General features: G+C 38.1%; 2 protein-coding genes and 1 long non-coding RNA gene across 9 annotated transcripts in view; 1 reads left to right on the top strand and 2 right to left on the bottom strand.

The window, feature by feature from the left end:
- The first annotated feature begins 13,346 nt into the window (after window positions 1-13,346).
- On the top strand, window positions 13,347-115,807 carry LOC139117307 (bone morphogenetic protein receptor type-2-like). 2 transcript variants are annotated; one of them, XM_070680296.1, is made up of 8 exons: window positions 13,347-13,983; window positions 82,449-82,646; window positions 93,015-93,209; window positions 105,247-105,804; window positions 106,547-106,707; window positions 107,284-107,431; window positions 108,090-108,226; window positions 109,069-115,807. In XM_070680296.1, exons 1-8 carry the CDS (start codon window positions 13,926-13,928, stop codon window positions 111,346-111,348), a joined length of 3,735 nt encoding a protein of 1,244 aa, XP_070536397.1. In that variant the 5' UTR covers window positions 13,347-13,925; the 3' UTR covers window positions 111,349-115,807. The 2 variants fall into 2 exon arrangements, with proteins under 2 accessions (XP_070536397.1, XP_070536398.1); XM_070680297.1 differs by lacking the exon at window positions 13,347-13,983 and adding an exon at window positions 71,488-71,930.
- On the bottom strand, window positions 55,554-57,411 carry LOC139117306 (uncharacterized). Its single transcript, XR_011548494.1, has 2 exons — window positions 56,918-57,411; window positions 55,554-55,815 (listed from the first exon to the last, which is right to left on the bottom strand). It is a non-coding gene; the product is annotated as an uncharacterized lncRNA (long non-coding RNA).
- Window positions 115,808-121,011: 5,204 nt separating the features above from the next.
- LOC139117305 (uncharacterized) overlaps window positions 121,012-129,456 on the bottom strand; it is a 25,312-nt gene continuing 16,867 nt past the window's right edge. For all 6 annotated transcript variants that reach the window (XM_070680292.1, XM_070680293.1, XM_070680291.1 and 3 more), the window contains 2 exons: window positions 128,568-128,666; window positions 121,012-124,224 (listed from right to left, as the gene is read on the bottom strand). In XM_070680292.1, the coding sequence (XP_070536393.1) occupies window positions 122,527-124,224; window positions 128,568-128,663 (1,794 nt within the window). In that variant the 5' untranslated portion in view covers window positions 128,664-128,666 and the 3' untranslated portion in view covers window positions 121,012-122,526. The remainder of the gene's footprint in view (window positions 124,225-128,567; window positions 128,667-129,456) is intronic.

The raw sequence follows: 129,456 nt of genomic DNA, 5'->3' as shown, positions 1-129,456 counted from the left end.
TGTTTGTCTTTCTACATTCAGGACAAACGTCTAAATGCCAGTGGTTCAAATGATCAACCCAGGCTATACATGCGTAATGTCCAACCTTGAACTTGGGAGTCTTAGTCTAGATTAGAATTCATTTGTAGGTAGAAAGAGCCACAGCTACAGATGATATTCAGACTCTCTGGAAATGTTACAGTACTTTTTTGGCTCGTTTCAAAGCTCGTGGAATACAATAAGTTTTCCATGGTTTAATTTCGTGAAATTCCCCGCAGAGATAACACGGGGATGGTGGCCATTTTTATTTTAATAGGTTAGGAAATATTTGCAATATGACCCCTGAGTTTTATTATTGATTTTGAGAGGGAAGTTTAAAGTCTTTCGATTTTGAGGCACCTGCCTTAAAAATAACATTTCACTGTATAGGCAAAGCTAATACTTTTTAAATTGTATTGTGAACATATTCTTTTTAGAGAAGAAGACAATGTATATGTTTTAGACCATTAGGCGCTTCAAATAAATTCTTTGTTTGCCATCCACGCGCTGGTAGGTGTCCAGACAAAATAAAGAAAACAAACACAATGTTGACACTATAATAAATAAGAATATTACTTTTTTGAAAGAAACCAACAAAAAGTTGAGCTTTTATTAATACACTTGTATTTTTGTCTCTGTTTTTCCCTGGCTGACTGGTAGGTTTTTCAAAAATTAAAGGATGGCAAACAAAGAATCTTAAATGGCCTTATAACAATGATATTATCACAACTTTCCGTATGTGGTCACCAAGAGGTTATGTCCCTATTGGGTCAACCTGGAAAATTTGAACGCAAATCGTAGCCCGGGACGGGAATTAATTTTGAAAGCTGCGATTCACACACTGTTCAATATTTCGAATGGTATGAAGTCCAAAATTATCTTTATGTTGCCTCTATTTTCCCTGACCTTTTTTTATTTGACATATTTTTAGCGTGTGAGTGGAGACTTTGACATGGCTTGGAACATCTCCAGTGGAAAACACTGATAGGTGTATTAGACCTCATAAATCCTGGGCGGTTGTTTTAGTATTACCGTACGCGTGTAAGTGAGATTTGTGGTGACGGAAAAAGGTTAAGATTGTGTAGGTTATTTTCTTTATACCGTCACTTTGAGTTTGATTATTATTTATTTATTCATCATTCCTTTATCCATTGTCAGTCAGTTATTTAATTTAATCAGTTAAGATTAGGAAGGCGTATTTTAGAAATTAAGGACTGATTCCGTTATAAGGTCAGAGTGGCATAATTACATGTAAAATGCAAAGATAAAGAATTGTCCAAAACTTTTGACGAGACTTTCAGAAAGTACAGTTTACTGGTATTATTTCTTTGTGAGCACGGCTCGTTAGCCAGACAGGAGTCGTCCACTAACTAACTAACCTGATTTTGGGAAGCATCCAGCTGCCCGAACAGCAGGCCTTGGCAAGCGAAGATGCAAGATACCGGCACAACGCAAGTTGCAGTGTTGTGCACTGGAAGATGCGTCTATATTTTTGTCAGCAATGGCAAATGTCGTGCTCACCTTACTATATTGAGAAACAAGCCTGCGGTCGCCATCAACGCAATTAAAATTTTTAGGTATACATGCTCATAATAATCATGCAAACACTGCATTGGTGCGTTATTCCAAAAACTGATTACAAATAGAGCTTTAATGAACCAAATGGCATAAATATCTTCTCACTTCAAACAAATGTATGCGTCTATAATCGGATGACGGCCTCTTGCCACCCCCGGGTGGCCACCAAATTCCCTTTCTGCCAGGGTATTTAGGTGTTACGCAGCGTGCATTCAGGCAGAGAAATAACTCACAGATGTTTAGCATTGAAATATAACTTTGCCTTGTTCCCCATACCAGTAACAAAGATACGCCTGCCCTGTAATTTTACTACTGTTTCACAAAAGGTTTATGTTTTTTTCAACAAAGATTATGAAAAACATAAGTGGTGAAATAGAACCTTTACGGTGAAAAAGAACCCTACTTTTTTCTAATTATCTCGAACCAGAGCTATTATGCTCCTCAAATAAAAATGAATGGCTTGAAACTGCTGCAGCAACGAGGCTAGTGGGTTACGATGTGTTTGGTACCCCCCCCCCCCCCCCCCCCCCCCCCCTCCACTGTTTTCCACGTGCAAGATGGTTCACCCGGTTGTTCTTGGTCGTTCACCCACAACACGGACAATTCACTTTCCGGAACGATGATTTTGCGACATAGAACTGCTCATGGTCATTTCAAACAAAATCACAATTTTTTGTTGTTGCTGGTAGTGCTGAACCAGTGGAATGGTTTATATTTATTTACACACTCTCTGTGGCGGCTTACTGTCATTGACGTCATCGTGGGGATGTTTACGAAATCGAAGTTTTTATTCGTCGCTCGCTGTCGATTTTTTTCTTGTTACTGTTCTCAGAATGGTGGTAGCAATTTGACGCTTGCTGATTTCTGAATTAATACTAGTAAGCTACCGCCGCAGACGTTGACTCGGAAAAGCAAAATGGCACGTCGCGACGCGTCATCGTTACTTGACGTAGTTGTTTACCGTGATTTACGTACAGCAACCGCTTACGCATTTCTCGAGAAGCAACGCACATCCGATCGGATCTTGATAAGTGCGTCTGATTTGTTGTGCATCTTGACGAAATACAAATTCAAGCTTTCATGCAAAATCACGGTTACTGGTAGCGTTTGGCGTCTGTGATCGGCAGAAAGGGTCAATGACCAGTACAACCTACAGGTGGTATGCGCAGTAACGCTGTATCAATAGCCCGCACCGCGGTTCTCATCACTGATACCAATATCGATCTCATTACAGGAACAAAAGCTCCGAAAAGAACGAGAGCTTTGGCGTCTACTCACGCTTAAAATTGGATTGAAAAAAGATAATTATCTTCAGGCCGGCTCTTCTGTTCCAAAGCATACCAGGGAGAGACATGCAGACCACGCTATTTGTCTAAATTTTCACCACAAACCGTACATATACGGGTACCAATTGTGACGGGAAGCTAATTTTTTGATGAAAATATTATTCATTAAACCCCAGTTAAAATCGCTTTTCTCGGCAACGTTTGCTCTGAGAAGCTAAGTGCGCTCACTTCAGTCATCCATTTATTTACTCAGTTTTAACCAGTAATTATTTATTCTTCAATTCTTGCTTTAGTTAGTCTATCTTTTTTATCGAATCTATATCCATCTATCGTCCTACCTTGTTGCAGTGGTTTACACTCAAGATGACAATATTGAATGTGCGATACGAAGTTTGGGTATGACAACACAGATCGCAGACACCAATTTATTAATAATTGATTGCAGTAGATTAGCATGTGGTAAGTCTGTTAGCCTTTACAGCATGTCAGTTGATTTCACAGTATTGATCCACACGACAGATGCGTGGTGAATAGTTAAGCATAGCTGATAATAATGATACCGCGCATTTCACTGCACATGTAAAGCAACGACTCTCTCTCTCTCTCCCTCTCTCTCTCTCTCTCTCTCTCTCTCTCTCTCTCTCTCTCTCTCTCGTTTCATTTACGTTTCCAGGCCTAACTATTGTACATACCACAAGTGCTCTTGGTGTGTAGGCTTTAACATAAAGTTGTGACGGGCCCGAACGCCTGTGGTACGGGGGGAGGGGTGCGTGAGTATTGTGGCCTATGCGAGATACACCATCTTACTTAGGGACCGTCTCAGATTGTCGCAGAAGTTCAAAAAGCGAAATTTATTCGTTTAGGGGGGAGGGGTTTGACCTCCATTCAATCAGTGAACTTCACTTTCGCACTTTTATTTTGTGATCACAAGTTTTCGTGTGTTTATTTTAAATTAAAGAAAAACTGCACACTCGTGCCAACAAATTTGTAACTGTTTCCATCTCGTTTGTGTCCCAAACACAATTTACCGATAGGAACATTGTATCCTAAACATTTCATTCATCAAATTATACAAAGACAAAAAGTATCATTTTTTTAAAATGTGCTACTTATAAGCGTCTGCTCTAACTACTAGATGTCTTTATTCTCACTTGTTATGCACCTGGTCATAGTCGTTTTAATATGATTGAACATGCCTTGGCCTTCTTGTCAATTTTTTTCGCTTATTTACCACCCCTACCAAGTACAAATTGCGTGTTCACAAAGACAAACAACAGCACAAGAGATGCAAAAAGGGAAAGTAAAATAAAATGAAACTTTTATGCGGTAAAATGCCCTGTTAGTACTCAAATCTGATCGTTTACTTTAATTGTAATGTGGCAAGGGGAATACGTCTTTAGTAGCTATAGCAAAATGCAACATTGTACTCTCAGGCAGACATGAACATTTCGCACTTTTGAAGTTTCGTTTAGGGGGAGGGGGAGGGGGTTTTGATCTAAACGAAGAAATTTCGTTTCTTGAACTTCTGCGACAATCTGAGACGGTCCCTTAGATGTTGTGATATTGCTACTAAGTGTTACAAGCATTCTTGTGCACCGCAATCTGCTCTTTTTGCGGAGCTGAAAACCCCAAAGAGAGATGGTAGCCCTGTACCCAATATTGTAGTCAATATATACACTTTTATATGCACCACCGAAATATCTGAAAATAGCGTGAAAATCCATCTTCGGCCTCAGTCACATTAGAAGCATGAAGGAAAACACGCCGCGTATACCGCAATGGAAAATACAATACCTGTAACAACAGATATGTAGATTCAAGTTTATAATGATACATGTATATAGTTTGACATGCAAATAGAACTCCATATTATCATAATTAATGTTTAATTCTGTCACAAAAGGCGGCAAATTTTGTTTGGATCTTTTGATAGAAAATGTGAAACAAGAGATAGCCAAATGTGAACTAAACATGCCCCGTGTTTTTCACTATCTGTGGTGTGTGTAGTTGTTTCTTTTTCCCTTACTGTGTACATATACTCGTTGTGATCAACAACACTAGCAAATATAAATTTCATGCAGCCACACTTTGTTGGAGTTTATATTCATTGACTCACTATCTTAATAGTACTGATAACTGATATACCACCATGAAATATTCAATAAAATGTACAGAAAACGAAATGTACACTTTACCGAGAAAAACTTGACGAGGAGTCCATATTTTACTGTGAGCGCATTTAAAAAAGTGGAGAGACGCGGGAAAAAGCATGTTAGTTTTCGAACCTTGCAAGAGCGTGAGGAAACACCATGGGTCAGGCGCTTTAAATAAAATTCTTTGTTTGCCGTCCGCGTGCTGATAGGTTTTCAGAGAAAATTAAGAAAATAAACACAATGTTAACACTATTACAAATAAAAATATTATTTTTCTAAAATAAACCATGTTAAATTGAGCTTATGTTAATACACTCTTGTTTTTTGTCTGTGTTTGTTTTTTCCCTGGCTGGCTAGTAGATTTTTCATAAATCCAAGGACGACAAACAAATATTTTTCTTTAAGTAGCCATTTCAGTAATTTTAATTTTCCGCTTGTCAAATGCGTGTGAACGATCTTCTGTAGCTTCACTATCAATCAACCAGTCGGCAGCTAATCCTGCAGATACCTGAGACCTGGATAGCAGTCTATTTGCATCATGAATCTGGTTCAAAACTTGATCAATGCTTCGCCGATGTGAAAGATCTCCTGATATCAATTTTGCATCGTGTACCGTGGTCTTCATCATGTACAATCAAAAATTTCTGATTAAAAACCACTCTCTGTTGTGTTGTTACCCAAGCAGAGCATCCTCTTGCAGACTGTTAACGTTCATTACTTCGCGGAGAGCAGCAAAAATCTGAATATGCAAGACAATTAGAATGCTACTCTAAATACAGCGTGACGCAATAAGAAATATTAAACATTTGTCACACTGTACAGGAAGTCACTTGTCCCGATGTACTTTACTGTAAGTAGGAAAGGTCGGCTTGCGCCGTAAAGAAAGATATCTCTAAATATACTTATAGGAAAAGAACGTTCGTGTTTCTAGTCTGCCCGTCTCAAACATGACTGAGTCCCAGGTGCTGGGCAGTGCGGGACAAGATCTACGTAGGATGCCGCGTGGATGCATCGGAAAGTGAAGGGGGTGGGGCGCAATTTAAAAATGAGGTATAATCTGCTGAACTGTAAATCGGTGTAAGATGTTTGAAAAAACGACGCATGTTTCTCGCCAATTTTACATTTCTTAATGATAGGCTTCTCCTTGTTACCGTTTCCCTAACGGAAGCTGTTACAGTTTTGCCGAAGGCTTACAACACATTAAGAGAAAATACATTTTTAAATGGGATATGCACGAGCTACAGCCCTGGTTCAAAGCATATCGCACTGAATTCAAGGTTCTAATTGCCGAATTTGAGGCGAAGACGTCGTCATTATCACATTCCATTCGATGGAACTATCATCTGATACCATCATAAACTGCGCCAAAAATATTCAGTCATTTACCCGCCGGCAACTTTCGCACACTCACACTCAACGACGATTAAAATGTTGAACTGCCACAGGGAATGTCATGCAGAAGTCCCATTTATTATTATTTAGCGTTCTGTAATGCTGTGAGAGACCAGTATCACATGTGAAGTGCCCTTCAAAATTTATGTGAGAAGTCAGCACGGCAGTTAGGGACTGAACAGAAATTACCGGGGGGTGTCAGGGTTTTTCAAATGATGCCGCGCGAAAAACTCTGACCTTTCAAAAGTGTTTGTGAGAAAACAAGACTGACTCTCCAAAATTTTCATGGGCAAAAAAGGACCCTCCTCCTGCGTGTCACAATCCACTCCAATGATATTCTTATTGACATATAATTTCTTTGAACTTTCAGCGAATACTTTTTGACTTTATAAGTAATCACTTTTATGCAAGATTTTTCAAGTATTCGGTGAAAAAAGATCGCATTTCACTATAAATGAAGTTAAACATTACAGCTATAACATATATATATATATATATATATATATATATATATATATATATATATATATATATATATATATATATATATATATATATATATATATATATATATATATATATATATATATATATATATATATATATGATAGCTGTAATGTTTACCTTCATTTATAGTTTGGCCTGTAATAGTACGGAAAGCACTATCACTGTCAAGAAACTTATTACATCCTAAAAGTCACAATTGAACAACATTCACCAATAAATGCACAGATATAGCGACTGTTGTCGGTGAGAATTGAATAGTTTACCCCTAGACCAGCATGAGAAGTGAATTGATATTTTTGGGTGAAATGCCAATATCATATTTGTAGTTCACGTCTGCACTTTCAAACACGCTCTTCTGATCAAGTACATTAATGTAACAATTATCAAACACCTATAAAAGCACAGATTTAGTTAGTTTAGTATGGTAAAAAATATTTATTGTTTTCTCATAGACTCCAGTGTATGGTGAATAAAATAATTTCGATGAAATCCCAGAATCAAATTTCTTGTACATATATGCTCCTGTAACTGTAACTACCCTATTCTAATCAAGCACATTTATATCAATTACTACACGTCCAAAAAATGCGCAAATATTGCTAGTTTTATATTTGGGAACAATTGCTCATAGTTTTCTCATAGACTACCATGTATAAGCTTATGAATCAATATTTTCAAAGAAATTCAAAAATCCAATTTCTTTTACACACATACACTTTTTTAACCTCCCACTTCAAGCAAGGTACATTTACATATACTATCAAACGTATGCAAAAGAACAGAAATGGCTTGTTTTGCCCAATAGACTCCCTGTATTATTATTTGATATTTTTGGATGAGCACTATATTGGCCACATTTAGGTTTCTATTAAATAGTGGCACACAAAATGGTGACCCTCCCCTAAAGCCATGAAATTTCATGACCCTTCAAATGCCTACGCGAATAATTGCGACCCCCCCCAAAAAAAAAAAAACCCACAGGCCTTCACCCTCCCCCTGTCATTTCTGTCCAGTCCCTTATCAATATAATGGAAATACTGAAGTCGGCGTGAAGTTATTTTGGGACCACAAATCCGTCAAAAAACAGCCTCATGGTTCAGGTAGTACGCGCACATTTTTTTCCCAAACTTTTGCATTTTCTTTCAAAATCAAGTAAAATCTGAAGTCACCATGCAAATTTTCGTACAATGCAAAATTATTAACACTGAAAATCCCTGAGTTAACTCAAAATAAGACGGAAGGTTTATTTATTCCAAGAGCTTCAAAACGAATTCACACAAGCGGTAGATCAAAAAAGTATTGAAGAAAGTTGAATGTCCGAATAGCTGATGTCCCCGAGGCATATTCTACCTTGGAATAGGACCAGCGAGGTCGATATGTCATTCTATAGCTTCAATAGAGTTGTGTTACACCACAGAGAGAACGATTCAAATATGTTGGGGGCTAAATATGTAGCTGGCAGCCAACATAAAGATGTAAAACCTTGCTCTTGTCTATAAAGTTATTTTCGGATCATATTCTGTAAAAAATAAGGCGCCCTCATGTACAATAAAACCAGCAAGATCAAAATATCCCTCTCGCCATTCTTTTTGCACCTATGCCATCATAGCAATTGGTAGTAAACCTCTGCCTTGTTTAATCGTCAATTCTTTCCTTCGCTTGCTCAAAATTTACTCACAAGATTTTTGTCTTGCGCTGAAAGCCGAGTTGTACACAAGAGTACTACGTGTAAATGACGGGTAAAGAATGTGACACTTCTTCATGCACTTGACTTCTTCCATGTCTGAGAACCATACACGTTTCTTGTTCTGCTCGTGGTATGGTACTGCGTGGGGATGAACAGCTGTATGTTTTGAACTCTCCTATAAGAAGTTCTTTCAACGGACAACCGTCACGGCAGAAAGTGGCTTACGGAGGAGAGAGTGAAAAAGAATGAAATGGAAGCGATAACATGCACACCGAAGCAACAGCCGATTCTTTTATTTATGCCACAAATCTACGTCTTGCGGTATGTGCAAAACTTGGATGGAAGCAAAACAGGCGTAATTTGACTTTGATAATTTGGTCCAGGAAAATAATCCGGTCATATTTGATGAATACACTAGAGGTATATATAGACAGACAATGGGACAATGCTGATGATACTTGGTTTGTGGATAGATTTTTGTTATATGGTTTGAATGTTATACAGTGGACGGATGGATAAATGAATGGATGGTTGGTAAGCTGGCAGGTGGGTGGGTAGGTAGGTAGGTAGGTAGGTAGGAAGGTAGGTAGGTAGGTAGGTAGGAGATAAAGTTATAGATGGCTATGAAGTGGAGAAATGCACAATCGATGGAGTGATATTTAAGTAGGTAGACAGACAGACGGACTGACGGAGAGAGAGAGAGAGAGAGAGAGAGAGAGAGAGAGAGAGAGAGAGTCGAGGGTGGATGGTTAACTTGGCGGATGGATGCATTCTGGGATGCACCGTCGGCCTGCACATCTATTTAAAGGAAGGGTGTCGTCGGAACTCTGCGCAAAGGTTGCCAGGGACCCCTACCACCGACACTATGTAAATACTGTATCTAGTGTAACTTGGCGATTGATGGAAGTTAACATGAATATCGTAAAATTAAATGTGGCAGCTACGTTGACGTGATGCATCTAGATATCATGCATGAAATACATTGTTTTGTAAACAAGAAAGTCGCACACGCGCAGTTCCGACAACACCCTCCCTTTAAATGCTTAGACACTTAGAAAATGTTTTGTTGCATGTCTCCATGGGCAAAATTTTGTTATTTTTCTACTTTGCCGTCCTACTTTAACCATGTGGTGCTGTGGGATCGAAGCAATCGTTCGGCATTCACCAGGGACTCTGTTCAGTGTTGATTCAATCCGTACCATCCTCGCAAGCGTACACAGACAGACAGACAGATCGATGGGTAGCTACATCGAGAGATAGAAATAAACTGTTTAATGCGCGAGGTAGTGTAGATTGATTGACTCTATACAAGGACGATCACAGGCAGCAAAATGCAGAGAGCGAAAGGAGAGGGTAACGCGGGACGGAAATGACAGAATAATTTCAACTAATTGAAAAAAAATTGTCGGGTTTCCACCGGATGATTGATGGTTTTATCCTGCTCCTACACTCTACACGCTTCAAGTTTTCCAAGAGAATATGATTCGTATGCTATACCTTGCACGTAAACGCACAGACTTTTAAAATGATTGATGGAGTCATTGCGTTCACCTCAACAGAACGCCAGCAGGCCTTAAATATAGTACGTCTTGCCTCTTCGGGCGCTTGCTTGCAAGGCAGTCTCTTCACTGTGCACCGCTGTGCAATGAGCAAATACAGAGGACTTACGCTTCACATAAACCTGTTACAGAAAGAAACTCTGCACCAAGGGGATGGCAGTGACCCCCGCCGGATTTGGTACAGCTATACCTTAATTCGTCACATGTCGAACTAAAAAGCACAAACTCTACAATTTTCTCCAGTCTTCAATGGGATTTTTTTGGTCAAACGCTCTGGTCAAATCTCTACGTTTTCTACAAAATGATAGCTAGAAAGGGCTTATTTCGGTCACAGAAAAAACAGGGGTGAAAAGTCGACACTTTATCAAAATTTCCTCTGTCAAAAGTACATGAGGCGAAAAGCAGGAGGGGTCGTTAAGACCGCAGTACATTGTGTTCACTGTTCACATGCCAGTGCATCCCCCCACCCCCCGACTCAACCTTACGAAACACAAATTCAACATCGGTTTATTTACATTGATAATGCATACTTATTTAATGATGTTAAAAAGTAACTTGCTGGCCTTGGCAAAACGATTTATATGGACGTGGATTGAACGGAGATGTTTGAAATCTCTCTTCACAGTTTCACAGTTCGTGTTATGATCCTTGTCTGCAGGTGAAAATAACGTTCCATTTAGCTGTAACATCTTGATGTGCTTTCCAGTTTTTTCTTTCAGTCTGTAAAAATACAATTTCATGTTCTTCACATCAAATCGTATCAAAGTGCTGAGCTCGAGTGTATAAATTATCAATAAAACTTGTATAAGCGTAAGATCCAACATTATTCTTGAATACTGACTTCCAGCTAGCCCGTACTAGAATGTATTTGGTAATTCTCCTCAACAATAAACTGCTTAGTGTACACAATACGTTGTAAAAATTACCAGAGTTACTTTTTATTTCGTCATATTTTTAGGAAGAAAAACAAGAGAAAGTGCTTGCTTTATAACAAAATAGATGAAAACTTTCACTCATACTGCCTCAGTAATATTACACTTCGAAAAATCCCTTCCTTGACATGCAGTCGACACTACAAGTGAAATATGGGAACAATACACACCGTTGGACAAAAAGATTGGACTGTATTCCTTCATAACGGCTGTACAAACTTAGTCGGGAGAATTCACGACTTCGAAGACAGTAACGGGTCAACTACATTTGCAGAGAGGAGGGGTCGACGGTTTAGACTTTTTCGAGATAAAAATCATAAAATTTGACAAAATGGTTTAAGATTTTGTTAATTACTAACAACATTTGGATGACATAAAAATGGTATTCATTTTTCATTGAATTACCTTCAAGAACTTGGAATTGGAAAATGTAAAACATAAAAGGCTACCAAAAAATGTTCAAATCCCCCTTACTAGAGCAAAATTTTCAAGTCCCCCTCTACTACCCCTAAAATTTTCGATTCCCCCCTGAATTCCTCCAGTCACCCCTAACCGTTTTTTTGTTAACGCAGCCTAATACATTACCAGGTCCATGGGACATTTGTGATTTAGAAATTTAAGTAGGACCATCCTGAACTACTGATGGTTAGTGGTAGTGGTCGAAATTCGTGGAAAATATCAACCAGTCACCAGGACTGGTAACTTCAAAACGTTGCCTGTCCTGCCAAAAACTTACCAGTCCTGATACTGCGATTACTTTTACGTGCCTAAGTATTTTGTTATGCGCTGTTGAGTAGGATGAATTTACGGGAAAGAAAACTGTCTTGCCATAAAATTCGAATGGGAGCCCGGAGAAAAAATAGCAGACATAGTTTTAAAGAAGACTCCCCACGCTAAAGTCAACCTGTCCGCCGGACTGGTAACTTTTTTATTTTACAAGTCCTGCAGAAAAACAACCAGTCTCGGACTGCCGGACAGGTGTTATTTCGAACACTAATAGTGGTGGTAGCAGGTGTCCGGAATGGGTAAACGTACCCTGCTAGCATGCTACGCCCGTCAGGATTGGTCCCAAAATTGTCTAAATATTGTATGAAATGATACAGTATATGTAAAACTGTAATAAGTCAAAGCCGGGAATGTTGTCGCTAATCATAAAATATAGCATAAACAGTAGAAAACTGTCCGAAAGGTATTCGTTACATTTCAGTCTCATACAGGAATTTCCATTTAACATTTATCCCCGTAAAATATGGAAGACGAAAGTATGTAGGTTAATTTCTAAAAGTGATATCACGCTCTTTACTATCGCGTTTAAAAAAAAAAACCAAAAAAACAAAACAGTGTATTGGTTAACTTCAACATCACTCGTCATCAACGATCTTCAGACTCGAGAGGGCTAACTTAGGCCTAGTAGTTTGTAGAATATGACACAAAAATCTTTGTTATTAGGCTAAAGCGAGAAGTTACATAACAACTTGTGTGAAATAATATTCACATTATAGCTGAAAATTGTGGTATTCCCAGGAAAAGTGCACTTTGTCCACGTAAAAAAAATAATTCTTGTAAATAATTACGGTCGTCTCATTGTAAGTGACATACGGGATCCGTAACTCACATCGAGGCTTGTACTTATTCGATTCGAGTCTGCCGAGTTGGCCTGAACAGCTAAAATGCGAGGTGCACGGCTACTCAGTACACTCTTCTATGACAGCCTTTATACTTTCACTCGACATTGAACTTTCGGTGTGCAAAGACAAAAAATGCCGGTCAAAGAATATTGCATATTCAAATATCATTTTTTTTCATTTCTGTTTTAAAAAAAAGGCTATTTGTCTGAAAATGCAACAGCTTTCACACACACGCCGCCCTCTTAATTTCTTTTCTTCCCCCAGAGACAGCAATGCTCGGCAGCTTTTACATATACTGTATCATGTGTATATATACGCATCCTTTTCGTAGTTGTTTCAGTTGCATACCCCTTAAGTTAATGGTTTCTTCCAAATTTAACCTTTGACATTCGGGTCGATCCCAGACAGTTGGTATTCCTTCGACTAAAATTTTGTTGTCGCGAACAATTTTTGAAGAATTTTGCGTTATCAATCTGTCTTTTGTCGTAAAAACTAATAAACACCGGGGTTATTTATGGTCCTTTCGTCAGTTACCGTTTAAAAATCGGATAATGAGGCACTGTCGGCGGGCTAGTTTATGACGCGGAGGGATTTTATTTGTATGTGAAGCGGCTACAGGAGCCATGTGCCCTAGAGCAGAAATATGTCTCGACAACTAGCCATCGCCGTAAACAAGGTACTGAAATAGCAGTTTCTTCGATCTGCGTCAATTTAGTCGACCCACGAACGACATGCAGACGGAATAGACCCTGTATAAAGCTACCACGAAGCTGTTTTGGCGGACGAATCTTTTATCTCCAGGAAAGTGGAATTTTGACAGGCAATTTTTCAAGTACGCTGCTGCACAGTGCTCTACTGTAGACTTCGTGTGTGTTGGTTTGGATACAGTCATTCGATAGGGGACGTTCGTGACTTGTGTACAGAATTCTGGCGTTGTACGAACAGCTTTGATTTTAATAGCCTCCCAGTTTATTCTTACGATGTCGATCTCCGATTTCGGGTCATGTAAGACGGTCACTTTGAATCCCAAGCCCGTGTACAAGTAGAGGCCGTTCGCGGGAGTCTCGCTATCTCATCTGGGACTGGCAGGTACATTGTCAGACGACAAGAGGCCCCAAAGTTTTTGGAAGTGCGTTCGCTAGCGATCACCAACACCCAGAACCTCCACCACCAAGAGTCGCCAAAATGGGACTGCAGCACACGCTGTCGGTATTCATAGGCATTGTAATGGTTTTGCAATATGGTGAGTAGAGTATCTGTGTCTTTTCTGTTCGGTATTTCGTGAAGGCGGCGATTTTTGCGTCGCTTTCACGGCGACTTTCTGTGTCAATATTGTGCTGCGTTCTGACGTCCGTTGTTGAGACTGTAGTGCAAAGGTCGACGAAAAGGTCGTGTACCATTCCATCTGAGTTTTCAAGAGAAGGGAAAGAACTGGCGTATTTTTCACTTAAGCGAGAATTCATCTCGCTGCAGAGATTAATATGCTCTATGTTAGGAGTGTCCACACGCTCGTCCAGACCTGCCGCGATAGCAACGACAGGGATAAAACGCAACGTCGCTGGCCTCAAATAGATAATTAACCGTATGCAAATACGCGTGTCTGGAAAGGCCAATAACAAACACATGACAATGGGCGTCTAGACAGCTAGAGAGTACATAACGCGTGCGCGCGCCACTGAGAATATTGCCGGCCGCACACCAATATATACAATATTTTATAAGTGATTGTACCGTTTTCATGTAATGTTATGATCAATTCCATGTTTAACGAATGGTTACCAGAGAGATATATGGGGTTGATGCTTTGCTGTTAGCTGATTCCTGTAATAAATACAATAGGGTGATTTTGTTTGAATGTATTCAAAATATAAACATAGTCTTGATGGCTGCCAGTAGATATACATGTATACTGGCACAGCAAACTGTGTGGCCTAGCTTCACTGCCTTCAGTAAGCTGCGTGTAGAAATGCATACCCATGTTATGATAAGTTTGAACAATGGCCTGTCAAATAGACAGGCGATAAAGCTGTGTTCGATGACGGTATTTATGAAGACCTGAAAAAGTTGCAAATCCATTTTTTAGAAGATGCAGAATTGTGAAAGTTTTTACTATGGTGAAAATTGCGTTGTGTATAGCACCATTTGCTGATTTAAGTGCTGCACTCCATGTTATACTAGTATATCATTTCGAGCGAATGCCAACAGGTCACGGAATTTTACCATCTATCTGTATGATTTGTTATTTTCTGCACAGTTTATCATTCACATTATGTTGTATTTCTTTCATTATTTACAGTATGTAGAAATTTGGTGGATTCAACATTTCATTTTGTATGTAACAGGGAGTGTTCTCATTTCATGCAGTGTGCACACAGGCACTTGTGGTTTGATACATGGCAAAGGCCCCTGTGAGCTCTCTTCATAATGCTTACAGGGGCCTTTGCTACATGTATCGAACCAAATCAAAGTGAGTGGCAGTGTAGAGTATCCATTAGAGTATTCCAGCTGGATTGCTAACTAAAAGAGAAAAAGTGGTGTTACATTTAGCTGCTTTAAAAATAACAGTGTTGTTGTATTTTGGAAAAATTTCAAAAAAATTCATGATAAGAGGACAATCCCATTTGTATAAATGACAATATGGTTGACAGTCTCGCAGCCTCACTTGCTACCCATGCGTCAGTTCGCTGCAACTGCAGTGGCCCGATACACAGCGAAGGCCACTGTATTATAGGGGGCCTTCACCGTGTATTGTACCACAAGCGACTGTTCCTGAAGCCGACTTTTCAGTGCTGCAGTGTACTTTGTGCCACGGCAGTGACCCTTGAGACAGGACTGCTACCACTGTGCAGTGTTTGCATGGCTTGATGCTATTGAACGGTATGATATATTTTATCCAAAAAGAAAACATATCGATGCTTTTTAATTTAATTTTGTTTTCAATTAATGTAGTAGTTTTATAACTTTATTGCTTGCAAATTTTGCTCAGAGTGAAAACTATCGAAGTTGGGCTGTGATGTACATGTACAATGGCACGATCACAAGAATCATGGGCATTGCAATGGTTGCGACCATACGTTCGAGAATTTTATTCTCATCGTACTTTACTGATGCATGCGTATCAGTGAGCTGCTCGTGCCCACCTTCGGCAGACCGCTGCACGATCCATGAACAAGTTTGCCTAAGAGAACCAGCAGCTCCCTTCAAGTTCAACAAAGTCAAATTTCTGAATTGAACCGTAGACATGATTGAGCACACAGCTATGCAGTGTATTGTGTGTTTGTTTACACAAGTTTTTTAATCCTATCAGGAACATACAAAGCAATTTCATGGAAGCAAATAATAATTGTAGAAGACATATAGACTGTGGCACAGATATTTAGTTGACTATAGTTGTTGGTGAAATGCAGCAAAAGAAGAACATTTCCTAAGGTATGGACACTGGTTGCATACACAAGTGGTACTGACAACAGGAATTAGGCATTTTATCAAGAGTTTTTAATTTAATGGCCAATTGCAGGTGTTTAGTTTTTAAATACACATCAACAACATTAAAATTTGTAATAATCACACTTGTTATAAGAACCAATGTAGTACAGTGCTGGTAGTTTTTCAATCCAACGCTGTAAATGATACTGATGACTGACAGCAGTGTCTGTCCAATGATTGTACAGTTGACTGTTGTGAAAATTGATGAAGACTCAAACTTTAAACATTTCTTTTTACTTGACTGTCTAAACAGCTGTATTACTTTGGGATGTTGCTGTATGAACTCCGTCCAATATCTCTATGGGATATTGTGTAAGGTGTATAAAGTATATCGGGGGCCGGGCGGTTGATTAATGTTCATGGCTCCCCACAAGGGGTTTTTGAGAGGTGGGCTACAGGAAACAGGAATTTTCATAACAAAAGTATATGCAAATCATATAATTGTTGCACCTCTGGGTTTTTTTCCGAGGTGTAGAAAACACTTTCTTCACAAATCTGTCTTCCTGTCAGATAATGAACTGAAAATGAGTAGTCATTCTGTTGCGGTTTTTGCCACATGTCAACTTTACATACACTCTTGGTACCTTTTCCTGTCAGTGGGGTAGTTATAGTTACACTGCTGGTCCTTCTGGAGATCCTGCCTTCCTCAATTGGAGATGGTAAGGTGGATTCAATCATGTAGCTTTTACTGAACAGTTAGATGTGGTGTGCTCATATTGATTATCATCAGGTTAGTCTTGACAAGAGATCAATTCACAAGGCACAGATATTTTGTCTTGGAAATACTCAAATCAACTGAGAAAACCAAGGATTATGAAAAGAAAGCAGGTTGTATAGATGCATATTGTGCCATGGTATGACATATTGATATGTTTTGTCATGTGGGAGAATATTTTAAATTTTTAAACATGCCGGTTCGTGGAGTCAGGACATACGTAGTAGGAGTCTGTTGCCCAGTGTGGTCTAAGTCTATCATAAATTACATACTATATAGCCAATAATATGACAGTTTTCATTTTTTCTCCATGGAGTTACAATATATGTACTGCAGTGTGAGGTCTTTTGCCTTTGGGGCGGTAGTCTATCATAAATTACACAAGCTGTGATATTATTTTCACTCTCAGAGACTCTGTTTTTGCATTGGCTGTGGCATCCATACTGTTTGCTTTCAAACATTTTATATGATGTGCGCTTAAGCAATAAACCACACACAGCGACAGTATACCATGAGATTTTGACCAGTTCAGGACATATGTGCACAGGTGGTAGCGAGTCCACACTGTATGAATATGGAGTGAACTGGTCAAAACTGCGTGGTATACCCATTGCTAAGGTGGTTTATCATTATAAACATCAAAAAGATGAAAGCTTGTGCCTGTTCCAACCATGCTATATTGCTAATATAGCACAGTTATCACAGTGTTTGCTCCATCAATATGTATACATGTGATATAATACTGTACATATACTACCCTGTACATGTAAGTAGTTGAAATGACAGAAGTTTTGTTACTTTATGGAATAAAATAGATAACATGTACATATTTATTAAAAGAATAGTTCTTAAAATCATGATGGCAAATAGTTTTCTTGAATTCTCATGTTTACCACTGAAATGTTGTACATTTATTTTTAGGGTTACAGAGAGAGAAATGAAACATTAGATAACAGCTTTCGACGTTCAGTGGTGTCTCATAAAGCAAGTTTTCATACATTATTTATCATTTTAGATTAAATCTTAGCTTTAATAAAGGGTCAAATATTGATTCTTTTAAATTTTTGTGTAACTTTGGTGCAAATGAAGATGATCTGATGAAAAATGACGAGGCCTCAAAAAAAGGATACTAGAGTACATCTATTCTGCACTGATCCATGATATCATATCACCCTCAGGCTAATTCAGAAAACGTACAAAAATATACAATGCATATATGCAGGCTTTTTTGTATGTGGTCTAGACATGTGGCCATGTTCTGAATATAGTGGTGTTCTAAGCCAATGACACTGTTTGTAGAACGCAAGTGGCTCATTGTGGGCAAAATCACCTACTGAGTTCGATGAAAGTGATACAATCATCAAGTATGCAGAATGGTCGGATGGTGACACTCAGTCTGTCCGACAGCTTTTTATGTGAGCTTGAAATGATCATGATGTAATGTTTGATAATTTTGTATGCTAGTGATTTTTTCTAGACGCAGAAAATGATATGATATGCACATGGAAGGGATTTACATCACATTTACAGGTACAAAATTTACATGTATTAAAAAATCAATTGATAGCAGCACATAGGAAAGTAAATGCATCAATGTGTCCAGGAATATTACGTTGTGTATGCTTATGTTCACATGGTGTTTTCTTTATAGTGCTGCCAATTTAAATTCTAGGTTTGACACTTTCTCAAAATATAACGGATGTATAACAGTTGCCATATGAATTACGTATATATGTCTATTTTTTTCTTCTTGGTACAATACATTGAGTTTAATCATTGATCAATGTCATAAAAATGTCTGATAACTGAAGCACTTGGATAAACTACAAGGTGGTAAATTGTGGTTGATTGCAATATCAACAACTTCAAAGCACATCACCAAGCTACCTGATATCATATGTGTTAGTTCTGGTATATTCTACTAACAGTCTGTAGTGAATCAGGTTGAGGAAATATAAGTAAATACAACTAAGCCACTCTTTGAGCCAGAGCTACATTTACTGTCCATGATACTTTGCGATAAAATCAATCTTTGAAGCTTATGAAACCGTGAGCAAAGTAATACATATTTGTCTTTATGAATATTTAGATCATTAGAATTAAAGTGTCATCACCTTTGATTATCGCAATTTTTGACGAAAAGTCTTGAAAGTTACGGCAAGTTATCTGTTCCGTGGAGAAATAATGCTGATACTATTAGAAATAATAACATGGGCTATTCAATAGTGAGCTAGTCAGCCAACATTTAGATTAGCATGCTCTGTGATTGGTTGTGTTTCAGCAGCACTGGAATTGTACAATCTTTTGCTAAAATGACAAAAATAGTTGCATCTTTGATTGTACAACATCCAACTGTTGCTTTTGAGAAGACAGTTCTTTGTGACCATACAGAACGTCAGTTCTTTTAGTTCACTATAATGTACATGTACAGGGGCTGTAGTTTATGTGTTTTGGGCTTGTGCTGTTGAAAACAAAAACAAGTCATTTTGTGAAAACAGGTTTTCCATACATGTACTTGACTTTCACACCCAGCTGTGTCTCAAACAAACAATTTCAATCAGTGATTTTTTCATACCACTGTAATATAGAAATATAACACATCTCACGTATCCTTTGCCTTGCCTTGCATTGTGTTATTAATTATCTATCGGTAACCTTCTTTTTCAACCAAACACATTAAAATGGCATTTTTCCCATTTATGACTTACAATTTTACTTTAACAGTTGATGATCAGAATTTATATTGTATTGGTTAGTGATTTTATGAAATGAAATTCTCTTTGCCCGCTCTGGAACCAAAACAGCGACTACTGTCCAGTCCCTCTATAAATCATGTAGTTTACAATTTTGCAGTCATTAAGCTGGCATCAGTACTTTCTTGAGTGGGATGTTTATGTGCTTACCCACCCCATGTGTTGTGCATGTACAGTTGATGGGAATTTGGTTTTGTTCTGTTTTATTGATAACAGTCAAAATGACAACACTTTTGTCATCATCAATGTTCTTAGCTGCTTCCAAATTTCTCCATCCAGTCTCTTCTTTGATAGGATGATGATACACACTTATCACGTACTTGTATATATGTTCTGATTTATGAGCAAAAGGGGAATCAACGTCTTTTAGGATAAACATCTTGCTTCCGGCCAGACATGAAATTAAGTTAACAAATGCCTGAATTATGTGGGAAAGTTTTGATCCCTGTTTTCTTTGAGGTGCTGCTCCAAACTATTGAAGGAAGTGACTTGTCTGTCAGTTGTGTTTGAACTGCCAACTTTTCAGCACTGTATATGCACATGTAATAGTATCCTCTGATATCAATGAAAATACTTATGACCACCATATTGGTATTTTCTATAGGTCATCCTTGTGGTTTATGGTTATCATTAAACTATTGAATGTTGTGTGCTTTATAGTTTTCATGTACTGTTGAGTCCATTAAAATGCAGCCGCTGTATGCAGTTCCAGGGTAGTTTTGTTTATGAAGAGGACAAAGATGGTTAACGGAGTTTGTGTTTCTTCTGTTTGTTTTTATCTAAGAGCATTAAATATAGATGCTGTCCATTATTACATCTGTGTAAAGTGTTATTCTTCAGCGTGAATTCATTCCATTCATTTGTTGAATGTTTGTTCAAAATGAGATGAAGTTTTCATTTCAAGCATCACCATGGTAACTCATCCCCCTCCTCTGTTTGGTGCTGGCATGTTGTTTTTATGGTTTAGTTTGAAAATGGGTCAGTGCAAGTTTGACAGCATATGGTAGCATGTTTCTGTTTCTCTGCACAAGATACATGTATATTTATTTTTTTCTGCCACAGATGTATTGTAAATCACAGTGTTGACAAGGGATGGCTTGGAATCATTAACTTAATTGTAAAGAAACCATTACATTTCCCCCCAAAAAAGTAAGGGAAAGTGATCTCAACGGCATCCTCATTAACAATATGCTCAGAATAACACAAATTAGAATTTAATTTGATACCAAGGAACGACACCACTTTATTCTCTCTCAATATCAGTTTGAATCATGTTACTTTCTGCCATGATAAACACATTTTTGGTCTTCCATGACCTTAGAAGGAAGTCAACTGCCCCATGTATACTCCAACAGATACCATTTCGACACTCAAGATAACTTTTCTCACTCACAAACTTTTCGTTCCATGTCAAGTTCCTTCTTGAAAGCTTGTACACATGCATAAAAAATTTTTCTCAATTTCATTAAATTATATAAAAAATGGTCCCTAATGTTCTGATGCATAATGTAGTACTCATATTTGTTCAAAAATGCCAAGATAGACAAACATATGCTTTAAGTTATTGTTTTGCCACTTTTGAAAATACAATCTGAGAGCTTGACAATGTTTGATTGCTGTCAAATAGTGTGTGGAGGTACATTGTACCCTAGTCTGGCAGAGACCCTGCGATTCGCGTTCTTCCCTGTTCATGTTGTTTGAATACGTGCGCGCCCTTCAGAGACGTAACGCGAATCCCAGGGTCTGGACGTTCTTGCAAGCGACCGGTCGGATTTCTGCCTGATCCGGGTACTTTATAGAACTCCACAGATCCGTTAATCAAATAAAAAATGACAAGTACCATAGCCAAATAAAATTAAAAATGAAAAATAAAACCATACTGCATATATAGGTTTACTAGCTACTAGTATATATTCTCTCGCCCGGTTAGATAGGTGTTTCTTTTGAAGTCACAACCCTTATGAATATTCATATACTTGCAAAAACCGACAGTCGCTGTGTCTTGCAGCGCGTAGCCTTCGAATGCAGTCCCATCGTGGGCGTGCACAAAACAAGGCACAGCGACTGTGGAGAGTCTAATTGTACCCTAATATATTCTCATTCATATTTATTTCTTCAAAACTATCATACTTTGCATTATTCTAATTTTTAATATTGTCAACTCCATCAAACTATGCACCTACCTGTACATGTATGCTGTATATTTTAGTCAGCACAGAGTAAGAAAATTATTTCTTTAAATTTGTTTTCAGTTTGCTTTGTCTGCATTCGACATTGAACTAGGCGTTTAAAAGGTCTTTGATTTAAATTTGGCAATACAGATATTTTCAGATAGTCCCAAAAAGAGGTTTACTCTTGAATTTACACAAGTACGGCACAAATCTAATATGACAGAAATAAACACGTTTTTTGAATGAATGCAATCCTTCTAACCCATTATTTACTTTTACTCAAGATGGTAGTTTTGTTTTACAGTACTTGTGAACACTGTCAGCCCGGACTGTCAGCACCAACTTGGTTCTCAGTCACTGGCTTGAGTTGGAAACCCATTGTGTCCTCAAAAGTTACAGCTATTATTCTTATAATGGAGTTGTCACAGCCATCTGTCCCCTATAAGAATATCTCTATTGCATTTAAGTCTGTAGATTTTGCCATGGAGGCATCGCCAGCATCCCTAAAAGTGTATAGCCAACCAAAGTCTTTTGTTTTCAGCAGAAAAATTCAATACTTCATTACAAAAGCCGAGGATTTGTTTTGAGGTATATAAGGGACCGTGGATGATAAACATGCGCACGGTAAACAAAACGTCTGTCTTTGGGGGGGAGGGGGTTTCGCTGTATTTCGATTACCGTGCGCAAAAATCGCGCTCCAAGTTTTCCTATCGCAACATCTCGTTTTGTGTATCGCAAAATATCGTGCTATATTGTTTGGCGTGTACCAGGCCAGTGCGGCACCAGTGCTACACCAGCATTGAAATACATGTGAATCAGTGCACATAACATAGCAACCATTTTGGATACACAGTTTCATTTCATTCTATTGTTTATGTCATTGTTGAGTTGGCACTGAACAGAAATTGATTTTAGAGGGGGTATGGGGGGGGGGGGCAGTAGGTACATGTACATACAAACTGTAGCCACGTATTCACCGATTGTGGGATGCAGATACAGAATGAAGCTTGGTTGGATTTTCGCACTTCCAAACTTTCATTTAGGGGAGGTGGGTTGAGGACAAACATACTTAGTTTCGTTTACCGTGCTCATGTTTTAATTATCCACGGCCCCTAAGAAGAGTGGTGCTAGATATGAGCCCAAGGTTATAGCTTCTTTTGAAATTTGGAAAGTTTATCTCATTTTCCTGGTGGAAGGCAACTTGATCATAGATGCAAAATGACTCTGATTTTTTAATAACATCCAGATAGCAATTGTAGACATTTGTGAACCAGCAGGCCACTGCAGTTTGATATTGCCAAATCCCGTTTCTCTCTCTCCATGGTTCTGACAAAACAGCAAACAGAGGAAATATGAATATAGATTCAGCTCTGTGCACCATAAAATTTTTTGTAGAGCCTTATTAAAGTCTCGTCAACAATATTTGATGCGATAAGGGAGAAAGAGCTGGATGAAAATTTTACAAATCTCAAAAAATGAAAGTTTTGAGCTTTTACATGGTACTTTGCCAAAAGACACTTAAAGTGTGTTCTTCAATATCAAGAATAACATACAGGGTCCAATTTTGGGATTCAGATTAACTACGGTAATGTTTGAAATTCCAAATGGCTGCCATCCACTGTGTCACTGGGAAATTATAACTTGTTACAAAGGCATGACAGCATAAAGTTAATAATTTATAGTATCAAAATGAATCCACACAAGCTGTGAACCAGGATAACTTTGAAATATTTCGTTCGAGTTTGAAATCTGTCTTTGAGAGGCCCGCTTTTTGCTGTAATTTATGTCATGCCTGTTGATGCAACAGCTTGTGTACCATGTACATGTAACAAGTATTTTGGCATTACAATGGAAATAGTCTGAATATTTCATGCCAAGCAATGCAGTATCATTATCTTCCCATCCTCCCCCAATTTGCTTTTGAGGAGAATATGAAATATAGAATCTGTCATGTACATATCATACACAAGTAACCTTGGTAATTCAGGCATGTTTTGTTCCACAATGATTCTTACTTGATAGATTTATGGTAATCTTCTCATACATTTGAAACTGAAGTAGATGACAAATCTATGTGCACACAGTATGGGCTTTTCTTGCAAATTTCTAGCTTTAAGTACCTGCCATGTGTGACGAGGAAGTGATTATACATATCACATAGAGAACGTCATGCGTGTGAAATGCAGCAGTGGTTTTTGAGTTGAATTCCATGTCTAAGTTTGTTGAATCCCCATGTCATATTATGGCAGAAACAGGCACAGTATTTCGCAAGAGACTGTTCAGCATTCAGATATCACAGAGAAATTGATGAATTTACTGAAATCTTATTTTAATAGCTTAGATTTTGTACATTGCTACTTCAATATGTTTGTAATCTACATATATTGGACAAGATTCTGAGGCAATGTGATGTTCTGCACCAGGCCTTGCTGCTGTTCATCCTCAGCGCCCTTACACACACAATAACTTTCTTTCACGGAGTTACCCAAGTCCCAAAATGTGCGGGTCACCCCTACATGTATACATCGACCAGCATGGTATGTTCCAGTGTTCTGTACAGGTTTGGACTGTGCATAAATAATGCAGAAGCCCTGAAGAAACAGTACAGTATTGCCAGCTTTGTAATTATATTATTATTCCAATTTGGCTCTCTTTCTTTCTACTGACCCCCTTCCCCCTCCCCTCAGGAGGCTCCATGTGACCATCATAACATACTGTAGGAATGGCAAAACATTTCAATGTTAAATTTTTAACAGTGGTAGTCTTTTAGTGTGTTAATTAATGTAGAATTTTAATTTTGGGTAGATATCATCGGTGCATATGCATGTTTGTAAAAATATGGGCAAATACGAGAAAGAAGTGTAACATTGCAGTGGCCAAACAGGACACCCAGGCTGTATAACTAATGGTATGATTCTCAAGGATTAGTGCAGTGTATGTCAGTGTCAATCTGCAAGAACCTTCTGTGGGATAGGTGAATGCATGACAATGTCTGAAAATGTGCCCTTGAGATTAGGAAAACAATGGCTGAAAATGAATGCAGAATAGCGTAGGTCAGCCAGAAACATCCAGTGATATAATAGTAGCACAAAGAATGCACCACAGTTTGGTCAGATGAAATTGCTCACTCTTCAACACAGTCAGTGCATGTGGAATGTAACCAACCTGGCTTGATGAAGCTTCATTATGTCAATTATAGAGCCAGTTAGTTATCTCGCAGTGGCTTTGCTTGTATTGTTGGCAACATTTTTTAATGAAATATGGACAAGAAAAACATACAGAATGGCCATCTGTGGCATCATTTTTTTGTCATTTTTAAAAGGTCAATCTATTGTCATTGTCAAGAAATGGGAGTGGTTTATTGTCATAAATCGTCTGAAGCCCTGCACATTCACATGTATCGAAAACTTATTGTGATATTTAAATTATAGACATGGAAGTATTTGATCACTGTATCTGTTACATAGACATAAGTAAAAGAGAAGAAATCTGGTAGCTGATATTTTAGTGATCATTTAGTACCCTGGTTGAAATACGTCATTTTTCCATTCTTACAAACAATTACCCAAATAATGCCAAAGATGGTGACTTAGAATATTTTGTTATGATATTGTCAATTTACAGGTATGTCTACTGTTGAGTCAGACTTTCATTTAATCAGTGAAACAACAAAACAGCCTGATTTTCACACATATTGAAATCTGATACATACAGTAGCTGTTAATCATTGTGTTATTTGTCACATCCAGAACTGATATTTTTTACAGTGCCTTGACGAAACTGGCAGAAGCTAGGACAATGTATAACTATATTGTAGTGTCTGTATTTAACGTTGTAAATGAATAACTATTGAAACTATTTGGTAGAATTTTCCAGAGTGATTTATAGAGGGAAATCTGAACTTCTGTCAAACTGAATACAAGGTCAACATTCTATCAGTTTGTGCCATGGTTCAATCCAGTCTTGCTGTTAGGAAGCCAGTAACCAACATGTATTTGGCTTAATGTTTTAGAGTAGAAAGTTTCAAGCATTATCAGCGAAAGACCATTATGTTGTGGCTCTGTTCTTTCTGATCTGTTTTGCAATTCAACAACATGGTGTTCTGGTTTGTGTTGTTCAGACTGTTTGAATATCATCACTAGCAGCTTACCATGTCATTATATTTTAATTCTTTTTTCTGTGTATGGGAGTTAGGTTTACATATAAACCCATGGCTAAGGCAACAACCAAGTTCATATTAACCAGGTGGTTCACTTCATTTGCTCTTACCAACCTGATTTGATTCATTCAAAACACTCAAGCAGACAGCGGTCTAAGTATTCCAAACTGCAGATGTGAACGTGACTTGAATCGGCTAATGATGTTGTCTGATTACATAATTTCTGACAATGCCGCCAAGGCCAAATGCCAGATCAGGCCTGGTACATGTACATGTATGCTTGTGTATTCTAATTGAACACTGCAATGGACCATTCTGCACTGTCCTCTGTACCAAGAAGATTCAATTGTTCAACAGCCATGTCTACAGGATGCTACACTAAGTCAGGTCCAACTTTGAAAAGTTATGCATGAAAACATGCATTTTCCTGTTCACTAGTATTTTGTGTACATTTACACAATTTCTTTCTGGCATCTCTCCCTTTGTGGAAAGATGACAATTCTTTGTCAGCCTTTTAATTTTACAATCATCATGTGGTTCTTTCCAACCCCAAACCATGATGAATAATTCCAGTCATGGAATTAGCAATTGTAGGAGTATACCTGTAGTTCAAGTTTGCTTCAAGTACACGGAACACTAATTATTGATTACAACTGTTTAAATTTTGGAACGGTTTTCCACTCTTTCCTCTGATAAACAACGACAGACAAGAAGTCATCCTTTCTTTCTGAGTGAGCATTTGTCCTTTCAAAATGCTATGGCACAGAACTACAGAAACTGTCCCATTAAACACCACATGTTTTCCGAGTTTTCATCACGGTGCTAATAAAGATCAACATACCCCATGTTGAAAATATCCACTTGTCAACATTACTAATACTAGGCCTGCTTGTAAACACACTGTACAGGTAACAGTCGTCACGTCAGTGATATACTGTACACACAATGTTGTGCCAATGTCACAAGATCCCCAGATGACTTCAACACTGTCGGCAGACCAGTTTATGATACATCAACAGAAAGTGCTGGCATTTTCTGTCCTCTTGAAGTGGAGGGAAGTCATTGCTGTTTCACACAGTGGAGGAAAGAGCAAATCAAATTTAGGCAAGGGGTTAACAATTGAAAATTCTATCAGAATTCCCCAGTTGCAATGTGTTCACTTGGTTCCCTGTAGAATATCAACACAATCATATTGATATATGTAATAGGAAAACAGGAAGTGGTAAATGGGACTCACTTAATTTAATTAAGGTCCATTGAATCATCATAAATGTCCAAAAGACAGTTATCTTGTATGAACTTAGATTATTTGTCACAAGGTGAAAAACTAAAAAAGGATTAATACGAACCCTTCTGATAAAGTGTATGAACTGATACAACAAGTTACAACTGAATCTGCGGCGGTCTGATGTGACGTTTATCATTCTTCCCCGAAACATAAATATGAAGTGTTTTGCAGAGGGCACATGACAAATTCTCATTTGTTTGCTATCATAAAATACTTCCTGGAACTATGGGCTTCTCTGTGTGTAAAAGAAGTACAATATTATCTGTTTGTTTATTGTCTGCTCAGAGTGAGAGTCATGGATTGTTAAATTTTAGATATCTTTGGGAAAATGATATCGTTTGGTTTTCATGAAAAGATCTTGAACATCCATCCCCGTTTATGCAGTGGTGATATGCTCTCTGAACATATCAGTAGCCTTGAACAATTCTGTATACATTTGTTGATTTTTTGTTGATTACAGAATCCTGTATTTCTAATCGGCATCATGAATCATACATGTAGTTCACATAATGTTAGAGCTACACGTATGAGCAGATAGACAAGTTTTACTGTAATCTATTTCAATGCAGCTGAGTGGATATTGGCATCATGTCTATGTGAGATAGTTGGTACTAGAGGTTGACAGATGGAATTCAAGGGCAATACTATTATTCATCAGTAATTGTTGAAATTACTAGGCACCAATAATGACCTTCCACTCACCTTCTGTGGCAGTATTGTTCACTTAAACATTTAGGGGGGGGGGGGGGTTCAGAGTGTTCTCTGAAATGCCTGCGTTGACTTAAACTGTGAAATTAAAAACAAAGGTTAGGGATACCAAATGAGCCAGTCGTTCAGTAACTTTGTTCAGTCTGACTGACATTAATAACACACATTTACAAGGGTGTCCATTGATAGTTCAGGCTGGCTTTTTTTTAAGAAGGTGGATGGCTCAAATTTGATTGCACTCCCATAAATGATATTTCAATAATCCACAGAATTAATCCCACTTTGTATATTGCATGGAATCAAAATATAAATTGTTTTCATTGGCTGGTATTGTCAAGTAAATTTTTTATGCTAATGTTCGTGAGAACTAGTAAAATGTTACACTGAAATTTGGGGGGGGGGGGAATTTACAGCACTCAAAGGGTTATTAAAGTACAGCTACCAATTTTCTCATGAGTATTCAAAGATATACTGTGATGAAATCTGTAATGAAAATGAAAATGTGTATGTAAGTTTATCTCCTTCTTTCTGCTAATTCAGTTCAGTCTGTGAATTCAGACATTCACATAAATTGATGTTTGCGGATTGAAGCTGGTTCGATGAAAATAAAAAAAAAATCACAAAATTGTTTCCAAATAGGACCTCAAATTCAGAGGGCAGATACAGGTCAAAAATCAGTGCCCATTCACCTCCCCTCAGCCTGTGTAACTACACCTGATTACATCCCCCAGAACCCCCTCCTTCACCTACCTTTGTTGCATAAATGTAACTGGCCAAGCTTGTGCTTTACACTTCAAACTACTACTCCTGAAGTTTCTGATCCTGACCTGTTAATCTTGCCTCATCCCTCCGTCATTTCCTCACAGTCTGACACTGTCTAATCTCAAAGCTGAAGCTTTTTTCCCAGTACGGCATGTGAGGTCAGGGGTCAACTGATGCAGCTGAGGTGATGTGACATGTCCATATCAGATGTGCAGACAACTTAATCAGTCAAACAAAGTTTAATCTCTAATTCCTTCATGCCGTTTGAGATTCCCGGCAATCCAACAATTTCCAAGACTTCAAACTGACAAACATATGTTAGTGGCCATTGTGCATATTACAAATCCAATGTACAGTTAATTCTACAGCCAGAACACTCCCAATGGTTTACAGTGTATGTGTTTTTCTTTGACCAGGGAATGGACAATTATTGATATTTATATACATTTTAAAACTTGGGTGATTCAACTCTTTTCAAGTATTAGAAAGTTGTGCATTTTAATAAAATCACGGGTAATAATCATTAATTTGTTATCAGTTGGTGAAGCAGCAACTCTGTCTGGTTCTTTCAATCCACTGATCTCTTTAGAATGAAACCCGGGCATTTAGACTGGTACATTGTATTTGGCCATTTATGTGTGAGAGTCTTCGGTTTGCTATCTCAAATATTTTTGTGGCAGTTTTATCTGTCCTGTGTAGATTTAAGACATCAGTGCAAAGGGCATGCAGATTGCTTTGGTATGTAATCCTGTAGTTTCACGGTGCATTTCTTCCATCTACTTCTGAAGAGCCTCCCTTTCTGTCTCTCCGCTTCGCGAAAGACTTGCAGTAAGCAGCATTGTTGATGCCATAATGGCGAATGAGTTCATTGGCTCTCTATGTACAAAATCTGTTTAGTCGTTTGAATGGACCCAGAGGTCAGTTACCTGTACTGGTCGGCAAACTTGAAAACAAGAACACATTTGTAGGAAGCTTAGCCTTCACATGCCTGTAGGCTGTATAAATTTCCCAAGAACAGTTTTTGACAAATTGTATTCCTTCAGTGCAGTGGAACATCGGAGTCGGTCATCCTGAGGCACCAAGTACAGATGTTATTTGTGTTCTGAATCTGCTATGGGAGTTTCAAAAAATAACCTGTCAGCTTGACCACTATTAGCCTTTGCTAAAGGGAGAGGAATTCATCGTTGTTTACAGTCAAGCATTTCAGTTTTGGTTTTGTTTTGTTTTGGAGAAATGTTGATAAAACTGCATGGGAAACCATGCACTCAGAAACTGCCTAAGGCCTTACACTGTACAATTCACATCACAACACTCAAAACCTTAAAACAAAAAAATACAGCAAGAGGTTGTCTGATAAGATCATCAAGAGCTTTTCTCATACTGGCCTTGAATTCCAATATTATGAAATGCTGTGTCTGGTAATTTTATGTGGGATAGTAGTACTTTTTGGTCTTTCTTGATTATTTTCACCGTAACAGGGGTACCTTATTTTACCTTCATTACATTTGCAGTACTTACTCCTCAGGTGAGAAAGCCTACATGCATAAATAGCCCTGTGTAGGAGGGAAAAAAGCTGCTGATGTGCAGTGTGCTCGGAAGGTTATGTATGATTGGTGGATCGTCACTACCGGGGTATTTGCAGCAACTTAGGGAGTCTATTTGTATTATTCAGTTATAATGGTAAGATTCAGCCAACCAATTGGATAACAGCTTCCGAGATGCTGCACATTAGCCCGAAAAAAGAAGTGTGAAGTCCTTGCCATTATTATAGAGTTCTTCCTTCATACATGTACTCGCAACTATACATGCCAAAATACTGAAGAATTCCCAGTAGTATCAAAGCAAGTAGAAAAGTTAAATTTGACTGTTCCTTGCAATATCCATACTGAAAAGAACCTTCTGAGGAGTACCATTTGATTTCTTGGGGAATTGGAAGATTTTTGAGGTAAAGGGGTCAATGCAAAAAGCTCTAACGATGCAGGGTTTTTTCAGTAGACAATGTAAGTGCTCCCAATCCTTTCAATTTCGCGTGTACATAATACATCTTAAAATCCAGTAAAAGCATGAACAATAGGCAATTACTGCAGTGGTTTCCAATAAAATTGTTGTCATAAAAGCCAACCCTATGTATTGGTACCCTTAGTGCTTGCATGTTGTGTGCTATAAATTTTTAGACCTAGGTTTATATGACTCTGTAATTCCAGATCCCCATCTGTAAAAATCTTACTTACAACAATATTTATCACATGCACAAGCCAAGTTTGACTTCGCTGAACAGAAAATACCATTTATATTTAGCGCCACAGAGATTCTGTCAATTTTTGTTCTCAAAACAAAGCATAACTTTGTCTGAGTTAATACCTAGGTCTATGCTATCTTTGAAATCATGTACAACTTCGCGAAAGGTACTTGTACTATGAGGTCACCTGGCATTTGCTCCGTACACATAAGCACCGCGTTCCTCAGTCTGCGACCGACAGACTAGAAATGATTGACAACACTCTCATGGCATATTGATATTATTCCAAAAGTAATTCAAAAAGTTTAAATGTGGAGTTGTTACGGAAAGCTCCTTTTATTTTGCAAAAAGTAACCAATTCTTGGCTTGTGCATGTGATAAATCATTATTCTTTCATGTTTTTCTTTGTTCAGCCCTGAAAATATTAATGACATAACAACCATGTCACAGCATGAGTCGAAGACAAGTGGCAACACAGTCATTATGTCACTCGTATTTCCTTTGCTGAACGAAGAAAAATATTAGGAATAATATCTAATAATATCTTGTGCATGTGATAAATACATTGTTCTTTCATGTTTTTCTTTGTTCAGCCCTGAAAATATTTATGACATAACAACCATGTCCCAGCATGAGTCGAAGACAAGTGGCAACACAGTCATTATGTCACTCGTATTTCCTTTGCTGAACAAAGAAAAATATTAGGAATAATATCTAATAATATCTTGTGCATGTGATAAATACATTGTTCTTTCATGTTTTTCTTTGTTCAGCCCTGAAAATATTTATGACATAACAACCATGTCACAGCATGAGTCGAAGACAAGTGGCAACACAGTCATTATGTCACTCGTATTTCCTTTGCTGAACGAAGAAAAATATTAGGAATAATATCTGCATATCCCCTTTCAGTGGAATGAATGTTCAAAAATTTACATGTAAACTTTCATCTCCCATGTTGTACATGTACCACTGAGTTGTGAGGGCTTTCAAGGAATCGAGCTGTCTTTTACCTGTTTCGCTCGTGTGGTGTCAGTGCATAGGTCTTAAAATTGAACATCTGGTGAAAATTGATACTGAGGTGATTGGTAGTCTTATCTTACCAGTATCCGTCCCTTGAGAGTTACTCATTTCATCCACAAAGACTTGGAAGAAACCTGTTCACTTTCACTGATTGAGTTGAAGCTGTATACAGAGAACAAGGATTTTGGAATTAAATCATTGCAATTTGCATGGAGATGACTGTTGTGTTGATTCAATACATGTAGATCAGTTTCTTTCCAATAAATTGATTCATGAATGTTTTGTCTGTAAATAACAATAGAGCATGTGAGATAGCATTATATAAGTTAAAATGAATGAAAGAGTTCCAGTAAAAGCTTGTCTCCATGTAGCTAAAGCAAGGGGACTTATAGTGAATTTCAAAATAGGTTGGATGACAACGTGCTTGGGTGATTAGAAAAAATGTTTCTGGCAATAGAAAATAACGCCAACTGCATCCATTGCAAACGTTCTCCTTTGATAGATTTTGCAACAATTTAACCCAATACGACGTCCACTGTTCTCACTTACAGAACACGTTCAGTGTAGGAAATACCAATCGTTGTACCGACCCGTACACACTGTACACACTGTACCGAGAAAAAACCTACATGTATCGTTAGAGTTCTGTGCAGTTTCATAAGCAGGAAATGTGATAAAGGCATTGTAAAAATGTTCAAACAGTCAGTGTATGGGTGAGTTTTTCACCGGGAGCGTGGCAACACTGAACGTCGTATTGGATTAAATTGTTGCAAACTTTATCGAGAAGAATGTTTGTAATGAGTGCAGGTGGCATCATTTTCTATCACCAGGAACCTTTTTCTTAGCACCCAAGCACGTTGTAATTCGAGGCTATTTTGAAATTCGCTGTAAGTGTAAGAACTTCGGTGGCCATTTGAAGTCATAACTGTACAGTGACCTGTGATTGAACCAAGACAATACATACATGTAGTGGCATATGTGTGTGTTGTTGCTTGCCGTGACTGAATATCAGGGACATTGCAATCCAGTGTCTGTTGTCCAGCAACTCAGCATATGATTAAGGAGCTGGTGAAGAGTAAAAATGAAATCGCTGAAAATGTGATTTTCACTCGTTAAATAATACATGGAAAGGCACAAGCAAAAAATTACGGCGGAAAAATGGTTTAAGTGCGCATTTTCAGGGGAAAAAATGCGTTTTCCGAAGCGTAGTCACATTTTCCCGCGAAAAAATCAAACCGGAAGTGTGACGTCACTTAAAGCACAGCCTATCTGTACATGTATGGAACACGATGGCGACTTCTGTCGAGTAGCGCGACCAAGACAGTGTTAGAAGACGAACAACAGCTAGATTTTGGGCTGTACATGGCAGCTGTAGGTCTCTATCAAATTGTGTCAGTCATACTGACAAAACGCTCGCTGGCTCCACCGTTATGTTAGTCCTACTGATTTAACGCCCACTGGCACTGTCCGTATATTATCCATAGGGTAGAACTCTTCTGGTACCGCCGCGCCGTGGTATCGTACTGTCTTCCATGTCAGTCCTGACAAAACGATATGGGCTGCGCCGCTGATAAAGGCCGAAAAGGCAAGGCTGTCATCGCCGAACAAACCGGGGTTGTGAACATTACCGGCCGAAACAATTTGGGCTAAAACCTACAAGTGCCGAAACAGCTAGAAACCTGTGGAAATGTACCTGTGTATCATTGTATGATCTGTTGCAAGACAGTGCGCGAGCTGCGGTGTTTTCGAATCATGTACGCCTGAAAACTTCTAATCTTTGACATAGTTTTGACGGAGATTCAGAGCCCATATAAGACGTGGAAAATTGTGGTCTCCATTATCATGACTCAGTATCTCACTTTATATTATTCCCATCGATCTGTAAACGTTGATTGACCGACTGTCAAAGGTCACGCCTTGCCGAGCTACACAAGCCAACGGCACATACGTTTTTTCGATGAATCGTTGTACCGCACACGTTTTAAATTCAATCGTAAATTTCTGATATTTTTCACAGAGCTATTTCTTCGGCAATGTAAGCTTTATAGGTCTGTTGTTGTTCTAACTTCTACACTGAATACATCGTCAAGTGTGAACGGTATGACCCCTACGTACATCAGACGATCGATTGCGCAACACATGGTTTGGCCACATAGAAATGCTTGGAAAGCAAGCACTGCAGTCGTCTGAGTCATTCGACATCTTCGGTTATGTAGAACTCGTGGGGTAGAACTACAACACCAAAATAGTCTGGCCAATCACTAGTTTTATTGATAATCTTATAAATTACGGCTTGCCTTCTGGAAAATTCATGATCGTATTTCGTGAAAACAATCGTCAGTGAAGTGTGTGTAGCGAAGTAAATGTACGCGCCTGGCTAGCTTTGCATGGCAGGGTCTGTTTTAAAAACGCCGGGCAGATCGTCTATGTAGCCGACACAAACACGAACTGTCTGATACCGGCTACCAAATACTATGAAAAATAGCAAAGAATGAGCTACAAAATCACTATCAGTTTTAAGTTGCAGGTAGAATAAGTCTGTGCCTTTGTATAAAATACCTGTTATTACGGCCTCCCCGTATAACGCCGGTAACACAAAGCCCTGCCATGCAGAGCCAGCGCTTGGCTACAGGAGTAAAATTAACCCGCTTTGCTTTCACAAATTTGTCCATTTTCTGGCCAGATCTTCATCCTTTGGTCATTAAACAATTTTGATACTGAATGAGAACAATGCACAGCGACACAACGCTTAGGCGCTGTCACAGCTTTTTACGATGGATTTCGAGAATGCACACAAAAGCACTGACGTGGATATCGCCGGCGGTCAATGTGCTGTAAATGACGTCATACCCGACATTTGCCGAAGTGTACCGAAGATTTGTATCTTTGTTGCCAAGGGCGTCGCTAGGGCCTTTATTCGGAACTGGGAGCGCAGTTTTGAAAAATTCCAATGCAGATCTTTTCTGACCATTTTATTCATCAAAATAAACAAGCAATAAAAAAATTCATTTTTACTTTTCACCAGCCCTTTAAGGAGGTGTGAGTCAAAAAGTACACACGCAGCCAATCAAACACGTACAGCGTGGTTTACCTTTGTCTTCTCAAATTCAATCAAGGTTTTTCAACTTGTAACAGAATACCGGAAACGTGATGAGCCATGATCATAAAATTTGCTGATTTACGATGGCATTCTTTTGTGAAGGGCTATTTTAAATATCAGAGAACATATTAAAAGGTATGGCATATATTTCCTGTGTCAGTGTATTAAATTAAGTTTTACAGCTGAAAATCTAAATGTTTTGACCGTATCATCTACTTCCCTGATTAAAGATCAGGGGGAGTGGAGAATTTGTGGCAAGTTCTGTTGACTTCTCAGGTTTGTCAGTGAATTTCCAACCACTAATGTTATACGGTGGTGTACTCCACGTACAGTGTGGATTATGCAAATGATTGTTTCCACAGTTACATATTGCAAGTTCTGGGCTTTATGGGTAATGTACATGTAGCGTGATACAGGCCATACACAAAAGTGTCATACTTACAAATTATGAGCTGTTGAGTGCATGTATGTTGCATCAGATTTTCACAGATACTTGAAAATTCATGTCATAAATCAGTTGTTTCCTACATGTGTGGCTCAACTGGGCTACTTCAAGTTGACCACTGTTCAACACAGATCGTACTGACTCAGAGGGATGAAACAGGCGATGACTTTTAGGCAACATTCTAATTCATTATTTCTATTACTGTGCAGACGAAGGAATTTCAAGAAAGACCGTAGAATAGGCAGTGATTTAAACAGCAATACTGGCTAGAATGCTTGATTTGAAAAGCTAAATGCTTTTCCTCTGTTAGATATGTTAAAAGATGCCATTTCTTTGTTCTTATCAATGCACTGTTACACGTGCACTCAATTCTCCTGTGTTTGAGGTGCAACTTCACTATTGAAAAATGAAAAATGGGAGTCCTTTGTTAGTGGTTATATTAATGTTACATTCCTGTCAACTGTAAGAATGATATTATGTACACCCCTCATAATATTTAGAAAACTTGAGGACATCTTTTTGTGGAGAGAACTCTTGAGAAGTGCCGCCAAGGCAGTGTCAGTCTTTAGTGTTAAAATTCCACAATTACCATACTGAATTTTAGTTAAAATTTGTCTCAATTTTCCATGAATTTTCAGTCCAATCTACATGCGTCAAATGCAAGTAACACCTCAATATTCTTTTGTTGTCATGGTGATGTTTACATTGAAAAAAGTATTCACATAGCAAAAATTTAATTGATTTTAAAGGCAGGGGGAGCCTATAAATACCCCCTATCTCCCTGGGGATTCATAATCCAACATGAGTGGCACATGGTAACAACGTCAACGAATGCTCCCGAAAATCTGGATCTTTCAACAACCATGGTGTAAATTAAAGCACTGTTCCAACATATTACGTTTTGTGAATACTTGTGGCATCACCCTGTTGGCGAAATTCTCTCATTTTTTCCATTTTAAGTTGATTTTTTATGCCAAAACTGCTTCGATGCTGTGTTCGAAGCGTCCAACAAACAATAGATGAAAGCATTCAAACAGCTGCCAATCACGAGGGGACGCGCAAAGGTGCAAACGATCAAACATTTGTTGTGTACATCGGATCGATTACGATGTCAACAATGAACGAAAAAACTTGACCAACGGTTACTGAACACGTGCCTCAATGAATTCAGACACAAACGGACTACTTCATGGTTTCAAGCAGATTGCCTCTCCCTTTTTGTTCGTTGATATGTGTACCTGTAGGCCTATGAATGGGTGATGTGTGTGTGGCCTGCAGTACGATATTTTACGATAGATAGCTTTTGGAAGTATGTTGTGGCCTAGCCCTGCGTACGATGACGTGTATTCCCGGCGTTAGGCCTATACGGCCTCCCATCACAGCTCTGCTGATTACCATGGACAAAACCGGCAACATGCGGATCCAATTTGGACGGAGCATGAAAAACTACTTTCTAACTGTTTTCCGGCCGAAATCAACTAAATTCTGATCTACATGTATGCAGCCTACCCAAACCACTCAACCGTTCTAAGACTGCGAAAAAAATGCTCTCGTGACGTCCAAAACCGTTGTTTGCTTTGCTCGCGATGCACGGTCAATGGCTCATGCAGTGGACAGGCAATGGATACGTTCATGCCACGATTATACAGGTGCCCATGAGCTACATTATTTCCTGTCGGGTCGGGGCGATGAAACTAAATCGTGATTGATTCATCTCTGTCGGATTGACCAAAAAGAGACACTTGACTGTTTGACATAGATTACAGCATCAAATGTTGACCGTTCAGACTGAAACATGATAAAAGGTCTCTAGATCGCCGTGATCGGTGATGTCGTTGTTCTCTATACGTTTTTCTGAGCTAGTTTTTTACTAAATTGTTCGAGTATTAGCTGACGTTTTTTTGAAAACTTAATCAACTTTTCTTTCCCAACCAGGGCACAACATTACCTTTTTTACTTTCATGGTAACCTAGGATGAATTAAATCGCAGATTAATAGACTCTTATGTTCTTCCTCGATTGTCTGTGACTGATTTTGCTATCCCAATATCGATATTGCGTTCGCACTCGGGTGTCTTGAAACTTACGTCATTCACTGAAATAGTTTTCGGACAAACTCAAGAAATTCGACAACTACTAACGAATAGTCGGCAAAATTTACAGAGACAAGCAATAATAATTATGGTCATTTTACCGTCTTTTTTACCATTTTTGCCGTCTTTAGATAAGCGGACTTGCTTGACGGAAACAGTATATAACGATCTGAGTTCCCATATTTTACCCTACCGGTGAGTGTAGTATTCGAATGAGTGAGATCATAATCTTACGCTGTTCCGAGTGGTCTGGAGATTTTTATAATATACAATAAATTGACCTTATCAAAATTACTCTGTTTTACATTGCGTGGATATTGATATTTTTTCGATACTTTTGACTTTTGACTTTTTGATTCTCCATTGGCGGCAGCACATGTACGGTTACAACCGTCATGTGATGACCGGAGTGCGATTGTAAAGTTGTCGGGAAGTTGTTCAGAAGAAAAATCATTTTGTATTTAGAGGCTTCAGTTCGGGATTTTCAAGGTAAACAAATCATTGTACATTTCCTATGTCTTTGAATAGGGGATTACGGTAATCTTTCATGTGATGAAAAATTTGTGAATGTCTTTGCAATGTGTTCCCACGATGAGTGTGAACTGATTCTTTGTTAGTAAAAATCGTCAGAAATGGTCCAGTGACCGTGATAAAATAAACACAGATGCAAAACCATTGCGAGGAAGATAGTAAGAAATTCACATTGCAATATTTGCTGTCGTATTTCTCAGCAGGAATAATAAGTTTTTACTCGTTGTGTATAAGAACAGCAAGCATGTGTTCGGCGGTCAATTGCTTCTACCATAATGATCTTGATCGCAGCTATTTGGCGAGAAGACAGCGGGTACTTACAATCTCGCAAAATTATTGATATCATGTCTTTGTGTTGAAAATTTTCGATCGGAGGCAGCTCAAATCAACAGCCGTGATATATTCGGAATCGTGTTCTCACTGGACACCGAACTACCTGCTATCAACAGTACGTTATGTACCATTGGCGGTAACACATTGGTCGTAATCTTGTCTAATTCTGCCCCGCCGTTTGTACCGTCCAGAAATTTCAAAGCTGCATTTTTTCACCCTGACATATAATACAGCGACCTTGCACACTAATGATCATTCCACTGTTTCTGTTGGGGTTTGTTGGTTTTTTAACTTGCTCCGTGGCCGAGGTAAGATTTTTTCAATACGATACACAGTTTGAAATATTTTCAAGGTAAATTTAGTATATTCCCAGTTTGTGGGGTAAAGTTTTCTGGAGTGAAAGTTTGAGTTGACGCTGATAAAGTAGACGTCGAGCCCGGCACAGTTGACTTGGACCCGGTCGGTTTGGGGTCGTTTAGTCCAGAAGCCTGCAGCAGAGTTATGTATGATCACCGTTTGGCATTTGGGTGATTTTTGGTCAAAGTAATGCAGTAACAATGTACGCCAGATTCTTTGTGTTGTTTTGTCACAACCGTCATACGCGTATACGGACGGTTTTCGATTATAAACGGTAGTTATATCCAGTGCTCGTAAATGCGTGCAAAATTTATTCAGTGACTGTTTACGCAGCAGTCGTAAATACGACTAGGATTTACCACCACGTAACCACTGTAAACACCGCATCAACAGTCCATACGAAAATTTTGTGCTGAATCGAGGGAGATAACAATTGCGGTAGAAAAGGTCAGTCCATCATCCGTCAAAGTTGTTGATCGGAAAAATCTTCACTGAGCGCCAACTACATGAGTGGCTGTTATAGTTGTACACGTAGTTCTATGGGCTTTCCACTGTCCATTGTTACGAGCTATGTTCAAAGTGCGTCAAGCTACGAATATTTTCATGTACTGAGTTACAGACATCGATGAAGTACCGGGTACATTGATTTTGTTCAAAACCACTGCCTGTTTGTTCCTCGTGTTGTTTTTGTGTTCCTAACGTCTACTGGCTCTATGTGCGTACAAACATAGTAGTCGGGATTAAGATTTCCTGGATAAATAGATTTATTCCGCCTCTGACGCAAAGATACACACTGTTTTACATGTGCCACTCCTAGGCCCTGGGATCGATTTCCATGATTTTAAGTACTGTAAGGATGCCCAATTTGTACATTCTTGTGTTGTGTGAACAAGTTCTATTGTATAGTTATCAGCATGATGGATAGATTTGACCAGAAACACAAAGGTGGCCTACCCCTCAAAATCCCTTCATGCAGAACCCTGATCAATTGGATTATCAACAGCTTGAACCCAGTCCATTCCATAATGAATGTGTACATGGATATGTAAAGGCTGTAAACCACTGACCAAAAACACACTACCTTGTAAGTTGTAACACTTTCAACGTTACTGACTCAGAGGCACTGCTATTTTGATGTGAATGATGTGAATATTAATTAGTTACGCTGAAAGTCGAGTTTTATTTACATGTTATATTTATGAAGTAGAATTTCCAGTCCTGTGACATCTCAAAAATAAGAATACAAGAAATAGCTACCCTAATGAAAGAGATGAATGGAGCATAACCCTTCACTGCAAGGAAATGCTAAGTGCATCTCAGAGAGACATCTGCATGGCAGACAGTGTTCTACAAGTTTGATCGTGTATTCTTTAAAATGAAGCAAGCAACCAGGGCCGAACAGATGGCATGATTATTGGCACTTTTTACAATACTCTTTCACATTTTGAACAAAAATAGCTAGTTAGAGTCACACTTTGATGTGAACTTGACTTGAATGACACCAAGCAGTCTGAAGGTTACGTTAAAATGTTGAACTTTCATGTTCCTGTTGCCATGTGATGTTATTTCTGTGGCTGTACGACACAGTGAAGGACAGGTAATGAAGCGGTCCTTACAAATCTGAATTGTTTCAATCAAAGGCGGTCATTTTATTTAGTTTTTCCTGTCTTTTCACATGAGAAATGGTGAAGTACTTTACCTACAGAGTTTGTCGGTAACAGTAGTTCACACTGCTAGTTTCATCAGCTGGTGTAACCATTGACAACAAATTGTACAAGCCTCCCTTGACTGACATCGTCCCCTGATGTCTCTATTCAAGACAATGCACTGACAGTGACTGTGCGTCTAAATTAAGGAATGTCTAAATATAAATGCAACATTAAGTTCTTCAACTATTGCGAAAACACAGTGTGTTAATTAACCATGTATGCTGATGGAAATTCCTACCAGTATATGTGTGTTTTAAGGTACTGTTCTATCCCAATATAACATTTAGGTTGCAATTCTCACAGGCTCAGTTGGATGAAGAAAGCACTATAACATAGGGTATGAAGCAAAGATATTATTGATCGTAATTGAAAGGTATTCTGTTTCTTTGATCTTCATGCAGAAAAGTTGATGTGAAACAGTACATCTATACCCCAAGGAATAACAACAGGTAAATTAGCAATTGCAACCAACCATCCCAAATCAAATGAGTTTAGAAACTATGATTGGCAAAGTTGCATTTTGACTGAACTGACCTGGTGATGTCTCTGGTTGGCTGGGTCTTGTCAAGATGCATTGTATAAATAGTTTCCTCATCAATCTAGTTTGCACTGTTATCTGAGTATTACTATTTGTTTGCAGTGTCAACAAAGGTAAAAGTAATCAAGCAAGATTTTAAACAGTTATAAATAATTGATTGCTTAATGGCATGAAATGTTTATTACCAGTTGCATTACCGGCATTTCAAACAGATGGTCTGTTGTCAACGGAAAGCTAATCTAGTACAGTGTATCAGTCTGTACAGTTTATGTCATTTTGAGCCCTTACAAAGTCCCAAATTTTAAGCAGTATAGGTATAAAACCATCAGAAAGCATAATATTATTGTAACTATTGTATCAGTATTCTGTAGGTAATTTTTGTCCAGAACTTCAGTATAGGAGAGATGGTATGATCATGTCTCTCTGGAGTACAAATCAATAATTAATCTTCATCACATTATCACAGCATGATGAGGTTGCTGCAGATAGCATAGAATGGGCACCAGCATTGAATAATGATGGTGTTAAATGCAAGATAAACAGTACATAACTGCTCAGGCTGACTATTTTCGAGATTCTGCAAAGAATATTGTGCGTTGAAATCTGTGCAAAGGACAGCCTAGTACTGAGCGGTAGTCTGTTACACCAGCTTTGTCAGGTTAACGTTAAACTATACCTAGAGAGGTTAAAGGTTGCTAAAATCTTAATAAACTTCAGAGTTCACAGTATAACCCCATAAGGCCTCCTTACGTTTGGACTACTTTCTGAGGCAAGGCAATTCTATTATTTGAGATGGGGGATAGCTAGTAAATGTGTAACATTACGTGCAAAATCGTCTGAAAACTGTCCGATATCAAGACCTGCCGGAACAGATAACATGAACTTTGAGCGTGACAGTTCAAATGTTCTGGGTATTTTGAGTGTAGGCTTACAGAAAGTTAAGAGGTGCCCTGAACATTGGTTTGACGTGGCCATTCCCATTTTGTTGACCCGCAGCACTGGATGTCACTGCAGTGTTGGCTGTTATTTATGGAAAGAGTGGCATGTACCCTCTTGGCATGATCTGCTACACCACATAGCCAATTAATCATCAAGGGGGGGTCCACCACTGGGTCAGTTCGACACATCAAAATCAACAAAGTGCCTTTGTAACTTGCAGGCCTGCTATCTTATATTTATACATGATCCGTTTTGAGGTTTACCTAACCTAAAATAAACTCTAAACCAGCCAACATGTAGGAGGGAAATATGAAAAAAAAAGGCAATCATATAAATTATAATCCTGACAATAAAACTCTTGTAGATATTTTAGGGCTTCAATACCAGGATCATATCATGAAAATAGACTGGTCTATGGGCCAAAACTTTAATACCAGTAATAATTGCAAATTCCATTTGCAGTTGCCAATTACTGTGATGTGAATGCGGGTTCACCACCAGGTTAGTTTGATGCATCAGAGTTCAGAAAATTCTCTTTTTGGTCGGCAAACTTTGAAAAAAATTCAATTTCAGAATATTAGGCTAAGAGCAGTCATGATCCTGATTATGCATTAAAAAATGAATGGTTAATGTTATAATATAAAATTCACTGCAATTGTAAATAGAGAAAGTAGATTCATTTAAAGCAGTTTTCTCTGTCCAACACATGAACAAAGTCAAGGCCAAGGAATGCGAGTTACACATTTTCAGAAGTAAGAATTGAAATGATGTAGAGAGAAAAGAGTCCAGAGCAATCTGGACAAAGAAATATTCTGTGAATGTGATGTTGTTGTTGGAAAGGTTTTTGCTTGTGTAAATCCCCATCAGTGTTATTTAGTAGGTACAAAATATTTTCTGATTTAGGAACTCCTATATTGTTCAGGACTCTAGGATGTGATTAGTGTTTAACAAAGAAAAAGACCTTGTAGTTCCCAGCTGTGCAGAAGCCTGGGTTTGTATGAAACCAAATTTTTTAGTTCATTTTGGTATGTTAGGATGGCAGTACCAGAAAAAATCATCTCAGCTATATTCCACCGTTACTTTCAATAATGGAAAACTAAAGACTCAAAGTGTATTCAAGCTGTACATGCTTAAATTATTTATTACCCCATGAAATTCAGTCCTTTTGTTATGGTAAGTAATTTTCAAAAGTTCTAGTAATGGATTATCAGTGGAGGATGTATGGTAATAATGCAGGTTACATATTTCTGAAACTTTTTCACCATCAAATGCAAATTTTTTTATGATAAAATGCTGCACTACTCACCCAATATTACAAATGTATTTCATCTTTTTCTTTGTGTTATAGAATATTGTGTTTTTTCCTTGGCCCTCAGACCAGTCTAATTGATACGTGTAATGGATTTATTTATGGTATCATTGTGATTACAAATATTTATGTTTGATAAGCCATAACAACAAATTTTTCGATTTTGATGTGCTGTAACATGTACCATACAGCTATTTTCAAATGAAATACATACTTACTGTTGAAGATAGTGCGTGATTCTGGGCAATTCATATTCATTGCGTATATTGACATATGATCAGTTGATTGACATTCTCTGACAATGCTATTTTGCATGAGTTAATTCATTGACATGTCTTTTAAAAATTGAGCTAGTAGAAGATTAATGTTGTTGCTGCCATCAAAGAAGCTGTTACTGTTATTATGGCTAGGGGTTCATGTATCTTCTGTGACATGTAAGGTATTTGAAATGAATAAGAATATTACTTTGCATTTTGACTAAGATAAGAAAGATGTGTTTTTGATGTTGAAAAGGTTGCCTTCCATTCTAAGAATACAAGTAGCACATGATTGAAACAAAGCAATCTGTAGACTGGAACGACAAATCAAGAAATACGTAAAGTATACTTTGTAGGGAACGTATAGCTTTAGCATCCCCATGGGACAGAGTTTTAGTATGTTAATCTGAACCCCTGGGCAGAAAGGGCTTTCCGATGTAATCAATTTAATGGTAGACAAATGATATCTACACAATTGCTGTAATTCTGTGGCAATCTAACCGGACAATAAATCACAAAGATCTTGAAATCTTGACTAGTGCAGTGTACTCTTTGTCTACTTTAAGTGCTGGCAGGGTCACTGCATAAATTACCCAATCTTGATGAAATTTACTGGTTTAAGGTATGGTATTAAACCTGCTGCTGTTGGTGAATTTGTTGGTTTGATGAACATTTAGATCATCATCATCGCTGTGTGCTCTCCAAACAAATTTGTCATGATTCATTTGCATGTTTGGGTTCTTTGGCGTCTGGGTGTAAAGGGGTCATATCAGCAGACATGACGAGATGCAGGCTGGAGTGGTTGCAGATCAGCTCATGCGTTGATGTAATGTTGGTACATTGTTGGTTAATGAGATGGATTTTGCAGTGGATTATGGGAAAATCATTATCTTTGAAGTGGTAGTATCTGTGTTAAGTGGCCTGCAAAAAGTAGGACAGGAGGTCAAGGCCAAACCGACCTTTTAGCCATGTTATGTGCATTTCTTGGTTTGAATGGTAAATGTAAAGCAGTTAAGCTTAATGGTTAGCTGTATTGCATCTCCGCATTTCATGTGTTGAACAATGAATGATGATCGGCTGAGATCAATAAGATGATGTATTGCTTGAAGTGAATGGGTAGAACACATAAATGCGAGCTTTAGTTTATGGTGTAACTACAGCACAACCACTAAACAGAAGTTGAGAGAAAAGCCAAACGTGAAGTTAAATTTTTAAATCTATTCCAAATAATTATGGATTTTACATTGAAGAATGACGGTTTTACCAAACAGCGTGAAATTTGAAAGCAGACAATTGGTTGAACGCACATTAAAATGGTAAAATTAGGTGAATATGAGTTTGTCAAAAGGAAAGAAAACATTCAACAGATGGCTTGCAGGAATAGTAATACTAATAGATAACTTTTCTCTCTGCTTTGTGAAAATGACCAGCCTCTTTTGTGCAAGAGTGTGCTGTGAATTTTCTAATGATCAAATGTGAGTCTATTAGCATTCACTTTGTCTGAGTGAACATGTAATACGTCTGTCACATTTCGTAACCGTCATTTTCATCCATTGTGTGTTGTCTTCCGTGGTCTTTTATAATGCTTGTTGTGTCATTCTAGCTCGGGGTTTTATGTCTTTCTGTATTTCTTAATTCTATAACGTAGGTGAAAGGTTCGTCGTTGCATTTTCAACAGTTGCACTTTTTAAAGCTTTAAATACAATGCATTTATAACAGAGAGAAAGAAGGAAAGCAACCAAAGGCAAAGCAATAAGGTAAAAAGAAAGGCAGAGTAGATATAGAGGCATTCACAATTGCAACCACACTGGTAAAGAACCATCTCTTCAATTTAGAATTTTTCATTCAAATGTATGTTTTTATGTTTTTCTAATAACACTGCCATTTTAAACATGTAATGGAAAATACAGTATATGTATGGATTGCCTAATGCTTGAAAATGGTATTTGATCAATATATGATTTCCATGGTGGGGAGGGCTACATATGTAGGTCTTTTATACACTAGACCTGTTGAGGACAAAAGGACAAAACATCCATCATTCCAGCTAAATTGTTGTGAAGAAAAGAAAATTGTATAAAAAGAGATGATTTTGTTTGTACGATTTATAACTATTAAATGTGCTATTACCAGTTATGGAATAAAAGAACAGTCTATTGCTGGTTTATCTGTGAATCACATGGCTTTTGGATAACCGAGCATGTATTGTAGGTTTCTATTCTTATGCATGGTAATATTGACCGTTAAACAGCTTCCCTGGAAGAGTTATAGCCATGTATGGAACATGCATGTGTATTTATGTTAATGAACAACTTTGCCTGATCACTGGGAATAACAGTCAGGTATGTTTCAGTGCTATATTGGAGACCGGTTGCTGTAAATTTAACTATAGCCAAGTAGGTGCCCATGAATGCTAGCTGCAGCTTTTTAAGCAGTTTCCAGTATTTTTGTTCTGCTTTTAAGGTTGTATGCGCCTCAAAAGTGAAGGACTCAATTATATTTTTGCTCAAACTTTTCTCAATGAAACTTTCAACCCTTTTTCTTACCGAATCAAGAATAAAAATCAGGGGTCACAGGGCAAAATTTGGTACATAGAGACAAATTGTGTAAAATTCCCGATATTTGAAATTTAAAATGGCCGCGACACCAGTGTTTACTGTATGGGGAAAAATAAAATTTTTGATTCTCGAAAGACTAAGATGGTGAAAAATTTTCAAACACATAGACCTTTAAACTGAGCTCCAACAAGTGGTAGACCAGAAAAGTATTGATAAAATTTGAATGCCTGAATGTCTGTTCCAAAGGCGCGTTCTACCTTAACACAATGTCTTGTTGTATTGTAAAGATCGTGTCAGTATTATGCGTAGTCTTGAATCGTAAACACAGCTGTTATGTGTATATTTAACATCTAGTGTTCTTCTCAACAATTCAATTTTAGTCCAGAATTCATTTGTCAACAATATAACAAAGTGTTGAGAGAATAATGAGAAAATGTACTTGTTTTGAAAGAATCGAAATTAGCAAATTTCAACTCTCTTTAATCTTTTGCAACCAGTACGACAAAGCTTTTTGCAAGCAAGTGAAATTAATGAATTTCAAAGTAATTAATGAACAACTTAAATGTATTTTTTCCATTTTATTTAAATGTTATTGATTTTTTATGCTCATACGGCTAGTTTTCAATTGGGTTCGAACTCACAACATACGGCGTCAGTCGCCTAGCGGAGAGGCAACAGACAGAACTGCTCGGCTAAATCCCCACTCTCAAAAAGAGTGGTTCAATAACTGGCTAAGTTGTTACATTTTTCTGACTGCAACCGCTTCACACATTGTAGAGTACTGCTAAATAGAGCAGTATCATCTTTTTAACTTCAGCGTCTGGTACAGAAACGAGTCATCAAACCTTTCTTTGATTTCACAGTTTCACTCAGAACAACCGGATCTTTCTGATGACATTTGAGAACCCACATTGAGATCTAGTCTTTTGACAACTTTTGTTGAAGACAGATTTTCTACAATTAGAATACAGTTTCAATTTGAAATTTGATATTCACTGTAGATCGGAAGATGTTATTTCATAAATAGTATTAAGACTTTTGACACATTGTAAAGGTGCTGTCTGAACATCACAAATGGGAGATTATTATTTGTGACGCAGTATTGCAGTGCTTTGCCTTTTTACCACCAGCGTTACTCACCTGCTGTCATTTTAAAAGCTTAAATCGGCTGCTTGATGAAAACATTTTCATACAATTGCTCATAGAATTGCTCTGAGGCTACTGCAAACACACCATTGCCTTAGTGTCAAGATAATACCCTTTCTTCCAAGAAGCATGTTCCTGCTATGAGTCTTCATAGGATGGATCTTACTTTTCATCGATAGTGGCTGCTCCATAAAAATATGCATTTTTTCCAATGAAAGCATATAAAACTCCCATTCTATGCAGCATTCTGTCCATCTAATGACCAAGACATTTTTAAAGCAGGAGTTTGATAACTGTGTTAAGATGATTCTGGTTGGCTCTAAAGCTCAGAGTTGCTGTTTTCTAATGTTGTCTGTTCATAAACTGATTCTTACTCTCTCATCCTAAATTTTGGTCCAACCCTTAGCCTTCATTGTGAAAGGATCTGTGAACAGGGCAGTGGCGCATGTGAATGGGGTTAATCCCTGGCTGAAGTATTCGGGCAGCTGTCTACAGTGCTTCAAGTGTTTGTGGTGAACATGGATCTACTGTAATGGTAGAACAAGAGATGTCCTGCTGTCCCTGTGTTTTCCATTGTCCGTTGTATGTTCACCTTAAAGATTTACATGTGACCATTTCCAAACCTATAATTATAATGTAGAAATCACACAGCTACATTTTTTGATGTGAAAGTGGATGATGGAGTACAGAAATTGCCCATTTGCTGTGAACAGCTGGCTTTCCATGTTCTTTTGAATTCAGTGCAGGGTCAGTTTACAGTTATACATCTTGATTGTGTACTAGTATGAACAATCAGTATCAAAAGGTGGTGATGCAATTGATGTATTCAACAAAAACCCATGCACACACATCTAAAGAATAGCCTTGCCCCCTGCACGTTGTGAAGGATGGTGTATTGTGGAAAATGAATTCATAAGACACATGCATTGAGTCCTATTTTTTCTTACTTAAATAGCGCACAAGTTTCTACGTCCTTTTTATCTTCATACCAAAGATTTCTTTTGAGATTTTAAATCTTTGGAGTCTCCATTTTGTATAGTGAGAGAAGGAGCAATAGTTATCAGATGGGACCATATGTCAGATATTTACATGTAATAGATATTTACAAGTGCAGATGTATATGTACTTGAAAGACAACATTAATGATGTATGAAAGAAACACAAACGATCTCCACTAATACTATGTGTACTAACTTCATTAGTTCAAGCTATCTTTTGAGTTGTTCCAGGGGCAGCAGTTGTATGCATAATATGTAAACTTAACAGTAATAAATTAAATTCAGTCTAGGACATCTACTGCTATATCCATAATTAAACCGTTTCTTTGCCACAGTGAGATGGATGATAACGCCGTCAGTGTGAGTTTGTTTTTAGGTTTATAGTTGTCCTGCCACTGTTCTTTTCATTGTGAAAAATACTAGAATTTTATTTGTATCACAGCTGTGACACAGCAGATGGGATGTTCCTAGCAGGAACTTTTATAGTATTTTATTTCACATGTCTGTAATTCTCAATGTTCAAAGAATACATTAGCAAATTTTACCTCTAGCAGCAACATCTGTGTTTTTCTTTCGCCTTTTTTATAAACCACCTTGTTTTATTGTACATAGGAGTAATTTGCGTACAGAAATGGATACGAGAAATGAAAGAGTTTTTATAAACTTACATGTAAAATAAGAATGGAATAGAATATTCTTAGCCCGTGGTATGTCAGGCACACATGAATATGTAGTCATGTAGTGTTAGTCAAATATTTCTAATAAACCATTGATGTTGTCATAAACACATCCACAAACATTATACTTTCATAGAGACAATTACATTACATATAGACCACAAAGCTATAAGGCATTATTAGTCATAAAAAATATAAAAGAATTGTTATTGATAAATTTATGATAATCAATATTGTTGATAAAACAATATTTCCATCATTATTGTATTATTGCAAAAGTACCCTACTGCACTGGAATAATGAATGATGATCAGAATTTATGCCAAATTCACGCAGTTGTAGCACAGACCCTCAGAAATAGGTTGTACAGTTATAGTAACATTGTACAGTAATGCACAGGCACAGTACTGCCTCTGCAGGCTTTCTAAAAACCCCTTTGTGTTCTAAAATGAGCAACTCCGTTCATGTATGATGATGTTGTGATATTCATTAATAGTATACGCCAAGAAATTGTCAATGTGGCCTTTTAGGTCTTGAAGTGTTCAGGTAACAATCTGAAATTATTTAGGGGAATATATAGCACTAGGTAAATAGTAGTTTACATGTACATGTAAACACACCTGGGAAAATATGAATGTGCAGATTTTCTTTGGAGTATTATTTATGTCAGAAGAATATATTTTGCAGTCTTCCAAAAAGTACATGTATGTCAGCCTTATTGCTCCTTCCAGCTTAGTAATATCATGATCTACAGGTGGATTATTCTGAGAAGTAGTAATTTCCAGTGAAAGGAAGCATCTAGGAGTTTACCTTTCTTGTGCTATTGTGTACTCTGATTTACATGCTATTGTCACAGGAAAATTGAATCAGCCAAGAAATAGTGTAGAATTGAATAGAGTAGAATTGAATAGAGTAGAGTAGAGTAGAATAGAATAGAATGGAGTAGAATAGAAGAGAGTAGAATAGAATAGAATAGAGTAGAATAGAATAGAATAGAATAGAATAGAATAGAATCCGCCAAGGAGGAGTGGTGACTTGTGGCATGTTTCATATTCTCATTGTGTTATTGGAATCATCATATGAGACATCGGTGTACCTCATTATGATCATGATCCATGATGATTTCTGACATGATCCATGTTGATAATGATTATAATCCATAATCTATTATGATTTTACTGTATTCATGCTTAAATATTAACCATCATGGTATATTGCAAATAGGTATGCTTTGTTGTGTTGTGTTGTACTTTACAAGCAATTATCACCAAAGTATAATTCATGTACATTAAGATTTGCTTAGTTGTCTCAAGATGTAAGCGCATCAAAGCGATCACAATGAACTGCAGAAGCTGGGTAGATCGCATGAAATTGACAAAGTATGTACAAACATACATATGGACAGGCAGCTACTGTGTAGTTGTCTTTCATCACGCAGATAAAGTTATTGTAAATATTATGTCAGAATGAGATTGCAGCACTGTCCGCTTTAGGTTGTTTTATCACTAAAACTAGTTGTAGTGCTCAGACAAGATTTTGGCTAACTTTGTGAAGTTTGACCCTTATTCTGTGTTTATGATATTTAGTGCAGTGTTGTCCTTAGAAGCCGGGTGCCGGGTAAATAACCCGGCTGTTTTGCATTTTTTCCCGGCTACTTTTAACGTCATTAGATTATTTTTATAGACCTGTAATTTCGGGATTGCACTGCCAGCTGTTAGCCGGCACACGTACGATTAGCAGTTTCGCGACCCCTTTCCCCGCATGGAACTGCACAAACATAAAACAGTTTCTAAATGCCCGTTTGTGGCTTTTTGAGCCCGATCTTTTATTTGTTAAATAGTGTGATTGGCTGATGGACGTGCCTATGGTGTTGTCTTTGTTACGAGCAGTGTAATTGGTTTGATTAGTATGAAGGTCATCTTAGGCCATGATTTTTAGCGATGGCGTCAAAAAGAAATGTGGCGTCGACCACTGGCACCTTGCCGATGGAATATTTTTTCCCGAAGAAAGCCCGTTCGAAAGGTATACTTAATTCCAAAAATATATTTAGTTTATGTATGAAAAACTTCAATTTCGCTGAATTTGTGAGAAAAAAGCGCCGAAAAGATGTGATTTTGATCGACGATTCGAAGTTCATGAGACTGCAGCTAGTTTTCCGCCGCCGCGCTGGCTGCCAACGTCACGATCACTACGAGTATGATGATCTTCTCAACAAGTCAAGTTATTCTCAGAGCAATACCGACGCATTTTCTAGATTTAAAAAAAATGAGCTAGAACTGATTTTTTTAGAAGCAACTGTTTATTTGAATGGGTATTTTTTTCATTGATTAATTTTTACGTACTAGAATCCACGGTCACAGGCATGTGTGTTGCCGACCGTTGCCGACCGGCGCATCATCGTCACGGCTCACGGCTTCACCGTGGCGCTGATCCCCCGTTGGACAATACGTCGTGGATTCCGGCATGGGTTCAATTTCACTGCGCCTCTCCATGTTCTCCGTGTTGGGTTGCCCGATAGTGTATTTCGATGGACCCTCTGAATCATTTTTTTTCACGGACTCGTGGAGCAAATTTGAAAGAAAATAGAGTTGTTTCCTTCCGACGCCATGCTGCATATCTGCTTTGATTAAATTTGGGGACAGCGAGACGCGATGATCGTGCGCGGTTTGCATTTAATTTGTTGCAACATTTCTGTCAATCACTCACTTTGTGTCATAAGTTTCAGAAACTATCGCTAGCCTGAATCCAATGCGTAATATTATTACGCATTGATCGACTCTACGCATTTTTCCATTTTTTATGAGTTTTCTATATACGCATTTTTTTTTCGTAAATGCGAACACTGTAACAGTGAATTATCTTACCGATGTTTTTCTTAACAAAAGCGAATTTGTTTTGATTAGAATAGAATGAGTTTGATGGTTTTGGGGAAACTACTATGTGGTAATGAAGAATGGGAAATGAGCAATGAAATGAGCAGAGAGCGGGTGATTTAAGATTAAATGTTGCATCTTCACTGCAAATAAAACCATAAGTGTGGCATAAATAATACAAACAAAACAAAAATCATGTTTGTTTGATTTTTGATATGTGAACCACGTCTAAGACACACAACAAAAGTACTGTTTCAGTCTCAGCTAAATGTCACCTCAGATGCCACCAGAGAACACCATTTCCACTCCAAAATTTCATTTTTCGCCTTGCGAGAGGGGGACACCCCCCTCTCGCGCTCTCCCCCCCCCACCTCGTTCGCTACGCTCACTCGCCGCTCGGTCGCTTCGCTCCCTCGCAGTCCACCCGGCTACTTTCTTAATTTACCCGGCTACTTTTAAATATAAGGACAACACTGTTAGTGGCTGTGCATGATTATGTAAAATGCATGTGACAAATGAAAGTGATTGTGCGAAGGTTGTTTGGTTCAATTTCAAGTACCATGTGCAAACTCGCACCAATTTCTGCCCCGTCATGCCATGAAAAGTATGTATCTGTGTGATTACACAATTGTGGTCACTTTAGCACAGATCGGTTAGCTCCCCCCCCCCTCCTTCACAGCTTTCAGAAAGCAGATGTCTGGTATGTTTCTGTGTACTTAAATAAAGGGAATTGGCAGACTAAACAAGCTGAGATTAGGAGAGCTTATCCTCAAGGATAAACAATGTACTGTTATGTCAGTCAGCTTGCAGTATTCCATTTCTCATATTTGCGTTTTGAAGTTTGAAAAATGTCACCGAGATTAGAGAGAGGTAGCAATGAAAAATATTCGCTAGGAGGAACCTACAGACTGTTGACTGAAATTCTAAAAATGGCTGCTGTATGTACGCATTTATGCTAAGCTGCTGACACAGCTGGTAAAGTAGTATCTTCATTGATGTACATTTGAATAATTCTTATCGTAGTTGAATTTTTATGTAGGCAGAAACTGAAAGGGGTACCTTCTGTGTGTTCTGTGTTTCCTTATTTTAATTTTTACCCTGTGATGTCAAATTCACACTTTTATGTGGATAAAAATTTGTAAAATTTCATCTCATTCCTAAAGGTTTTTAGAGCATTACCACCCCTTCACAGGCTTCAGTTTAAGGGGTTTTGAAAATGGAATGGACTTGTATCTTGTCAGGTTAGCTATATTGCCAATAAGATGGAGCTTTCTGTGATCAAAAAATCTTGTTGGATTATGTCATTTGTTCATGTAATCTTCAGGACTCTAGACAAGCATCATTTTGAGAGGTAGGTTTTGTGAAAATGTACTCCACTGAGTGTCCAATTGCATTGACAGGTGTGAAATTTGTTTTCCTTTCATACTTTTCTCCTTTCAAAGGCAGTCCAGCAGACATGTACTCATCACTTTAATTTTCAGAGTTGAAGAAAAATAAGGAAGGCAAGAGAAGTAATCGAGCCAGTGTGAATGAGATTGTGGAATACAAAAACATGCCCCAAAACAGACACACATGTAAATCAGTAAAAAAATTGAAGTACGCTTGTATGTGAAGTAGAACTGTTGTTCTTTTTGGCATGATCAAGGGGATTTGATGACGGCAAACAAAACATATTGTGCAATGTAACCCAGCATCATCAGGTGGAAAATTTTTTGTTTGCTTTGGAGAGTGAGTGTTTTAAGCTGAATGCTATTTTGAATGAACAATAACTTAGTGGTACACGTGATGTCTGGGCCTCTATAGCTAAACCAAATATCATTGTCTTGGTTGTTATAAAGTTTGTATGGCAATCTGTAGATTTATTCTTTTGATTGCTTTGTTAGTTTCTCACAGGTGTCAAAGAGCTTGCTAATCACAATTTCAGTGGTGAATAGGTGGGGTGAAAGTAATCAATAGAGGTGTCTTCATCATGTCTGACAATATACAATGTGCAGGTTGTGCTGTCTTTCTGAGAAAGTTTATATCATTGCATCAAAGTACAAAATGCTATCAACTCACAGATTTGCTCAGAAATTGCCAACGTTGGTTCCTTGTCAGTATGACTCTGTAATTCAGAAATCTTGCAGGGTTATAAAAGAATACATGGTTACCATGGACTTTCACATGTAAACAGTGTTTTTGTTTCCCCAACACAGTCACCCTTCATGAATATGGTCTGCATTTTTATCATGATTACTGGTGCATCATTCTGTGTCTGGTGCAATTCTGCCTGTTCACTGATGAACATGCTGTTGACATGACACGGACAATCCTCTTGTTTTGTCATGGAAAGAAAAAAAGAGGGAAAATGGAATGGAATTCTATCCAAGTGGCTTGTTCAGACATATTTTTTTCGTCATGAAATGTTTGTTTTCTTTGTGTTTTTTCCTGAGCACATGAGTCACCTCTTTTTAATGACGGGATAAACGAGGGCAGAGGAAGATTATGTTTTGAAGATACAGGATTATTATGTGATCTAATAGAGTGGGTTGGACAGAGAACATCTTCAGTGTGCATAGACTTACATGGAAACAGACATCAAATCAGAATGATGGGACAGCTAATTGATTGGCATCCTTTTAATAATAGATTACCCTCCCAGTGTATTGATGTCACTTGATTGACAGGTATTAGGGAGTAAGTGTTCAGTACATTTGAATGATTAGCAAAACTCTGAAAAGCATTTGGACTTGTCAGCACAAGCAAGATCAATGACCTTGTAGCCCATGTGTTTTGTCGTGTGTAACCCCTTCAGCTTTTCAAGTGTAACCAGCCTATTTAAAATGTCAAGAAGCAACAACAAGGGACTATTCTCACTTGAAACCTCTCATCTGTCATGTGTTTGCTATACTCATTTATTCTACCCCTGAACCCCTCACATACTGTATACTTTCACGGTAAATCTGATTGCACCACCCTTACGAAAAAATATGGCTTCTGGCACATAGTTGTGCATGCTAACCCACAATAGTTGTGGATACCAAGCTGCAACTGTTTGTGGCTTATAAGCAGGTTATTCATATTTTATCATGCAAAGATCTGTTCTGGCACAGTTTTGCGGCATACAGGCCGCTGTGATTGCAGACGATATGCCGCAAAAAAATGGGACGGGGCTTTTAGCGGCATACAAGCCGCTGTGATTGCAGACAATATGCCACAAAAAATGGTGGGGTAAAAGGTTTCATGGTAAAATGCTGCTATGCATGCTTCCTGTGCTAACCCCCCCCCCCCCCCCCCAACCATACCTGCATTTGTACCTACCAGTTTTATACTAGCCAGGAGATTACCATACACTTCACATCTTCATTTGTTTAAAGGGACAGTAGCTGTAACTTATGATGTTGTTCTTTTAACTTTTGTGTGTTGAGGTAACTTTTCACTTTACTCACTTGGCAAAATAGGCAAAAATCAAGACACATAACAGTATAAAAATACTGAATAAAAATTAAGTTACAGCTGCTGCCTTTTAACCCTTTCACCACCATGGTTTGTCCCAAATCAATTGTTTTCTATGGTAAAGTTGGACCTGTATACAGGGAACTGGGGGTGAAAGGGTTAAACCACCTACTCACAGATGCAAACAAAAAAAAAAACACTTACCACATATCTTCACGATAATACCCCATTGTTTATTTTGATATGTAAAACAATGATGTTGGTACACTAGGCTGGAAATCAAAATTCAATAATCTAATGAGGTTCATGTGAAAAACATAACAGAACACGTCTGAAAGTCTGCATTTGATTTTTCACATTATCCAAAGTTGTTTTCGATGCCATCCTAATGTTTACGATCTTGTTCTGAAACTTCAGATTGAATGTTCCTGTTGATCCATTGGTCTGTTCAGCTTCATGGCCTTTGCCCATACACTGAGAATAAAAATGATAAATAACAGACAAGGATATTATTACATGTGCAAAGTGAAATTGCTTGTATTTTGTCGACTACCCTTATTATATATTAATACAAAAATTCACGGAAAAGAGCATTCATGTGCTTGAAAGAAATTATAATAATTAATATTAAATAATTTACCTAATGATACAAACTCATGACATATCTATACATTATGTTTATTGTGATTACCAAATCATTGCTTTTCAGCCTCATTTTCACTATTTACTTGTGACACACCACTCCAAACTACAACTATTGACCAGCGGTGATTGGGTTTCAGCACATCTCAAACAGAAGAAATGTAAATGGAAAACTGTCTCATAAATTGTTTTAAAACAAAAAGTATCCCTTTATAATAGCGCAGTGCACGGTTACAGGTTTGTTACTAAATATCGCTGTACGCGCGCGATATCGGACACGCAGCTTGAAATGCGGACAAATTTTATCAATGTTGCATACATTGCTGTTTTTGCAGCTTGTACTCTGAGTCGTGGATATGCCTATTGGTATTCATTGTTACACTAGCAGTTAGCCCACTGAGTTGTATTTTCGTCGTTCTTTCATTCGTAATTTTCAAAAGCGTAATCTAAAAATGCGGACGATGCTGTGTGTTGGCCGCTACAGCTAACACACAGCATCGTACGCAGGGCTAGCGAGAGTTGCCGACATCGACGGTTATTTACGAGAAGTGAATAAAAGACTGGCATTTTTGGAAGCGATCGAGTAGCTGAGGTAGGCAGGGATACGACTTGGGCCCAAGAACGCTGAATTTCGGCAGTAATTTGGCTTTTTACGTCAAGTCCCAAAATGGATTTGAAGTCACCGACCCTACCTACGCTACGGGTCTTTGCAGGGCTGTGGTGAGCGGGGCGATTAACTGTAGCGGAACACACAGCATCGTATGGGCTACCAACCTCCATGATTAACTACCGGTATATTATTTTTGCCAATACCGTACGTTCATTTGGCATACTTGAACAGGGTTCGCCAAGAACAACATCAATATAGCACGACCAAAGACAGTGAAAACTGCGAAAATTATAGAGACAACTCGTGGTATTGAAAATTACTTACCGAATTTTTAAACGATCTGTAGCTCTTCGATCAAACTATGGGTGTGTCCGTGACCGTTGTTCTTCGGGACGATATCGCGGTCTCAGAATCGGTCATCCAAGGGCCATCAACGCATCGCAAACGCTGTTTGTTGGTTTTAAATTCATAGCTAACCTTTACGTACCCTGAATGATAATGTCCTACGGTAATTTTACGCTAAACTGTACAAAAATCAGAGCGAAAAAACGGCGACGATATACTCCTCGCTCAAACGTCCTAACGGCCTACCAGTGCATATCAGATTTAATTTGCCGCTCAGGATTTGACCCATGACCTTTTGGCAATCTGACCAATCATAAAGAAATCTTCACATGATCTACAACAATCTGACCAATCATAAAGAAGTCTTCACATGATATATGACATCATCAGGCGTGATTCTAGAGTTCCGGGTTCAAAGTCTGTTCTGACCCACGCATTGTCTCCCTGCTTCAGCAAGCAGCTTGATCGAGCTCGAGCTCAGCTGACACAAATACATGGGAATAACCTTTCTAGATCAACACAAAACTCTACAAAAACGGCTCCGACATAGCAGTCTCGTGACTTACAAACTTTGCCCGACGATGACTTTCATCGCGCACGTCCGTATTTTGAAGCCCAGCGTGATCAATGTTGAAACTATGCGTACATTATTATACGCTGGGAAAGCTTTACCGTACGTACCTCCATATGCCGTACGTACGCTTTCAAGACCTACTCCGTACTTGCAGTTCATTTAAAACCCGCGTGTGGAAAGGGCGTAAGAAAACACAAAAGAGCAAGATATACGTTATTTTTGAGTTGCATTTCTTTGAAAGACAAGTCTTTTCAAGGGAGATATGTACGTGAAATAAGTTCATCATACGTCGATATTAGCCCTGCGTACGATGCTGTGTGTTCCGCTACAGCTAATTGTGGTGAGCGGAACACACAGCATCGTACGCAGGGCTAACGTCGATATATGGTTCGCCAGAGTTAATATTTTGCAAAGCCTTTTTTTCTGTAGAAACAGTTACGCTGTCAGTGAGAACCAATCATTTGCAAAACGTACATAAAAAGTCAGTGATTGATTTATTGCACCGATCAAAGTCGAATGGTAGTTTTTCACACAATTTGTTGAAAATCAAAGGTTTCCTGCTGTGCCAGCTGTAGTGTCACTGTCAATGGATATCTCATCTAAGAATGCGTGATCAAGTGGAGTGTCAACTCAATGTTGTGGCTTATAGTGAGCAATATCTTGCTCAAACTGTGTTTATTTAAATATTTTAGCATATCTGCCACAAAAGATTTGACTGCTTGTCTTTATGTGCCTGTTAAGTGCCTCTAGTGGCACATATCGGCACATAATGAAAAAAAAGTTCTGGCAGCCTTTTTTGTGTGTAGCTTATAAGCCGCAAGACAGTGGGACATATGCCACAAAAAAAAAATTTCGTAAGGGCATTGATATAAACCTCTATAGGAAGATGCAGTGCTGCGTAGGTGTAGCCGAGTGATGCAGCTGCTATGTTTTCTGTTCAATGCTGACCACTTTTTCTTCGCAGCTGGTATTAACAAGAAGTTAAAGCAGTCATTGATATCTACTGTTCTGCAAAAGTCATGTAAAGTTTTGCAGGGTGCATGAAGTGTGACGTCTATTAGTGAATGTTGATACCAGGATAAACAGAAAGTTGTTCTGAACCTCACAGTAGCTTTGGTATGGTGCTTCAAAACTTATAGTAAGTTTTGGACTTGGAGTACCATTCCAAAACTATAGAGCTCTTCTAGACAAAATAGGAGACCATCTCAAAAATTATCAATACTTTTAGAAGACTAGAAAGTGATAACTTAAAGTAGTGCAGTCCGTCAGGGTGCCTTTGAACTTGGCATCCTGACTATCACAAACTGCGTTGTCTGTGGTTCTGTGAAAGAGTAGATGAACTTCAGCATTTGAACTACTGTGAAAATGATTGTAATTCATCAGTGTCTATCATCTTCATTATGATTTCACACTGTCAGATCTGAGGAGACAATGCCCTCTTGCAGTTACCTTGAAAAAGCTACTCGACAGAAAGACTGTGCCAGACATCATTATCACCTTTATAGCCTTGTGTGAATGGGGGTACTCATCATCAGCTCAGTGGGATACTGTAAAACTGTTGTAAAGATGGGGTGTTTTAAAAAATAGGTAGAATGTCAATAAAATTTTATGAACAAACAAACAAACAAACAAATAAATAAATAGTTTAATGAATGAGTGAATTTATAATGTATTGAATAAAAATGGCAGAGCTCAGTAGCTGAGGCATAATTAGTTGCTTTGAAAACTAAATAAGTGATGGAAATGAAACCTGTGTGGCCTGTGTCCATGTCCATGTACCGGTATGTATGTGTGCATTTTGGGTAAAGGATAATGAGAAGACTACTTTTTGTAATCGAAGTTGGACACACGTATTTTGATATGATTTTGATGTGAAACAAGAAATTTAAATTTCATAAACAGAACAAAAAACCCAGAAAATACATCAAGTAATATATCCAGTAGAAATTTTGCTGGGCTGTATCGTTGTCTACATGTGTTGTTAAGGCTCTTCAGGGATGTGACTTTTCAAGATATCTATCCATAGCTATAGTCACAGTCGCACCAAAATTGTGAGGAGCAACTTGAACCATGGATCAACATTTCTAGGTTGACAGCACCCAAGTCAATATACACATAGTGATGGAGTGCCAAGTGTAAACTGTTTATGCCAGTCAGTCCCGGAAATGACTGGAGATAGGCAAATAGGGTGTGTGTGTGGCAGTAATGGTGGAGCAGTCGTACATGTCAGGTAAAACCCAACCTGTAGTAGTGAATGGCTAGAGATCTGACATGTCATAAATGTCTGAAATCCCCTTTTCAGTGAGTTAATCTGGTTGAACCCGTGTTTTACGCTGAAGGCACTCAGAAAATTCAGAAGAATGATTGAAACTTCATTCCACTTTTGAGAAACACATGTATGCATATATAGTGTGTATACAAAAAACAAAATTGGTTATAGTTAACACAACACATCAAAAGGATACAAAATATACAACACAATAGTATTAACACAAACTAGTTTTGTTCAAAGCCATCCCTTTCATCTCAGATAGTTAAGATTTAGACAAAAGTTACACGTAAATTGATGCCTTATAGAAAGAAACAAAATAGGCTCAATACATGTATGCTCATAGATATACATGGGCAAAACAAAATATGATCATAGGTATACATGTGTAATATAAAGAGTACTACAAAAATAGTGTTTGTATAACAAGATCTGGAGATTAATATGCTCTCTTTTTGGGTTCATCATGAGTACACCTGATTTGTCGCCAATGAAGCAGAAAAATAATGCGTAATTCAAACAATGAAGCTTTGTTTGACGGAGACTCCAATAGATGAGTTTTTGTCCTCTATATTGAAATAATCTCATCAGTGGAACAGGAAAAATAAATAAAAAATAAATCCATTGTCATTATGTATAAGGTTACCAATGAGAAGTTCCTGAATGTAAGGTCATCTATGAACATCGAGAATTAATTAGTTTCTTTATTGAAGTGTCTTTTGATTCCATGGCATCTCGAAACTTATGATAAATTGAAGTCCAAAAATGATTGTGTTAACGTGTGTAAAATGTTGATACTTTAGAAAGCAAACATGTTCAGATTTTTGGTGGGGATGGAACAGATTATAAATCCAATCACACAAAACTTTCAGAATAAAGTTTGAATTGCACTTTCATAAAGAATCAAATGTGCTTTCAATTAAATTCAGTGTGGTCATTGTGAACTGAATTTCACAATGGGGAAAAAAATCTCCATAAGGTTTCAGAGTTGAAGCTAAGTCAATAAGAAATAAAGGGTATAACAATCTCAATACTGGTAAAGATTATGAACATGGTGAGCTTCGTCAGTGTTTCATAATAGATTGGCATGATAAAGATGATTAGAATTCCTTACAGCCATTTCGCAGGTTTTTAGTGTCTTCATCAGTCTCAAGTTGTTGTGACCTTCGTGCAGATGATAAAAAAGAGGAGAGAACATGATCACATGATTGACAGATGTAGCCTGTGGCAGTTTATCAGTAAGGTCGAAGTTGATGCTGTCTTGTCTTGTTTTCAACACTTGATGAACTGGTGGCTGAGCCATGAGATAAAATCGCTGAGCTTTTTCTTAGTGTTCAAACAGTGGGTTGCTGAGTCATCCGTACTTATAACAGTAAATGCAGTTTTGGGTTCATAGGTAAATGATTTGGCAACCCAGGTACCATCTCTGTTCTCTAATATGATTGCATCGATGTTTACCGGTAATATTAAATCCCTGTAAAATGAGTGAGGTTCTAATTACGTACATGTAAGATGTAGAGGGGTACCACAGTGAAGAAAACACTGACATGTGGGGCAGATAGGATTTTGAAACAAGTATTGTTTTTAGGACTTTCTTTTAATGACTTTTTATAAAAATGGTTTTTTTTTTCATAAACTGGTACACATAGATTACATACTCAACCACCATAACCTTGGTATAAACATAGATACAGGAAGGTATCTGTAACATATTAACTGACATGCACTGTCAGTCAAGAAGAAAAATTGCCATGCATTGGTCTGAAACTTTATTTCCCAGGGAGTGAAACATAGATCACCTGTTGTCAATTGTGTCTGTCAACAACTCAAGTAACTGAACTGGTTTCTCAGTTCAACAGCAAAATGTTGGTAAATGGCACAAGGCAAGCTCAGCCTGGTCACCATGTGAATGTCGGTGTACTTGTCTAAAATCTTGTAAAGTTCACACAAACTTTTAATCCTATAAATATCACTCTACGTGTTGTCTGCGTCTGTGGCCAAATTTACGAGGAACAATATATTTTTGTTGTGTTGTGTTAGTCTTTTGGCGTCAGTTTAAGAGCACATTGATCTCTGATCCGCCTACGTCTGCAATGTACGGTAGGCTGGTCAATGATGAAATCGTGTATTGTATTCGTTGTTGAATGATATCAATAGTCTGTAGTCTACATTTTTGTGTCGTTGAAATGATTGAATTGGCTGGTCCAATTTTGAGACTGCAGTTAATAACATTATAAAGTGATTGCATAAACTGAAGGCATCTAAACAGGGCTGCCATCTGTGAAAATACAGTAGTTATCCCTAAAACATCAAAATTGAGCCAATTGGAGAGTACTGTCTCATCATATTTTTTGTAACTTAGAAGATACATGTAACTTACTTCACAAGTTGAAGAAGGATGTGACTTTGAGCGCCAGTATCAATTTTTGTCACCTATATCAAAATATACCCCAGTCAATTTTTTTCTAATTTTTGCTAAAATTTTGATAAAAATCTGAAGCAAATAAAATGTGATGTTCATTTAGTCCAAAATTGTCAAAAAAATTAAAGAAAAATTCACAAAACTGGTAAAATCTTGCACGCTATAATTTTGGTGGGAAAAATTTCAGCGCTCAAAGGGTTAACTTGGCAAACTTACCAGAAGAGTGCAGAGAGGATTGTTTTATGGACACAGAATATGTGGCTGCATACATTGTATAATTATGCGGTTGGCCAACGTTAAGGTGTTGATCGAGGTAGAAAACTCCAAAAAACAGCAAGTTTATATACTTCAAACTACCTTGTTGCCAAAGATCATACTTTATTTAGAGTGCGGTTGATTTTATGTTTGATGAATGCATACTTGATTTTCAAATATTACAAATGTGGAGCAAGGAATAAATATGTGGAATTGATAATGAACCAGGTTGAATGTAAAAATCAAAATTGCCCATGTTGTTGTGTATTTCAGCTGTAGGAATGCCACATCTCACTGAAGAATGAAAAGTAGCAAGTCTCTGTAAATCATAATACACAGACAGCCAGACAAATGTTTTCAGTCTTTGCAATAAATCATCTCTCTTGCTGCCAGTTCACCATTCGTCCAGTACCATGTGTGTTGCCTAAGTTGACTGCAGGGCCATGGATCTCTGTCGTGACTGCCTGCAGGTAGTATCATGCAGCTTGTCAGAAATTATAGAGCAGACTGGAAGCGGCTTTGTCAGACAAAAGCGATCATTCTGCATTCACAAGATTTCATTTGTAATGGAACAGTAACTTTCATCTCTTAGCGACGAGCTGCCGAACACATAGGTCATCACTGATAAATGCTTTGGGACCCGCTTGCCCACATATATATACCAGTCCGGGTTATGTCCATATAGAGGATAGTAGGGAAGAGCCAATGGCGTACCGTATATGTAATGAAATTAAGGCAAGAACCAATCACGTACTGTATATGTAACAAGGGTCAAAGGTTACGTTGGTTCATTTTGTTCAGATCGCGATATGACCTGACAGATCCACCGATCGAGTGAGACTGTTGGCTACCCGGAAGTATCTTAGCTGCAGTCGATTGGCGACGTTCTACCGTGTTAAAAATTGTAAGATTTCTTCAAGAATAGTTTTCTGAGTTTCTTAACCCTTGATCATATTCGACAAAGAGTTATTGGACGTTTTTCGTTCTCTTTTCCAGCTTTTGGTTAACTTCTCGGCGATTGATCCGGCGCGCGTTTTTCTGAGCGATGGGTCAATCGTACCGGGAAATGCATGGTGATCGAGAAAATCGTGCTCCATCGTGCTCCGATGACCGACTAAAACAGTTGACCCATCTTTGCAAAGCTTGAAACATTCTCCATACTGCAGATGGCAAGGTTAAATTGAAATTTGACCAAAAGTAGGCGATATTTGGCGACAAATAACTTACTGTAGATTTACAAGGGTCAAATGCTGAATCCTAGGAGCCGTACCCGGCCAGGAAATTCATCCAAATAAGTAATTTTCAATGTACTAACCACTTGTGTCGGTCACCATCTCGGCCGCATTGAACATTGTGCGTAACGTCTACATCTAAAAACTACCCAGTGCTAAAAATAAAGGGCGAAATCAAGCAGTAAAGTTCCAAACTCGTTGCAATGTACGAGCCAAGGTTTGCATGGTTAATTATTCATGACGTTGGCGGCGGCAGGTTCGCTGATTGGTCAATCGTAATATCCTCTCTATGGACATAACCTGGACTGTATACTGAGGGTCCGTACACGTGCAATGTACCAGTGAAAAAGATTGCACAGTCATTCCAAATCAAGTGATGTTAGTGTGACCCCTCCTACCTCTATCTTCACCACAGCTACAGGATTTCTTTACCACATCCGGTAATTATGACATTTGTCATTTGGGTCTGCTTTGTGCATATTATGCAAGGACTCAAGGATCAAAGAGTTTGCTGGGGTGATGCATCCCATACGTACTTGCTTCCAAGCAGATACAACCAGAATGGATAAAATCCTGCTTTTAATGTGTGCCAGCTTGTCAATGAGTGACACTCAATGCAGCAAACATTTTTAAGTGCCTACAGCATACTAGCAAATGCATATCCATGTTGGTCTGTCAGAGATATATTCCGGTTACACAATCCCATGAAAGGCTGACCTTGTTTAATGTTTCACAAAAAACAGATAATGTCCATTCAAAAGTCTCCACTGAATGAGGTAAGGAGAATAGAATATTGTCCGGCAGTTCATATTTTGTGTACCCTGGTCTACTCATGACAAGCTTTCAACAGTAACCTACGGAATAAATCTCAATCAAGCAATGACATGTAGACTTCCTGGTACATATCAGCACTTGGCCCCTTGAAAGTTGACTGCTTTTTGCTTGCTTTGTGAGATGGCTTAATAGATCCAGTTACCTGCAAATGTTGGCATCATTTTCATGATTTACTCTCAAACTAAAACAAGTTTATAAATGTAAATTTTGTGCACCTGCAAAAAGATACATGGTATTATTAAATGCAGTCTGTTCTACGTGTGCAAGTTTGTACCAGATATATGTGAATGGCTGTTCTGTTTGTAATGGCTGCCTACTAGGGGTGCCCCACTCGTGATCAATATGGCTGCCTCCACATGATGTTGAACCATAGACAGTGGAGGGGGTCTATGGTTGAACTAAATTGGTAGATGTGCGTACAGGTGCTATGAATTTTAATCTTCAGAGAACCAACCTGTTGTCATCCATTGTGGAACACACATGCCATATCACTTCAAGTCCTCCACTTCAATGTTGCATTCTGTCTTTTCAATGTCACTGACAAACTACTTTTTGAACCAGCATGAAATTTAAAATGAAGTGAAAATTTCGCATGACTGTCCAGTCACAAATTATGCTAATTTTTCTAATGCTGTAAAAAGGCGATTTACTCATTGGTAGAATTCAAATACTTGTGGCCCGCAGGTGTGAAAACTTCTCCCTCTACATTTTACAAAAATTCTACACACCACTCGCTGTTACACACTAGGTTTACTACATTTATTTCTGCAAATTTAAGAACTCATGTGGTTTGGTTTCATGATCATTTAATAAATTGAACGGGTCCAAACGAAGTATTTTTTTTTTCATGTGCAGTTGTGTACAAATGAGATAGTGATGTGAGTGTAATTTTGTGTTCAAGTACTCAGTACTCCACAATCAATAAAAAAAACTGTAAGCTGAAAATGTGATGGATGGATAGACATTGTTTTTGTTTTCTTTTCACAACTGAATGGTGATGAAACACTTTTAAATGATTTCTTTTGCAAATCTGGATATTTGGAAAATTACTGCAAAAGGGCAGAAGAAATGCTATGCAAAATCTGGCAAATCATGAGATTCTGAGAGTGTAGGATAATTCCTCCTCAATATTTTGAGCTTTACACCACGGAATTGCATGACCTGGACATTTACATGAGGCTCTTTATCAAAGAAGCTGTATCCAGTGTGTGTGCGTGTAAATTTGCTGGCATCATTTAGAAAGATCATCTCTTTTTCCTGTCTAAAGTTTCCATTGCCTTAGGGATTCTTACCGAGATGCCAGGCGAAGGTTATCTCTCTCATCTCATCCGCCAGCACTCCTCCATCTTTGCTATCTGGGGTTGACTGCTACTTCATATCCATTAGGTGCATTGTAGGGAACATGCAATCACCTACCGTCAAAGTAGATCAAATGATCCCTTTGAGTATGTTCTTAAGTCTTTCCCAATGAGAGAAGAAAAGAACCCAGCAAAGCAAAAGTGAGATCTAATAATAATGTAATGAATGAGTACTAGTATATGGTATAGATGTATATATTTACAATTCCAAGACAACAGAATCATGTCGCCATGGCTACATGTATGTATAAGCTGTATCATGTCTACAATACTCTGAATTAGAGAAAAAGGTATAGAGATCAAATAGGCAATCACAGCTCGTGGAAAAAGCCGTCATGTTAGGCGTACTGGTATACAATGTATACATTCATGTATAACACAGGTCAAGACTTGCAGCAGATGAATACTGCAAAGGAAAGACTCATATTTGGCTCATGTACATGTACATTGTGTATTTGCCTAACGGTAGATTAAAGTTCCATTAGCTGTATCTTCTGGCGATTTTTCCGTTAGTTTTGATTGAAATGATCACTGGCTCATGTTGAAGAGTCTTTCAAATAACATAGAATCGAATATTATTCGGAAACATTACGTGCCCGACAACTAAATAAAATGTGATTTTACAACGAAAATTTCAATTTTTGTCCGGACAGAAATACAAACTCTGTTGACACGCGGATTCCACGTAGGCATTCTTCTACACCTGCGCGAGCGTGCCCGGTACTTATGTCGTAGTCCATTGTCCAAACACGTTACGTAGCCAGATGTCTGGCAATCCACGACGCAATGTTGTTTTGATCCCGCAATAAAGGTGAACTTGTACATCTCGCGTGATCGCGGCGTCACCATATCCGCATTCTCCCCAGCACGCTGAGCATGCCAGACGTCAACAAACGAGCTCGGAAGGGCAACACGTTTGGACAAAAAATAGCAGTTTTATGTGGCTATAATATCACTAATCATGTTTGTTTCTTCGTAAAACAACATTTTGCAACAAATATGAGCCTCCAACATGGAGGTAGAAAATGGTCGAAAGTTACAAATAATGGCCCTTTAAACGGTGTGTTCTTATTCACCACCTCAAATGAAGTTACAGACAGAAGCTGACTGAATAAGTCCCAGAACACTGCAGCTGACTGACACATGTGAACAGTGTACTGCCTCCACCTGACGACAACAGTAAGAGGGTACATGATGCCCTCACAGTCAAAAGTCAGTGGCAATGACGTGATGGACGAGTGAAGCCTATCTGGCATTAATCTACCTGTTGTTACATTTTTTATGTCATAAGGGATCATATAGAAATGATGCTGATTTAGCAGGCTGGTAAAATTACATTTCTGTCTATAATGTGCAAACATGAATACTTGCCTGAATTTTTTTTGACAAAACTTTCAGACAAAAAGCTGTACAGGGATGATAAAATTGTTACGGTACTCACTACAGTCAGTGATATCATTAAACTACTGTACATAGAAAGTCAGTGGCTTGGACTGCTAGATATAGAATCATAAACACAAGCGAAAAAACTTGAAATACTGAATTTTGTAAGCAGGAGCTAGTTTTGTGCGCACAACGCGATATTCATTTAAAAATATACGACGGAATTGCTACCCTAATGCATAGACAGACCTTTTTGAGGTGAAGGGTCATACAAGTTTGCCTCTGTCTGTGTCTCATCGCCATGGTTTTGGAAATTCATGTTTGTCACATGAACTGACAATTTGTTTAAAGGAGGGATTGCCTAGACATTTGCTCTTCAGTGCCTACCCAATAAATATCACCAATACATCTGACACATCGGATGTGTTTATGGGATTGCTGATAATAAATCTGTCTCTTCAATTCCAAAAATAGTAAAATCAACAAGTGGTTTGAGTATGTATTGTTCAGTGACCCGGCATGCACCAGACCTACATGTACATACCGGTAATTGTACAGCTGTCATCTACTGCCACAGGACGCGGCTTTGTTTGCATCCTGTGAACTTTGACCTGCTGTCTCTGTCTGTGAATTTGAAAACTAAGCGGTGTACAGGTTACATGGTAGAGTGCAACAACTCATAGCAGAAAAAGTATATCCAATGCATGTTTAATACACTCAATAAAGTGTGTTTGTTCAGCATGGGTTTGGTATAAATCTCTCCATCTACCTCAAGTACTATCTTGAGGATTATTGAGAAATGCAGTGTAAGAAGTGAACATGAAAAAGGCATGATTTAATGTTAGCTTTCACAAACCTTGCCCAGTATATTTAGGGATGTTTTATTGGTATTTAGAATGAAACATTTTGCCATGAGGAAAATGCTTTAAAGTAGTAACTCAGCACAGACACCAATGGCTATGGTTGACAGATTCATGCCAAAAATGCCAGGATGTAAGGGTCATTCAGGGGTCACCTGTTCTGTGAGAAAGTCATAATGTCTAATTATACATTGATTAGTAGAAAACAAACATACTAGTGCCTCTAAATGTGTAAAACATTGCCAAAAAAAAAACTTGGTTCAATTAAAGAAACAAAGTAAATATCATGTAGTCTACAGTGCAAGTTACCTAATAATCAATTGAAAGAAAATTGTTTACATAAGTTTACGAACTTCACGGTTTTGAGAAATGCTGATAAGTGTTGGTACATGTACATAATTGGTACATGTTTTCAAAATATTTCATTGATATGATGAGAGTAATTGTTGAAACAGAAAATAACTGTGAATGATGTTCCTCAAGCATCTCTAGGTTTGTACCATGATTGCCAATGAATTCTTGTATTATTTTAGACTTGATTGGAATTTAATTTGAATGTATTAAGCCAAAACGATGGTATTTGGTGTGCATGTAATGACATATATCAGTAAATGCAGCATTTCAAAAAGGTACTGAGGATAATTGCTAATAGTTGTGAAAATCTTTATTGCGGTCATTTCTCTAGGAGTCCAAGCTATAGAGTGGGGCCAAAGAGGGTATGCAAAGAAAAGGAAGTTTGCCATGCAAGGTGCAAAACCTGCACACTTCCATCGCTAAGATGTTCCTCACAAAACTGTCAAAAGAAATCCTATTGATTCAAGTGAAATCTCTTTTAGGAGGACAGTTTCTCGTAAAATTATATATGAAATTATTTTCTCCATCGTTTAAACATGTCAGGTATTCCACATTGGGGCAAGAATAATGAAAAATAAATATTGTACCGATTTTGTGTTGTGTATTCCAAGGAAAGCAAAGATAGAAAGCCTTTCAAAAAGCTGTCCATGTGCCAAGAAATTATAATAACAACATTGTACCGATTGTTTACCTATGCATTCAACTTGTTCCAAAGAAGAAATGAACACACAAGACATGTATATTCAATAATAAGTAAACGTCAACGTGGCATTCAGAAAAGCAGCTACAGACATGTAACATTATAGCGTTGTGCAATCACTTCCCTATACCATAGAGTGGGGCCCTCAAGGATGCTGAAAGAAATAAAGCAGGTGATATATACTTGGAACTAAAGCTGCAATATGATTTCATTAGTATGCAATAGCCAGCTTCTATGCACAGAAACTATTTCCAGCCTTCCTGTGTGACAGCATTCTAGGTACCATTAACTGTTGTTCTGGAGACAAACAACACACCCACAGTTGTCATCTATCAACACTCGCATGTGTCAAACACTTCACAGCAGGTGATGTTCAAGGGGGAAGTTTCTGCTCTCCTTGTCAAAGCCATCGAAAGGGACTTGTCACTTTGTAATATTGATCAACATACTGTACCGTACACTCTGTATAGTCTTTTGCAGAGTTTCAGCAAGGTGTAAGAATAATGGATGAAGGTTGATAGGCCACAGTTAAAAATCGTTTTATTTTATTTTATTGCCAAAGTCAATTTTTGTCACCTTTATAATATAATCAAGTCAATTTTTTCAGATTTTTGCCAAAATTTTGGTGAAAAACTGTAGCCAACAAAACACTATGTTCATTTGTTCCAAAATTATCAAACAATTACAGAAAAATTCATTATAATTAGTAGAAATGTTGCACTACAGTTTTGGTGGGAAAAATTACAGCACTCAAAGGGTTAATACATGTATTACCTCCATCATTTGCCATGTTGGCCATTACTAATTCTGTTAATACTGTCTCTTTTTTACATCGCCAGATTTTGGTATTTATTTTGCATCACTATTATATGTAAGTGTCAGAATGAAACTGTCAGACTATCTTTGAAAGTATAAAGTTAAAAATTGTTGCTGATGTGATAATAAAGTACAACGCAATGTGATGTACAAAAAATGTCTTCAAATCACATATCTTGTTCAGAGTGACAAACATTCATGGCTTGTTATTGTTTGAATACATGTAGTTCTTACATTATCACTGGTCAGTTTCATTCTCTGAGGATCTAGCCAAGCATTTGTTCTGCTGACAAACACTTCAAGCAATGTGTATTGAAAGCAGGATTATCAGAAAATTGAATTCCTCAAGAAGATTCCAACAACAAAATTGCATAGTTGAGATTCTGTGCAGGATGGGCAGCTTCAGATTTCAAAGAGATCTACTGTGTTGCTGATTTCATTTTTGTAAGTGAAGCAGTTACCCGGTTACAGAAGTGGTTGCCCAATTTTGATTATTTCTAGTTTTCATATCAGTGGTTTGTAGATTTGAAAATTAACAGATGAATTGTGTACATGTATAGCTATAAATAACTGAAGTTCAGTTATGGTTCAGTCCTGTCACAAATCCCTGGATTTCTGTGAGGAATATTTAAAAAGCACAATTTTAGTTTAAATTTGCTAGCTTGTGATTTCTTCTTTGGTTTAATAGGGTTCTACAAAAACCATTGCCAATCTGCCGATCACTACTGGCGTAGGTCTTTGACGGAATGGCACTTTTATTTTATATAAGTTTTGTAACAATGATAAATACATCTAGGTACACTAGGGATAGCTACTTCACTCGTCTTGCCAAGTTTCCATAGTAACTGGTTTAGCGATCTATGAAGAAATACACTGTCTTTTCCCAGAAGTCCTCTGTCCTTGGAGTTAGCGTGATCTGAATTTGCTTTCAGCTTTAGAGTTTAATTTGTTCTATTTTTTCCATAGGAAACATGCAAGCTTCTTTTACTGTCTCTCTTTCTTGAACATATAGAATCAGTAATATGCAGGAAATAAGATGCTGCCACGGTGGAGACATAGCTATGCTTTGATTACTGGATAAAAAGCCATGCTTTTATGTCGCGGGTGAATTAATTTCCTCCAACTACTCATGCTGTTGTAGGTTCAAAAGGCACGTAGAGCTACACGAGTTGTGTCGAAATGAGACACATGGAAACAGATGTGAATAAGATATCCTGTATCTCTGATTTTTGCATCTCGGACATTTTGTAGAAATATTTTATCAGTTTTCTTTAGGGGCAGCATACCATGAATGAAGCTGATTGGTCTGTACAGTGAATACGGTGAAATGGCCAAGTTGAGTCATTGAGTGACTTTCCTTATTAATAGCAAAATGAGTCATATTTGCTGATTTTGATGTAGGCCTCAATTGAATAGTCATGCCTTTTAATCCAATGACGTTTTAGCTCGTTATGCGAGAGCTTGATCATTGATGCCCAGTCTGTGGCTTTGTAGTCTTGTAATTTCATTCAGCGGTTGTTCTTATTACTTGTGTGCTCTACCTGCAGTTATCAGTGACTGTTCCAGAGCCGTGATTGGGCTCGATTTCTCCATTTTGAATTTCAAATATTTTTCTTTGTGCATCTGATGACGCTGCTGATAATTCAGTAGTCGTGGTGTCGCAGTATCTGGTCACCATTTCTGTCCTTACGCTTTTTCACGTCTCTCCTGCTTCTCACATGGTGGACCCTTCAACAAACAGTTCTACAATCATGTGCCCATAGTGTCTCTCTTCCATACCCTATTTTAATGTTTGGATTCCGGGAATTCTTGCTGAGATGGAATCACTGAACAGAAGTCGTCATACTCTTCCGAGTCGTTTCTATTTGATGGTTGTGTTCTGGACTGTTGTCATTATGATTCTAATGATTATGGTTTTCTCCCTTCAAAATTATGGTAAGTTCCATCTACAGCTCATTTTGCCACAAAGATTTTTTCTTTTGAAAAGAAAAATATCCATGAAATTGTGATAATCTGATCCAAGTCAGTTTTGTTTGAAGGAAAACCATCATGTATTCTTGTTCTGCACATCTACCCATTTATTCACTTGTAACATATGTTTATCCTGACGTGTACGGTAACATCGCAAAGGTTTCTGTATTAATGAGAAGATAATTCTCAGAGAGAAAGAAAGAGACATAAAACAGCGTGACAGTGATGAATATCCAAGAGTACATTACTGAGGGTCATAAATTATGGACAACAATATGATGGCTGTCATATAACTGAGGATGCTCGTTTGTTGGAAGTAGATAACTCACTCCATGAAAAAACAGCAACAGTCAAGTTTTTGATGTGTGATATAGATACTAGTAACACACAAGAAAATTTGATATATGTTGCTGGCATAGATATGGTTATGCAATATTTCAAAGGTTGTGAAGGCATTAATATTTCTGCTATTCTTTGTTATTAGATAGTTTAATCGCATATCAGGATCAATTTGAATTCTGAAATTTGAAAATACTAGTAGCCTAAATCTTGCCAGACGTTTGGTATTGCTTATATCTCTAGCTCTTTGTGTGTTATTATGTCTTGTGCTGACTGGTACTGAAATTACTGCTATTTATTATGGAATGTTCACAAATCCAAATGATGAAATCGAAGGCATGCATTGATGTCCATGTAGCTACGTAGACATATTTTCAGATATTTCTTTCGTTCAATTTAAGATGAATAACATGGGTATGAGGTAACAGGCTAGCATGGGTGGAAAGTGTCTCATGAATACTGATGGACTCGATGAGTATGCCTTCATCCGCGTCAAGAGAATTTGTATTTAATTCTGGTGACAGTCTGGCTGTGTATTGGAGCCGAGCTGTGCATAAAATGTGAATGAATTTTGAATTTCTGTGTGGAAATGATCATGTCAGTTATGCGCTGCCTATACCAGAGTGGAAAATCAAGTAAATGTGATAAATGTTGAGAGCAAGGTGTATGAGAATTTGAAGCATTTCCGCTTATATTTGACATGGACAGGATGTGACTATTCTTGCATCCTCCCCCCCCTCCAACCAAGAAAGAACAGAACATGTACATTATACCTGGTGTATTATTATACCGGTATATGTAACACCCCCAGGTTATTTTCTAAATTTTGGTCACAGGCCGCCTTTCCCACAAAATTTTAGTCAGTATGACTATATTTGGTAGAGTTTACTGCATCTGTGGCCAGTCGTGTTACATTGATTGGTAGGGTTTCTATGAATCTTTTGTGGATCAGGCGTCTTGAACTGTAGTTTAAGAATGTCCCCAGAAGTGAACTACATATACCTTTGTGGCAATGGTCTCTCAATGGCCAAGTTATCAGAATGTCTGGTTAGAAGATCTACTTTCAGTTAAATGACAATCAAGTGTCTTTGTAAGAGTTTTGTTTGTCCAAGGTTGCAAAATAGCAACAGAAAGATTTGATGAAGTGTTTGTGGGGCGCTGCTTATGAAATTTATCTTTTTCATATTAAAACATGGACAGATGGAATCGACCATGAAAACTTTTATTAGTGACGTTTGTGTATACCCCTGGTATGTACATGATCAATCAAAAAGACGTACAAAATTAACAATTTCTCTGTGAAAATTAAAGAAATTTACTTGTGACCTAAACATATGTTAAATAAGGGATAAAAATTTCTATGAATGTAAAACAAAAAAAAATGATAAAAACACATTTTTCTGTGCTCAATTTTACAAATCAAATGTGCTTTAAGCTTCAAGGTAGAAATATCATTAGGTAAATGTGATAGTTTGACTACACTCAGAGACCTGCCCTTTCAAATAATACTCAAGTATTATTTGCATATTTAGATGTAATGGGTAGCCGTTTGTACTGGATATCATTGAGATCAAGATGTATAGGGGACTATCAGGACACCAATTCCTCTTTCAAGAAAACCCTATTTTGTTGTGTTGTGGGTATCAGGGGCCATCTTCGGGCCCTTTCTTCTCGCTATCATTATTGAGATCCAATGATAAGGGCTGTCAGGGGGCCTCTTTTTCTGTAAACTTTGTCAGTTGTGAGGATTATCGGTGATCAAGATGAAAGTGTTAGGGACTGTCATGGGCCCCATGGTTCTTTTGGAAACACTGTTGTTTGTGTATAGTTGATACTGAGATCATGGAGATAAAAAAGAGATTACCTCCATGTGTAGTTGAAGATATTTGGTATGTCAGGGGCCCCCTTCTTTCCAGAAATGGTTGGTTGTATATCATGTAATTTTGTCATTTAGATTAAGGCTTTATAGGCTTAGTGGGGCTCTCTATGTATCTGTAATACTTCTTTTGAAATATTTAGTGGACATGAAGCTCCTGTCCAGATAGATTTGCAGGTTCAGATGGCACTGGAAAGTAGCTTGCGTAGATTGTGTAATCAACATTCTTAATCCATCATCAAATATCAGGTCACATTTCCGCTGCCCGCTTGCCAAATTGCAAATGCGGAGAAAAAAAGTAGCGTTTGGCGAGAAGATTTTGGCAAAAGTTAGCCAAACTTGCGAATCGAAAATTGCACTGACGTCATCACTTTGTCCGCGCGCACATGTCCTGCATTCAATTTGAGATGTAATGCTTTATCTCTGTGCATCCCTGACCTTATGCGTCAGGAGATCCTATTTGTAACACATACAGTATGAATAAAATTGTAACGAAACAACTCACAAATCAATAGTACCGCATGTATATCATGACTAGTTGACTAAAATGTTGCGAAGTTTGGGTTGACTACGCGCAATGTGTGCCTACAGATAACTCCGTGCAGTGACAGCCATGTCATCGTCAACACTGAATTGAATTGAAGGATCGTAGTGACGGTGAAACTAAGCAAAACGGCAAACTTTCCTTTTTGACTTTGGCTGCTCCACCAATATGGGGGGAACCACCCCTACAAACAACATTCTAAGTGCAAGTAAAGCTATGAAATGGAAAGAAAAATTATGATCAATGTAGGAAAGTCGACCGTGAATTTGGAAAGGAAGGTAGCGGCATGCATGGTCAAAAGCATACGCATGGCATTTTTTAGAACGTAGAGCGAGTAAGGCACTCCTGAATAGCGAAAATGTTCGTGGTGTATTGCTGCCAACAAGAAAATACCTTTACTGGCGTTAGAAACTTGTGTGAATTGGCTTCCTTAAATATAAATTCGCGACAATTTTCAGTGTATCACGGACCATGGTGTATTGTGACGTGACATCGTATACAGACTTTCAGAGAAGCGCTCGCTCGTCCGTCTAGTTGGCCTAGTTCCGCGTTCACATCGTGCAAATAAATACGCAAAGTCTTGTCGCGATATTTGAGCATTTAACTTGATCTTCAGTGAAACAAAAAGATGTTTCTCCATATCAAAAGGGTATATATTTGATATTTTACGGTTCTGTTCTAGACGTGAACATTTGGATTTATGATCCGTGATTTCCGCGATCCATGGCATGATTGAAGCTGGCTGTGAATACACACTGACGTCTTTGATGATGACCCCTGACCCAAGCGCCATTGATACGCTGTGCGCTGTCCGAGCTTCGCTTGCTAAACTTCAAGCGTAAAGCAAATGTATTGGAAGTCTAAAAAATGCACATATTTCTCAAGTCTGAGAGTATTTTACTTTCAAACTGCTACGAGAATGGATATCTGATTCGTTTGAAAAACTAGTATGCTGAACCAGGTTTCGTGCCGTTGTCTGTAGCGATAATGTACAGTATCGCACGATAGCGATTCCATGGTTTACTGAATATAGTTGCATACGCCTAACTTTGGACAAGTGTCGCTTGGAATTCGGACAAATTTATGTTGTATGTGTGACTGATGTTGACACCTTGTAATCTGAACCATAAACTGGTGTTACTTTTAGTATCCATAGTAGCACTAACAGGGTTTATTTCCGTCATTCTTACGGAAAATGCAGACAAATATTTATTTTTGCATATTAATGAAAAGAAATGACGTCATTTGTGATCAGTGGTATCGGCTTGGCTAATTGAATATCTGGTTTGGCGAATAATTTTTTAGGACTTCTAGCCAAATTTGCTACAAGATTTTGGAACCCAGGGGAAACACTGGGGCTCTCTATGTATCTGTAATACTTCTTTTGAAATATTTAGAGGACATGAAGCTCCTGTCCAGATAGATTTGCAGGTTCAGATGGCACTGGAAAGTAGCTTGCGTAGATTGTGTAATCAACATTCTTAATCCATCATCAAATATCAGGTCACATGAGGAGCAGTGAGTACTGCATGTACAGTGTCCTGTCAAAGAATTGCCATCTGAAAAAGAATGGCATGAAATGATGTTTCTAAGGTTACCTTGCTTCAATTTGTGTTGCCATGACTCCAAATTGTATCCCGTAAGTTATGTAGATTGTGTGTTCACATTGCACATATGTTTGAATAGAAATTATCTCTGAAAATATTTTTTTATCAGGTTATCTCCAGCTATGTAGTCTACATCTTAAGTACATGTACTTCTGATAAAATCTCACAGGATCAGAAGCGATGGAAAAGTATGTACATAGTGTGAGCTGTAACGCTTACCAAGTGCTCTCTGAAAACAATGTAAAATGTGCTGTGGACTAAAATTGTAATGCGGGGAAAAGTATTGCTGAGAAAGAGTGAGTTGAGGAGGTTGAAAGTTGGTTGATATATTGAGTTTTTGCCAGTTTTTATTGGTGAAGGCAGCCTGAATGCGGGGTAACTCTTAGTCTAGTGGAACAAAATTGCATTGCTCCATGTTCACTTCAGTCACATTTGCATGATCATCAAATACATGTGTTGCTCATGGTCAGAATAATGCTTTATAACTTACTGCATAAAGGAACAATACAATATCCATAACTTTTGACAACATTCCAATTGTAATTGTTCTAGAAAACATTGATTACATTTTTTTTTTCTGCCCCCTGGTATGTTGAAATAACAAGTACCTCACAAACACAGTGCAATGTTTATACACAATAGGCAATGTTATTTTTAAAACAATTATAGCCTAGAATAAAAAATTCAATTGTCAACAGTAACAATGGATGTCAAGAGCCATTTATAACTGGAATATAAGCAGTGTGCGCTCTAAGGGGAGGTGAAAAAATTATATAATACCTCAGAATAAGAAATTATATTTGGGAACAGAACAAAGGTTGTTTACAGTACATCTCTAGTTTGAGCTTTTATGGCTAATGTTGTCCAGCAGCAGTTTTCAGTAACTGAAGTGCTTTTTTAAATTTCGTAACATTTTTGCCATTTGAATCACATAGATTATATACAACATTGCCCTATGTGGACAATGATTTCTTTGTTACTAAATCTAGATCATGAGATGTAAACTGTTAAATGTGAAAATTGAACTCAAAAAAGCAAAGGATGATAAGACATCTAGTAAAGGATAGACCAAATGATCTAGCAGATTGTAATTGTCCAGAAAATCTCAGAGTCTTTAGTTTTCATGTTTTGCGGTACAGTACTATCAAATAAAAACTAGAGAAAGTTTGTTGACAAGCGGAACACATACAGATTGCTTTTTCACCTTCCAGCTTTTGACTTTCATTTTCTCAGAGTGGACAGAGCATGTGTTCCCTTGCCAGAATTATGTACTTTTCCCAGTTTCCATTCATATATTCCGTAGAAATTATTGAAAATGCTCAGTTTCAAAAAAAAATTCTCTTGTGCAATCAAATCCTATTAGTAATAGCCCCTAAATTTTTTGGCTTGAAATGTCGTCAGCACCAATATGAACAACAGAGCAGTATATTGCCCAATGATTTTTAAAACTTCGATGCAGTACAGCATCTTCATTAGTGTATGCTGCTTCAAAATTTGTATGCTGCTTCAATATTTGTATGCTGCTTCAAGATTTGTATTCTGCTTCAAAATTTGTATGCTGCTTCAAAATTTGTATGCTGCTTCAAAATTTGTATCCTGCTTCAAGATTTGTATTCTGCTTCAAGATTTTTATCTTTTTTAAACATCTTGCAGTGCACAGAGTGTTTCCAGAGTGAAAGTGGCACACAGGGTTTGCAATTTCTTGTTTTGCTAGCATTTTCTGAAAGATGATCTACTAGCTTAATTTTCTACGTCAGTGATGAATGTGATCTTACACTTTTTTACACTACCGGTACAGTAGTCTTGTTGAGCCCTGAACTTTTCCCAATCAAGATTGAAGGTTGTTCAGTCCCTGCTAGGCAATGTCCAAAAGATGGACTTATACTAGCCTAGATTGCTTTACCGTCCGCTTGCCTCTGTACCTCCGTCCGTACGGAGGCAAGCGGACGGTAAAGCAATCTAGGCTAGACTTATACTGACTCGAACTTGATATACAACATATTAGTGTCTGTCCGACAGTCTGGAGCCACTTCTCAGACATGGCTCAACTATTTTTTTCCAATGCGTACATTGAACAACAACTTACATAAGCATGTCAATTTATTTGATGGTGTCTCATCGCTGCCAGGAGATCATCTGAATCGCAAATTTTCATGTCCAGAGCAATTACTCAAACGTGCCCAGATACATGCACAGCTATACATTCATGGTAGTAGAGCTGTTGAATTTTTTTGTTTCGTTTCAGTTTTTTTATGTTCATTGCAATTACTTAGATTAGATGTGGCGTAGTGAAACATGCGGACTTCATTAGTGGTTTTGTCACACAGCGTAACACAAGTTGCAGTCAAAGGAATTTGCTTTGCAAATTTGACCCTGCTGATGTACTTTTGACTATGTCAATGGCATTCTGTTGGAAAAAGGTGTCGGCTGAAGGATTGGAAATTGTCTCTACTTCTCCAATACCCTTTATATAGATATACCAGTATGTCGCAATTGCATTTCACAGATGCAGGATATAGTCTGACACAAGCAAAGTTTATTTAAAATTCAGAACTGCTGAAGGTATTACAACAGAGATCACCGTCAATGATTCATAAAAATGCAAAGATGTTATTATTCATCTGTTTCAATTAACAACAGCTGAAAGTTCTGTATTTTTAATAGGACGAAAGGTTCTGTAGTGTTAGCCAAAATAATGTACCATACCTTTCACTTCACATGAAATAAGCAAATTAAATTAGTAAAACACAAAAGTATACTTTTGAACCTGTGAAGTTTATATGGGTAATATGTTCATTCTGATCAGATGTCTATTGTGTAAAGATTATCTCATTTTCTCATCGTAGGCATGGTCTGTATTGTCAGGGTAGGAATAGTCTGAATTTCATAACAGCGGATTTTGTTATTGACTTTTTCAAAAATCCCTGTAACAAACACGAACTACTGGTATTAAATTACTGTGAGCATATTGTATTTGTATGAATGTGTGGAACTAGATATGTTATTAAATTTGATGGTTAGGACCAAAACTGAAAACTAACCTGCCTATCTGTTAGCAGTATTGGCTTCTATGTTGCTTGTTTTTCTTGTTACACTTGACAGACACTCTTTACATTTCTGGGATGGGAATAATTATGTACATCTGATATACTAACTTGTGGATACTCTTTGGTGTTTAAAAATAGTTGGCTGCAGAGCTATGCTCTACATGTATCTATCGGCTAGCACGTAGGGTACGTGCCACGGTGTGGGAGTGCAGTCCTACACACAAGTCCTACCCATGCCTTTTTCTTATGTGTAGGATTGTACTCGCACACTACTGCACTCACCCTATGTGTTTATCCATAAGTACTTGCAGAGTCAAACTGGGCAGCCCAGAGTATATGAACACCAGTGCAGTGTGTACCAGTCAGTTTTACAGAGATGACCTGCAAAACTATCTCCATACCAGAAATGTAACAAGTGCCTGTGTATAGCTACAGTTTGCTACCTTTACTTGAAGGTGTGATAGAAAGCTTATAGACCCATACAGAATGCCTGTTCTTCACTCATACTTGTGGCTTGCCAGGTTTCAAACATGCCTGGCCCTTGGTCATGTTGTCATGCACTAATTGCTAATCAAGTATCTTTGTGGGTACCTCTTGTCTTTTTAATCACAACATCAACGTGACTATAGGTGCAGCTCCTTGTCAAAGCGAATATGCCACAAACCACTTCCAGCTAATGCTTACTATTCAAGTCTTCTCCGGCAACACGAACATAACCATACTGTCTTTTGAACGACAGATACAAATAAGTGTTTGGGTGAAGCCTTGGAGAAACTTTCTTTTCAAAAGCTGAGGCACTTCAAATCCATGGTGAATTCACAATAATAATGAATATATTGGCCGTCTTTTAACCCTTTAACCCCCATTTTTGTCGATGGAGGCTCCTTTTTTCACTGAAAGCCATGGGGCTATACCATAATAAGGTGCTGTAAAGGTTAACTGACTGAAAGCCCTCTTAGAAAGCCCTCTCTGAACGATGGTAGGCTATCGTTACATCTATGTCTGGGGGCTAAAGTTTGTGTGTGATATAGAAAGATGTTTAAAAATTTACTTTTCTCAAAGAAAACATTAGAGTGAAACTGATCTGTCAGTGGCAGTTTGTTGGATGTTAGGGATGGGTCCATTGAATGGGATGTATATAACCCCTTCCAAATATATAGTATCCTTATGTCAAATCAGTAGTAAGCAGTAGTGAGCCAAAACTATATGCATTGTCACTCACTTTGCTTGGTCTGCTATAGTAGCTTTGGATCTGTGAAATCATGTTTTACTGGATTTGTTTTTAGGGCCTTCAAACATTCAAGTTTTTGTTAAAATTCACGTTGTGGAACATGTTTTGCTTCACTAGTTTTAACCAACTTGACATGATGGTGAAATATGGACTTGGCAGGAAAAGTGTTAACGTAGTACTTGCATCAGAATTGGAAGACTTAAACTTTGCACAAACTTTCCATTAGAAAATATACTATTCCCTTCCGAAATCAAGAATAAAAATCAGGGGTCACTGTGCAAACTTTGGTACGAGAGAAACAAACCACCAAGTGTTTTCCAATACATGTATTTGAAATCAAAATGGCTACCATCCCTGTGTTAACTCTTTTGGGAAATATTGCATTTTTAACTTTCACAAAAATAAGCCAGTGAAAACTTTATTCACTCCATGCATGAACTTAATCCTCTTTCTCCCAAGTTGTATGTATTTCTATGGTTTGTTATTGGAGCCTGGTAAAAAGAGGATTCAAAAGGACCCCCAAAAGTGATAGACAAATACAGTCTCAAGAGTCAGAATTTCTGTCCCCGAGGCACATTTTACCTTTAAGTTTTATTTCTCGTTATATGTGATGAGAAATATTGACTGAGATTTGACAAGATTCAATTCAAGTACAAACATGTTGGTTATGCACTTTGGCCATCCCTCTGTTATGTTGGCCGTTCGTGTGTAAATAACACAAAAAGCAATTTATGTAAAATTTATGAAGAAAAAAATGTGCAAGTTATGCCAATTTTCCATCCACTGCATGAAATTGGGCTGATCGCAAATGACGTCACTGTTCTCTCTCATTAATATGCATAAATAAACATTTGTCCGCATTTTCCGCATAAACGACGAAAATAAAACCTGAGAGTGTTAGAATGGCTATTTAGCGTCACACTTATTCGTATGAATTGATGACTGAGACTGCAAGCTGCAACAACAGCCGCGCATACAACGACAAAATTTGTCCGAATTTCAGCATATTTGTCCAAAAGTCGCCGCGTGCAGCTATATTTAGTAACAAACCTGAGATCGCCATCAACGCTATTGGGAAACTGTAAAGAACACTGATTAGACAATCTACTGTGGGTTTTTGCATAAGCTGACAGTGTGATATAACCTGAAAAGCAACAAATCTTCACAGACATTAACCCCCCCCCCCCCCCATCTATGAAATAAAGTATAGCATGTGTGCTTATTTTCATTCCTCGGTAAGACATCAGCAGCTTTTAACCCCACCAACCTCTACTGTTGACACAGAGGTCCTGTGACCCATGTAAAAGTACAACCACAACATTGCCAAGAATGGGGTTTAACCAAATGCCACTGGTGAAAATGGTGGAGGACATTCAAATGATTAAAGCAACAGACTTACATGTAATGGATTCTAGATTGTAAATTTGTATTGTCCACATACCAGAGGCAACCCGCATTCTCCCATTCTTTTCAGTCGGTTTTACATCAACAGTGAATACAGTTACATCCATGCACAAGTTGAAGTTCAAAGCTTTTGTTTGAACTTTCAGTTTGGAAACCTGCAATAGTGGGCAAGAGAAGCTATTTTGTTGCAGGACAAACAAATTGTTGTATCTTGTTTCCTCATTTGACCATTGTTGCAAAAATATTGATTCATTCTTTATCATCAGATTTCACAAGCTTCAATATCTTACACATAGGCGGAACTAGAGATTCGCCGTAACTATTTTAACATAGAGTTCTATTCTGCAATTCTGCATATTGTTCTTTCTGATCTCAATACTCTTCTTTGCTTTCTTTGCATCTAATATTTCTTTGTATCCTTTCATGTTTTTCAGACATCCTGACAGCGGAGAAGGTGGTGTGCACTTACTACAACAATGAGAAAAACAACATCACTGGCATGAATTCTATCGAAGAATGGGGTGAGATCGACGAAGCCAACGGAACCATCGTCTGTGCTGAAGATGGAGACAAGTATTGCTTCACGGCTTGGGAAGAAGTCAACGAAGGGCAAATAATCATATCCAAACAGGGTGAGTATCATTACGTCATTGGCTGTTAGGTATCACATGATTTACTCTAAGCCATGTCATTGATCAATAGATCTCCACAATCTTTTTTTCACGAGTTTATCACAACATGCAAGGCTCTGTCAGTGTTCAGCATCTACTTGGTACCTCAAACTGAAAATATGGCTTGCTGGAGATAAGAAATGAAGACAGTTCATCAGGTCATCACCTGGTCTTGAACCCAGCTTTCAGCTGAAACAGCGCCAGTAATATTGATGAGGAGTGGAGACTAGCTTTGTCAAGCTCTACTCTAGTCAGGCTCAGTGGGTGATGGCTCATTCTATTACATTTCATCCAAAATGTATTGATTTATGTACGATGATTGTATCTTACCAAATGAGGCCCAGATGCATCAACTATCATGTGCCCTATGTGTTTTGTAATGGAAGTCTGAAACTTCAGTCATATCATTCCCTTTTAGAATCAAGAATAGAAGTTAGGGGCCACCATGCAAAATGTGGTACTAGAGAAACAGATCACCTAACATTTGCTGACCCTTGAAATTCAACATGGCTGCCATCCCTGTGTTAACTCTATGTGAAATAAACAACAATTTTTTGGTTTTCACAAAGATAAAAATAAGCCCTTGAAAACCTTGGTTCAAAATTAGTCACCATATGTGGAAGACCAAAACAATACAGTACTGTACAAGTTTGAGAGTCCAAATATCTGTCCTGCAGGGACAGCCCAACTTTAATCATGTGCCACTAAAGCAAAAAAGTTCTCTGTGATACAAGAACATATCTACTGGTATAGGGCTGACCTAAGGAAATTTCTGAAAATGCCTCGAGTGACTCAAAGGTATAAGAAATGTACATCTTCACTTGGAGAAAATACTGGTTGTCAGTTGTTATGGGACTGACAAACCAACAGCACATACCCATATCATGTTGTTTTTCAAAAAAAAAGGACTTGATTAATTATCAGTGAACATGTAGAATTACATCACTTCTACTAGTTATCAGCTAAATGACATCATGGCTTCTGTGTACTATGACCTGATTATTATTTGCTTTAAGTATTTTGTGGTATGGTGACAGTGGTTGGTATGCCTACAAACTAACAACACTGCACTGTACAGTACATCATGCTGTTTTTTAGCTCATATTTGGTATGTATATAAATACCAAAAAGAGCTTATATGATGAGTTGGTGGCGCCTGTATGTCTGTATGTATGTATGTGGGTATGTATGTGCAGATGTATGTTTTAATAGAGGACCTGATAATTATCACAGCACAGCACAGTCGTTTGTGTATTTGTCATTCTCCTACCTTGTTAGCTCCGCTGTCAGCGACGCGGAGCTTATCAAATAGGTTGATTTTCCGTCGTCGTCCGTCGTCGTCCGTCGTCGTCGTCCGTCGTCGTCCGTCAACAATTGCCTTCTCCTCTGAAACCGCAAGTCCAATTGCTTTGAAATTTTATATGCAGTTCACTTAAGGTGACCTCACTTCAGTTTGTTCAAATCGTGGTGAAATTTGCATATTTGTATTTTTGGGGCATTTTTTGGTGTTTTTGGTAAAAAAATCTTCTTCTCTGAAACTGCTTGTCCGATTGCTTTGAAATTTGATATGCAGTTTGCTTAGGGTGACTTCAGTCAGATTTGTTCAAATCGTGGCGAAATTTGCATATTTGTATTTTACAGGCAATTTTTGTCATTTCTGGTAAAAAAATCCTTAAAAATCTTCTTCTTCAAAACTGCCAGTCAGATAGCTTTGATATTTGGTACATAGGTCCCTAGGGATGATCTATTTCAGATTTGTTCAAATTGTGCAGAAATATGCAAATTTGCATTTTTAAGGCAATTTTTGCCATTTTTGGTCAAAAAATTTATTTCTCAAAAAGTACTGGTCTGACAGTTTTGAAATTTGGTATACAGTTTTCTATCGATGAATTTAGTAATATGTATTGAATTTTTGATGAAATCTGTAATTTTGTATTTTTGGGGCAATTTTTGCCATTTTTGGTCAAAAAATGTGTATTTCCAAAACTACTCATCCGATAGCTTTGAAATTTGGTATACAGGTTCCTACAGATTAACTAAATGATAGTTATTGAAATTATGATGAAATCTACAATTTTGTAATTTTGGGGTAATTTTTGCCATTTTTGGTCAAAAAATGTGTATTTCCAAAACTACTCATCCGATAGCTTTGAAATTTGGTGTACAGGTTCCTACAGCTGAACTAAATGATAATTATTGAAATTATGATGAAATCTGCAATTTTGTAATTTTGGGGCAATTTTTGCAATTTTTGGTCAAAACATGTGTTTCTCAAAAAGTACAGGTCTGATAGCTTTGAAATTTGGTATACAGGTTTCTACAGATGAGCTAAGTAATATATATTGAATTTCTGATGAAATCTGTAATTTTGTATTTTTGGGGCAATTTTTGCCATTTTTGGTCAAAAAATGTGTTTATTCAAAACTACTCATCTGATAGCTTTGAAATTTGGTATACAGGTTTCCATAGATGAACTAAATGATATTTATTGAAATAATGATGAAATCTGCAATTTTGAATTTTTGGGGCAATTTTTCCTATTTTTGGTCAAAAAATGCGTTTCTCAAAAGTACTTGTCTAACACTTTCAACTGCTTTGAAATTTGGTATACAGGTTTCTATAGCTGAACTAAATTTGATCTTTTGAAATTATGATGAAATCTGCAATTTTTACTTTTGGGGGCAATTGTTGCCATTTTTGGTCAAAAAATTTATTCTCAAAAACTACTCATCAGATAGCTTTGGTTGACATGTTCTTAGGGATGATCCTATGTGATACATTCAAAGTATGATGAAATCTTCAATTGCGTATTTTTGCAGCTTATTTTAGCCACTTTTTTCTGGCCACTGCATCGAGCTATCAAAGATTTCCACCCTTCTTCATCAACATGTGTCAAAAATAGTTATTCTCTACATAAACACAGCGGAGCTATATCGGCCGCTAGGTCGCTTGTTACTGTTCAGTATATCATTTATGATAGCCAAAGTAATGTATCCAACCAGTAGCTCATAAGACTTTGGACAAAGATAGATATACCAATTCTTTTCACCAGACAAAATCTTCAAGAAAAACATATCATATCACCTACTTGTGAGAAAAGAAACATTGCTGTGATTACAGTTTTACATAGCAGAAGCTTGTCCTGACTTCTCCGTGTGGCAATAAATACTGAAATTTTCAACAACCTGAGGGAAAGCCCTTGCGCCATGACTGAAATGTACAAGTGAATTAAACCTGTTTCTCCTGTGATCTTTGCTGATATAATCACTGTCTGAAAGTCCACCAGGATTATATGTACGGTAAGACCCTTGTTTGTTGAGTAGAAATTGTTGAAAAAGTGTAGTGACATTTTCATCAGTGGGGCCAAAGGCTCCCCATTGGCCTCATTGTACCTTTGATAGTCACTGGACAATAGCACAGAGCATTCAACAATACGTCTGATAGCTTTTCACTCATGGAGTATACATGCGTAATTAAATCTATACGGCTTAACAAAGATCTGTTTTCTGCTCTTAGGGTAATAGCTCCTGATTGCAGAGTCTTAGTTAATATTCATAGTTATATTCATAATTTTTTGCAAAAGGTGAACTTTCATGAACTCTGAAAATTAAGCCCGAAATATGAGTGAAGTGATACCACTCTACCTCCAAAGCAGCTTGGAACAGTAGCTTTCTACTCCTGAACACTCTGTACCTAGGGTAGTTCGCCAGCCATGTATGAACTTATTTCCCTTCAAAGGTGATTGAGTCACCTATGATTTTATAAAATCCTCATCCCATACAGGACAAGATTCCCTCAACTTGCTGTGTTCATAAATTGTCAGATATCCATCACTCTCACAAACACATCTCTGCGCTGCTAACAGGCTTTATTACTGGAAATTAACATTTAGCATCATAGATCTCATTCTCAAAGTTCAGAAGCACAAGATGGAGTGCAGGAGGTATACATGTAGGAGACACGTAGGCAGTGGGAGAGAGATCTTGCTGTTGTACATTATTGTATGGATTACTGTTTGAATTCTGTGGCAGGTACTTTTTATCACGTGGAAGGTTATATAGGAACAGACCAACACTGTAAAATATATTGATTTGACATGTTTCTCTATTGATGTATTACTGTTTATGTATGGATTACTATTTGATTTAATCTGTAGAAGATCATGTGGAAGGTTGTGTAGGAACAAACGAACGAACACCATATAAAATCCTATTCTAATGTGACGATATCATAATAACAAACTACCGGTATACTGCTTTTGTTTGAATTTTGACTGGCGTCAAAATATTTATCCATGAAAATGAGGTATTTATAATATAATCTCTGTACAGTTGCCTAGTCAGGAGAGATTTTATCAATAATTTGTATACTCAGTAATGCAAGATGTTTCTTTTCAAGTAAATATCCTTCAGTAGAAGCCACTTTACAGGTACTAGCACAATCAATAGATGTAAGCTCTTTATGTTCGAGACATTTCATCTATGGACTGGATATTTGTCTTCACAGGTGGTTCAAATTAAAAGTTCAATTTTGTGTGTAGTAACCCTGTCACGGGACTTACTTCCTGTGCAATACACAATCAATAAATCTAGATGATAGTCATCAGAATGAAATAGAAGTTGAAAATTGTTTTGGAAAAGGAATTTCAAAATGATAGATTTTGCAATTATCGCATAGTATTATAGTAAATATCGCAAACTATTTTGTGTGTCAACATGAAGCCTACAGCACAAACAAAATGTAATATCTTTTTAAATTTAGAAATATAGAAATGTAATGTAGTGTATATGAGTGTATGAGAATACAAGCAAGAGTAATGGTGTTCAACCCCATGAAGGCCTCCCCAAGTGGAATGAGTCATTCTACAGTTGTAACCATCTTTCCCGTGTAAATTTGTCCTGTTCACCAGTGTCAGGTTGAGTCAGACGTTCTTTGAGATGACAGAGAACACAATGTCAACTTGCACAAACAGATAGATCATCTGGAGAAAAATGAGAGCACTTGGAATCAAACACTGTCACCAGTACTGACATGGTATTGATTTCCACTGAGAATTGTAATGAGACTCAAGTTGCAGTTATTGGATTTTTTTCCTATTGAACAAAAATCAGCCATTTTGAATTATAAATGATGTGTACATGTAGATGATAATCAGGAAAAAGTAATATTCAATTACAATAATCGTGCAGTTTGTTGTATTTAAACTAGACAGCATTTGCGTGTTGATGTATATTCTTTGTATGTCAGTATGTCTGTGACTGCCAACCAGATTTACTGATGTTTCGCCAACGGTTAGGGAGGGATACAGGGAGATATTGTTGTAGTGTCCCCTGTACATGTAGTGTATTACTGCATCTTAAGTAATGTGTATGTACTGTGGGCAACATACTAGGTAAAATGTGCCAGGGATGATAATACCAAAAGAAGTAAACTGTCTATGTTGCATAAACTTGAATATTGAATGGTGACTGGGTTTTTGGGTAGGCGGTTAAAATCAAAAACAGACCCGGTTCGCTTTATTCATTTTAGTGATGAGAAAGCATGTATCGGCAGACAGTACCACAGTCACCTGTGGTCTATTCCACTCTGCATCTGTGTGCCCCATAGACTTGTATACATATGCCTGAGAAGAAGAAAGTCAGGAAACCAAATGACTATTTCGTATAGGGATTATGCCTCCATTTCATCTTTGACGTTCGATTTTACTGTGAAAATTAGCAAGTTCATCTATCATGTAACCGTCGATCGTTCTGTATCATTCTCAAAATTCATACCTGATTTGTTGCAAAAACACTCATTTCATGTGATTTTCAGCTGAATTCGATGGACACATCGCTAACACATGGTCACGACATGGTTTACACATGCCATACACATAGAAAATCACTGACAGGTGTGACTTCATGATAGAACATTGCAAAGGGAAGAAATTTTTTGAGAAAAAGTGTGTTGTTCTTGAAACAGAAAAAAATACATGCACAGACACAAACCAGGAGAGTAACTAACTTTGGCCCCTACATAGGGCAAAACTTTGCACATATACATAATTTTACACGTCCTGATATGTACAATTCTGATCAGTTAGGGGAAAGCTTTGATATTGAAGAGTATATCAAAGTAACAGCAAAACTTCGTGTCTCGAAGTTTCATGCTCATCTCATAGTATATATATCAACGGATAGGAAATTGTAAGAATATTAGTACAGCTCCATGTCAAGCAATTAACAGGTGTTCTACGTTTAATATGTAAATTAAAGGGCATTCAATGTACCTGACAAGAGGTGTATATAAGTTGTGGTATTTTAATGCTTTGTGTCAAAATACTGAACTGTGTTGCCATATCGTGATCAAAAGACAATTGCAAAGGCAGCATAAAGGCAAATTAAGAAAGGGCACACAGTTTTTTTGTCTGAGATTATCAGATTTCTGGTATGAAAGTACCAGTAATTAGACTGTCTGCAGTCTGAGCTGAATAATTAAATTTCATAGAAAATGTAAAAGTCCGATGGCCAAGGCATTTAGAATCGACATTTTATGTGTATTATGATTTGCTCCTCATACGGTATACCTTAAACTCATTTCATCAGGAAATTTCCTGGAAAATTGAGTCTTGAAAGGCACGATTGAAGCCTGTCTGCAGTCTCAAGTAATATTAGTCTTAGGACTCTGGTGCAAAGTAAAACCACAAATATTTGTAGTAATCTTGATTGGCTGACAAATGCATGAAAAATTAAGCTTTCCTTGGATCAAAACCAATGAGAGTAACAAGTGCAAGATTAAAATTGATTGCCCCAGGACAGAGACAAAGTCTGGTTTGCTGTAATCCCCTAGTTTACATTATCTCCTTACTGTAACAAACTCACACAAAACTTGTGAAGAGTTGTGCAAGGTCATCTTGTTATTGTCATTCAATGAGAGTGCTCCATTCTGTCAGGAATTAATGAAACTGAAGATATTGTACTGTTGGCCATTTTATCCGTCATTGAATTTGTTTACAAAGTTGGCGAAAGGGTATCAGAGTGAAGAGAGAAAGTAGTCCCGGCAAGCTGACTGTGGAAATGATCTGTGAAACAGCCTTTACAGTAAACATGTTAAAAAAGTACATGTACACCATAGATAGGCAACATCAAAAAAGCTAGAGAGATGAATGTTTTGTTGAAGTGCAAAAAGTTTCATTGTCAATGATATCAAAGTATACCGTCATCAGAAATATTCTGAAAGGGAATTCTGAATGGTAGAATTGATCAATACGTTCAATTTTAGGCTACAGTACAATGATTTCCATTACAACAATCATAACCACATACTTCAATACATATGATGGCAGATTGTGCTGTAGTGAATAGCAAAGGAAGGGAATTGTAAAGCTGTCAAGAAAGTAATCTTTTATTGCAGTGTTTGTGCAGGAAAATTTCTTGGACCTAAATTATGTCCTTTTCTGAAGCATCATATACCGGTATATGGGAAAACCTCAGAAAAATATGACATGTTCCACTCCAGATTTATTTGTTTTCTCTATTACATAGTTAAATAATTTTACAGTTGCAAAAGGTAAATTTTAATTTTCACTGCTGTACCTGTTTGGACAATTCCTATGATTGGCGATGTTATATTTGGTGATGTTGACGTAAAATAATAGACAGGTATTGTCAAGTTTGTTGTATGATGTTGATTTACTGTTACTTTCTCTGAAAAGTATATCCTGCAAAACCGAACGTTTTACAGTACTGGTCTGCAGCTGATATTTTAGGCAGAGATTACTCCCTTTCGTGTCGGCTTCCCTTGTGTAAAGAATCCTTTGGAAGGCTTTTTCATGACAAAAATCTCTCATGGTGCCAAGATCATATGATCATATATGTTTATTCAATGATATATGATATTGTCTGATGTGATAAGACGTAATATCGTATCCTACATCAGTTACTTTTAATGCAGAGGGATCAGAGGGGAGCCAGGGAAAGACAAACAAACAAATAAAAATAAATAAATAAATAAACAACATAAAACAAACATATAAATAAGCATACATGTACTAATACATATTATTATTTATTTGTTTGTTTGTTTTTTTGTTTGTCTTTCCCTGGCTGCCCTGTGGAGGGACTTGTAAAGACACTGGAGGTGGATAAATGTTACTTGGTTCACCTTTGTCCAAGTATTTTCATTTTATTTTAGTAGTTCCCCCTGGTTTGTCATCCAAGTCACATGTACCAGTATATGGATAACAGAAAATGTTGCCATGGTTCTCATGGATTTTGGTAGATTTGCAAACCCTAGGCAAATTTTGCTGCATTTTTTTAAACAACGATTTGGGATAATAGAATCAGATCAGTTGTTTTCTTAGCAAGGACAGTCGATCATGCTCATAAAATTTGCCATCATATTTCATTCATAACGAATGAAAAAAGTCGGGCATATTATCTACTCATAAAGTTTACGGAGATGTTTCAATTTCCATAATCAATTGAGCACCAAATTTAGATACAAGTTTTCATTTGTAAAGGTCCGATCTGTGTAGAGCGTTATGAGTGTGGTTGTAGAATCAAGGTATTGTGTAATTATGTGCTTTTATACTTTCCAATCCCTTTAATTGAAGCCATGCTGGCATTTTCACTTCTCATTTGAAGTTACCAGCTGTGCCATATACTATTGTCATTTGTGCCTGGATTCTACTGCAGGCTGCATTTCATGAGGAATTCTGATTAACATAAAAAGAAAATAGCATGAAATACAACCAGGGGAAACTAATCAGTGTTATTATGCTGGTGCCATGTCCCAGGAAATAATATTTTTAATGACTACTAACTCCACGGACTTATCAGTATTGCTGCCAACCATTAACATTTTATGCCCTTCTCCTTCTCATTATGTATTGAGTTCATTTCAAATTATGGTACTACTTTTCCCGTTGTGGACTTGAATTCAGCTTATGATCAACAGTACACAAGAGTTATTCACTAATAATGAGTGTTTTATTGGCCTCTCAGAAATGACATTCTATGTATACATAGTGCTACTTTCTACATGCAAATACATAGATACAGTATTAGTCTTTTCTGTAACAATACATGTATGATTAAATATTTTTAATTTTTGAAGGAGTTTACTGGCACAATTGGTTGGCCTCTTTTTCTTTGGATAGTGCAAGATGTTATTAGGAATGATTGTATTCTGTACAGATTTCCAGATTTATCAGATCAGCATGCCACACACATAGCAATCCTTTTTCAAGTATTAAATTCCATGCAGTCTCTCTTGTCTCTTCAACATCATCACTGAAGAACAGATTTCCCATGATCCCTTGTATGGTATCTTTGTACAGATTCCTAAACCCCTTTCACTGGGTTTGAACAAATTTCTCTTCTATTTCACGTAGTTTTCACATAAATTTCCCAATTTCCAACCTTTTTCTTGTAGTTTCCATTTAAATTCCCTGATTCCCAAACCCTTTCACAGAGTTTCCACATAAATACCCAATGTCCAACCCCCTTCACAGAGTTTCCACATAAATTACCAAACTTTCAACCCCTTTCACATAATTTCCGGATTCCCAACCCTTTGCAAATAGCTTCCACATAAATTTCCCTATTCCCAACCCTTTTGATAGTTTTCCACATAAATTACCAAACTTTCAACCCCTTTTATGGATTTTCCACATAAAGTCCCCAATTCCCAACCCCTTTCACATAGATTCCACACAGATTTCCAGATCCCATTTTCTCTTTCATATACTGTGACACAGGCTTCAGATAGATTCCCAGGTTTTCCGTACTCTTTGGAGGTACATGTAGGCTTCATGATACACTGTAGATCTAGACCAAAAGATTCAGTCATGGATGGGTCCCTGCCATTAGAGTTGGTGGAGACCCATATATGACGAAATCTTTTAGAGCTAATCTAGAGCTAATAAAGGTTCTATTCTAAACCCTTTTCATTTTAGCTTAAATACTGATGTCTTGACTTGAACATTGACACCCACTTACGTTCCTCAACCTGCTTCAAATCTTCATTTATAGAAATTCCAGATTATCATTTACACCAAGCGCCATACAGATTCCTCAGTCTCTTTCAGGACACTGTTCAGTGCAGATTTCTAATCTTTTCTACAAAAATGGTTTTCACATGCTGTAGTCTATTAACCACAGAGAAGAACTCATGGCACTATTGGTGCAAATGTATATGAGTTTTGGTTGCAATGTGTAAATCAAACATTTGTTGTGGGAACTACGGTACTCTGTTAATGTGACATGGTAAGGTTAATATCCTTACATTTTACGTATTATCTTCACAACTTTAAAGATTTTTTCTCTGATTTCACATATTCTCCAGGTTGTTGGCTACATGCAGGAGCCAATGGAGACTACAAATCGCAGCCCTGTGCCCAATCTGAGTGTGTGACTACACGTAGCCCATCACTAGCACAGAACAAGACGGTCAAGTTTTGCTGCTGCCTTGGAAACTTATGCAACAAGAACTTTTCGGATGAGTATGTGCCAACACCAGAACCAGACCCACCAACTCAAGGTAAATGTTAACAGTCCGGGTCAGCTCCAAAATTGGAGACTCATTATGATAATGTATTCCGGCATTCAGCCAATCATCGACCAGATTACATCATTAATAAAGTACAGGTCACGCTGGGTCACAAATTACCCACCAAGTGTGATCGGCAGTTTTGGGCCGCTTATTAAGCCCCTGTCTTGTGAATTTCGACGAATTTCGACAGTCAACATAATCCACGTGTTCTGCAGAAGGTCATGTCCAACAAGGAGTCCGATTAGTAACAAATATTCGAAATATTGACGATTCATTTCTACCCCCAGTTTATCGATTTCGCTCAAGTACCGAGAATCATTTTGTGGATGTTCGTCATCTCTATTAGAAATACTGTTATAAAGGTTATTTGTGTAGGTACGCGTATAACATTTTGCAAGAAAGAAGAGCAATGTCAGAGCTTTAAAACGATACCTGTTTTGTAGTTGTCAACGCGACTAAAAATGGTACGCGATTTTGAAAATGTGTTGACAGAGTGGCCACACAACTGTTCCCCATACGGTAGAATTTGTATCGCTGCCATCTCCGATACAAATGGGGTATTCTGAACGATCTGTGTAGGTACACAATTTATATTTCGCAGGACTTCAAGCCAGAGTCTAGGAATCACAGCGTATATGGTTGGGTTTGGTTGTCTTAGCCAGAATAAAACTGGTACGCGATTTTGAAATTGTGTTTTGACAGAGTGGCCACACAACTGTTCGACATTATGACAGAATACGGCGCGGGAGTTCGACACACTATGGCGTACGTAACGAAGGACGCATGTGGAGGTTGCCAGGAAATACAATTTTTACTGATGGCGCGCTGGCCGCTGATTGGCTAATGAGAGGGGGAATATTATGGTATAGCGTCTCCAATTTTGGAGCTGACCCGGACTGGTTAATATCACCTGATTGGTTTAACTAGTGTCATATGACATGATCCTCTTATGTCATTGGTTAAAATTGATTTTGAAATTACTGTTACAGCAAAGTGTGAAAATCCACAATATACTGTACATGTATTGGTATAGTTAGGGAATGTTTTGCCACACAAGAGTCTTCACATCTCTGAATGTGAGAAGACTTTCTGTCTTTTAAGTGTATGAGACATGATTTGAAAAGAGTATTCTGGTCCATTGCAGTTTTTCATCCATGAATTATGAATTATGTATATGTCCTTATGATCTGGGATTTCCCTTTTGAAAGGAAGTGCCATTTAATTCTGCCTGCTTGAAGCCTTCTCATTTGCATCAAGACTTTAGGACTTGACATTTCAGCTTTCACTTTAAGCTATGAGGACGTGACACTTTGCTTGCTTTGTACAAAGTTGACAAGAAACATGTGAAGCAAAATCATAGTGTCTGACAGCTGAGATGGTAATGTGTAGGGTTGCATGTGAAATTAAATAAGTCCTGGGCAGTCTCCAACTGTAGTATCACTAGAAGAACTCAAGCTTTTGGAAAAATTGTTAACCATTTAAAGGTGAATAAATTCTCTGTCTAAATTTATGCTGGGTTATTTAGGCCAGATAAATTTCACATACCGGTAGTTTCAATTTACAGTGAACATGTGCAGTTGTTGCAATTTGCGGCAACCAACAGAAGTTATCACAGCTATGCTATCATTGCTGTTTTCAATGCTTGTTGCATTTTAATCAGAGATCACAAACACAAAATGCAGATAGATTTTTTTCTGCTTGCTCACCAATAAAATTCACTTCAATTCTACAATGTGTATGATTAAGTTGGTTGCTCACCTGTGCTTTACTTCAAAACATTCTATAACATAACAAAGTAAAACTTTCAAAGGGCATTTCACAAGTAACAACGCTAATTTTACTGTTGCTGTAGACTTAAATTGTCATGATCCACCAAGCCTACTACATGACTAGTAAAGTGTCCAGTTCCTCAAGTATGACTACCATGAAAACTGGCATTTTTGGAAATCAAACCACAAATTATCATAGACAAAACGTCTTACAGTCAGATCCTAAATTGTTCGATATATTTTTCCTTCTTTTGTAAAGTTCAGATTGAAATTTAGGTAGAGTAATTATGTTTTGTGACACCATTTCTAAACTTGGTGTAGTCCATTTGTCATTTTGAAAGTGACGTAAAATAATATTTGAAACAATTGAAAATTTGCTATCAATGGGAAGAGATTTTCAACTGTATGTCATTGATACATGACGTCGTTGTTTCATTTATACACTGATTCCAAGACAAATAATGCTCTCCACCATGTGTGCTGCACTAAAATTAATAATAATCTATAACAGCACAATAACAGCGCACATGTGTGCCCCTGAAGTCTTACATGTTTTTGATGTGATAATATTGAACCTTGGAAAAACGTAATGTGACTTTCCAAATTTCCTACAGCCAAATGACTGAAAGTTTAATGTAACATTTACTAGTAAATAATTGCGTAAAGATGATCCATTAAGTTTCACAAAACTGTATATTATCTATGTATTCAGGTTTTCATGACATGACGTGAGTCACCTTGCTTTTTCTTCGTCTTCAAGTGAAAGGGCAGTACAAGTAGAAGTGAATCATGTTCATATAAAACTTGGGGATGAACATATCTGTATACCAGTATTTTCTCTCCCTCTCCCCCTCATTTTGCAACCCTGTTTGCTTTTTTAAGTACTTCATCGAAATTTTTTTGTTGCACAGCAATAAGTTTGTTGAAGGGAGATGGTTGTCCAGCCAGGTTAATTCAGTAAGTATGAAACGACGCAGATTCCACAGTCTACACACAGGTGACTCATGCTGGTACACATTCTCTGAGCAGCCAGGTGTAATGTAAGCGTGTACTTTAAGACGTTCTTGCTTTGGTATTATTCAAGCAAAAAACTTCAGAGGTGCCCTGTTTTAACCCTGTACTATGAGTCATCGCATTTTGTGTCTGCTAATAATATGTGAGATAAACCAATAACTGAGGCCCTTGCCTTTTTTCCCCCTCCTGATGTGGAAGATTTTGTTTCTATTCCAACTCAAAGGGCTTTGCAATGCAGGTTGAGTGAGTGTGTTCTGTCATGTTTTACTTACCAAATGCAAGTTTTGTGTGAATTACTTGTTATTGGAATAGAGTTTATTCTGTGGAAAGGGATGGTACTTTTGACGACACAAAGAAGATAGTAGATACAATGCATGTGAATATACACATGTGAGAGTGTAACTCCTTTTCAAAATTATATATTGTTCTAATTTACAGAGTTTGCCGTTCAGTTTTGGACTTTAACATATTCAGTCTTGCCTTCACTGCAAAGAATAGCTTTGTAATATAATATAATATGATATGATATCAATGATAAATGAAATATGATATATCATACCAGTATACTGATTGCACAAATACAGCGATCTGAAAAGAACCGTGGTATATTTGCAATATGCCACAGCTTGCACATGTGCAAGCTCACAGCTTGAGCAAAAATCCTTTGTTTGACGTTCCATGCTATCGCTCGTGCATGTGTGTCGTGAACTGGTCAAAATCTCGTGGTATACCATTGCTGGGTGTGCTTTATTGCTGAAATGTAGTATGATGTAATATAATATATGATATGATTTAATGTTACATAATGTAATATGATCGTCTCACATTATACCATATCACATATATCATATATCATATCATATCATATCATATCATATCATATATCATATCATATCATGTAATGTAATGTAATGTATGCAACGTAATGAAGTGAAATGAAATGAAAAGGTTATTCACTGCAGTGCAGGATGTTACGACTGTTTTTCACCACAAGTGCTAATATTTTACTAATCAACCAACTGTAGGTTACAAAATTTGAACAGAGAGTATTGCATTCTTAGCCAGTACGCTGATGTATGTAGACAAACCATCCCAGAATACTAAGCTTGCCTTTGGTTACAGAAGCTAAACCAAAGAAAACTAAAGGTCAGGGGTAACGAAAGCTACAGAAATAAATGCTATGATATTTCTACTTCAGTAAAATTCCTGCCACACACAAGTTACTATGGTTTCATAATCAATTACACAATTTTGAAAGGTGTGCATGTGATTTAGTAGATTCCTAGTGAACTTTAGACATTGTGCTTTTGACGCAGTCAAGACTGTAATTCCATAAAGGCTGTACTGTGTCTACTACTGTGCTACAAAAGTATGAGTCACCATTTAATCCATGCAGAACATTCTGGGGCCATGAAAAGAAACTCAGTTACTATGGTTATTTTTTGTCTGGCCATTCAGGCGTCAAGATTCTGTCATTTTCTGAGAAAATTGTACTGGCTTTGAGGGAAAAGCAACAGCAAAATTTCATTTGGAGGTTTTTTAGAGGCATAGAAAGTGAACAAAGATGACAAATCTCTCTTTACAAAAGATTTCTATGCCTCATAAAGTATTTTTCTTGATAAATTTGAATTATAATGTCAAAATAATTAATGGGCTACATCGTACATGTAGTTACAATGTTCATTCTTTTGATGGAGTGGAATTCTATTAGAAGAATGGCTTCAGAGCTTTAGTTAACAATTATTTCTTGTTGTAGTTGTTCATCAGATATGGCCAGTGCCCTAGAAACACTATTTTTTGAACTAGTTCAGAGATTTTTTATACATTTTGATACACATGTTGATTGGTCATAAGGGTAACAGCTAGGGTATGTATAACCCTAAGGTCAATATAGTCGATAGTCGCCAAAAATAGTCTGTTTCACAAGGCTGTATGCTGAAGGAAAGAGATGTTTTTGGTGATTTTCAAGCCTTATGGAAACAAACATATGCTGTTACCTGAATATTGCCAGCAAGTATGTGTTTGCAACACACTTGATCCAAATTTTCTCACCAGAAAATCAAGAAATTTGTCAGCCATCACTCGTTTGAGACGTACTACATTACCATCTTACCCTCCTGTAAGGGGAGAACCATTTGCTTTCTGGGGGGGGGGTATGGAGGAAGAGGGTATGGGAGCAAATTTTTTTTTTCCTGTCAGAGTGACAGCAATTTTTTTTTTTCTACTGTCAGACCTGCATCAATTTTTTTTTTCTCAAATGGAGTAGCAGTGCAAATTTTTTTTTTTATTGGTCATCAAGTTTGTAATGCGTTGTATATAAGGGAGCCGTCATTATTGACGGCCTGAAACTCCGAAATTTCGAGTGACCCTCCCCCCTTCACCAACCATGATGAATTTGAGTAACCTTCCTCTCTAACTCTGAAATTTTGACCATTCTCCACTTAGAAAAGTTAAATACCAATACATGTAATTGTAAAATTTACAAAATACAGCAACAGTAAAGACCCTTCAAATCCTGATGTACCCTGCTAGACTATCATCAGCTCTCATGATGGTTCAAAAAAGGTGAACACATCAAAATGAAATTCAAAGTCACAATAAAATAAAGATATAAAAGATCACGCAGTATCTAATCATATAGTATATTGTTTAATTTTGATGGATATTATGACAGGGTTTTCACTAGGATATCTGACCGGGCAGAATTTGAAAGTACAGGGGGAGAACATGAGAGAGGCTTAGGGGGAAAGTGTCACAGGGGCTTTCCCCTATCTTGCATGGAAATTTTTAAGATATTGATGTGTGCAATGGTGCAGTCTGGTGCAATCTGAGAGTTTTTTTAATTTGTTCACTAAGTGAAACTGTTAGAATACCCCAAGGGGGAGAGCACGAGAGGGGGTTCCCCCTCTCGTATTGGAAATTTTGAGAAATTGATGTGTTTAATGGTGCAATCTGAGTGCAATCTGAGAGGAGTTTCAGTTTATTTTGCACTCGGTAAAACTGTTTGAAAATGACATTGAACACTGATATTTTTTACATTTTTTGCATGATCAGTTTTTGAGTCACAATATTCAACAACCAAACAATGGCAATACAATTTGTGAAAGACAGTTCTGTTTGCCAGAGACTGAAGACAAATAAATATACAGGAACGGAAAATCTGTGACCTTCTCGTGTCATTTCTCCAGCTGCCAGCTTCTAATGAAAAGCCTGAATATGGTATGTTTGCGATCCGGTGTTTGTGGTCAGAAAAACAAGGCTCACACATTGTATTTCATTATATTTTGTTTTTCCTCAATTTTTCATTGTCAAGGTACATCTTTCTAACAAATTTATATTGAGAAAATAATATATTGGTTTTAACACTAGTTTATCGACTCCTGTCTTGTGTTTTAAATTTTCACAATTTACAGAAGTCACATAGTCCCCTTTAGATAGTGCCTATGCCATTGAGATATTGCAACAGAAATCCTGAAATGATTTCTTGGGTCAGAAAATAGAAGGAAAACATTGAGTATACTGAGGTGTAAAGTAGACCTATGGAGTGCATGCTTATATCATAAGTGCTGGGAAAAGAAACATAAGAATTGCTTGTGGTAAAACATTTGCGCCGCCTATGGCGGCGCGCTGGCAAAGAATACATGAGAATAAGGTTTCCAAATTTTGCTTATTTCTGGTGCATTGTGACAATTTTTTTTTCTCTTCTGTCTGTTATGACAATTTTTTTTTTCTCAGGCCATGACAGGATCAATTTTTTTTTTCTTCTCTCTCACCTGGTGACAAATTTTTTTTTCTCAAAATCCTCCATATCCCCCCCCCCAGAAATCAAATGGTTCTCCCCTAAGTTGTAAGTTTTCAGTAATGTACACATATAGATGGCGCTAATATATTTATTGAGTTTTTTGTTGATTTTTCGTATTGGATATCATCAAACTCTTGCTTTCCTGATTCAGGGAAGATTAGATCACATGTAAAATGTAGAGAGCTACCATTGAATTACTTGTTATTGACAGTGCTAATGCAGAGAGAGGGTGTAAACATGATACTGTAATTACAAAGGTATGTGATGAAGCTAGATACTGGCTAATTGATCTCCTCAGGAATAAACAGCGGCACTTCGGACTAGATATTTTCTTTTCCTGTAAAGGACACCCCACAAGCAGCCAACTTTTCATTTTCAGGACCGTGTCTTTCCATGGTTTGTAAAGCAGTGCGTTATCTGCTTCCTGGGGGCACCATCTCTTTGAGTTTCTCTCATGCGTGCAGCAGATGGGTTTTTGACCCAAAAACCCCCCCAGAACCTTGAAAATTGTAACAGGGCTCTGTACTTCAATGATGCTGTATTACATTATGTAATGAATTGCCCAGCACTAATGTACGTGTTCACTCTCCTAACTGTAGGGTGTCTATGATCTTTGATCACTTTAATTTTATTGGCAAGGTCAAAGCATTTGGACCAACCACAATACCTGTAGTGGTACGTGTATATAGTTTTCATAGCCATTAAGAAATATTAAAAAAAATCAATAAATGCAAATGATAACAGCCCCTCGCTGGCTACTCCAGCTCACTGTGCCAGGCTACACCAGCCACAGTGCATAGCCAGCAAGAGGCTATGCAAGAGAACAGCTTTTTGCATGTACCAGCACTAAAATCACACATACCATGTGACCATAAATTGACGAATACTAGGTGCATTTGAAGCATTCAACTGCTGTGTGCTAATTTCTGATTCTTATGCTGATAGATACAGGCGTCTTGCAAGTATCTGCTGAGACGGTTTCCAAGTAACCATCGCTAAGCTTCTAAATTTTACATGCTGTTTTATCAACCCTTCCCCATGTGTGTGCATCTTACATGTAAATTAATTATGGTAGCTTGCTTGTCCTTTCCATTAGCAGGGAGATAAGTATTTGCTGCCTCTGGCAGACTGCATGTTAGTCAGACTCTTTTGTGAAATGTATTTTTAAAAAAGGCAGTCAGCAAGGAAAGAATATCTTCTCTCTGGTTACATTTGATGGGTTATCTAGATATATCAAAGCGGTGATGTTTTGAAGGAATCACAGAATTTGTTTGTAGCACTTCCCAAGCTGTTTACCCTTATTACTTGTATCCGTGCATGTTTCTGTATATGCACATGTTTGAGGCAATGGCGACTTACTAGTCCATTGGGCTGGACGACTTAGGGAGTTGCATGGCACAATAATAGATAAATCACAACAACTACTACTACTACTACTACTACTACTACTACTACTCCCATCCCACCACCGCCACCACCAAATACTGCCAGTTTTACATCTTTGTTGTCCATGGAAACCTCTTGAAAATTGTAATTATGTATAGTTTGCATTAGTACATGTATGCTGTACAGATCCAGCTATTGTACCACCAAGACTGAAGTGGAGAAAAACTAACATACTTATTTGCTACTAAAGGATGTAGTTGAAAAAGCTATTCCATAGCAGAGTTATTCATTTACAAACCGGTATTTGTTTTCCAATTTGGTGTTATTTGCGTACTTAGAATAAACAATTGTCAACACCTGTAAATCCAAAGGATTTCAGAGCCTTTCTTTATTGACTTGAACAACATGCAGGTCATGACCCCTGACTCTTACATTCTGTAGAACTGGTGCAAAGTTCAACATAAGGTTGTGCCCTGTTTTCTGAGTGTTTTCACACCTTGTGGATTTTGTCTCAAAAAGAGCTTTGTTTCGGACTGTAGTGTTAAGTATAGAGTTACCAATAAACTGAATGAATGAAAGAAGTATTGTCTAGAAATTTGAACAAAGAAATAATGTTTGGAGTTGTTCACCGTAGTATTTGATTGCTTAGGGTGAACCCCATTGCAAGTTTGTTGTCAACTTTTCAAGCAAATAAAATCAAAATATGTAACCTGCTTTAGAATATCTTACAGGCTGAATTATACATATTTTACATGTAGAGAGAATATTAGCAATGAAGGTATGGGTAAAAGTTTGTGAAAATACGCAATCAGGACACAAAAGCCATGATAATGTGTTGAAAATTTGGAAACCTTGCAAGTTTCACACTAAATGTATCAGGAATGCCGCCAGTGTATGGTTGTGTAGCCAACAGTAAGAAACAATCATTGTCCTTCTGAGAAAATGTTGTACATCATGTAAGTGCGGATAACAATGCTTTGAACAAGGGAAAGCTCTAGGGGATGCAGTTTATCATTGATATAGGTTGAGTGTCCCAAAGGTGTCTACAGTGTATAGAAATGCTATGAAATGAGTACATTCAAATGACATGTCAACCTTTTGAATGATAAAGTCAAAGTAATCTATACTTGAGTAACGCAGCTGTGTCATTGAAATTAGAAGTGTATAAAAACAAAACCAGCCATGGATGTCTCCTTCAGGGAGTTGCATGAGAGACGGATGTGTGACCAGTGAGAGATCGACAGAAAAATCAATCAGGCGGTGTATGGAGATAAAGCGCCCCCAAACAGATCTGTTGTTTTTATTTGAAGCCTTCAAACTTTCTGTGTATTTTGAGTTTTGTCATGCAATGCTCAAACGTTTCGCAATTTTTACATTAGAAAAATCTGTCTAGGATATTGCAGTAAAGTACTTCTTGTTAGTCTTATGATATGGGTTCTATTCTTTCAGTGTTGCTGAGTGTTTTTTTTTTCTAGCATATGATGATAGTTTTGATATTTTTATTTTCAAACACTATTGAGGGATATGGTTGAATCCATGATGATGAAGATTAATTATGCAGCCTAAGAAATGTATAATTATATATTAGTTTACATCAGAATGACACTAGGTTTCAGTGATTTTTAGTGATTGATTACATGCTGCATGATGCTACATGTCCATGCATTCATTAGCTATACAGATACCTTGTTCTGCCAAGCTTTTGCATCAGTGGGGTCTGAGGGCCCATGGAAGCTCAAAAAGTGGGTCGCTGTTGAAAAAAGGGGTCATTCTCAAGACAGTTATACACTTTATTACGTGCCATACCCGTGTTGTTGTTTCGAAGTTCGAACTCGCAGATTCCATGAGTGCTGCGATTTTATGGTTCTGCCTACAGTCTACAAGGCGAGTAACAGTACTCGTTCGGAAATTCATGTTGTCTCAGGTCATCCTATTTCGTTTATTATTATGCTTTATGCATACTTTGCAAGTCATTTGGTGTTTCTGGCATCGTTGTGGAGCCAGCTGAAATCACGTAACCATTTTTCATGAAGACGTCGAACATGCCTGTGTGACAATTTCAAAACTTGCGTATGATTTTACGCTACTGAGTTTTTATTTGCGTAAAATGTATTCAAAATGCGTACGGCTAAGGAATCAGTATCTGAAGTGAGTTGGGCAGTCTTTTCTGTAGAACTTGAGGGTTTCCTGTAATGCGCATGCTCTATTAATAAAAACAACAACCTGGGGAGCTTCAAGGTGTAGCTGAACGCTTGCCATGCCGTGATGTAAGTCCCGTATATGATCGTTGAGCAGCCCAATGAGTTCATGTTCAAAGAAAAGACCTTCTGACTGTGAAATTAGTGTTTTCAAAGGGCCAACAAAAAGCAGATACTGTTCAAAGTCCAGCGGGACCTCTCAAGAATGCAACCCGACAGATTCTAAATGGTCATCTGTAAACACTTTCCAAATAACATGCGACGTAATGACCAACTGTATTGTGTAGTATTAAATACTGTTACCAACAAGTTCAACGTAGACTCGATCGATTCTCGAATTTTTTGCATCTGTAGTGCCATTGTCTGTACAGAACTGATTGACGTGACGTTTTGTGATGATGAAATACAATGTTGCATATGTTGCTGCGGCCTGCTAAAATCTAAAATTGCAATATCATGATAAATGTCACTTGCAAGCAGGTGCATATGTTCTAATTTTGTCCTGCATTGAACCACATTCAGGCAATACAATGCAATACATGCAGTGCGGCAAGTACGTCGTGACATGGGGCGGCATTTCTCTATGCCTATTAGTTTACACAGTCAATGCGTATTTCAGAACAATTTTGCGTAAAATGCGCAGGATTTTGCGTTAACGGAAACACTGGCCTGCCTCAATGAGGCTGAGTTTCCGATGCATGGCTGCTCAATGTTTTGAGACTGCTCTGTTTCTGACTGATGCGTTTCCGTGTTTCCGATGTGGATGGCAGCGGCGTGCATTGGTTTTCAGTTTCCGAGGATGTAAACAGCTGAGACACGATGTCATGTTCGATCGTATTGTCTTCACTCGTCCGGTTGTTGGATTTGCCTTTTTAGGGCGGAATTGGTCCAAAGAAACTAAGAAGTGTTCTGCCTCAGTGTTGTGATTTATTCACGGAAGCAATTTTCCTTTCCAGAGAGTACTGTGAGGCATTGAATTTAACAGAGACCTGACTGGCTGACTTGAATCTAGCCAACCTAGTTCGCGATTATGCAAATAAAAAATCACTGAAGGTTGCTATGGAAGCAACACGTCTCATGTTCTCACGAGCAGCATGCACGCATGAGCAGCGTGGAATGTCTACTTCCGCGTTTGGCCTTTCGCGTATAGTACGTAAATAAGTGTATTTTTTTACCGAAAGTTTAGTGGGACTGATGGCGCGCTGCGCCTTGCGGACCCGATGATTGATTTTTTGGGGTCTTCAATTTTATTTTTGCGGCAATGGCGCAAGGCCGCGGCCTCAGCAGAACACTGCAGATACCTTTTAAATGCCAAACCATCACATATAAATATGTAAACACTCAAATGGCCAAAAGTCTTGTGGTCATTAACCCACACTTTGATAAATCTTCCTCATACATGTATTCATAGCATCCCCCCTAAATGGGGTCCTATGTTTTTGGGGGACTGCAAACATTAATTTTGATGATTATGCTCCTGTTGAATGAAGTAGCCCAGTATTGTAACCATGTTTTGTAGTAAAACATCTCTTAGATATGATACTATGTCAACTGTTCAAAAGCTGTATATCCAAGTCATTTATATGTAAATTTGTGAAACAGAAACAAAACTACAATTGATCTCACACAGAAAAAAGTGAATCTAAGAAGATACCCCTGTTTTCCCTTGACCAATAGACTGAAGACAAGTATCTCAAAAATACTTGGATTAAAGTAATGACAACAGCAGTGCTCCTAGGATACTTTACATGTAAAAATCATCAGAAAATATGTAACAACATGTCTGTATCATATGGCTAATTTATACATACATGGATTGCATATTTAATATCTACTTTCCTATGTTAACTTTGCAGGTTATATCACCAACAAGACATTCAACTACAGAGAGGAGACAATAATCATAGCTCTCGCCTCCGTCTGCTCAGTTGCCATATTGACCGTTGTATTGTATTTCCTCTACCGCCTGTGGCTTGGCTCCAGGAAGACTTCAATGGCTAATCTCTCCGTGGTGGAAGCACCTTGCCCACCACCTTCATTTGACATGGACAACCTAAAACTTATGAACGTCATTGGACAGGGGCGATTTGGAAATGTCTGGAAGGGATCGCTGAATGAAGGCACGGTGGCTGTCAAAGTATTCCAGGGCCCTTTCAAACCATACTATTTGAATGAAAAAGAAATTTACAGCCTACCTTACATGGATAATGACTGCCTTCTGCAAATGCTGGCTGCTGAGGAGCGCATCACCGTGGACGGAATGAGGGAATATTTACTGGTGTTGCAGTACATTCCCAATGGGTCACTGCAGAACTACTTGCGGAACAACACGTTTCACTGGATGGGGATGTGTGTGCTGGGACAGAGTATGGCCAGTGGTTTAGGTTATTTGCATTCTGAGATCAGCAAATCAGGTAAAGCACTGACTGTAAATTTCAAATGGCTTGATTCTTCAGCTTTTAAAACTGTGCTGCATAATTTTGGTCATCAGACAGGCAACCACTTGTTTAAATCTCTTCATTTAACCTTGATACAACATGTATTGCATAGCAAATATGTTGTTTAGCATCTTCTCCTCAATTAAAATTGCAACAATATTGTTACAATGATGAACTGTCTTTAAAATGCCATCTGTTTATGGATACGACATCATCGCTCTAACAGTATCGGTTAGTCCGGCCAATACTGGCAACTTCTACACACAGAATGGGCTAATGTGCAGCGTTTTGGAAGCTGTTATCCAGTTGGTTGGCTGAATGTGACCATTATAACTGAATAATACAAATAGACTCCCTAAGTTGCCATGAATAGTGACAATCAACCAATCAGATATAAACTTCCGAGCACACTGCATATCAGCAGGATAGAACTGAATAGGTATCACTCACACCTTTGCTTCTAACATCTCTACACCATTGAAAAGACTAATGATACAACTCTTGCTGATTGTTTCCCTTTCCCATCTGCCGTCTTTGTCTTGATAGCAAACAGGGCTACCTGACATGACCCTGGACCCAGTTTAGTACGGGCATTTGGATGACCTGAGTCTATCCCTGGAAATATTGGTAATCCAAACATATTTTTGATATCAAAAGTCATGTGCTGTCACTAGAAATTCACAATTATCCTGTCTTTTTCTGATGTGATGGATTACAGGAAAGCGGAAACCAGCAATAGCTCACCGGGATTTCAACAGTCGCAACATCCTGGTAAAAGGAAATAACACATGTGTGATTGCAGACTTTGGGTTTTCCATGCAGCTGTCTGGCTCTAGAATGGTAAGACCTGGAGAAGAAGATACTGCCTCAATCAGTGATGTAAGTTGTTCTTTTGGAGTAATAGACATACATTGTTTGTGTGAAGTGCTATGTAGTGGTGTTCATGTAGGATTTGTGTAGTGTTTAGGTGTGCAAATCTACACACAAATACACACAAACATACACATGCATACACCCATAGACATACATACCTAGTAACCTACATACATCCATACACACACGTTCATTCATTCATTCATTCATTCATTCATTCATTCATTTCTGACTGTGTTGTGCACATCATCTCCAGTGTTACATTGAGTGTTGACAATTGCACAGAAGAGATCATAATGTCTTTCTTTGTGTCGGTGAAAATGGGGAGAGAATATCCCATCAACCATGGCAACTACATTTTTAAATTTTCTACCTGAACAATAGGGTTGATCAAAATGGTAGACATGGGTTAGTTGAAGTCGACCACTTTGAAACCAAACTTTGCTCTAAAGGCCATTTATCACATTCAGGCTGGTTGTCCATGTTGGTGAGTTTTTGGCAGAGTTTGTGACAGCCACTTTATGTGTTGGAGATCTCATAAAACTAGGCACAGGATTTCTTAATGGTGGCATATCTTCACAGGTTGGTACACTTCGGTATATGTCACCAGAGGTGCTAGATGGTGCTGTCAATTTAAGAGACTGTGAAGTTGCCTTGAAACAAGTTGATGTTTACGCCATGGGATTGGTCCTCTGGGAAATCGCAACCAGGTGCTATGATCTTTTCCCAGGTGAGCTTCGTAAATTTGGATTTCTCACAGAGAATATATGGATAACACAACTCCTTTACCATTTTTTGATAGAATAAGTGAATTGGCCCATGTAAACCTGTTCACCCCCAATCTGCTGTAAACAGGTCCACAGTCAACACTGATAGCAATGGGTTTGGGCTAAACCATGATGGTGAAAGGGTTAATTAAAACACAATAGTTTTTTAGCAGAAGTTTATTCTCCTCTGTGCTCCTTGAAATCAGTCAGTCTTTTAACTCTGTTTGTTAGTCCTCGGTCCTAGACTATATTTTATTTCTGCTAATGTACCAATGACAAAACTCAGACAGAATCAGTTTTTTGTTGATTGAATCAAATATAATTGATTTAGCAATTGAATGAATCCATGTGAGCAAGCTCAATTAGGTTTTTTCAAATATTACATTATGTTATCGTAAATTAATTTTACAAGCAGCACAACAAGGATGTGGCCTTGCATTGAACAAATTACTTAAATTGAATTCTGATTGAAGTGTTTCACTGAAGATTAGTCGTTTGAAAGGCTTAATTGCAAAAAGCAATCAAGTTATCAGCTCATCTCGTTTATTTCTTCATTCATACATTCTTTCATTCATCGGCGTACTTCATCATCTTGACATGTTTTCCCCCTCCTTTGAGCAGGTGTACCAGTGCCAGATTATCAACTGCCTTTTGAAGCGATAATTGGTCAGCATCCAAACTTTGAAGAAATGCAGGTGTTAGTGTCCCGGGAGAAGAAGAGGCCGCAATTTCCTGATGCTTGGAAGGAAAACCACCATGTAAGCAAACAAGTAGAGTCATGCCGTAGCCAAAATACATGAAGTACATGCCACAGTACATGAAGTTGCCCTTTATGCAAAGTATTACTGTAAAACACTTTGTATTAGCTGATTTTAGATTTTCAATGCAACCAGTGGCTTGTTAAATTTAGCCAAAAAGACATCTTGACCATAGTAAATATGAAGAAAAGTTTACATTAGGGGCATCTTAAATTAGCAATTTTAAACACTTGGCTAAATTAGCTAAAAAAGGATGCTAGCCAAAAAGACTTATTTTACAGTAGGTTCATTGCTTGGAAGGTCACCTTACCAGTTGTGGCAAACCAGGCAGTGCTGATTATGAAAGTAGTTTAAACTGGTGGACTAGCCAACGAACCTTGTACATAATGCAGAAATAAAATAACAAGTTTTAAAAATTGAAAAAAAACAAACAAACGAACGAATGTCTTGGCCATATTCATGACAATAGGCATTGGTGAACTGTTGACGATGAGAATTGGGCTAGTTCCAGCTGTTCAGAGCTGTTATGTACATACTTGTAAAAGCTCGAAGTTCAGTAATATTTCTGGTTCAAACCAGCAACCTATGGTACCCACTTCATAGCAAAGATGTTGGATTACAAGCACATTTTGCTGCATCCATCACCTCAAGTTAAAGGTGGTTTAGTAATCAAGCTAACTGGTTACAATTTTGATTAACACCAATTCATTGCCTTATGTTAAATTAGAATGTTTGATGGTATCCCATATGTTAATGGTCATGGAGACCATAACCACAAACATACGGATGCATGCAAGAGTACACAAGAGAACGGTGTATTATGTTTATCTTTCTCGTTGCAGGCGGTACGGTCTTTGAAGGAAACCATGGAAGACTGTTGGGATCAGGATGCCGAGGCAAGGTTGACAGCCCTCTGTGTAGAAGAACGTATGTTGGAATTGATGACTTTATGGGATAAGAATAAAGTGGTCAGCCCTACAGTGAACCCAACATCCTCAGCAGGAACTGGCACAACACAGACAACCACAGATCGGAATATCAATCTGCAAAATGACCACCATGGAATGGGTGGTAACGCTGATGACGGCATCAACACCACGGACACTGTGGATCACAACAGTAATTTCACGGGCATGCAGCATCATGCCGGACGTGGCCGTGCAGGTGACGTGCAGAACGCCTCTGCACAAGGTGAGGAGATGTTGCTGGATCGCAATGCCAATGTTGAACACGCTGTGCCTCCGCAGAGAACTGTAAGTAGGGAGCAGTCAACGTCAGTCAGCTCAACTGCTGAGCGGAACGTCCTCAGCAGCCTTGGATTTGATCGCCACAGCCGCCATCTTTCACCGGATACAATCAGTACAAGTTTGTCTGCGACGTCCGACATTAACCTTGGAGAGTTCAGTTGCACTCAGACTGTTGATCCAAAGAATCTCCACTATTCTGATGAAGACATGCAAGGTGCTACAACAGACTTGAAATTTAGTGGAGGTTATGGATCGTCGCTAGAGTACTCAGTGCAAAGTGAGCCCTCCACGTCACCAAGTAGACCCCTGGTGTCCGCAGAAATGAGGCCGAGCCTTGCTAGAGACCAAATGACGGACAACTTATCGAGCTCCAATGTGAGTGTTAGGCCTAAACAACAGAACGTTCTTCAGCGGCATACCAGCATCCCATCCTGGGGTCAGTTGACCGTAAACCAAGCACGTGCACGCTCCATCAGTGCTGCCTCTCGAGGCAAATTTAAGACTGATACCAATAGACACCGCGAACAGCTTGTAGCGCAGAGGTGGCAGAACTTTGGGGACAGTCGACTGCCACACATGCCAGGTGGAATGACTGTAGAAGGACAGGTCGTTAACCCCTTGAGCATGAGTGACTCAGGGGATTCAATGCCGCCAGTTCAGAGCACAAGTCAGTTAGAATCGTACATGGGTGCACAGGCTAGTCATCCGGCACCCAGTGCCCAAGTACTTCCACCAGATCGTGTCAAAAGGCCAACTTCTCTGGCGCTCAGTGCTGGACTCAACGGCATGAAGAAGAAACTTGTTGCAATGTATGTGCCTCACTCTAGCCGCAGCTCCAAGAGTGCGGTCCAGACGGGTATCGCGAAAATGGAACCCAACGAACCCCAGTGTTATCAAGTGACAGTGTCACAGAATGACCGGCGAGGGAAGTCAAAGGGCAAAGGTAGCAAAGTAACAGCAGCGCAGGCCACCAGGGAATACAGCAGCAGGGATTTAGAAAGAGGAGTTGCTCAGGCACAGCCGCAGGAACCTCTTGTAGTGAATGTACCCGTCGTCCCTCAGCCGAGCAGAATGAGACGAGATGGCTATGAACCTGTCAGTACGCGGGGAGATGACAGCATTGAAGAAGCAGGGAATGGCCCACGAATAGAACCGCGGTCAACTGCATTGTCTCTGTCCTCTGAAACGTCCTCAGAAGAATCCAGACCACACCCTGATGTGTTGGAGATAAAAACCGAAAAGAAAACAAAGAGGAGAAGCACTCCTTACAAACTTATAACTGGCAAAATGGCTGTCCATGATGAAGGGAAGAATGGCACAAAAACGGGTGCAAAAGACCTGCAGGGTTCAAATGAAACCTTCAGTGTCAAAATGCGGGAAGGTCGGAAAAAAGGGAAAGACAGGCGTAAAGTTGTCAGTGTTGACATTGACTGCATGAATAAACTGTCCATGTCCAGTTCAGACCCAAACATAGTGCCCAAAGGTACAACACTGAGCAGTAGCCAATCAGAGAGTTCCTTGCATCAGAATGGGAACTCTGAGCAGTACCCCAATAATAAGGCCGACATGATTGGTCAGGCACACAACATAAAGTCACCTCAGAGTAACAATGAAAAGAATAACTCGCAGGTTGCAGGTGGTCCGGACAATTATAGTGCAAACAATAACACCTCTGTTGATAAGGTGAATTCACAGAATTCAGAAAAGGTTGCCAATGGTGACATCATCAAATCTCCATTGATACCCAATGGTCACCCTGTCAGTGTGGCAGACGGTCAGTATCAGCTGAACGAAATTCACGACACAGTGGTCAAACCCCCACCAAATGCTGTGGAGACAAATGACGAGTTGTCATTCAGAGTGTCCTGTTTGTGAAATGTAGAGGAGAGAAATAATCTTTAAAAAGCAAATCTACCAATCTGTTCCATTAAGGTTCATAAAACATCTCTTGATCAGTCCAAGTATACAGCCTAAGTTTAAAAATTTGAGATGTTGCTCTGTCCTGTGAGCAAAGACCTTGCATTCACAGTAGACAGAAATGTACATAAACAGCAGTTGACATTTTTTTGGGTTCTTTTTCCTTTTGTCCAAACATAGTGGTCTTCATGTATCACTACTTGTTGAGTCAGGGGCTCAAATAACAGATCTCAAACCGTCAAAGTCGGGCATTGTTTGGTAAAATCAGTAGTGCAATCTGAGATATGAGAGCAATGGTATTTCTGTAGCACTCAGAACAATGCTTCTCAGTGTAGTATCGGACATGTAAATGAAGGGGTTCAACCACCGACCGTTGAAACAGTTTTGAACACTTCAAGTGTTTGCCTCACTTCTGTTGAAGAAATTCACTTTTGGCTGTGGTACTAAATGTTCAGTGAATCTCAAAATGGTTCAGTAATATCAACAGAAACATTCAGAAATGCCCCTGTACTCCCACTTCTGTAAGGTTTTTCAGCGTTAAAGACATTTACCTCACTTAAAGTTACCTCCGACCTCCTTTTGTAAATATCAAACAAGTTTACTGAATTCACAATAATTGGAATGCCTTCAGGTATATTAAAATCACAGTGACATTGTTACAATACGTTAGAGGTCATATTCAAACCGCCATGACTATTCAAGGGTTCAAAAATATCGGCTTTTGAATTCCTCGTTAAGTAGTAATGAGATCAAAGGTTTTCAATTCATGACCTTTGCGGGCAAAGTTATCATCCTGTTCCTTATACAGGAGACAAGTTCAGAGAATCATGACAGTAGTGAAACAAGAATTTGAGTGAAATTGTTGCATAATTCTAAAGAAGAGAAAAACTTTATTCATTTGCTGTATGTACAAAGCAATATATTCTGAACTACTGTCACCACCAATCTGAGTTCACTACATGTATATTATCACTAAACTTAGATCACTGTCTGTTAAACAGTGAAATGGTGGATGAATACAGTATGTCACATTGTGTCAGATTCTCGCTAGTGAGGCCTGAGCGTGGACTGAAGTCTGCCATATTGTGTGTGGTCCCAGAGCACAGTATATGATGATACTTGTCTCCATGGGTTTCAGTTGGCTTGTTGTCATATTTTTTTACCACTGTTTTGGAAAACTGTTCACAGACTGTGCCGTAAGTCTGTCGCTCAAGTACCCATTAGGCTGTATCATAATCTGCTGATTAATATATTAGTAAACAATAACATGAATCAAGTACAGGAATATATAGGCTGTTCTTGACGCGGACAGCCACTTGGGAAATAATAGCTAATTTTACTGCTCAAATGAATAAATGAAAAAGCAGTTTCACAAGACTGCTGGGGATGAAAATGGTTAAAAGCACTTTGGTAAAAAAATTGTAAAACAAGTTTTAGAAAATCATTTGTGAAGATTTTATGTAAATGATGCAAAGCCATTTTTGAAAAATTTTATTAAGGTTATTGTTGTGTCCAAAGTTTGTGACAGTTCAGACGCAGTTGATGTCATGTTTGGGTGAGTGAAGGTGTTGTGTCAGCTGTGTATAAAGTCTGTCACACTGATAGAAAGGAACCAAGGACTGTACATGGCATTGTTGCTGTCAGTCTATTATTGATGCCAATAACCTGTACTTATTTATGTCAAGTTTTACAATGTCCGTGACAAAATGTCATTGGCTCAGACCAAGTGTACAAAATTTCATTGGCTCAGCCTAACTGGCAATCGGATTTTTCGTGATGTACCAGATTGCTGATATCTGAACATATATGCCCACTACCTATAGTCAAGAAAACTTGTGTTGGTTAAGTAGTGCCCTCTTGAGGCAGGCTAGTAATACACTTTGTTTTTTTATGCATGACTTGTTTGGCAAGTCACAATAGAGCACATTTGTTAATTGCAAAAGATATTTTGAAAACTTGTATAAGTATTTATTGAAAAAAAGCTGATTGCGTTCAGTTTCTTATAAGATTGAATATGGTTCTTTCTCTGAGAAAGGAATTAGCGGGAAAGAGCATGGTGGTTTTATTGTAAAAAGTGAGGGTTATGTTAGGTTTACAAAGCAGCATCACTTATATCTCAAGCTTGGCTGTTTCAGCTATGAGTACATGTTATTGATATATTTCTATTTTGTGCTGATCATCGCCATCACATTCATAGTCGTCATGGTAGATGTCTTTTAACATTGCTAGGCCAGGCTTTCTGTTCTTGGACCTGTTTTCTTTCATTTTTTTGTAAATAGAAAATTCAACTCTAGCAAGTGTATGGATGACTCAGTATAGCTGTATGTTTAGTCTAAATGTAGTGTTTATGAGTGTACCTATAAGAGGTAATGTGAAAAAACAAATATATTTCTGAAAAATGGAGTTGTCAAAGTGTGCAAAGATTTAAAAAAAAAAAAGAAAGACAAGTTGCTCATTTTGTTTGTTTAATAGAGCATCTTTGAAGTAATTAGCAGAATCACTTCAAGAGTTGAAACCACAATGAAAACGCAATATTAGTTGATTTCACCCGTGGTTTTGTCATTCTTTTTTAGCATTACCGACAGGGCTGTATGCTTTTTGTCCAAGACCTGAAAAGAATTGTACATAAAAAAAGTCGGTCTGAAAACAAATTTTCCGTTACTATGGTAACCCCAACCTGCCTGAGCTGGATTGTTTGCAGTCCGTACCACTACGCATTATTGGAGTATTGTGTTTCTAGGTATGAATTCACATAAACTGCGCAAAATGCCTTTGCGATTCCAACTTTCACCTTTGAATTTATGAGAGCAATTTTAAATTTTACCGTGAGATTTTTAAAAAAAAGTAAACATGTAAGAGCATATGCGTGAACTCTACTGTGCAAAAGGAGATAATTGTGCAAATCAAAAGTTTTATTTCTATCTTGATGTCTGAAGCAGACATAAAAAATGTTTCACTTTGTGAATTTCTTTCTCTCTCTCTTCCTAAGAGGCCTAGCCTTTTGATGTATGTCTGGAATTACTTTTATGGTGTATAAAATACAACCCAATTATGTTAAATGTAGCTTATGAAATGTATGTATGTAGAAGTATATATAAGACATAGATCAGACAAAACATATATATCATTAGTTTTTGAGGGTAGAGGTCACGTAAATGATGTATGTAATGTTCTGTACTTAATAAAAGATCTGGAATTCATTTTTTAAGCTTTATGAGCATGTAGATTTGAAAATGTATGACCATTGTTTGCATTGTCCTCTCTTTAGTATTCAAAAGTAAGCATTTAGTTGAGGGATGAAGTCGCTCTTTTTGCATGCATTTATTTTTGTCAGTTTTGTAGGACTTGAGAAGTCAGAGATATTGTTTGACATCTTGGAATGTGCTGTTGCTGTTAGGTGCCTCTGATAAAATTGTTTGCCATCCTCAAATTTTCCTCAAACATACCCTCCTGTTGGGTAAGAAAAATAAATAAACAAATAAACAAACAAAACAATATAATCACATACACCAAATTTTTTAGTGTATTTCTTTGGCAGGGTAAAGAAAATAGCTGTTTTCAATTTGCAATACCTTATTCATTGTGTATTTCATCATTTTGTGTGAAAATCTTACTCACCCACAGACCGCAAACAAGAATTTTATCAAAGGTGCTTTGGTGGGGTTTACAAAGCTGTAGCTTGAATCCCGCCAACAGACAAAACAGATGCAGAAACCAGTGATTTAATTGCTTGTATCTACAAAAAATCCATGCTCATCAACTAACAACTGCTTTTTAGTAAATTGTAGACTTACCTTACAGTACACCAAGGTTTTATGAAGTACTCATTGTATCTTTCATGGAGGTTATTTGATCACCTTCTGTTATCAGTGTTTGATATGAGCCCCATTGTTTTCAATAGCACAGTGTGTTTCACCTAGGTTCCGCAACTCAGCATATGAGGCGGACACAATCCACGTACAAAACAAACTATTAGCTTGGGTATCCAGCACATCTGAAAGTCACCCACTCATTATGGGACAGCCACTCTGTCTAGACTGAGAGATACACTTTATCTACAATGTGTGGCTTTTTAATTAGTTTCTTTTGAGAATACCTTCACCTCTAGAACTCTTAGCTGAAATTGTAAAAAAAACCCCAGTTACATTGTAGATCAAGTGTATCTCTCAGTCTAGACAGAGCGGCTGCCCATGCTGGTTTATTTTAATTAATCGATGAGTCGGTGGCTTTGAAATGTGTCGTGATACCCAAGCTAATCGTATGTTTTGTACTTGAAATTGTTCGTCTCATACACTGAGTTGTGGTACCTAGGTGAAACGCACTGTAAGTGTAGAACTATGATATGGAAAATGGGATGACATAGGTAAAAAGATATCTTGTTTGTTCTTGACCCCAATAAACTGCCCCAAAATTGTGACTTTGTCCCCTTTCTACAAGTGATAAATCTGCCTTGATGGTACAGTGTAATTATGTCAGTAGACCAGTATGTTACAAAAGCATAATATTCTACTTCTGCTGTCGTTTTTTATGCCTGGTACCACTGAAATTGAGTTTAACACAGTCCAGTGTAATCACAGGGGCATGTTCCAATTCTCTATGATTTCACTGTTCAAAGCTTGAAGATGCTCAATTTTTCAACCCTTGGATGAGGGAAATGTACATTGTATATAGGCGTGCCTTCTAAGCCCTGGCTGCAACTCTGCAAAAGATAAAAACTGACTCTACAATAAGCTGTAAAAGAAATAATTCTAAAAGTAACACCATATTTGTCAATTCAGTTGTTATTCAGTCAAAAGTTATATTTCCAATTGTTGTGTCAGAGTGGAACTACTCAATGAGTTTGACTTTGCTCAATATCTTGTGTAAATGCTCCGTTGTCTTAAACCACCTGGAATTGGACTACCACGATTTAAGATGATCCCCTTTTTTGCTCAACTTCATTTCTTATAAAGCTTCCTTTATGCATTCAAAATATTTGCCAAAGTTAGAGGTTTATTCATACAGAATTTGCAAACCGACCTTGACAGTATTGCTGTCAGTGACTGAATTTCATCGTTTCTTCATCCCTGTCTGCAGCACTGAAACAAGTTGCATAAAATTAATCGAGAGTTGCGGTTGCACGTTTGCTTTGGAAATGCTTCCGTACCATAATGGAAGATATTTGAGTTGCTTCCAGACAAAAAGTAACATCACTAAACCTGGATAAAAGTGTGACACCTTTTAGTCCTCAAAATGTTCATTTAGTTTGAAGACACACCATCGAAGGAAAGTCAATTTAGTCTATTTCACTCGATTTAGTAGGGACTGGATAATGTTTTCTGCTGAACTTGCTTGAACCCATGAACCCCCCCACCCCCTACCTCTGACCTTGTGTTGAGAGTTACAGCCAAGCAGGGTGCAAATGGTTAGAAAATGCCATGTGTTACACATAGTGAATGTATCATCCTTTCACAACAGTTTCCAAAAGAGTAAGCCATCAGAAAGACTGCTTTTATCCCTGTTTTCACACAAGCAGCTGCAGACGATTTTTTGATTTGACGTAAAAAAGAGACGCAATAAATTATCGATAATTATCAACTGGTGTGGTTATATTTGTTTACGAGGGCACACCACACATTGTCGATGGAAAGTCATGATGAGACCCCAGACTTCAAGGTTACAGTGGAATCCATATTTCCATTCAGGCATTGAAGCTCATTTCTTTTAAATCAGTCAAAAATAATCCCACCAGACATGTCACATGGCTTAGAACATACATGTAATCAACATTCATACAGAAGTAGATTGGTGTTTCCAATGAATAGTCTTCCAGTCTATCCTGTATACTCTTATGTCCCACCATTTTGTCATAAAAGTTTGCATGCCTAATTAACTTAATGCATATCAAAGTAAAGTTGAAAGGTCAGCAGACGTAGAATGGTAACAATGTAACAAATGTGCCAGGTTCAACACCTGCAGTGAAGACAAACTGAGAACCATTTATTAGTCCCCACGGACACCGTCCGGGGGGACTTATAGGTTTGGTCATGTCCGTGCGTGCGTGCGTGTGTGCGTCCGTCCGTGCGTCCGTCCGTTCACGCAGATATCTCAGAGATGCAAGGAGCGATTTCATTCAAACTTGGTACAAGGATTACTTCATATGTCATACAGATGCACGTCGATTTGTTTTGTGATACGATCCAATATGGCCGCCAGGCGGCCATTTTATTACGATATTTTCATGTACAGAGCCATAACTCAGACATGTTTCAACTGATTTTATTCAAAGTTGGTACAAGGACATTGACCAGTGTCATAGATATGCATGTCGATTTGTTTTGTGATACGATCCAATATGGCCGCCAGGCAGCCATTTTATTACAATTTTTTCATGTACAGAGCCATAACTCAGACATGTTTCAACCAATTTTATTCAAAGTTGGTACAAGGACATTGACCAATGTCATAGATATGCAACTTTATTTGTTTTGTGATCGGATCTAATATGGCCGCCTGGCGGCCATTTTATTACGATTTTTCATGTACAGAGCCATAACTCAGACATGTTTCAACCGATTTTATTCAAAGTTGGTACAAGGACATTGACCAATGTCATAGATATGCATGTAAATTTGTTTTGTGATACGATCCATATGGCCGCCAGGTGGCCATTTTATTACAATTTTTTCATGTACAGAGCCATAACTCAGACATGTTTCAACCAATTTTATTCAAAGTTGGTAAAAGGACATTGATCCATGTCATAGATATGCATGTCGATTTGTTTTGTGATACGATCCAATATGGCTGCCAGGCGGCCATTTTATTACAATTTTTTCATGTATAGAGCCAAAACTCAGGCATATCTCAACCGATTTTATTCCAAGTTGGTACAAGGACATTGACCTATGTCATACATATGTACCTCTATTTGTTTTGTGATACGATCCAATATGGCCGCTAGGCAGCCATTTTATTACGATGTTTTCATGTACAGAGCCATAATACTCAGACATGTATCAAGCGAATTTATTCAAAGTTGGTACAAGGAGATTGACTACTGTCATACATATGCATGTCAATTTGTTATGTGCGGCCATTTTGTTACGATTTTTTCATGTACAGAGCCATAATACTCAGGCATATCTCAACCGATTTTATTCAAAGTTGGTACAAGGACATTAACCTATGTCATACATATGTAGGTCTTTCTTGTATGTAGGTCATTCTTGGCCATTGAGCGCTATCTGTAACAAAGTATTTTTATCACAGACCTAATTAATGAAGAGGACTCTATCCTCTCTGAGGACATGTAATCAAAGTACCCATTAACAAGTGGGGACTGTGTCTCAACGATGACTTGTTCTTTTTATTATGGGAGTTCAAAGTACACATAAGTCCAAATACTGTATCATAGATATACTCAACAGAGACAGTTGCACAAATCTTTCACAGCCATTCTTTAAGCTCTTGCAAATTTCAACTTTTGTTTTCAATAAGGGACCGTTCAGTTTTTACGGCCGGGGGGGGGGGGGGGGGCGGCAAAATCTTGTCGCCGGTGTTCAAAAAAATGATGACCCCCCCTGCATTTTTCGCGAAAAAATGATGACCCCCCCTTTGTCAGACGAAAAATTTGACGACCCCCCCCCCCCCCCCCCCCCGCTGAAAAATAACCAAAACCCATATGTCAAATTTACCCGCACGGTTTGGATTTGAACTCCGGTACGCGGCGCACTTTATTCGTGTAGCAGAGATGCCAGTGTACAAACTTCTCAGCCACATCCATGCAAACGTCTGTTAATTAGGACTACTGTAGGGCAATTTTTAACTTCATTTCCACAGACAACTTATGTCCATGGACATTGTATAAAGTAAACTTTATTGGAGTGGTTCGCCAAAGGCAGCCCTCTGGTTAAGAGGGTCATGGGCCATTACGTAAAGTCAACTTTATTCTAGTGGGCAACCAAAGGTGGCCCACTGGTAAAAAGAGGGTCGATCATGGCCATTGCATGAAGTAAACTTTACTGAACAGGGCCGCTGAAGGCGTCCGGCCGTTAAGGTGGTCATGGGGTATTACAATAAAGTAAATTTATTGTAGTGGGCCGCCGCAGGCGGCCCGCCGGTAAAGAGGGTCGATCATGGCCATTGCATGAAGTAAACCTAATTGGAGTGGGCCGCCAAAGGCGTCTGCCCGCTAAGAGGGTCATGGGTAATACATAAAGTATATTTATTGTATTGGGCCGCCAAAGGCGGCCCGCCGGTAAAGAGGGTCAATCATGGCCATGGCAGAAAGTGGACTTTATTGTAGGTATTATGTTTTTGAAAATGTGGTGACCCCCCCTTTCCTACCAGTGAAAAAGTGATGACCCCCCCTTCTTGGATTCCAAAATTATGATGACCCCCCCCTGGATTTTGCCGGCCCCCCCCCCCCCAGCCGTAAAAAACTGAACGGTCCCTAAGGTAGTTGTTTTTTGAGAAAGAAATGGTCATTTGTAGGCTTTGTGCATTCCTTGACAGAGCTTTCTCTTTGGTGTAACTTGACCGTGAATTGCCTCTAAGCTTTCTAACAATAAAGTGCTGTAAAACCAGAGCAATCTGTCTAGTCTATTATTATGCCTGTGACGCATCTATCATACTCTGCGCTGGCAGTGGGGAACAACATTTAATGTAGTGAGTGCCTCCAAAGTGAAAAACTTTTGCTCAAACTTTCCTCAATGGAACCTAAACCATTCCGTGACAAATTAAAGATCAAGAGTCAATGTCCATATTTTGGTACTACAGAAACAAACTGCCCAGCATTTGTCAATATTTGAAATTCAAAATGGCCACCATCCTTGTAAACTCTATCGGGACTAATAAAAGTGTGTATTTTCGAAAGACTAAGCCTGAAATTTTTGTTACTCCAAGAGCTTTAAAATGAACCCCCTCCCCACTTGTGATAGACCAGTAAAGTACTAAAAAATTCAGTCCAATGTCTGTCCCCAAGATGCATTATTAAAATTTGGAAAATTAGGAAAATTATCAAGCATTCAGAAATGAGGTTCACAAATCCCGTCTATGATTTCATTTGCACAGTTTGCAATTGGGATCATATTGGATTCACCACAAAACTGACTTTCAGGCACATGTTATCGTTATTTCATTACAGAAAGGTGTATAATTTTCAGTTTGTCCAAACCGAACCAAACAAAATGCAATGATTCTGAAAGACTGTAGCGCATGGAAAACCATTCTGCTCAATAGCAAATTTCAGTTTTACCACATGGACTGGAGTAATCTGGGTGTTTAAATGTCGTTTGTGTTGTGATTGAATAACAAAATTAAGAATACAAGTATTTTCTTTGTGTTGATTCATTTCTACTGTCAACCTTCGAAATAACTATAACATAAAATAAATATTGTAAGCTTTGAAGGTGCCAAGAAGATAAGAGTACACTGCTACTGGGACAGTATGGAATGTAATGGAATGGTCTCTGTATTCTTGTCTGGAATCTTGGGTTGCTGGGTAGGTCCACGACATGAGAGAACGAAAGTATTTCCGTGATATGTCAATGAGGGCTCTCACATCATGCTCCTCACAAGCTTGCTTCTCTGATTATATTAGGTTTAATTGAAGAAGAAACAATGCTGAAAGACAAAATCTTTGAAACATTTTGCGAAAACGATAATTTTATTGATAGTTCTATATACAGCAGTAAATTGATCTGTAAATGTAAAAGTCTAGTTCCATCGAAAGCATCCAACACGATTGTCAAGATTAAAACCCGGCGATGGTCGATTTCCTTCGCTTGAGGGCGCCATACCACTCGGTGCACTTGACGTTGCCCCCGAAACCCATTAGGAACGAATCTTCGATGGGAAGCAGTCAACCTCTTTGAAGAAAGATTGTAAAGAGCCTATTTTATAGAGCACTCTCAGAGATCAAAATAATTCTCATGCTCTTTTTATTTTGGCTGAGTTCAATTTTAATACCCAATACCCTAGGCCCCGTTAAATTTTCTGTCATTCCATTCTGAAACTGAAAATTTTCTAAGCCACCTGTCGGGTGGTGAGATTAAGCTTGTATTTCAGACTTCAGTAACACAGTTATTTGCAAATCATAAACATAAAAAATAATATGCTTAAAAATCTCCGAAGAGCTAATTTCATGACCCGTAAATCACTTTACATCATTGTCCTAAAATATATAAAAACTGATTTCACGACGAGGGGAAATTCAAATTTCTACTTGAAAGTGGATGGCATTGGCCATTCGGTACAGAATTCGTCGATCGGCTTTGGTTGGCTGTTTAAGGGTTTCAATCAAAGTAATCAATTCATACGGACGGAAACAGATATTATAATAAAATAATTATAATATAAAATAAGATATTATAATAAAGGTCATGAGGAGGTCATGAAAGAGCACATTTGTTGATTTCACGTTTCTCCTGACGCAGCCCTGAATGTGGAAAATTTCGCCATGGTAACCTTGGAACAAAATTACATTTCTTGTGTACTGAATAGTCTCTTGATACAATTTCAGTTGATAAAATGTCGAAATATATGTCTTTGGACGAACTCGACTTGCATAGTATGTTTAAGAAAGTGTACTGGGACGGAGTATAATAAAATGTTTCGTTTGCAAGCTGCAGAGGATTGGACCAATTGTCGATTTGACACCACGGCTGTCGAAAATTCTGAGGAAAGTTTTGAAACAAAAATTAGCAGGATAAATGAAATAAGCTTTGTGATGTCGGAATTTTAGACTGACATTATCGTTTTGAAATGTCTTTTCCATTATATCTTCAATATAACTATTAAATTATGCCTGCTTTGTATCATGATTACAGCCACACGCGGCGCCATATAAAGCCCGTCTCAAGTGACACGCAACACCATTTCACGACAGCAGCGCATGCGGGGTATCCTTTTAACTGTTTAGATGCTCTGAGACAAAGTTCTTATCATGTTATTGACCTTCCATTAAAGTCGACGTTTTACTTTTTTGAATATCCAAAGTTGTTTGTCACTTTATAATTGTCAAAGTCGATAAACGTCGATAGCAGATGTAATTTCATATAATATCAGATTATTCATATATATATATATATATATATATATATATATATATATATATATATATATATATATATATACATACACCAAGAGTTGTAATCATGTTTCCGTTGACGAATCAGAATCGTAACCAGACGTTTCGCCGTCTTGCTTCTTGAACGACACACGTTTGATATCCCTGGATGCTAGAGCCTTAATGTCACGTTTTTCATCATCCTCATCACTAAGCAACGAATCCGATAAATTGTCGTTTTGATCGGCGTTACTATGGCGCCTCTCGTCTCCCCCATCATCGTTTAGCGAGATCTGTTCAGCGTTGTCGAGTTCTGAGTTGTTATCGTGGTTGCCGTTGATGGGTGGTAGCTTGACGGAGATGCGGGCGTCTCCTTCATCGTCCTCCTTCAGTGAGTTCATGGCCGTCAGATGGACCTCCCGACTCTTTCGATTAAAACGTCGCTTCGATTTGACGACGGGCGGCGGCTTGAAATAGTCCATCATTTTCACGTCGCCGAAAATCATTTTCATTTCGTTCCGCTTTGACTTCGGTTCTCGTGGCTGTTTCGGGCATTGTCCGCATGTACAGGTGGATACGTGAGTGAAGTACGAAAATGTAAATGCTCGACTTGTCCTCGTTCCCAGCATCCATGGTTCTTTTGGAAGAGCCCTGCTCCGTGCAACAGCTAATGCTTTTAGGTAAGCCTGTCTGTAAGCATCCATGTTTGCGTGTTTGTAAACGTCATTTGAAGCTCTTTGCCTGGGTTTACGGCTCTCTTTCAAGATACCCCCTGTCCCGGTGTCACTTTTCGTCGAATCAGCGGCCGCAGCCTCTTTCCTTCGCCTCTCCGCCTCTTCACGCATTCGTTTTCTGAGCCACGCTGACTTGGTGTATCCGTGCCTCTGAAACCAAAGCGTGTCCTCCGTCGATTGTCGCAACAGATCGTTGTCCTTTTTCCGCTCTTCTTCCGTCGACTCTTTCGTTGCTTCGTCATCGGCGCGATACGTTCCGATACCGGAGCTCTGGCTGGACGAGGAACGTGACGGTCCCTGGTCGTCGTCACCGTATGTCGTGCTTTGTGCCGACACGCCCCTGCCGGAACTCTCTGACTTGCCGTCGACTCGATCATGCTGTGGTGTTTTCAGGGGTGAAATCATCAGTGGACTCAGCCTGGCTGACTCTGCCTCGCTGATTCGCTTTCCGAGATCCATTCCTTTCCCAATATCATCATGCTTCAACTTCAAATGTGCGACGGGAGAACTTTTCCTCTCCGACGAACTCTGCCCTGTTGGTATCGACAACGGTTTTAAATTTCTCCCGTCGACATTTTTCTTATTCCTCCTCGATCTTGCAATGGCGACCTCAAGGTTTCGGGTGATCTGCGTCTTTCGCGGCAATCTGTACGGCGCATCCCCGGACGATATCCTCAAAGTTTCCCGCAATTGGGAATCCTGTTTGCTCTGCAGAGCGCCACCTAGAGGCCGGGTGATAGAATTTTTTCGTTTCACTTCCACATCTTCAACATCGTACTTTTGCTTTACGGGGACCTTCTTGCCCGCTATTTGACCCCTTCTAGTCGCATCTTTTGCCTTATTTGGAAAATTCAACCTGTCCAAGTGTTCATAGGCGGTCTCTTGAAGGGTTTTCTTGATAGGTATTCTACGACCATAATCATGTTGGTCCTTGCCTTCATAAGTGCTGTTGTCCCAGCTTCCAAGATTCACCGATGCTTTGTGTCCGTCGGCCTGAAATGTCTTGTGGTACTGGTTTTTAAAGAGCTGATCAACAGGCTGCCTTTGTGTCTGAAAGTGAAACACAGAAAGGGAAAATTAAATATGAGGTTGAGTGAAGCATGAAATAATAGTTGCGGTTATAAGTTGGGAAACTTTCGATAGCGCCATCTGTATGTTGATTTTAAAAGCCCCTGCCCGACACCCTTTTTCGATAATTGTTTGCAAACTTTTTTGAATATTTTTTAACAAATCTTACGACATGTTCAATACAAAAGAAGAAATAGAATTTTAATAGCTTAAAAGCTATGTCAAATGTGAAAATAAGTCGACTGTGATCACTGACAAAATATAATTCCTCGAGACATAACGTAAACATAAAACATTAATTTGCTTCTGGTTTATCGTTATATCGCGGTTAAAATCGAGTAGCAATTGAAATCGTCATTTGTCTTTTTATATTACTTCGGCATACTTAGTCGCCTAGTCGCAGGTTCCAGTGCAAGAGCCGGGACGTAATATCGAATGTTACGAGAATAAACAAGATGTTAATATGCTGATTTATGACAACGCAAGCGACAATCGATGAATCAGCTGAGAAGTACTTTCGCCCGGTCAATGCCATGCACTGAAGATGCGTGCAGTCACCGGCCGCATGGGGGCGATGTTTTGCTGTGAGTGAGCTACATGCCAACATCGTCTGACGAGTAGATTCAAAGAAACAGGCGCGCAGGTGTACACATAGTGACGTCGGACAATTCTCCCAGGCAAGCCGGTAATTGCGTCAGAAACGTAGAAACAAGTACAAATAAATGAAAGAAAAATAAGCGTCCCCGGCGACCTGACACGTACGATTGATAATGTACTCCATAATTTATCACTGACTCTTTTTTATTATAAGCAATGAACTGCTCGCACAAAATGAATCATAAATTATTCATTCTTTTCACAATCTCAAAAAGCTCGTCATCAATGAGACTATAAAGTGATGTTTCTAAATCAAGAAATACATCTAGTACCGGTGCCTTCGTTTTCCGGTATTCTTGATTGATTTTGAGTATGTAGTGAAACGAGTGTGGGAGTTAATAAACTGGATATATTAAATTATTGTGAGATTTGAATTCCATCGAATCATTTCACTCTGTTTTTGAGAAGATTCTGAACGAGTTCTATGCGGCGTATTTCCTCAAAGATGACCTTGACGGATAGAGGAACTCGAAGGGCAGATCAGTGACGTCATTGCTGACTGTTTCGTGTACCTGGACACATTAAAAATGCAAGAGATCACCGATATGGTGTTTTTTCTCTGACTGCGTGCACACGTGAAGGGATTTGCTAACAGTGTGCTGACGAACTGTCAAACGAACGAGCACTCTGAAGAATCGAATGGCTGAATAAATGAATGAGTGGAGAAAAGAAAGAACAAATAAATGCACAAGGCATTAGAGAGTACACATTGATATTGTGAAGATGATTTGATGTATGTAGAAGACTGGGTAACTTGTTATCGGGATGCGCGACATAATCGATTTTCTGAGAATGGACCATAGACTGAAAACACATCAACATACAGAAAAGAAAAAAAAAGCAGCAAGGGAGAAGATTTAGTTCGGAACAACTCATTTCTATACACAAAGTAAATGTTTCTTTATCGTGATATGACTGATGTACACAGACTATTATTTTTAATATTGGTAGACTTTTTCCACACTAACGATTTTAGGTAGCCCAAACCGACTTTATAGAGACGGCGATGACAATGTTTAACCGTGCGATCTGCAGAGTGTACGTGGATTTCTTAGAGCTCAGAGAAAGGTATTCAAAACGTGTTTCATTTGAATATGATGTCACGATTCCGGAAGAGGCATAACAGTAATTGTGTTTAACAGTGAGGGAGTTTAAAAACGTTGTTTGTTGATTGTAAAGGCGAGAGCAAGCAAGAGATCCAATGAACGACTGAAGTTGTTTGTTCACGAATATTTCATCATGCAGTTCTGAGCTGAAAATGACATCATCAGCGCACAAGCCATTTACACAGCGGTACTTCGTCAAACAGAACTTTTTTGCAGTAAAATGCATTTCGCTTTTAAACTGTACATTCTGTTGTTCTGAGGTAAATAAAGAATCTATAACCAAACATTAACCCTTTGTACGAATCGACGATACCTAACCGGTGTACCGAGTAAATGTAGGTTGATAATGGTCAAGTAGTCGTAATATTAATGCTGCATCCCCGAACGGTTAACGCTGACATTGTTACGCCAATTTTTCACCGTTGTAAGTGTTTTTGTGGAAAAAATGGATTCCTGTCGGTGATGAAAAGCAAGACTTTTGAAGGAATATGAGGAGTCAAATCGGATATTACATATAATTTATCATCGGCACATGCTCAACTGAAATAACATTATTCTGAATTTTGAATTCTTAATCATCCGAAAGTAAAGTCACTTTCAGAATTTTATCCTAACGTCAACTTTCGAACAGTTTTTTTGAGATTAGTTCTGCATTCGAAGACTGTTGTGGTATGGGAGGAATATCATTATAATTAATTTTTTGGTATTGGAGAAGTAAACGCCAGAAAGAATGCTTGCGTCTGTTCTGGGCTAAATTTGGAAGTCAAATAGACGGCTTCTCTCATCAATTTATGTTGCTACCTTAGGGTAGCGACAGAAATCTCATGGATAAACCGACACGATCCCGAGACGGAGAGGTACACAAATCATCGTCGTATTTTGAATTGCAGATTAGTGAAAGTGCAATCTTGGGTGTGGTTCTGATACTCAAGTAAGTTAATGCATGGGTGTTTGTACCCATCAAGCCCAAAAGTAAGAAAATGATCAGTTATCTTTAAAAACCACGCGATTTGATTGATATTTGGCCTAATTATTGGAATTATTAAATTCTTTAAAATTAATGTCTGCCTAAATCTTGACGAGTTGAGTCACGTGACCAAATCTGATATTTTCCCGCCAAAATTTATGTCTTTATTAATTTTAATATTCCAACCGTAACCCGTTAAATTTTCTTGATTTTCTCTGCACTTTTGGAAACAACATCTATCATATTCTTTCAAAAATACATGGCACTCATGAAACTATCTATATTTCTTTCTGATATTCAAAATATTCATGTAAAACGTCAAAAATATTGTATTTGTTGTTTTTTTGTGAAGATATGTTATTCAAAATTCAATAATTTTGCATCTGCCACTAGTTCCAACACAAGTTCCTATCCCATTTTACATTAATTGGTCATAATATTTTAAATATTTTGATGTATAACGGTTGGAATATTCAGTGATTTGCAATATACAATTTTGGCGGGAAAATAATAGATTATGGTCACGTGATCTGACTTAGGTAATATATTATGATAAATTTCAACTTAATCAAATGCAAAACATATTTTTGGCAATTTTCAGAATTTTCTGACCAGGTCTGATTAAAAAGTATGTTCAAACTGATTTTACATGTATGTATGCCTATGCCCATGCATTAACATACCTGAGTAACATGCCAGAAAATCTGACGTCATATTGCTGCCGTTCGTAAACTTTGATTTCTTTATTGTTGACTTTGCCGAACACGCCAAGAAATTGTGGACATATGCGATCCTTGGCTATTGTTCAACAGCGTATAGATTTCAGTGGTCATTGTCAACTTTGCTAATACGCTTATTTGCGTTTAGAAAGTTTTGCAGAGAAAATGCCTCTATCTGACATGGAAAGTTGATAACTACATATGATCACGTTCGCAGATGGCATCACGCCAGTGTATGTATGTATGTATGTATGTATGTATGTATGTATGTATGTATGTATGTATGTATGTATGTATGTATGTATGTATGTATGTATGTATGTATGTATGTAAGTATGTATGTATGTATGTATGTATGTATGTATGTATGTATGTATGTATGTATGTATGTATGTATGTATGTATGTATGTATGTATGTATGTATGTATGTATGTATGTATGTATACGTATGTATACGTATGTATACGTATGTAAGTATGTGTGTTTGAATGTGAGTATGTACATACGTATGTACATATACATACGTATGATTGGTTTTATGATTGGTTTAATGTATAACGCTATAGATATATTGAACATGGATGTTCAAGGATGTAGAAAGGGATTGTCTAGTGACTACATCTTTTCGTATGTTTGTGGACCTACACTATCTTAGAAAGTATGGAGTGACATGTAGGCCCTATATATCCGAGAGCAAAATACAACAAAACATTTCAGGTTTCTGACGTTCGATCATTTAGTGCCTTAGAATTGTTGGATCGTGGCATTCGGTACTTGGTAATGGCATTGCGCGTATCTCAGGTTCATGATTGTCACACAGGAACACGCCAGTACTATACAATTTAAACACGACACATGTAATACAGTATACTCACATATGCATGGATATCGAGAGTTCCCGATGAGTTGAGGAGGGCGGCGACTCGTCGTTGTTCATGGCGGACTTCGCTCAAGTTCAACGGGTCATACATCTCCTGCAACAAGAAAATACACAAAAATTTAACAATTTAGTCTTTAATAGAGTTGTGACATTTCTCTTAATCTGACATGGCGGAAACCTCAAGGTAATGACAGTGAAAATATGTTACGCATTGAATGATATAAAAGCCTGAAATAATTACATTAAGTTCATATGAAGTGGTGTAGCGCAGTCACGGCAGTAAGTCAACGGCAGACGTGTACTGGACAAATAAGAGGTAAATTTGAACTACAGGTATCAATGCCTTCATTTGCTATCACAGTATGCGCATGGTATACCGAATTATAGTAAAGTTATTTACACCAACGTTATTGTTTGCCAAGCTCCTAATGATATATTTAATAAGGGTATTTTATGCGAATTTGGGCGATGTACTTTATCGCGGCAGGCAGTAGCATTCGGGAGTGGAGGCAACATGTTCCACACATCGGTTGAATACCAACGTGGTCACGTTTAAGCATATAATGTCGCTGTCCCTCGACACGGGTTCAGGTTAACCCAATACCTGCGTCGGTTTGGTTGTGTTGTGGTCTTTGAAGAAGGGGGCAATATGTCCCCACGAAGACAAGGATGGCGCAATCTGTTGGCCAGGTGTTCTTGTGAGTGACAGCGAGATGACCGAAGTGTTGTATTTTTTGTCAGTGACAATGACAACACGAGTGAAGGTCGAGACAAGGGTAAGTACGAATAAATCCGACCGACAGACAACTTAATCCCGCTCTTATGATGTGGAGGGCCAACAAATGCATAACAACGGTGACAGAATGCATTGTCATGCTATAAAA

The sequence above is a fragment of the Ptychodera flava genome, chromosome 18, assembly GCF_041260155.1.
Source record: "Ptychodera flava strain L36383 chromosome 18, AS_Pfla_20210202, whole genome shotgun sequence".
Lineage (NCBI taxonomy): Eukaryota > Metazoa > Hemichordata > Enteropneusta > Ptychoderidae > Ptychodera > Ptychodera flava.
This window is presented reverse-complemented; position numbering and strand designations above follow the sequence as displayed.

Excerpts from the sequence above, each read along its gene's own strand:
- LOC139117307 (XM_070680297.1), top strand. The coding sequence starts at position 71,813 with ATGGAATCACTGAACAGAAGTCGTCATACTCTTCCGAGTCGTTTCTAT. Across the intron at positions 82,647-93,014 it reads AATAATCATATCCAAACAGG|GTTGTTGGCTACATGCAGGA; the intron begins GTGAGTATCATT and ends CATATTCTCCAG. Across the intron at positions 108,227-109,068 it reads CTTGGAAGGAAAACCACCAT|GCGGTACGGTCTTTGAAGGA; the intron begins GTAAGCAAACAA and ends TTCTCGTTGCAG.